At 43.7% G+C, this 144179-nt stretch overlaps 2 protein-coding genes across 3 annotated transcripts in view; both read right to left on the bottom strand.

The window, feature by feature from the left end:
* Positions 1 to 56932, bottom strand: part of LOC137381615 (high affinity cGMP-specific 3',5'-cyclic phosphodiesterase 9A-like) — a 64718-nt gene extending 7786 nt beyond the window's left edge. The window contains exons 1-16 of the mRNA XM_068054322.1: positions 56861 to 56932; positions 45986 to 46056; positions 45326 to 45403; positions 42162 to 42205; positions 40411 to 40465; positions 39345 to 39415; positions 35688 to 35769; positions 35218 to 35299; positions 18213 to 18287; positions 16686 to 16772; positions 11300 to 11404; positions 9664 to 9746; positions 5714 to 5870; positions 3340 to 3453; positions 2657 to 2761; positions 924 to 1052 (exon numbers count right to left, since the gene is read on the bottom strand). Of these exons, the coding sequence (XP_067910423.1) occupies positions 924 to 1052; positions 2657 to 2761; positions 3340 to 3453; positions 5714 to 5870; positions 9664 to 9746; positions 11300 to 11404; positions 16686 to 16772; positions 18213 to 18287; positions 35218 to 35299; positions 35688 to 35769; positions 39345 to 39415; positions 40411 to 40465; positions 42162 to 42205; positions 45326 to 45403; positions 45986 to 46056; positions 56861 to 56932 (1410 nt within the window). The remainder of the gene's footprint in view (positions 1 to 923; positions 1053 to 2656; positions 2762 to 3339; positions 3454 to 5713; positions 5871 to 9663; positions 9747 to 11299; positions 11405 to 16685; positions 16773 to 18212; positions 18288 to 35217; positions 35300 to 35687; positions 35770 to 39344; positions 39416 to 40410; positions 40466 to 42161; positions 42206 to 45325; positions 45404 to 45985; positions 46057 to 56860) is intronic.
* A 24915-nt stretch (positions 56933 to 81847) lies between these two features.
* slc37a2 (solute carrier family 37 member 2) lies at positions 81848 to 139759 on the bottom strand. 2 transcript variants are annotated; one of them, XM_068053832.1, is made up of 18 exons: positions 139286 to 139759; positions 128011 to 128092; positions 124646 to 124736; positions 121995 to 122073; positions 120711 to 120846; positions 116899 to 116975; positions 112930 to 113096; positions 112069 to 112106; positions 107962 to 108117; positions 107345 to 107435; positions 104631 to 104693; positions 102688 to 102773; positions 93907 to 93955; positions 91318 to 91391; positions 91028 to 91106; positions 89012 to 89103; positions 87913 to 87977; positions 81848 to 82228 (listed from the first exon to the last, which is right to left on the bottom strand). In XM_068053832.1, the coding sequence occupies exons 1-18, from the start codon at positions 139345 to 139347 to the stop codon at positions 82213 to 82215; spliced, it is 1503 nt and encodes a 500-aa protein (XP_067909933.1). In that variant the 5' UTR covers positions 139348 to 139759; the 3' UTR covers positions 81848 to 82212. The 2 variants fall into 2 exon arrangements, with proteins under 2 accessions (XP_067909933.1, XP_067909934.1); XM_068053833.1 differs by lacking the exon at positions 139286 to 139759 and having other exon boundaries at positions 124621 to 124736.
* Positions 139760 to 144179: the final 4420 nt, after the last annotated feature.

Genomic DNA, 144179 nt, shown 5'->3' with positions numbered 1-144179 from the left:
ATGCGGTGGGGGCCGTTTTGACGCCGTTAAAATGCCGGTGAGGTTGTAAAATGGCCATTGATAGGCCAATTAATTACCTGGATTGGCCGCCTGTCTCCAGTTGGCGGTGGGCCAAGCTGCTGCCGTTCCCGCATTTGAAAATATCCTTTGGCGGTGGGAAATGCCTGTTTCCAAAGGGCTGGTTAAATCCAGCCAACATTTCAGAGTTTCTGATGAAAAGTCACAGACCTGAAACATTAACTCTGTTTCTCTCTCCACAGATGCTGCCAAACCCCGAGTATTTCCAGCATTTTCTGTTATTACCCCCATCCCTCGATTCTTCTACAGTCCAAAAATCTGTCTAAGCCAGCCTTGAATAAACTCAAGGACTGAGCATCCAAAGCCCCTGGGGTAGAGAATTCCAAAGATTCACAACCCTCTGAGTGAAGAAATTCCACCTCGTCTTAGTCTTAAATGATTGACCCCTTATTTTGACACTATGCTCCATAGTTCTCGACTCTCCAGCTAGGGGAAACAACCTCTCAGCATCTACCCTGTCAAGCTTCATCAGAATCCTATGTTTCAATAAGAGCACCTCTCATTCTTCTAAACTCGAGCGAATATAGGCTCATCCTACTCAACCTTTCAACATAGGATAACCCTCTCATTCCAGGAATCAATCTAGTGAACTGTTGCTGCACCCTTTCAAGGCAAGTATATCCTTCCTTAGATAAAGAGACCAACTCCAGGTGTGTTTTCACCAAAGCCCTGTACAATTGTAGCAAAATGTTCTTACTCGTGTACTCCAACTCCCTTGCAATAAATGGCCAACATGCCATTTGTCTTCCTAATTGCTTGCTGTACCTGCATTGAAGAAAGGAAGGGATCGCTCAGTTAGTCGTTCTACGGTCAAGAGAGAAATTACCCGTTAATTCTTAACTTACTTTCATCAGTGTTTCAAATGTTGGTATGAGAACAAACTTGATGAATCCAATCTGAGCTGTGGGCTTGGTAACCTTATCTCGATCCATGAATGGAGCTACTGGAAGGCCTTCAGATTTCTCCCTGTCACTCTGCAATTAAACACAGGTAAGTTATATTGAAGATGTGCGTCTAGAAAGAAAACTTTTTTTTATACTTTGTCTATAAAGAGGGAGACATTGTAAGGATGAGCCTTGAATCGAAACCTGAAGCTGACTGCAAACTTCAACCCCAAAACCAACTAAGATCTGACCCAATGTGATCTGTAAACCAAATCAATCTGAATTTACACCTCAATCTCAATTTGAACCTGTGACTCAAATTAAATCTTATCCCAAAAATTAATTTAAACCCTAATGTAGACTCAAATATAGGCAAAGCTGAAGTTCTCACATTAATTTCATTTGGGTTTCAGAGCCAAATCTGAACTCGAACTGAAGTCAAAACACGAGCTCCAGCCTGAATTCTAACCCATGTCTCAAACCAATCTGAAAAACCAATCCAACCAGTCTTGGTCATTGTAAGGAGCTAGAGATGCCAAGAAGGGTTCCAATAAGGGGCATCAAAAATGTTATCAAACAATGGAGCTACAAAGCACAGTTGGAATTCATCTTAACAAAAGGAATAGTAGCGGAGGGAAAGGAATAATAATTCAAGTTTTAAAAGGATATGCAGATAGGGTTAGATGATTGAGAGTCTGAGAAGGCTCATGTGGAGAATAAACACCAGCATAAACCAGTTGTGTCAAATGGCCTGTTTCTGTGCAATAAATTCAATGTAAAATCAAGAAGGTGGTCTGGAGGTTGGATGTGGAGAAGCTCTTTGTGCTCATTGAAAAAGAAGAGAATCAGAGGGTACAAATACATCCCAAGGAAGGTTGCTGAATATAACTCACAAAGTAGCTATTTCACACCACATTAATTCAGGGGACATAGGCGGCACTGGCTAGACCAGCATTTATTGCCCATCCCTAATTACCTTTGACAAGGTGGTGGGGAGCTGCCTTCTTGAACCACTGCAGTCCATGTGAGGTAGGTACACCAACAGTGCTGTTAGGAAGGGAATTCAGGATTTTGACCTAACGACAGTGAAGGAACAGTGATATTGTTCCAAGTCAGGATGGCGTGTGTGGCTTGGAGGGGAACTTGCAGGTGATGGTGTACTGAATATGGACTTGACTGTAGTATTTGAAAAAGACATTGACAGGTTCCTGATGGTAGAGGAACTTGAGTTTGTCACCAAGGCACTACTGAAATGATTCAGCCAGCACAATAAGACCAAAGGCCATGGACTTCAAAACAGCTTTGAAACAGACAGTTGGATCAACTATTTTACTTAACGCATGAAAAGTGTTTGCTGGGTGGGGTGGGAAAGACAGAAATATTATGGGAGTTCAAAGGAAGCTGGATGCTATAATGGGAGAAGTGGAGAATAGAGAGATTAGGTTCAATGGGATGAAAGGCGTTTTCTTATCCTTGCCTACTGCCAGTTGCCCTGGAAGGTGAAGGTGGGCTTTCTCATTGAACCATGGCAGTCCTGGTGATAGTGCTCCAATAATGGTGTTAGGTAGGGAATTCCAGGATATTAACCCAATTACTTTGTTCGCCAAGTATGCCTCCAATTTGTCAGCCTATCAAAGAAAACCCATCCTCTACAGTTTGCACCAGTTATTTTACTGTGTATGTGTATATTTCACCTGTGTGAAGTACTCTTCAAGCAAGCAGTCAACCCAAGGGTCTGCCACCTCTGTCGGCCGCACTTCATTTGAAATATCACAGCACTTGATAAGAAGCATTTTCAGCTAGGAAAAAGAAGGAACAATGCTTTCTCTCTGAGTAGGTTCATACATTTCTATTTTGTCACAATCTGAAAACATGAATTTTCAGCAGTCTTTCCCTTCCGGCAATTTTCAGATTTCCAACCTCTCCTTAGGCTGCTATTCTCCCAGCTGGCACCAAAGGCACAGAACTTTTAAGTTAACTATGCTCAATTGTTCCCTTTATAAAGAGCCATTTAACAATAATTGAGCCTTATTTTTACCGGGGTCTGGTTGTGGCCTACATCTGCTGCTCAAATACTGAGCATTGGAAAGGCTGGGGATGAGGAAAATACTGACGTAGAAGTTCCCTCCCCCACCACCATCCCTAATATCACAGCCTTCACTATCATGGAGGAGGATTCCACTCCAAACAGAACCAGACAGTAACTCATGGGCAGTGTATTCTAGTCCTGATATTTTTCTACCCAATCCTCAGCACTTTGGGGCGGCTAACACTGGGACAATGCTATGGGGCCTGTGGACGCTTGGAGCCAGTAACTCTGAATTTGCAAGCTAAAATGGCCATTCATTTCTCTGAAGAATATGTTTGTTTTACTTACACTCATTTTGTGTTCTTCATTTAAGAAGTCAAAGGTGGCAACCTTTGGTTTGAATGAGTCCAGTATCTCTCCATGTCGAGCCATGTCTGTCGCTAGGATAAGTGTAATAATTCCCTTTAGGAAAGGTGGGAGAATAGGCAGAGAGAGTTAGAAAAAAAGAGCTTGGCCTTGCTCAACTGTGGTCATGTAATAATTAAGAGCTTCAGTTGCAGTAGGTTGTTCATGGGGAAAGGTTGAGCAGGAACATCAGAACATTTTTTATTTTAGAGATACAGCACTGAAACAGGCCCTTCGGCCCACCGAGTCTGTGCCAACCAACAACCACCCATTTATACTAACCCTACAGTAATCCCATATTCCCTACCACCTACCTACACTAGGGGCAATTTCCAATGGCCAATTTACCCATCACCTGCAAGTCTTTGGCTGTGGGAGGAAACCGGAGCACCCGGCGAAAACCCACACAGTCACAGGGAGAACTTGCAAACTCCGCACAGGCAGTCCCCAGAATTGAACCCGGGTCCCTGGAGCTGTGAGGCTGCGGTGCTAACCACTGCGCCACTATGCCGCCCTGTTCCACTATAACTAGATCATATCTGAGCTGTACCTCAACTCCATTTACACACCTTTGATCCATATCCCTTGGTACCCTTACCTAACAAAAATCTGAATCTTGACAACTCCAATTGACCCAGCATACACAGCAATTTGGGAAATGAGTTCCAGATTTCCACTATTCCTTTGTGTGAAAAAGTGTTTTCTGAATTCACTCCCAGAAGGTCTGACTAACAGCAGGCCTAGGAGTCTAGCTTGGTTTAGGTTGCCATGGCCTCAGTGGAACCATGCAAACCTTAGTGCAAGCTGAGCTTTTCTCAGACTGCTTGGTTCAGTATTAGTGCTCTTGGCTCCGAGTCAGAGTGTTGTAGGTTCAACCAGCATGTCACCACTGCAGTCAGAGGGCTGAGGGTGTGCTACATTGTTATCGTGCTGTCCTTCAGATGAAATGTTAAACCGGGGCCTTGACAGGATGTTTAGATAGATGCAAAAGATCCCGTTTCACTTTTTCAGAGAAGAGCAGGGAGTTCTCTTAGAATCTTAGCCAACATTCATCCCTCAACTAAAACCGTGAAAAATTCATTCATCCAGTTGTTGCTTGTGGAGAAATTAGTTGCTACATTTGCTTGCAAAATAATAATGATTACAGTTCGAGTAATTGATAGGATGTCTCCAAGCAGTTTACAGCCAGAGGTTATCAAATTCAATGCAAGGTTTTTCTTTCTCATTGCATAATATCACATTGATCTGAAACAGAGCACCAAAGTGTACTGCAATATACTGATCTAGAGCAGGATGACACATTGCACCGTACAACACTATCTAGAATGGGATGCAGTGTCACTCTGATCTAGAACTAAACATTACATTGTTTTGCATCATACTTATCTCGAACACAGTACCATAATACTGCCTAGAATCATGTAATTAAACAGGACGTTATACCATGCAGTATCACACAATATTTCAGACAACACAATATTTAGGCAGTACATTATACAATTATCCTTTTTTTGTTCCAAAGTTGAGTAACTACTATCAAAGGACCAAGGACCATTGTACAGGAAATTTGGCATGTTTGAAAAAAAGTAAAGACAAAATAAATCAAATAAAACTTGGATTGATCTAGAACATGGAGTATGTTGCACCACATCCACTAAACTACAGCATGCTTTTTTATTACACAGTATCACAAACAACACAGGTATTGAGAGCGTGCAGTGAATACACTTCATTTAAAAGGCAATAATGAATTCAAGTAACTGATGAATGTTTGGCAATGAAATAATGAAAAAGTCATGAGTGAATTCCAGATGAGTGAAAACAGGGTGGCACAGTGGCGCAGTGGTTAGCACTGCAGCCTCACAGCTCCAGCGACCCGGGTTCAATTCTGGGTACTGCCTGTGTGGAGTTTGCAAGTTCTCCCTGTGCCTGCGTGGGTTTCCTCCGGGTGCTCCGGTTTCCTCCCACAAGCCAAAAGACTTGCACGTTGGTAGGTAAATTGGCCATTATAAATTGCCCCTAGTATAGGTAGGTGGTAGGGAAATATAGGGACAGGTGGGGATGTGGTAGGAATATGGGATTAGTGTAGGATTAGTATAAATGGGTGGTTAATGGTCGGCACAGACTTGGTGGGCCGAAGGGCCTGTTTCAGTGCTGTATCTCTAAACTAAACACAGATTGAATGAAACTGGGCAATAAATGAAACTGTATGTGAGATTGGTCAGAAAGGCTTACAAGTGAGCCCATCTGTTGTTTTCGGATGCTGATGAGCCTATTGTAAATTTCCAGAACATCACTAAACGCTATGACCTCTGACCTGTCTGATCTGTTTAAAGACCTCCGGATCCACATTAGCGAAGATGTTGCATTCTGGCTGAGAGAGAATCTGGAAGGCGACGGCACAGTGATGATTCTCCAGAGGGGAAATGTCATTGTATCGGACAGCAAGCTCAGTGCGGGCATTGATCTGGTACCTGAACAACATTTGCATAGCAGATACCTCACTTAAGGCTTCATCATCTGTTTGTAGATAATGTCTCAAACACAATCTAAACTGCCCTCAGTTCCTGAGCTAGCTTTTAAAATGCACTTGTACTTTTGATTTGGTATCCCATATATATTCACAATCAGGAAAATATTGCAATACATATTCCCCAATGTAACACAGTGTTCAATCTATGCAATGCCTCTATGTAATAAACTGCAATTCATGTAGTTCCCCAAGTAAGTCTGAAGAGAAAAGTCAAGTTTATAGAGCAGAGTAGTGATTTGGGTAAAATCAAGCAGATTGTAACAGGTAGGGACAGAGGGTTTAACAATGGTAATGGAACATTAGCAACTAAGGCCACATTAGGGAATAATAGGATGGAATCTTATCAGCCATGCAGATGCGGCTTTGGAGGCAGGAGTGGGGTGATTTAGAAAGGTGTATGTCGGGTCGTGCGCCCCATGTGATTCCACTTCCAAGCGATCTTGCTGGAGGTGGAGTCATACCAGCACCAGCTACTCACCCAGCAGTGGCATGTAGCCAATTATTGGCAATTAAGAGGCCACTCGGAGGCAGGTTGATGACGCTGTCAGGATCTTCCTGATGGTCGATGCCCCCCGCTGAGTCTGAAGCCCGACAGATGGATGGAGAAGGCCTCCCAGTGGAATGCCAGGGGGCCAGCAAGGCCTCCATTAATTTCTCCATCATGACCTCCCCCCCACCCCACCCCAGTGCTGCTGGAGCCAGAGAGCCACATCTGCGGCCATAGGCCTTCTTGAGGTGCCCTCACGATTCCCCCATCTACATCAGCAGCGCCCACTTCTCCCGGTGGGCCTGCTGGCCACCCATAGCCTCGGGTGCTCTAATTGGCCTTCCCATCTCCACAGTCTGCTCGCCATCCTTCATTGCGAGGGGATCCTGGAGATGGCCTGTCAATTGGCCACCTCCGGGAGGATCGCACAGGCCAGTGGACCTCATAAACCATTGGAGTCGAGAGCCAAAAATGGTCCCGGCCCACATTCAAAACCAAATGCGGTAAGATTCCGCCCATAATAAAAGGTTAAAATTAAAGGTGCTATTTATGAGTACACAAAACATTCATAACAAGGTAGATGAATTAATGGCACAGATAGAGATAAATGGATTTGATCTACTAGCCATGATTGTAACCTGTTGCCGGATGACCAAGATTGTGAACTAAATATTCCAGGGTACTTGACTTTTAGAAAAGATAGGCAAAATGGAAAAGCAGTGGGAGAGCCCTAATAATAAAGGATCAGATAAAGGCAGTAGGGAGAAAGGATCATGGCTCAGAAAATCAGGATGAAGAATCAGTGCAAGGTAGAGCGAATGAATAACAAAGGGTTGAAAATACTGGCGAGAGTAGTTTATAAACCCCTAACAGTACTCATAGGGACTGTTGGACTCAGTGTTGGACTGAGCATAATTTAGGAAATTAGAGGAGCATGTAACAAGGGTAATGCAGTAAACATGGGCAATATTAATCTTCATAAAAACTGGGAAAACCAAATTGGCAAAAGTATTCTGGAGGAAGAATTCATGAAATGCAATCGAGAATGTTTTGTAGAACAATTATTTGAGAAATTAACTAGGAAACAGGCTATTTTAGATCTAATATTGTATAATCAGGCAGAATTAACTGGTAAAAGATCTTCTGGGGAAGAGTGTTCATGACACGATAGGCTTTTATATGAAGTTTGTGAGTGATGTGGTTAAATCCCAAACTAGAGCCTTAAATTTAAATATGGAGGTATGACGGATGAATTTGCTGAAGTAGATTGAGAAATTAGATTAAAAGATATGACGGTTATTAAGCAATTAAGTCATTTAAATGAATAATTCATAATTCTCACCGAATATACATTGCCTTCAGGAACAAAACCTTCACTGGAAAAGCGGTACAGCCACAGCTAACTAGAGAAGTTAAGTGTAGAATTTGCCTAAAATAAGAGGCTTACAATATTGCCAAAATAGTGGTAAGCCTGAAGATTTAGAGGGTTTAAAAAAAAGCAAAGGACAACTAAGAAAGCGATAAAAAAAGGAGAAAATAGAATGAGTAAAGTAGCAAGAAATATAAGAACAGATTGTAAGAGTTTTTACAAGTATATAAAAAGAAAGAGATTAGCGAAAGAAAATGTGTAGGCAGAGGGAGGAGAAATTATCGTGGAGAATAAAGGAAGTAAACAAATATTTAAAGACAAGGAATATATTGGAAAGTGTGGGGAGTGATAGATCAAATGAGAGTGAAGAACTTAAAAGTAATTAATATTACTAAAGAAAAAATACAGGAGAAATTAATGGAACTAGAAGCTTGCAAATTCCCCGGACCTGATGGCCTACATCCTAGTATTTTAAATGAGATGGCTGTAGAGATAGTGGAAATGTTGGTTTTGGTCTTCCAGAATTTCCTCGAATGGGCCCCAGGGATTGGAAGGTAGCAAATTTAACCCTGCCATTCAAGAAAGGAGGGAGAGAGAAAACAGGGAACTATAGGCCAGTTAGCCTGACATCAGTATAGGGAAAATGCTAGAATTTATTATTAAGGACTTGGCAACGGGGCACTTAGAAAATCACAATATGATTAGACAAAGTAAAAAACGGTTTAATGAAAAGGAAACCATGTTTGACAAATCTATTAGAGTTTTCTGAAGATGTAACTAGCAGGGTAGATAAAGGGGATCCAGTGGATGTAACGTATTTGGATTTTCAGAAGCCATTTGATATGGTGTTACAAAGATTACAGCTCATGGGATTGGAGTTAATATATTAGCAGGGATTGAGGGTTAGTTAATGGACAGAAAACAGAATAGGAATAGGAACGGGACATTTTCAGGATAGTAGTATTAACTAGTGGAGTGCTGCAAAGATCAGTGCTGGCTTCAGCTATTTACAATCAATATCAATGACTTAGATGAGGGGACCAAGTGTGTTTATCCAAGGTTGCTGATGATACAAAACTAGGTGGGAAAATAAGCTGTAAGGAGGATGCAAAGAAGCTGCAAAAGTAATTGGGCAAGAAGGGGCAGTTGGATATAATGTGGGGAAATATGAAATTATCCATTTGGCAGGAAGAATAGAAAAGCAGGATATTTTTCAAAAGGTAAGAGGCTGGTAAAAGTTGGTATTCAGAGGGTCTTTGGGTCTCCTTGTATATGAATCATGGAGAGTTAACATGCAGATAGAGTAAGCAATTAGGAAGGCAAATGGTATGTTAGCCTTTATTGCAAGGGGGTTAGAGTATAAGTGTAAGGAAGTCTTGCGGCAAATATGTAGGGCTTTGGTGAGATCACATCTGGAGCACTGTACAGTTTTAATCTCCTTACCTAAAATTGATTCCTGGGATGAGGAGCTGTCCTATGAGGAGAGATTGTGTTCTGGAGTTTAGAGGTGATCTCGTTAAAATTCTTAAGAGGGCTTGACAGGGTAGATGCAGAGGGGATTTTTTTTCTGGCTGGAGAGTCTAGAACTAGGGATCATAGTGTCAGAATAAGGGGTCGGCCATTTAGGACTGATTGTGGATGCTCAGTTGTTGAGCATATTACAGACCGAGATTGATAGATTTTTGGACACTAAGGAAATCACTGTTCAGTCTATACAGCTCCCTGTGTAACACACTGTTAAGTACACACAGCTTCTGGCATAACATATTAGTCAAGTTGGACAGCTTTCCTCATGTTAATAAGTAAATGCTAGACAGTAAATCTCCATCTATGTAGCTATCCAGTAGTTACAGTTTGTAATTTTACATTCATACTTACGCATTGTTATATCCAGGATGATCCAAGTCATGGCAAATAGCTCCAGTCATTAAGATCACCAAATCTGTCAGACTAAGTCTCTCCTGTTCATGTGGAATGAAAATAAGGGTGATGTAATTGCTGATTGGTATAGAAAATTAGGAGCTTATTCTTTCCCTGCTGGGTTCAGTTCCAGCCCAGACTGAGGGTCTGAAGGTTCCCTCTCTCTGGACTTACTTAGCAGGACACATACCACAAACTGATGAGGTGGTTTAAATTTCAGGTGCACTTAAAGCAAAGGCAGCAACACTGATGCAAAGGAACACGCGTACTGTTGGGCACACACACCATTGGGTACAGGCACCACTGGGCACACGCAGCACTATCCACCCCTGCATACACCCAAAGTGACTCAAAAGCTGTATTCGTGGCTGAGTTTCCAACTGCAGACCTCTCTGATATTGGGAACGATCCATATATGTCGACACAGGCTAAGGGTCGCCCATAGCTAGAACAAAGTGGTAGCCTGCTTGTTCCTGTCACATTTTAAAAGTAAATAAGTGAAAAGAAATATCAACTTCTACTTGTTTGTTCTGACCTCTAACCAGGAAGACACAGCAATCAGACTTGAAATGGACACATCAGGTTCTACACAGTTGCCTGTTGATGTTTGTCACCTGCGCCACCCTTGGGAGATCACCTCATAAGGTGTGACTCTGTGACTTCAAGTACCACCCTGCTTATATGAATACATTGACTCCAAAAGCAGAGCTGTGACTGGCTGGTTGTGTCCAATCCACTTCTGAGCAACATTGGAAATGGCCACTGGGGCTCAAGATCATTAATATCTTCCAGTGTGAGGTATAAAAGTAGGCATGTCCCTCTATTCTTTTTCTGGTCTCCTGTAATGCTCTAGAGGGTTCCTCTTAGATTCTCAACAACTAATAAAGTAATGTATGTTGTTAGATAGCATACAGAGATTGTTGAACCACAAATGCAGAGCCGGTTTGGTTCTAGCTGCTGAACGCATTACTGAATGTCAACATTGGTATTTGTCTGACCGCAGTTAGTTTTATTTATTGAGCCACTGCTCTCCACTGTGTGTAGAGTGCAGACCGGAGTTCAACAGACTGACCTGTAGAAATGTCCCAATAAAATGTCATAGAATTGCATAGAATTTACAAAACAGAGAAAGATCATTTGGCCAAATGATCTGAGCCAGTGTTTATGCTCCACATGAGCCACCTTCCATCAGTCTTCATCTAACCCTATCATGTCCTTCTATTCCTTTATCCCTCATGTGTTTATCTAGTTTCCCCTTAAATGCAACTATGCTATTTGCCTCAACTACTCCTAGTTATAGTGAGTTCTGCATTCTTCTGAATTCCTTACTGAATTCATAAGTGACTATAAGCTAATAATCTGTTCTAGTCATACTTAACCGTGTCCACTACTCCATTAGAACCTCGTAATGAGAAGGGGGCTTGTTGTTCCCTGAGTTAGGTTTAAAATTCCCTATTAGAAATGCAAATATATACAAAGGGGCTGTATTCACCATGCATGGCCCATACTCCTGAGCATATGACAAGAAAAGACAGAATTCAATCATGGGGTTTAATTGTAATGGAGTCTGAGCTAGACTTCAGTTGCCACTCACCTGCAGGTTGCACAGATGAATCATGCCATACATCATCTGGGACACACAGAAACAGTGTCGGAAGTTATGGAAAGGATTGTTCCGGTAGTTCTCCTGAATGCTAAGCTGGATACACAATATAAAAGAGGCCCAATTATTATGAGTGGGAACAAGTTGTAATTTGTCAAGATTTCTCCTGTCCTCTAAGCCTTGATCCCTTGCTGGAGATATGGCTCCACAGTAAAGGCCTGCTACCCGACCCGAACCTGACGGGACCCGATGACGTGTCGGGTTTGGGTTGGGTCGGATCGCTCTTCTGGGTCCGGCTTTTGGGTTCAGGTCGGATTGGGCAGGGTCTGGGTCGGGCTGGCTCCAGGTCGGGCTGGATCCAGGTTGGACACACACAGTTCTACCTTTTGCTCTGCTGGGAGGAAAAGGGAAATTGAGTAAGTAAGTGTCAAAATTTGAAAAGCCTGCCTGAGCTGGGAGTTCAGGATGTCAAGCAGGGAAACGTGCATCCGCACTCCACAGACTCTGAGTCTGCGCCGTGAACAAGTGAGCATCTCTATGACATCATCGCGCTCATGCTGCAGATTCCATCCATCCAAAAGTGAGTGCACTATGGATGTAATACGAATGCTGTCAACTGGAGAAAGTGAACATTCCAGTGGTCGGCGCGGGGTCGGGCTCGGATCGGGTCGGGCGCGGGAAAAAATGGAAGGACTCAGGCCGGGTCAGGCTCGGGTCCGATGCGGTTCTATTGGGTTCGGGTTGGGTTTTTTTTCCCAGACCCGAGCAGGCCTTTACTCTACATGCATTAGTTGTCCTCTGGTATCTCACCTAAGTTGTCATCCTGCATGTCTGAGTCTCGACAGTGTGCAAGGGGCACGTGAGAGAAGCATGCAATGAGAAAGCCAGACTAAGAGTCTAGGGCTGGCAGACAGACAGAAACACTAACTACAGACAACAAGGCAAACAAGCAAAGGGAAAGTGATGCACAGCTACATACAGACAGACATGCTGAGGCACACACTACAAATAATGTGCCAGGTGAAAAAATAGTGACCTAGAAAGAGATGCAGAGAAAGGCAGTGGGAAACACAGAAATAAGCTGACCTACTGAACTGTCAGGAGCACCTGGCTGGAATACTTTCTCAGTTTAGTTTAAGCATTGCACAGTGAAGCCTGTCTATAATGGACAACATTTTTCATTGACTTCAACTATTCTGTAAAAGCTGCTGACAGCCTGATTAATTTATTCCAGAACTGTTACAAGATGGCCAATACGAAGATGAAGTCTTCAAGTGTGCCTTGAGCTTTAAGATTAGAGCAGTCAGCTGTCTTGACAGGTTAGACAGTAAATACAATGCCCTTTGTGGTACTGAACCAAATTCTTAACCCGGCTCTGGCTGTAAGCATATACTGACTGGCTAACAGTGGCCAGGATTTCTGATAAAAGCAACAGGAATTCAGGAATGCTCCAGACATGGAGAAACACGGCTCAGCATCTCATGTGAAGGACAACACCTCTGACAATGCAGCAATCCTTCAGTATTGCACCAAACATCAGTCCAGATGGCAGCTCAAGTCCTGGATTAGGCTTTGAACCCACACTGACTGACCATCCAATCAAAAAAAAATTTTGGATCATTACATAGAACCTTTTCTTTGAAAGGAATGCCAAGCAGGATCCTTGATCACGCAGTATCACTGCATTGCTAATCAATATGGCATTGTCTATGCCCAGTCTACCACCTTTTGATGTACATTTGGAGCCATCATTTGTATTCCCACATTGGTAAAAGTGGCTGCGATGTTTTGAAGGCGCCATGGCAGGTTTTGCAAACACAGATGACAAAAGAAAAAGGCCTTACTTCTCCACTATAGAGGTGAAGAGTTAGAAGATATTCTTGAGACATAATGCCTGTGCGAAATGACTATGACTCAGCAAAAAATGCATGAACAACCTACTTCATGCCCAAGAAAAATACCATTTATGGAACAATTGTCTTCCAATGCACTAAGCAAGAGACAAACGAGACAATTAACCAATATTGCACGCGATTGAGGCAACTAGCCACCAAATGTGACTTTGGTGGTGTTGAACATGTCAAATAGGAAATCAAAACACAAGTAATCAAAGGTTATCTCTCTAATCAACTACACTGAAATGCACTTAAGACAGAAAGCTGTCAGAGCTGTTGGAGTTAGCAAGATCACCATCGCTGTCAAAGTCCAGAGCTACTGAAGGCGACGCTGCTAACAATAACCACCACACTCCAATTTCAACTCCTGTGAACACTGTTCATCGCTCATGTGTTGGGAAACAACAGCCACCTCACAGACGGAGTTGTGACTTATCCAAAGACACCACTGGGGCGGTGCTTACCCATACCTGACAAAGTGTTCTGCTACTGGTAAACGGTGTAAAGCCTGTGGACACCCCAACCACTTTGCCCATGTTTGTCGCTCAACAGCAAAATTAACTACCAAGACCAATACCAACAGAAGTGTTTAGCGGTGAAGGAGTATCCCCTTATCCAAGGAAAGTTGAAGCCATTGCAAACGTTGCAGATCCTACAAACGTACAGGAAGTACGGAGTCTGCTAGGACTCGTCACGTACTGTAGTTGCTTGATTGCTGACCTCGCTATGTTATCTGCCCCCTATGCAATCTGACAAAAGAGACCACCAAGTGGAAATGGACTAAATCACACAAACAAGCGGTACACCATATCAAACGCCCTTTGTCAGCAAGTTGCACAAATGCCTATTTTGTCTCTGAGAAAACCACCCAGCTAGTTGTGGAAGCAAGCCCAGTTGGCTTCGGTGCAGTTCTCGTTCAGAAAGACAAGACAGGTAACCCATCAATCATTGCAATGGCAGGCAGATTGTTAATGCCTCTTGAGCAATGTTATTCGCAAACAGAGAGAGAAGCTCTCTCAATAATATGTGGTATCTTACACTTTCATCTCTACTTGTATGGAAGCGAGTTGAAGTAATAACCGAACATAGACCACTAGTGAGCTTGTTCAACAATCCACATAGCAAACCACCCACTCGAATAGATCATTGGATTCTCAAACTACCAGAGTACAAGTTCCATGCTGAGTATCAGCCGGGCAAGCTCAACCCAGTGGACTATCTTTTGCAACATCCATTGGCGACAATCAGTCCTACTAGTCGTGAGGAAAAGGTTGCCGAACAACATCTTAATGATGTAGCCTAAATATGGTGCCAAAGTCACTAAAACTAGCTATCAAAGCAACAACAAAAGATGATAAGTCTTTGTAACTATATATTACATCTATGGAATCACAAAACTGGAAAGACGTGATCAAGAGAGCATCTACAAACGAAATCATTCACACGCTACAATGCCTTCACAATGTTTGAAATGAGTTCACCATGACAATCACATCTGGTCGCATATTATGCAGCAACTGTATTGTCATTCCACACTCATTGAGGGAATGTGTTGTCGATGTAGCACATGAAGGTCACCAGAGAATTGTCAAAACCAAACAACTCTTTAGGGAAATGGTAAGGTTCCCAGGAATGGACGACCTGGTGGAGCACAAAATCAATCAGTGTCTGCCATGTCAAGCAACTACAATGTCAAATCTTTGTGATCCTCTGAAGATGTCTGAACTACCTCCAGGACCATAGGCTGAAGTCAGCATTGACTTTGTAGATTTCCCCACTGGTGAACAACTGCTTGTTATGTGACTACAGCAGATTCCCAATCGTGGAATTAGTAATATCAACTTCAACGAAAGCAGTCATTCTAAAGCTTGACCAGATCTTTGCCTCAAACAGTAAGTGACAATGGGCCCTCATTCAACAGCGATGAGTTCAGTAAATTTGCAAGCTACCTAGGGTTCACTCATTGAAAAATCACACCCTGTTGGCCTAGAGCTGACAGAGAAGTCAAGAAATTTATGCAAACCTTGAAAAAAGTGATACATACAGCTACAGCTGAGAGCAAGTCACGGAAGCAAGACCCATGTTACTTTCTTTGTAATTACAGAGCAACTCCTCACTCGACCACTGGAAAACCTCCAGCTACTCGCATTTTTGCACATCCTATCCGCACACGTCTTCCTGAGACACCCCGCGGAGTTAATGATCAACCTGCATGTGAACGCAATTGAGAACTGAGAGATTGAATGTAAGTAAATGCAGAACAAAACATGAAACTTAGAGCAACACTGCTAAAGCCAGGAGATAAAGTGCTCGTGAAATGTGATGGTCATATTGGAAAGTAAACAATGCCTAATGACATCCAACCATTTGTTGTGACCAGCACAAAAGGGTCAATGATCACTGCTAAGCACAGTTCACAAATCATCACACAAAACGCGTCATTCTTCAAAGCACTGAAAACACTACTCGTAAGCATTGAATCCGATTCCAACATCGACATCTCAGATGAAGAACATGATTCAAATGAGACTACACTTGATGTTTGACAATATCCTACTCATGAGAGAAAACGTCCACCATTCTTATATGACTATGCTATGAAGTGAACTATTCATGCTTAGCTTATTGTTTACACTTTTGGAAACAAACCATTGAAACATGCTATATCTCTCATTTACTAAGAAGGGGAGGAATGTAGTGTTTTGAAAATTGCATTGTGCATTTTATCCACTTGAGGCTACCATACATGCAGATAGCAGCGGAGGGAGTTGGGAAAAGAAAGCATAATAAAGAAATCCATGTGTTTACCAGCATGCAGCAGTTCTTACTAATTCTGGCTGAATCTTAGTCCCAAGAACATCACACTTGGCTTTCAGTTTAACAGCATAACATTGCAGAAGCTCCTGAAGGTGACTTCCTAGGTCAGCTACAGAATGGTTTGATATTAAAGTTCCTTATATTCCGCGTGAGCAATATCTCAGCTCCAGTGTGAGAACAGCACCCCCTACTGCTTCAGTGTGACATTTCTCTATTTCCTGCATCAGTTGTATCAATACAGTTGCCAATTAGTTCCAACATCTCACAGACATGAGATTTCCTCTCATGTAGTACTCTTAGAACTCCTGGCAGCTAAATGTTAGCAATGGGTTGGAATTTAACCCAGGTCACAGAAATGAAAAGCCATTATATAGCCCAGTTTCCCATTGGACACACTATGAATTTCTCCCAACCATCCCATCAGATTTAGTCAGGACAGTAGATACTGTATGGAGTTCGAGTCCTGTGCCCTGACATAGATTTCTTCCAGCCCCTCAATCCTCTCAGTGCAGGTGGATTGATGCAAACAAATGCATTGTTACACTGCAATTATTAGTTATTGGGGGTGGGGAGACTTTCATTTGCTTTCATGGCTCTGTGGGTCATGATCATTTCCAAGCCATGTTGTGAATTACCATCCTTTACCTCAAGAGCAGCAAACTTACCAGCCAGCGTTTCAGTATGATGGGGTTCATGTTAAACTCTTGCACCAGTCCCAGATCATGGTACATGTACTCCAGACAGCTGAGCATCTGCCAGTGATAATAAAACAGTTACTCCATACTTGAACATGTTATGTGCTATCACAGTATCTATCAAAGGTTCCCACATACCTGCTATTTCAATGGAGACATTCACCAGCTTAAAGTAAATTTAAAACACCAGATAAAAGGAATGTCACACAAACATAGTCATACCGTACCTCCAACAGGACTTGTGCTAGGTCACCCCACTACCATGGATCTCCTTTAGCATTATAGGTTGCCAGCTGACAATAATGGTGCGATTGGACATGGTCTTCTATTGTACAAGTACTGTGGGGGCACTAAGCGTCCTCGGATTTCTCCTGGGTGTCTCTGACTGTGTGGGTCAGAGGCTTGTAAGGAAAATAGTTTCCATCGCCAGTAGGGTTGCCAACCCTCCAGGTCTCCAGGAATTAAAGACTAAATTCCAGGCTACTGTTGTGAGCAACCCAAGAGAAAAATCATAGGGGCAATCAGGTAATGGAAGACTCCAAATTGGCATTAGAGGGTGGTGCACTGCGAGTATGGGCATGTTGGGTCACCAATGGCAGGATTCTGGTATTGTAGGCAGGGGATGACACTTCCAGAAAAATATCCAACCGGTATTGGTAACCCTAACCATCAGCATTCACAGCATGTCCGTCACTGATCTCTTAGCCCATAGCCATAGCATTATGCTTTTGTCACAATTGATCCTTCCCCCAATATCATGACCAGAACAGCAAAGTTGCAAAGGCAACATTGTAGTAAGTGCCCATGTAAGATTTGCACATGTCTAGGTATGAGGAAAGACTGGAGAGACTTAAGCTTTTCAGCCTGAAAAGGAGGCTTTTGGGAGTTGATCATATGGAGGTTTATAAGGTTGTAACTTGTGATAGAAAAGGTTAATCCACAGTATTACTTTAAACTGACAGTTGGAGAAGGTCAAGGGGACACAGGTTCAAGTGAAAGGAAACTTTAGGATTGTTATTAAGAGGTTCTTCCAACACTGAGAATGCTCAACACTTGGAGTGGATTCCAGGCAGCGCCGTGGCACTGAAAACCATGGAATCTTCAAGAAACAATTAGATGCAGCAATACAAGGATGGTAGGGTTATTTTGGATGGATGTGTTATAATGGGCCGAAAAGTCCTCATCATCAGTAAGTATCCTGTGATGTGTGATTATTCCACTGTGGCTGAACCTGCCATATAAAAGGGCAATTTGACACAACAGAAGCTGGTGCAGTTACTGTTTCACAACATAAACAGGGGCATCAAACAGAAAACTAAAAATCTCCTGAACGTGATTGTTCTGAGCTGTTGGTCTGTTCCTTCTCGCCTCTCTTTTGGGATGCCAGAGTCTCTGTAATAAAGAGATTATTACTGAACATTTTTATTTTAACTCATTGATCTGTGGCCTCTACATCGGTGACCAGCAGAGCCCCAGGAAAGGCAGCTTCACAGTTACCTCATTGTACTCCCAGTGCCAGACATCAAAGGTTGGTTTCTTCAGTGCCTCAATGGTCTCCTGGGATAGCGTGTACTGTCAAAATAGAGAACAGGTGTCTTATTTAGAAAAGTAATAATAAAACACTTTCAGCAATCGATTTCTCCCACAAGGCCCAGACACGCGGCAATGCCTACAGATATTTTATTGTACATCTGCTCTTCAAGGTGAAGGGAACACACAACTGGAAATAGAATGTTTTGTCACTATTTTTCTGCTGACAGAGGTGCAGCTTGAGGAGAAATCGCTATCTGGCATCTTGCGCATCCCCCACTTTCTTCACTCCACTGTTGGTAGTCATATCTTCAGCCATCTAGGGTCCAAGCTCTGGAATTCCCTACCCTAAACATTTACACATCTCTATCGCTCTCTTTTATTTTAAAACACTTCTTAAAACCTACTGCTTGTCCTAATATCTCCTTATGTAGCTCAGCGCCAAATGCTATCTGATAACACTCCTATGAAACACCATGGGCCTGCTATGCTAAAGGCACTATATCAATGCAAGTTGTGCTCTTGGAGGGTTGTAGGAAGTTTCAGAGATAGGGAGGGATGAGGCTGTGGAGGGATTTGAAAACAAGGATGAGAATTTTAAAATCAAGGCAACAGAAGCCCCAATGTAGACCAGAGAGCACAGAGTTGGTTGAATGGGACTGAGTGCAAATTAGAATGCAGGTAGTCGAATTTTGCATGAGCTTGGAATATGGGGGTAAATTTGATGAATTAACATTCCTGGTGCACAGCTTTGCTTGATGGGAGCCAGTATCGAGACTTAGCTGCAAAGTTCAGCACATTCCCAACCATAGTTAGTTTGCGAGATTTACTCCTTCATTTAAAAATTTCTTTTGTGTTTTGTGCCATACAGCTGAGCTTCCACCAGGTGGCACATCTGTGTTGTGTTTCAACTTGCACTATGTAACTCCTGGGCCTAAATTTTACCGATTGGGCGGATGAGCTGAAGTCCGGCGGAAATGAGGTTCAGCGGCATGCACGGGTGGGCGGCGGGACTGCCAAGAGGATTTTACCAGCAGCAGCCAATTAATGGCCTGCAGGCGAGATAGCCGTCCAATTAACAGTGGGGGGTGGTCCTAGAGTTGGCAGATCGTACGCAGCAGCCATTTTTAAAGGCACATGTACAGCAGTTAGGCATGTTGAAGGCAGAGACAAGAAGAAGGGGTCAACAGCAACAGAGGCAGCAGAGAAGTGGCATCAGAACTACGAAGGGTCGCCCCACAATTCAGCGACGCCTCCTTGGAGGCGCATTTGCAAGCAGTCCAAGAAAGGAGTGCTGCCTGTTTCTAGCAGACGGGAGGAGCAGGCCAGCAAGTCTCAGCAAGAAGGCATGGCTGGAGGTTGCAGACATCGGAAGCAGCTGAGGGGTCATTGCAAGAACCTGGATCCAGTAGAGGATGAGATTGAATGATCTATTGTGGTCTGGAAAGATGAGTGGCATTTTGAGTTGCAAAATGGAAGTCCAGCATGAATTAAAAGGTGCCCATGAAATGCGAGGCCAGGTGGTAGACCCATGCATGGGGCAAAACCAGGCATCAATGACCACATTGGGGCATCCAGTTCAAACACACCCAAGACCCATGTTCAATGATGGGTGAATGCTGCAGTGTGACCAGTGGCATGGTGCTGCACATTTACAGTGCCTCAGAGTGACCAGCACAGATGCACCATGAGATAGGAGTGACACTGTGTATGTCTACACTTGCAGGAGAAGCATGCTCAGAATACCAGGGAGCGTCACACAACGGAGGTGGAGTGCCAGTCATCGCCGTGGTGACACCAATGGAGGAGGAGAAGGCCATGGAGATCGGATGGGTCACGGCAGGGCATCCTGTCACCGAGGGCGAGGCAGGTTTGGAAGCTATGGCGAGTGAGTAAAGTGATTATTGCTTCCAACATTGTCCAGACCATGTGTGGCCTGTGTCACCGGTCTGGACCATTAACACCACTGGAAGCTCCTGATTAAGGGGAGGCACTGGGGCTTGGCTGTAGGAGCAATTGTTTCACTTAAATCATGAATCTCCAGCTCGTACAGCAGCAAATGAGCAGACCAGGTCTCCTGTAGCACAGGAAAGCTCACAGGATGCAACGTCACCCCAAGACACTGCGTCACTTCATTCCAGCACATCCTCCGCCAGCGCAGATAAAATCATAGTGGTGAGCTTTATTGCGTGTGTAGAACGGGTAGCACAATCTGGTGAGGACTGCATAGGTGCACACAAGGAGGTAACGGAGGCAGTGACGTCTGTGGCCAATTCCCCTTGGAGGAGTGAGGAGAGAACCAGTGATGCTCAGCTCCATGCAGATGGTAAGTCTCGGATGTCATCAGTACAGCAGCAAATACTTCGGTTGCAGCATCAAATGTGTGAAGAGCTGTTGGAAATTCCACAAGCAATGAAGTCCCTTGTGCAAACGAGGGAGGTGTCCATCCATGCTATGAGTGGCTCCATCGCTGTGGCATGCAAATGCATGGTGTCCTCCATTGAGAGAGTGGTTACCCTTATGGAGAGACACATGGAGCATAGCACCGAGTGGATGCAAGGATAGCGCACAGACCTCCATAGCATAGCCTCATCCATGATGTAAATGGAGCAATGGGTGGGTGAGATGGACCAGCTACACATCTCCCCATTGCCAGGAGCTGAACCATTCCAGGCAACCAGAGGAGTGCATATGGGGCTTGAAAGGGTATAGAGGGGAAAGCTCCAGGCAACGGGGGCTCAAGGTGCTTGTACAGCTGAAGGCAGATCCTCAGTCCCTTCGACAGTGACACCAATGCCAAATGCTGATCTGATTACTGAGACAGCCCCTGTACAGATACAGGTGGCCTCGAATGTGCCAGGCCCCAGTGGGGCTCACACACCACGAGGACGCAAGCCACGGCCATCTCATACACCAGAGCAAGGAAGGCAGCAGCCTGCCCCCACGTCAATTCCAGGCACAGGGAAAACACCCTTTTGAAGTGACCGCATAAATGTATGGAATAGCACTTGGGGTTTCATTGGGTGATAATTTGTTAACTGCAGAAGCCTTTAATATTTAATGAGAGTTAAATGTCTTGGCATTCAATGTATAACGGGGAGGTGGTGGTGTAGTGGTATTGTCACTGGACTAGTAACCCAGAGACCCAGGGTATTGCTCTGGGAACATGAGTTGCGAAACCCACCACGGCAGAAGGTGGAACTTGAATTCAATTAATAAATCTGGAATTAAAAGCTTGTCTAATGATGGCCATAAAACCATTGCCGATTGATGTAAAAACCCATCTGGTTCACTAATGCCTTTTAGGGAAGGAAATCTGCTGTCCTTACCTGCTCTGGCCTACACGTGACTCCATACCCACAGCAATGTGGTTAACTCTTAACTGCCCTCTGAAATGGCCTAGTTGTATCTAACCCCTACGAAGTCAGCAAGGAATGAAACCGGAGGGACCACCTGGCATCAACCTTGCACTGGAAACAACCATGGCAAACCGGCACAGACATGATTGGCCAAGTGGCCTCTTTCTGTGCCTTAAACTTTCTATTATTCTGTGAAACCCAGCCCTGCAAAATCCTCCTTGCTAACATCTGGCAGCTTATGCCAAAGTTGGGAGAGCTGTCCCACAGATTAATCAAGCAACAGCCTGACATAGTCATACTCACTGGATCATACCTTACAGACAATGTCCAAGACACCGCCATCACCATCCCTGGGTATGTCCTGTACCACCGGCAGGACAGACCCAGCAGAGGTGCCGGCACAGTGATATACAGTCGGGAGGGAGTCGTCAACATTGACTCCAGACCCCATGAAGTCTCATGGCATCAGGTCAAACGTAGGCAAGGAAACCTCCTGCTGATTACCACCCACCGCAATGTGCACCTCCCCCCCATCTCAGCTGATGAATCAGTCCTCCCCCACATTGAACAGCACTTAAAAGGAAGTACTGAGGGTGGCAAGGGTGCAGAATGTACTCTGGGTGGGGGACTTCAATTTCCATCACCAAGAGTGGCTCAGTAGCACTACTACTGACCGAGCTGGCCAAGTCCTAAAGGACATAACTGCTGGACTGGGTCTGCAGCAGGTGGTGAGGGAACCAACAATAGGGAAGAATATACTTGACCTCATCCGCACCAATCTGCCTGCCACAGATGCATCTGTCCATGACAGTATTGGTAGGAGTGACCACCGCACAGTTCTTTTGGAGACCAAGTCCCATCTTCACATTGAGGATACCTTCCTCCTGTTGTGTGGCACTACCACCATGCTGAATGGGATAGATTTCAAACAGATCTAGCAATGCAAAACTGGGCATCCATGAGACGTTGTGGGCCATCAGCAGCAGCAGCAGAATTGCACTCAGCCACAATCTGTAACCTATTGGCCCGGCATATTCCCCACTCTGCCATTACCATCAAGCCAGGAGACCAACCCTGGTTCAATGAAGAGTGCAGGAGGGCATGCCAGGAGCAGCACCAGGTATACCTTAAAATGAGGGGTCAACCTGGTGAAGCTACAACACAGGACTATCTGCATGCAAAACTGTGTAAGCAGCATGCAATAGACAGAGCTAAGCGATCCCATAACCAACAGATCAGATCTAAGCTCTGCAGTCCTGCCACATCCAGTCGTGAATGGTGGACAATTAAACAACTAACTGGAGGAGGTGGCTCCTCAAATATCCCCATCCTCAATGATGGGGGAGCCTAGCACATCAGTGCGAAAGATAAGGCTGAAGCATTTGCAACAATCTTCAGTCAGAAGTGCTGAGTGGATAATCCATTTTGGCCTCCTCCTGAAGTCCCCAGCATCACAGATGCCAGGCTTCAGCCAATTCGATTCACTCCACGTGATATCAAGGAACGGCTGAAGGCACTGGATACTACAAAGGCTATGGGCCCTGACAATATTCCGGTAATAGTACTGAAGACCTGTGCTCCAGAACTAGCTGCACCCCTAGCCAAGCTGTTCCAGTATAGTTACAACACTGGCATCTACCCATCAATGTGGAAAATTGAGCAGGTATGTCCTGTACACAAAAAGCAGGACAAGTCCAACCCGGCCAATTACCGCCCCAGTCTAATCTCGATTATCAGTAAAGTGATGGAAGGTGTTGTCAACAGTGCTATCAAGCGGCACTTGCTTAGCAATAACTTGCTCAGTGACGCTCAGTTTGGGTTCCGTCAGGGCCACTCAGCTCCTGACCTCATTACAGCCTTGGTTCAAACATGGACAAAAGAGCTAACTCAAGAGGTGAGGTGAGTGACTGCCCTCGTCATCAAGGCAGCATTTGACTGAGTATGGCATCAAGGAGCCCTAGCAAAACTGAGGTCGATGGGAATCAGAGGGAAAACTCTCCACTGGTTGGAGTCATACCTAGCACAAAGGAAGATGGTTGTGTTTGTTGGAGGTCAATCATCTCAGCTCCAGGACATCACTGCAGGAGTTCCTCAGAGTAGTGTCCTAGGCCCAACCATCTTCAGCTGCTTCATCAACAATCTTCCTTCAATCATAAGGTCAGAAGTGGAGATGTTCACTGACGATTGCACAATGTTCAGCACCGTTCATGACTCCTCTGATACTAAAGCAGTCCATGTAGAATTGCAGAAAGACCGGGACAATATCCAGGCTTGAGCTGATAAGTGACAAGTAACATTCACGCCACCCAAGTGCCAGTCAATGACCATCTCCAACAAGATAGAATCTGACCATCTCCCCTTGGCATTCAATGGCATTACCATCGCTGAATCCCCCACTATCAACATCCTGGCGGTTACCATTGACCAGAAACGGAACTGGAGTAGCCATATAAATACCATAGCTACAAGAGCAGGTCTGAGGCTAGGAATCCTGTGGCAAGTAACTCACCTCCTGGCTCCCCAAACCCTGTCCACCATCTACAGGGCACAAGTCAGGAGTGTGATGGAATACTCTCCACTTGTCTGGATGGGTGCAGCTCCAGCAACACTCAAGAAGCTTGACAACATCCAGGACAAAGCAGCCCGCTTGATTATCACCCCATCCACAAACATTCACCCCTCCCACCACCGACGCACAGTGGCAGCAGTGTGTACCATATACAAGATGCACTGCAGCAATGCACCAAGGCTCCTTAGACAGCACCTTCCAAACCTGTGATCTCTATCACCTAGAAGAACAAGGACAGCAAATGCATGGGAACACCACCACCTGCAAGTTCCCCACCAAGCCACACACTGTCCTGACTTGGAACTATATCGCCTTTCCTTCACTGTCACTGGGTCAAAATCCTGGAACTCCCTTCCTAACAGCACTGTGGGTGTACCTAACCCACATGGACTGCAGCAGTTCAAGAAGGCAACTCACCACCACCTTCTCATGGGCAATTAGGGATGGGTTATAAGTGGGCTTAGCCAGCGATGCCTTCATCCCATGAATGAATAAAAAAAACCTCATGTTTTTATATTTATGCAACAGTTGACAGTGACCAGATGTGAAATCAAATAGGTGGATGATCTGTTAAAGTGAGGGCCTCATGAGTGCTTGTGTTGACAGAAGGACTTGCATATAGTGCTGACAAGGACAGAGAGATGCTAAGGGCCTTGGCTCGGTGGCCCCTTGCACTTGTCCTGATGTGAAGTTTTTGCTGATTAAAAAGTTGCGAATCTCCCTACCACACATGTCACTGTCCTGTGAACTGGGGCCCGCAGCATCAACTTCATCGGCTGGCACCTATTGAGACACCTCATGCTCATCCTCCTTCTCCCGAGGATGCAGCCCACTTAGTGTCTTCCTCCGGCTCCAGTGCTACACCCCTCTGGAGCACCAGGCTGTGCAATATGCAGACGACAATGATGCAGGATACCCTTGAGGATGCGTATTGCAGGGTGCCCCCAGATCTATCGAGGCATCTAAACCTCATCTTCAAAAGACCAATGGCCTGCTCGATGGTGGCTCTCGTCATCATATGGCAGTGGTTGTATGTGTCCTCTGCCTGTGTATTGGAGTTGCGTACAGGGATCAGAAGCCATGACTTCAGTGGATAACCCTTGTCCTCCAGGATCAGGCTATGAAGGTGTTCAGGTGTAATAAAAACAAGAAATGCTGGAAATACTCAGCAGGGTCTGGCAGCATCTGTGGATGTTCTGATGAAGGATCACTGACCTGAAACATTAACTCTGTTTCTCTCTCTCCATAGATGCTGCCAGACCTGCTGAGTATTTCCAGCATTTCTTGTTTTTATTTCAGATTTCCAGCATCCGCAGTATTTTGCTTTTATTAAACTGTTCAGGTGGTCTGAAGAGCTGAGGCATTTGGGACTGTCTAAGGATGTAGGAATCATGGTTTCCCGGAAACCTTGTGCACACCTGCATGATCTGCTTACAGTGGTCGCAGACGATTTGAACATAGAGGGATTGGAAGCCTTTCCTATTAACAAAGGTGTCTGTCTGCTCTGAGGGAGCCTTGTTGGCCACATAAATACAATCAATGACACCCTGCACCTGGGGAAATCGGTTGCGAATTTGTTATGTTGGCCAGTCTGATGGTACATTGCATCTGTGGCCTCCTTTATGCAGCAATGGGCCGCTGACTGAGAGATGCCACATAGATCTCCAGGCGATCCGTGGAACGAACCACAGGCGGGATAATTGAGTCAACGTCTGAGGGCAGCAGGCATTGGATGTCCTCCACTTCCCAATGGCATCAACTCCAGCTCCAACATATAGTGTAGCACCGCCACCATGTCCCTGAAGAGGCGCAGTCTTCGTAGACATTGGCACTCGGATAATTCGAACAAGCTTAGCCTCTGATGGTACACCCTTTGAGCTGGGTAGCACCTTCTGCAACCACAAGGCTGCCCTCTTGTCCTCATGTGCCCTCCTCATCAAATTCCAATGGCTTCCTCAGGCTCCTGGAGCTACTCTGGCCGCTGCACAGATGCTTCATGCAGCTGCATCCCCATCGTTGTGTCACTCTCCTCCTCATTGGAAGAGTCAAACTCTGAAAGCATAGCCGGATGATGCTGCCACTGCAATGAGCCTCTCAAGGACCTTGTCCTGCTTCCAGTGGCTGCTGTGGACCTGAGAGACATCTTTCCATTAACAGTACCTAACTTTGGCCCCACCCTCAGCAGTGCCTCCCAACCTGATAGCATCACTTCTTCAATACACAGCTTGCAGACAGCTTCACAGTATGGCAGCCAGTTCCCTCCACAACTCAACTGCTGCTGAGATCTCTCCAGGTTTGGGCAGGCGAGGCTCTCAGCCTCCATTCCCCTTGCACCTTTGGCAAAATCAGAAAAAGGTAGGAATATACCTGACAATTGGGTGTTTCATGACCTTAATTACCTGCCTGCAGCCAATATGTCCGTCCACTGACTGATCCTGCCGCTCATATCTGGTAAAATTGGTCGATGGCTGTAAGACGTCGGGGAGCTGGCCCATGCCATTTTACCAGCCCCTACTCCTGCCTCCATGGGACCAGTAAAATTCTGCTCCAGGTCTTTGAAACGGACTCACCACTTTCACATGCACCATGAAAGTCTAGTTTGGGGTCTGCCTTTTGAACCCTCCCAGTTTAGCCAATGATATGAGTTCCTCATTCACTGTGACTCAGACAGAGGTAGAGAGAAAAGATGGTGCATGCAGGTGAGAGAGAGAATTTCCTAAATTTACACTGTAGTTACATTGCTGGTATCCTTCCGAACTGATGGCAATGCATTCCATGAGGGATTGTGTGTTCCACTGGGGAATTTTGCCTTTCATGGGGGATAGTACATTTCATGGGGAATATTGCGTGCACAGTGCAGTCATGACAAATTGGCCACTACACATATGCAATGTAATTGAAACATGGGCCCGATTTTAATTCTGTATGTGGATGGGTTTTAAATGAGTTAAATCTCACCCATTATGTCACCAATAGATGACAAACAAAATGGTGCAGATTTTTTCCAGTTCTCAATATATCAGTTTTATAAATTCTTGCAAGTTGCCAGAGATAGAGCAGTGGGACTCAGTAAGAAAGGGATCATTGACTAATAAAATCCAGTAGCTTTAAATTCATCTCACTGCCAGCTGCTGAAAAGGCAGGTTACAAATGCCAGCTTTCCAACATTGGCATGAAGGCAGCTAACAAGTAATATAATTTAAGGGCTTTTTGTTTGTATTTCACAGATCCTGCTCCAGTGACTTGAGCACATAATCTAACCACTTTAGTGTAGTACTGAGGGAGTGCTCCAGTATTGGAGCATTGAAGTTACTGTCTTTCTAATGAGATGTTGAACCAAGGTCCTGTCTACTCTCTCAGTTGCATCAGGGGTTATCAGGGGTTTGTGTCTGAAGGGAGAATAACCCCTTAAGTGGGGCAAGCAAGCCCATAGTAATTCTCAGGGACACAGGGGCCACTAGATCCCTTTTACTGGGAAAAGGCTTGACCTTTCCTCCAGAGAGTGCAGTAAACACCAGAATGGTGGTGAATGGTATTGAAGGGCACTGTACGCCTGTACCTTTACACCGGGTGCATTTGCAGTGCAACCTAGTTTCGGGACCGGTGACCATAGGGATTGTCCCTAGTTTGCCTGTGGATGGGGTTCACCTGCTCCCAGGTAATGATCTGGCAGGGACGAAGGTGGTAGCTTCCCCAGTAGAGAAAGAGACACCGCAGGAGGTCAGAGAGACAGGGCAGTAGCAGGAGACGGTCCCCTGAAGTTTCCCTGAGGGTATAATGAATCAGGCCATGATCAAACCAGCTCCCCCAGAAGAGACTAAATTGGCATTGCAGGCAGATGGCCATGAGGTCTGTCTGTCTGAGACTTTCTTTGGAAAGTTCGAAGATGCAGGGAATTAATTAAATGAATCTTCCCTAGCTGAGGCTCAGCGAGCCGACCCAGTATTAAGAGTTAGCACAGGCTGCCCAGTCTGAAATTGAAGCAGAGGGAGTCCCTGATTGTTACTATTTAAAGAATGAGGTACCGATGAGGAAATGGAGTTCTCCTCACAGACCTGAGAGCAAGGAGTGAACGGTAGTTCACCAGTCAAAACTCCACAAGGATGTGGTGGAGTACAGTAGGAGTTGCCACATGTGCCAGGTTGAGTGGAAACTCTAATCTAGAGTGAAATCTGCACCCCGAAGTCCTATATAGGTGTTTGGAGGACCCTCCAGCAAAGGGCTGGTGAACTGTATGAGACCCCTGCTGAGAACAAAAGGGGACAGGCAGGCACAAGGCTGGCAAAAGGTTAGAAAAGAATGGGGATAAAAGGGACCAAGAGGACAGGTTAAAGGAATTCCAGGAGAAATCCCAAATGGAAACTGTCCAGTCAGCCAACCCCAAAATATTTGAAAAGTTAGACCCCACATCCTCCTATGTAAATGCAGACACTAGAAGCACCCTACAGCAGGATCCCTGTCCAGAGGTCAGCCTGATTGACAGGCTTAGCTTCCAATCGAGCAGGGTGCAGGCCGCAGCTGCAGCCACAGCCCCAGGAAGGAAGAGTGGGAGGTGGTTCTGATCCCCGACCACAGGGGGAGTCCAATTCCCAACCATGGGGATGGAGGTTCTTTATATGAGAGGAGTGGTCTGATGGTGGGGGGGTTTCGATCCCAGGGAAGGGAATAAGCTTTAGGGGCATGACGAAACACTTCTGCTCTTCCTGGCCCACAAGCAATGCTGTAAAAGCATATATTTAAACTCTATATTGTTCTCTTGCCACAAGTATGGACGAGAAAGAAGCGCAAAGGAGGGATTGATCTAACTGAAGTGTAGGAAATAGGTATATGAGCTTTTGTTTTGTAAACCTTGCAAGTCTCTCAAAGCTCTGAAAGTGCACACATCTGTTTATCAGCATCCAGCAGCTGAACTTGACAAAGAATATTAAATGAATACGCAATAACATCGACCTTTGAGTTCATCAGATTTTTTATGTGCTGGTCTGTGGGAGAACAACTAGTGCCAAGCGGTAGGATCCTTCAAACTAAATGAACACTGACATTCAGAGAAATTAAACCAGGAGCTCAGTTGTTTTCCTTCCTTTATAAAACTATCTACATCCTTTTCACCCTGGTTTCTCCCCTTCCCTCCTGGCATATGCTTGGCCCTGCTTTCCCTGGGTGCCAGCAATCTTCCTGAAGTGACTCCTCCGTGAGCCTAAATATTGAGATTCAACAGGTTATTTGACTATAGAGGGCATCACAACTCCATCCATATACATCCAGTAGAGATTCCTTAATACCAAATGGGAGCAAGGGCCCCAGCTGATATCGCCCTTGCAGTCAGATTCCCATTTGGTGCACTGCATCCAAATCTGGTCAACTGACAGCAAGGATTTGCTTTTGAGAGGATACAGAAGTGAGCAGCAAAGGTGATTCCAGTTTATTAGGAAAGGTTAACATGTGCTGATGAAAGGTCAGAGACCTGAAACGTTAACTCTGCTTCTCTCTCCATAGATGCTGCCAGACCTGCTGAGCGTTTCCAGCATTTTCTGTTTTTATTTCAGATTTCCAGCCTCCGCATCATTTTGCTTTTGTAAGGTTAAAGTGTGCTTGGAAACCAGAAGACTTTAATCATCAACCCCCTTCAGAATCTTGAAACTTCAAAGTGAAGCATACTGGCAAAGGATTCATATATCAAGGGACTCAAGGATAGAGGTTATTGAGGTACAACTATTTCACCAAAAAGGTCATAGATTTGTGTAATAATTTACCAGAGTAGACCATTAAAGTGGATAGTAATACGTTCAAGAGACAGTAAGGTGTTTCTGGAAAAAGGATAATTGAGACATTTGAGAAAGTATATAGGTGAGATTAAGGTCAAAACAGGACTGTCTTATTTGGGCCTTTTTCTGTTTCTAAGTTGTGAGGTAAAACAAAATGGGGAGGGGGCATTGGCCTCAATACATATACATAATACATACTCCATGAATCACAGTGGACAATGTAGTAAACACTGATACAGATTTCAATTAAAAGCTGTTTTTAAATTCAGAATGATACTGCATCAACGTTTGATGTTCAGTATGGTCCTAACACAGCAATCTCAGTAAGAACTCTTCAGATCTGTAAATAAACATCTACTCAATCTAAACCACATAAAATGTGCGCTGCTGTAATTCTACTCTTTAATTAAGCTGTGTGCAATTAGAATTTGTTTCTTTATTATTTTGCTCAATAATAATTTTTTTAGCAGGCTGTATTTAAAAATTAAATTAAAAATGAGGAACATTGAATCCATGGACAGGCAACAGTGAGCCACACATTCACTTTGTGGGTAGTACAGTTTTCATGGGCTGTAGGATGAACAATGTACCACTTCATATTAATTTCTTCCCCTATCTTGCTGTGATGTGTTAATTGTAATGTGTAAATGTCCGAGCGATGGGCTGAGTCTCCAGTATGTAAAACTGTTTTCATGCCAGTAGTTGCTATAATAAATGACCTCATAGTAAAGGAACCTCTAGGCAAGAGAGATCATAACATTTAGTTTGTGGGTGAGAAATTTGGGTCTGAAATTAGTTAAATAAAGGTAAGTAAAAGGGTTTGAAGACAGATTGGCTAAAGTGGAGTGAAAAAATAAGTTTAAAGGTAAGACAGTAGAGTTGCAGTTTCAGACATTTAAGGAGATATTTCATAACTCTCAACAAAGATATATTCCGTTGAGAAAGAAAGACTATGAGTAGGATGCACCATCTGTGACTAACTAAGGAAGTTAAGGATGGTATCAAATTGAAAGAAAAGGCGTACAATGCTGCAAAGATTAGTGGTAGGCCAGACGATTGGGAAAATTTTAGAAACCAGCAGAGGATGACTCAAAAAATGATAGGAAGGAGAAATTAGAGTATGAGAGTAAACTAGCAAGAAATATAAAAACAGACAGTAAAAGCTCCTATAAAATATATATAAAAAGGAAGAGAGTAGCTAAAGTAAGCATGGCTCCCTTAGAGGATAAGACTGGGGAATTAATAATGGGAAACAAGGAAATGGCAGAGACTTTGAACAAATATTTTGTATTTGCCTTCACAGTAGAAGACACAAAAAAATCCCAAGAATAGTAAAAAAAAACAAGAGGCAAAAAGGAGGGAGGAACTTAAAACAATCACCATCATTAAAGAAAAAGTATTAGGAAAACTAATAAACTAATGGAACTAAAGGCTGACATGTCCCCTGGACCTGATGGCTTGCATCCCAGGGTCTTAAAAGAAGTGGCTGCAGAGATAGTGGATGTATTGGTTGCAATTCCTTAAATTCTGGAAAAGTCCCAGTGGATTGGAAAACTGCAAATGTATCAACTCTATTCAAGAAAGGAGGGAGACAGAAAGCAGGAAATTATAGGCCAGTTAGCCCAACATCTGTCATTGGGAAAATGCTAGAATTCATTATTCAGGAAGCAGTAGCAGGAGCTTTTAAAAATCATAATAAAACCATGTTGACTCTGCCTGATTGTATGAAGGGAAATTGTGTTTGACAAATTTATTAGCGTTCTTTGAGGATGTAACAAGCAAGGTGGATAAAGGGGAACCAGTAGATGTAGTGTATTTGGATTTCCAAAAGGCATTTGATAAGGAGTCACATAAAAGGTGACAACACAAAGATAAGAGCTCATGGTGTTGGGGGTAATATATGAGCATGGATAGTGGATTGGCTAACAGAGAGTCAGGATAAATGGGGCATTTTCAGATTGGTAAACTATAACTAGTGGAGTACCACAGGGATCAGTGCTGGAGCCTCAACTGTTTATGATCTATATTAATGACTTGGATGAAGGAACCAAGTGTGTTGTAGCCAAATTAATGAATGATAGAAAGATAGGTAGGAAAGCAAGTTGTGAGGAGGCCACAAAGTGTCTGCAAAGAGATATAAATATGTTAAGTGAGTGGGTAAGAATGTGGCAGATGGAGTACAATATGGGAAAATATGAGGTTGTCCACTTTGGTAGGAAGAATAGAAAAGCAGAATATTATTTAAATGGAGAGAGGCTACAGAATGCTGTGGTACAGAGGGGTCTAGGTGTCCTTGTACATGAATTACAAAAGGTTAGCATGCAAGTACAGCAAATAATTAGGAAGGCAAATAGAATGTTGGCATTTATTGCAGGAGTATAAAAATAGCAAAGTCTTGCTACAAATGTGAGCTTTGGTGAGACTGTACCTAGAGTACTGTGTACAGTTTTGGTCTCCTTAAGAAATGATATGCCTGCATTGGAAGCAGTTCAGAGAAGTTTCACTAGGCAGATTCCTAGGATGAAGGGGTTGTCTTATAAGGAAAAGTTTCGTAGGTTGGGCCTATAATTATTGGATTTAGAAGAATGAGAGGTGATCTTATTGAAACATAAGATTCTGTGGGGGCTTGACAGGGTAAGATGCTGAGAGGATGTTTCCCTGTGGGAGAATCTAAATCTAGGAGGCACAGTTTCAAAATAATGGGTCTCCCTTTTAAGACGGAGATGAGGAGAAATTCCTTCTCTGAGGGTCGTTAATCTTTGGAATTCTCTTCCCCAGAGAGCAGTGGAGGCTGGATCATTGAATATATTCAAGGCTGAGTTAGACAGGTCTTTGATCTACAAGAGTCCAAGGTTATGGGGGACAGGCAGATAAGTGGAGTTAATGCCACAATCAGATCAGCCATGATCTTAATGCATAGCGGAACAGGCTCGAAAGGCCAAATGGTCTACTCCTGCTCCTATTTCTTATGAATGTTCTGGACTGTTATATCCTAGTTACTAACTACTTGGTAACCACTATGCTTTGCTTAAATATGTAAGCAGAAGGAACAGATTTGAAGCAATTTTATTGTGAATACAAAAAGGTAGATTGTAAAAATAAAATCAGAGCTCCACAACCTGCAGCCTCTTAAGTTTCTTTATTACTATGGTCGGAATTTTACCAGCCTCTTGGTGACGGGCTGAGAGGCAGGAAGACTGGCAAAATAGCGCAGGAAGGCGTGGGGGCGTGCCCGATGTTTTCCCACCACCTTGCCATTTTTCCAGCAGTGGGAAAGCAGGATCTGGGGGGGTGGGGGGCCCTCCTTTTTGGGCACTCCATGGCCCATGGAGGGACCCTCTGGCAGCACCCCACCTGCCCTTAGTGACACCTCCCCTCCCACCCCATTCTCCTGGCTGCCCTGTCCCCGGTGTCCTCATTTATCTATATTCAAGGGCACACAGCCATCGATGCCCCCTCATCCTGCAGGTACAGCCCCAGTAATGGCTACCATTAGCACTGGCGCTGCTGAGGCTGCTGAGCTGCCAGGCCTCTGATTGAACTGGCAGCTCTTGGGGGGTAGATCGCCACCCTTAATAGGGATGGGAGCCCCGGTGGCAGCCACTTAATTGGCCATCGCTGGGAATGTGCCTCTGTGGATCCCACCGCTGGCCGAAGTGGGCTCGCCTCCCGCTTTTGGCCTTGGTGGCAGGACTTCAGCTGCCATCATAAAATTCAGCCCTATGTCTCTCTAATAGATACACCTGCAGGCATAGTACAATTACTCATGTGTCAAATTTCTTTCTTAAACTTTACTATCAAACAAGGTGGCAAGTACAGATCAGATGCTTCTCCACAGGAGGGGAATGGGGTATCAGTGAGGCAAAGTTACATCCACTCTTGAAATCCTCATAACTAGCTGCCTCAAAGGTCTGTCTGTCTTCCCTGTTGGCTAGGGAATGGTGCATAGAAAATGTACAGCCATTCTACGCCGATCAAAGTCTACTCATTAGATTGGCCACTGGTTTCAATGAACGAAGAGGCTGACTGAGCTGTAATTTGCACCCGAGCTGGTTTCAATAGTCTTCTATAGCATACGTTATCTTACAATGACATTTGGTTGATGTGGGTGGAATAGCAGTAGGTGTCAGATTTGTGTTTGGCAACAGGAGGAGCATATAAATTGAGTGAGCCAGATTAATCTTACAAGTGAAGTTTAAGAGCAATCTTGCAGAGCTATGCAAGAGTTTTTTTTTTAAAGAAAACAGGTCCTAAATCATCCATATAAGTTTCTTGGCACTCTTAATAAAACTATTCACAGGAACATTATTCAACTTCACAACCACCAATGACAATGGATAATTGAATTGTCAGCTCAACGGTATCAATGATGCATGGCTATCGGTATGCAAGGGCCATCTTCTTCCCCTGCATAATGGAGTCTCCATAGCCTTATCACAGGAACCCCTACTGTATCAAAATGGCAATCTTGGCCACAGCAAATCTATACAAAGCCTCAGTTTGTTCTTCAGGTGTCTGTGCCCAGTCTAACCATTCAAGTACTTCAATTCTTTTGTAACTTGGTAATACAATACCTGAACTAGGAAGGTCCACAGCAATCCATGCTGATCACTGAACAGCCTAGTTCATTGATGGGAGGGTTGACCCATCACTGGACAGTGAGAGTCTTCCCATTCAATTCCAGGTAATGCAATTCCTCAGTGGGTAGCAGAAAGTTTACTACTGCTCTGTGATTGTAATTTGTCGGATTTTAGCTGGTTAAGCTGCAGCAGGATTGGCAGATCCCTAAGCCTCAATACTGCCAACCTGTGCCTATGTTTTTAGGACTTCAGTAGTGGGTGGGAGTGGGGAGGGGGTGAGTGCTGGCATCCTAACATGGAGGGAATGTGCACTCCATATCAGGTACATAGAAACTTTATTTATGGGGATTTCTGTGCAATTTGAGCATAATGATAGGTTTCATATCTGTCAGACATCAAGCTGACCAAAAAAAGAGCATGATTTTCACATCCCTACACAGCATCCTGACTTGCCCACATTCCAATTCAACTTCATCAGTCTCTCTTTCCCTGCCCTGACTCCACTTAGTCACCTTCTCTCTCCTATGACTCGATTTGGTCTTCTCGCACCTACCTGTACATTTTCCCCTACTCCCTCTTCCCTCCGACCAGCCACAGTTGGTAATTATAGTCATCAATGAGTATTAATTATTTTTAACTATCTCTTATCCTATAACACATGGCTAAATCCTACTAGATTTAATTTAGTTGGATAGTTACCTTGGGATATTTTGGAACATCACATTGTGGTGTCAGCTTTATAGGTTCCTCCACGATAGTGTGTTTGCAAGATGTGTTTGATCTGGCAGAAATAAAAAACATTAAAATCAGGTATCACCTGTGGCTCAGCATCTGTACTCTCTCCGCTGAGGCAGAATGTTATAGGTTCAAATCCCACTCAAGACTTGAGCAGATAATCTAGGCTGGCATGGCAGTATAGTACTGAGGGTGTGCTACATGGTTGGAGGGTGCCATCTTTCATGCAAGACATTAAACCAAGACCCTGTCAGCTCTCACTGTTGGATGTGAAAGATTCCATGGCATTATTTGAAGAGAAATAGAGTTTTTCCAAATTAATTTCATTTCCAGCCCATTGCTGCATTCGATAATACTACTGGCATTGGCTGTTTACCATAATTACTCATCTCATTAGATGAGTAACAATACCCATTGAGTACTTTGGCTCTCACCTGTTTCCGAAAGACAATTCATCTTTAAGTATCTTCAGCTCATTCTTACACTTCTCTATTTCCACCACCTTTAAACCTTCCACTGGAAACAAAAGGAAAGTAACAATAACAAATTAAAGGTGTAGCAAGAAGATTTGCAAATCATATTGTAACCATAGTCAGAGCCAAGATGATCGGAATTGCACTATATTTTTTCTATCATGTTTTGTTTTGAAAGAAACTGATTTTATTGCATTTTATGAAATGCCCAATTTGAATTGTTTTATCATGTATTTTTTACAAATTTTTATGACTGGAGTATATTTTTTGAGGGAAAGAAATGTGAGATGTACTTTGGTCTGCCTGAAACTTGCTGGTCTTCTAGTGCAAAGTGCTGTCCACAACCTAGTATTGCAGGCTGGCACATTCCAAGGTCCAGGACTAACTGCTGAGGGACGCACTAAAGCTTGGGGCAGCCGCTGTAAAGGCTCAATGGGGAAAGGCCACGGAGTAAGACCCTTCTGCCATAGTATACAGAGGGGCTGGAAACAGTGTAAAACACCTTGGGCTGTATGCTCCAGGGAATGCTTGATGTGTACAGTACATGACATTGTAAATATAATCTGAAATGGAAAGTGTAGTGAGGCACCTGATGTACTGTATTGAAAGAAGGTGATCTGTATTGCACTTTATGTAATATCAAGTTTGAAGTGTTGTGTAATGTATTTTTACAAATTTTATGAATAAAGTATATTTTTGAGAAAATTTTCAATTCTTGTTGGAGTCCAACGACATTATTGGGTCCAGTTTACATACTAAGCTTCCCCCTTCCCTTTCTATGGCCTAAGAGGTGGCCGGAATTTTTCACCAATCAGGAAGCCGACAGCTTAGTCCCAGCAGCGCCACCGGGAGCGGTGGCCACTGCTGGGACTATACCCAGCTATCAGAAGAAGATGAAGGACAGCCCCAGAACGAAGGTAAGTTTCTAGGGCCATGCTGGGGACAATCGTTTGGGCCCTGGCAAGGCAAGGGGGACGGTTAGGGTGGCAGGGAGAGTGTTGTGCACTGGGGGAGATTGGGACTACGGGGGCGGCCCTCCATGGGGCACAGGGCGCCCAATCAGGAGGCCCCCCTCCGCAAGCCCACAAGGCGGCCATCTGGTATCACCAGGTGGGCTTTTTGAGACCTCAGTCGCCCGCCAGCCAAGCGTAAAATACCCGTGGTGGCAGGCGGAGGGTGGAGGCCCTTAAGTGGCAGTTAATTGGCCACTTAAGGGCCTTGATTGGCCTGGGGCGAGCAGGCTGTTTCTTGCCGCCCCGCCCCGTGTAAATTTGCAATTGGGGCAGACGGGGTCAGGAAGGACCCCCCCCAGACTCCTGCTCTATTTTACGCCCTCACCTCTGCCCCCCCCCACCACCGCCACCAGCCCACTTGTTTGAAGGGTGTAAAATTCCGGCCGGTAAGTGTAACCTCAGTTGATCTATTAAAGTAGGATGGTATGTTAATGTTCTCTGATGGTCCCAGTGGTTTAGGAGAAAATGAATCCGAGTGACCTGTTGATCTTATGCCTGATTTCCCAGAAGGTGAGATTTGTTGGAATAACCTGGTATTACACCATAAGTGTTTTGTTTTTCAACCTCAAATTCAGATTCCCAATCTAGCTCTATCTTTTCTTGTTATTGGATCTCAAATCTCACTACTGCCTGTGCACAAGCCAGTTAGAAAATTTGGGCAGTTTTGGATTTAAAAGGCACCATCCCACTGAAGGACGTGTCCGACCTCAAGATCCCAAAACCCTTACAGAAGAGGATGCCCATGAAATTCAAAAGGTAATTTGTAGGTGATACACCAAGTATTTTTCACACTAACTGGCTGTGTTGTTGGGTAGAATAGCAGATGGTCACTATTGACAGGTTGCACTGTCAAATATGTCATCTGAACCTTTAATTTCAATGCAATAGTTGTATTTGAATTATATTTAACTGGTATATAAAGACTTTAGCCGCGGGCTCTTAACTCCATGCTGGGGCTGTATTCTCATGACTCTCCCATTTATTACCATTGTCAAAGGGAGTTTTTACAGAGCAGCTTTGGTTGCAGTTGCTGGCATTATTAGTTCCTTCTTTCTCTCAGTCCAGTGGGCTTGTTGCTATTTATAGACTGGCCAAAAACTATGATAATCATAGGAACAAAGGAACAGGAGTAGGCCATTCAGCCCTTCAAGTTTCACCATTCAGTTAGATCATGGCTGATCTGTATCTCATCATTTACACGCCTTGGTTCCATAACCCTCAATATCCTTGCCTAACAAAAATCTATCGATCTTTTGAAATTTTCAGTAGACTTCGATCCTCAACACCTTTTTGGGGGAAGAGTTCCAGATTTCCAATACCTTTGCATGATGAAGTGTGCAACTTCACCCCTGAATGAACTAGCTCTAATTTTAAGGTTATGCTTCCTTATTCTAGACTCCCCCACCAGAGTAAGTAGTTTCTCTCCACCTACACGATCAAATTCTTTCAGCAGCTTACACAGCGCAATTTGACCACCCTGTTAACCTTCTATCCTGAAAGAAATACAAGCCTAGACTATGCAATAATAATTAGACCACAGCCCCTTTTTAATCTTACTCAATCTTTCAGGAATGGTAAAGGTTGATTTTATTTCCATTAAAGTTTCTTCTCATCTCCTTTCTTCACTTAGTATAATTCCACAAGTGTTGGCCACCTTCAAGTACCTCATGCAAAAGGCACATTCTTTATATGGGCTTGGACAGAGAATGTTGGTAAACTATTTGACTATGGCTCTGACCCTGTTCGCATCTCAATGCCCAGGTGCATACAAGTTCCAGCCATGTTCACTAGGTAGAGATCAGGTGTTGGAGCCCTGTCTGAGCTAATCTCCGCAGCCCAGGTGCACTGAGAGCAACTGCTACGCTATTACTATCACCCTGGCTGCAAAAGTTAACTCAGCACAGACTGGGGAATCAAAGCTGGGATCTTCCTTGGCTGCATGGTTCACCAGTGTGCTAACAGTGTAGTTTGTCACTTAACCATCTGGGCAATGGAAAGCCAATTTATTTATCCTGCATCCATTGGGACTGAAAATGTGATCATCGATGTCTATAATTCTGCTGCACCCCTATTATTTGCCACTGATAAGTCATGCCCGCTGAATGTAGTATATAACATCTGGGCCACAAACACTTTAAACACATGAAGGTTGCATGTGAGGCTTATTAATCTCAATTTTATTTGAAGGCAAAGTCCTACCAAAAGAACTTGGAGCATCTGACCAATGCTCCAGATGTTCACCACCCATTTCAAATGGGTGCTACAAGGGAATCCTGGTCAAAAATGGGAGTTTATTGTTGGGTGGTCTCTTTTTCCAATTTGGGCCACTCTTCATTTTCAAGACAACCTGAACTTGGTCTCAAATGCCCAATCTTGAATTGTACTCTTTGGCCCAAAGCCATTTTATTGTTCAAAAAATGGATAATCTCCATATCCATTCACAGTTAATCACTAGTGTTCCTGCTACAAGTTTGTGTGTAAATCTTTGGCCTGGAGAGTAGACCTGTCCAGTCCTTTGCCATGACCTTCACCATTATCAGCAGAAATACCATTCTATAACAGGAAAACAGAAGTTGTAAGTGGAAGGTTCAAAGTGCTAACTTACATTCGACCCTCTTTTCCAATGCTGCCAACCTGCTTGAGATTTCAGTTTTCAGGTCATTAACTTTGAAAATTCTGCAACAGAATCAACATCAACAGCTACAGTAAACTCAACATATCTGATTGCCTTCATATTTGAATTTTGTCCTGGACAGGGAACATTAGTGCTCCGACATGTTATGCAATGGAGTGGCAGGGTGTAGGTTCTTCTGCTCTCTTGGGTTTGTTAAAGGCTGACATTGAATGGGAAGCAGGTTGAGTTCCCTCACATAGAAGAAAGGAAATTGGAGACTGTTACCTCCTGTGCTCTTGATAGTGCCTTGGCTGCCCTCCTTCTCAGCTGCAGAATGCTGAATGGTTTGGGAGACGTAAAGAGGGGGGCAAAGACAATGAGTAGCAATGTGAGCATTATACTGGAGCTCAGTGTCCCCAAACTAGGAAGGGGAGGGAAAATCATATAGAATCACTGATTGCTATCCACTGAACCTGGCTGAAAGTGCGCCCGTGTGGACATTGGGAAAGGACAGGGATAGGCTTAACTGTGAGATCGCCCGTGCTAGACTAGGTTTCTAACATTCACTCTCTTGGCTGGCTCACACATGGTGGATGGTCAGTTGGGTGAGGTACTATGGGGCTACCAGTTCTAATGGAACTGCATCTCAAATGCAGCACAGTGGCGCAGTGGTTAGCACCGCAGCCTCACAGCTCCAGCGACCCGGGTTCAATTCCGGGTACTGCCTGTGTGGAGTTTGCAAGTTCTCCCTGTGTCTGCGTGGGTTTCCTCCGGGTGCTCCGGTTTCCTCCCACATGCCAGGTAAATTGGCCATTATAAATTGCCCATAGTATAGTAGGGAAATATAGGGACAGGTGGGGATGTGGTAGGAATATGGGATTAATGTAGGATTAGTATAAATTGGTGGTTGATGGTCGGCACAGACTCGGTGGGCCGAAGGGCCTGTTTCAGTGCTGTATCTCTAAACTAAACTAAACTAAACAAATAAGCATCCACTCTCAGCATAAGAGGAGAGAAAATGGTTGAAAATTCAAGTAAAGAACTAATGATAGATTACCTTGAAAACTGGTCAGCAACTTGGGTCAGAACATTCTGCAACAAGTCTTCTTCTTCTAGAAGTAGAAAGAAGGTGATTGTTAAGTTAGAATCCATGAGACTGTTTCACATTTCTAATTATATTCACTTTCCTGGGATTCCTCAATTTGCTTCACAATGAAGTAACTGAGTTTCAGACAATGATGCAGTCTTCTAGAAGCTGGCCCGGGATGGGGTGGGGAAGGAGAGGGATGTTGGGGAGGGAGGGCTGTTGTCACCTGATGACAGTATGGGCTGGATTTTCCTCCTTTGCACAACCTGGAGGATGCACCCAAAGCATTGACCGAATTTGTGCCCATTTTGTCCAAAATTACCCTCAAAGGATAAAGTACCGAGTTCCTCAAGGCACACAAATCACAAATGGAAGAATGCAAAGAATGAACAAAGACCGCTTGCTCAGTCGAGCCCAGCTCTTCGATAGATGATAGACTATCTACCCTGTCATGAACTCGACCCCCAACTAATCTGCTAAGTTCAGTCAGCCAAATACCTCCACTTTGGAATTTAGGAATAAATTAGCAGCTATCTTGTGGAATTGCTCACACTGAATTGAAGGATACACTTTTATTAATATATGATGTTATTAAAAGCTGGCGGGCAGCCATAAAGGCGGGGCTAAAGTGTGGCGAGTCGAAGAGACGTAGCAGTTGGCAGGAAAAAAGACAGAGGCGCAAGGGGAGAGCCAACTGTGTAACAGCCCCGACAAACAAATTTTTATGCAGCACCTGTGGAAGAGCCTGTCACTCTAGAATTGGCCTTTACAGCCACTCCAGGCGTTGCTCCACACACCGCTGACCACCTCCAGGTGCTTACCCATTGTCTCTCGAGATAAGGAGGCCAAAGATAAAAAAGAAAAGGTGATGTGTTAAGAGGTACAGCAAGTGCACACTATGTACTTCCAATATATTATAGATACTCCTGGTTCTCTAAGATCCAGAATATTCTTCAAACTTCATCATCTCTGCTATTGAACCCTAACCTCCTGCCCACATGCTCTCCCATTTTGAGCTCACATGCAATAGACTGCAAGTACCATCAGTAGAGAAACATAAAAGGAGGTTTGTATCTCAAGAGTGGGAAGTATCATTATACTGTAATAGCATCAGCAGATTGTACTGAAGCCCCAGTATAACAATGCTTTTATCACACATAAGAAATAGAAGCAGGAGTACGCCACACCCCGCCCCCACCCCCACCTCCCAACCACCACCTTAAGCCTTCTCCGCTATTCAATAGGATCATGGATGAACTATTATCTTAACTCCACTTTACCTCCCTATTGCCATATCCCTTGATTCCCTTGGTGTCCAAAAATAACTGATCATCCACAGTCATCTGGAGTAGACAATTCCAAATATTCATAACTGAGTGAAGAAATTTCTCTTCATCTCAATCCTAAATGACTCACCCCTTATCCTGACACTATGACCCCTACTTCTGGACTCTCCAGCCTGGGGAACAGTCTCTCAGCATCTAACCTGTTAAGTCTGCTAAGAATTTTATACGTTTCATTGAGGTCACCCCTCATTCTTCTAAATTCTAGAGAATATAGGCCTGTTCTTCTCAATCTCTCTTCAGAGGACAATCCTCACATCCCAGGAATCAATCTAGTGAGAAATATTTAAACCATATAACAGATTTGGCATCAATTCCTAGCAGGTATCCATTAGCAACTTCAAGAGATGCAGCTATTGTTGTACAAGAAGTCAGTACCTGTAAGCTGTCCAGCACTGAGAGGGATCACTCTGTAAGGAGAACTGGAAAGAAATGGAAAGAGGTTAAAAGTCATTTGAGAGATAACTGTTCAGTTGCACTTAACTGACTGAAGTACATAAAATAAATACATGTTTTAAGTGAATAAAGGCTAACTGAGACAGAGTAAACTTCTCTGATCTTCCAGTCTAGATCACCACCGTGAATCAATCATATGCAAAATGAGTCAATCTCCTGAGGCATTGCACACAAAGGGTAGAATTTAGTGAGGCCAGCAAGAGCGGGAATGGAGGCATGAGGGGGTGAGGAGGGGGGCTGGGGCTGCTGAAGAATAAGGATGGATACACTCGCCCAGAAACACAATCCGGATTTTGTCAGTGGCAGGACAGCTCCTAGGCGGCGTTGTTGCCCTGACGCGGTGGGACTGCAATTAAAATTGCTGAACAGCTCATTGCAATACATTTGCATTGAAGTGATTGCAATTCAATACAGGGTTTGGAATTTAGTCAATAGCGGGTATATTGGATCACGTGCCTTCCGATCCCTAGCCATTTAAAGATGGTGGCACCAAGGCAAGGCCTCAGTGCCACTGTGGGAAGGCAGCCATGGCTAGTAGTGGATAGGGGAAGAGGGGGGAAACAGAAGCCATCATCAGCCTAAAGTGCTGGGCATTGTGCACGACTGGCCATAGTGTCAGGTGACAGGGCTCTCTGCAAGAATTGGCACTGAGGGGCATTAGTGCATATTCTGAGGGGAGTAGCAAAGGGAAAGGTGCCAAGGCAAGTTCATCTCTGTAAGACAGCGCTCAGGAGGGCTATTGATTAGTTGGCATGGGTGTCATACACCCCGTCTTTGAGGAACCCTGTGGTGCAATGCAGCTGCTCAGATGGAGGGAATGCCAGGAGGCAGCTGTGTCTGCCCGTGAAGCTCCAAGTGTAGAGCAACAGCAACCAGCCATGTTAAGAAGGGCCTATCTGCATCAGAGTGTGGACACACCTCAGCTACCTCAAAATGTCTGAGCGGTAGTGTCAGTGAAGGCTGCAGCTCTCCATCTCCAGAGAGGCCATCACCGACTTGTACACCATGCTGCAGTACAAGTTGTGACCCATGGGCTTCGGTGGACACCCAATGCCTGTGGCCCTGAAGATAACCGTGGCACTCAACTTTTACGTGTCTGGATATTCCTGCCAGTGGTAGTACTGCAATACTTCCACGAGAGGGAGGGTGTAATTACAGAGTGACAAGTTTACATGGGCAGTTACCATTATAAATGTAGACATAGGAATTTTAATGGAAATATAAAATTATTTTATTTTTATGGTGGGTTCCCAACTCTGATTCATGACCAGAGTGGTTGCTGATGCTTCGGGCAAGTGATTCATTAACGCTCACAAAGCAACATTTTCATTGCCTCCAGGACTTCTTATGTAAAACTGACACACTCAAAACAGCATATCATGCCATAAACAAATCCTATGTTCTCTGTCGATTATCACCTTTTTTCAAAACAGTGCACCAGTGATTCAATAGCTGACTGTAACAAGCACCACTTGACTCTCAAACGGATGTGAAAATAATCAGAAAAGTCAATCATTTATAACTCACTTCAGTAATGTTGTGAACCTGATTCCAAAATGCAGTCAAAAGGGAAAATTCCAGGAGGAACTGGTCTACAAAATGACTCCCATTTGTCCAAAGGTAACTGATTGAAATTCCAGAATAGTGATCTATCTGGACATCTTTCTTACTTATACAGGCCAATTACATTCCACAGAAACAATTTCCATCATTCCTAACAATACTTTTGACTTTGCTTTTCTATTGATAATCCCAAATTTATATATCTTTGTTACTTATTTGGCCACCATTGCAAACCATCGGTTCCTATTTGCCATCAATCTCTTACTGTTTATGGTACCCAACGAAAATTGTGAGGGGTATCAAGATTAACACAAAAGGTTTTTACAATTATATTAGAAGAGAAAGGATGATGTGGCCCCGTTAAACACAGATCCAGGTAATATATTGGTTATTGGAAGGAGTGCAGCACAGTTTTATGAGCATGTTATCAGGGCTCCAACGTTGAAAACTACAAGGAAAGATTACATAATCTAGGCTAGTATTCCTTGAAATATAGAAGGTTAAGGGGTGATTTGATGGAAGTTTTTAAGATTTTGTGAAGAATTGGTTGGATAGATAAAGGGAAACTTCTTCGGCTGCTGGGGGAATCTAGGACATCGGGACACAGCCTTAAAATCAGAGCCAGGTCATTCAGGAGAGAAGTTAGGAAATATTCCTTCGAACAAGGGGTAGTAGACATGTGGAACTTTCTACCACATAAGGCAGTAGATGCTATTTCAATTAATAGTTTTAAATCTGAGATCGATAGATTATTGCTGGACAAGGGTATTACAGAATATGGAGCTAAGGTGGGTGGATGGATTTAGGATACAGATCTGCCATGATCTCATGGAATGGTGGAACATGCTCAAGGGGTTGAAAGATCCACTCCTGTTCCTATCATCCTAACAGCAACAACATTTCTAAAGTATTTCATTGTCTATGACGCATTTTGGGATGTCCTGAAATGTCCTGTAAAAGGTATTATATGAACGCAAGTTGCTTCTTTCCTCTTTCTATTTCAAATCTCTGTTAATGTTGAAATCATTTTTTTGACTCTTCCTTGAACCCTCTGCAATATATCAATGTCCTTTTAAAGATATGGCCCTAAACATTCAGCTACACAGCACATATTTTTTGGGCACTAAATAGCCTCCTAAGCCTCTAATGTGGCGAGCAGTAAGCACACACTCATTGTGAACAGGAAGTGTATCGCCCGCCATATTGATAAGGGGAGTTCAAAACGGTGTGTTTAAAATTAAACCCTCTTACCAGGTGAAGATAGTAACAGACCCCGAGACATATTTCTCACCTGGTCATAACACTTCCCATCGATGAAGTCTGCTCTATATTAGAAACATTTCTGATTGACTTCAACTATAAACTGAGGAAATGGGATGGAGAAACTATCAAGCATGTACCTTAGTTATAACACTGCCTTGCCACAATATTGATTCTCCTCAACTGGTTTTACCGTGTAATGTTTATGACACTCTAGCATCACTTTGGGCCAAACCTTTATGTAAAAGTTCAAACATTCTTACCTTAGCGAATTAGTTGGCATAGTAGGGTCTATGGATATAATGGCATTGTTTTGATCCATGAGCATAATCAAGGTGTTCCTAAATAACAAGACAATAGAGAGAGACAGGCTCTTCATTAACAGATCATATACACATTTGCTCAACTTGTTGGACTGATTTTCCAAGTTTGCACTGCCAATGGGAACTCTGTGTAAAGTGAGAAATCGCCAGCACTCTGCTCGTGATTTGTCATATGGGTAAAAACATTCTAGGCTTTGTATCCAAGATTCTCCAATACCAACAGCTAATGGTTACAACATTACAACAGTGACTACACTTCCAATGCACGTCATTGGCTGTAAAGTGCCTTGGGGCATAAAAATGTTGTGAAAGGCGCTATAAAAATTAAATTTCTTTTTCATTTTTCTCAGAATTATGCCAGTTAACTCAAAAATTACGGTCTATGTGTGCAATGAAGGAATTAGCATATGTTTAAATTGTTGCTTATCGCGTGACAGGGAACACAATACTCACCCTCTGTTTTCCATTTAAATGATGGCATAAACCGGTTTAAAACAAATCAAGTAATGACTTTAGCACGAATGAATTTCGTTCAACTGAGTTAAGTAATATCATCATTGCATTTCCAACTGAGTGTAATAGTTGATTTTTCTCACTGACCTGGTGAGCCCAACAGCTGTACATAGCAGCTCTTTAATGTCACTGGGGCTGCAGAATCTGCTGAACATCACCTGCAAACAAGGGAGAGTGTTACAGTTCAGTTAGAGCCATAGAATAAATGACAGGAAACGGGGCATGAAAAGCATTTCCTGCCCCTCTACCAGCTCCCACCCCACCCCTGCTGAGATGAATTCTAAGTGCAACTTGTGAAATGCCTTTTAATGCCTTCGCTGGTAAATTCTCAACCCAGTGTGATACTGAACCATACAGACCAACTACTGCTCTGTGCTGAGCTAGATGATTTCAGTTTCAATGGTAGATCAGGTGTTACAATTCATTGGATATGATCATTAGGAACAGGAGTAGGCCATTCAGCCCCTTGAGCCTGCTCCACCATTTAATTAGATCACAGCAGTTCTTCACATCAACACCATTTATTACATATTTCTTGCTTTGTTTACCTAACAAAACTCTCATCGTAATTAATCTTGAAGGTTCCATCAGCCAAGGCCTTTTGAGGGAGAGATTTCCAGATTTCTACTCCACCTTGTGTGAAAATGTGCTTCCTGATTTCACTCCTGAATGGCCTTGCTTTAATTTTAAGTTTATGCCCCCTTGTTCACCCATAAAGAACAAAGAATTTTTTTTTTTACAAGCACAGGAACAGGCCCTTCGGCCCTCCAAGCCTGCGCCGATCCAGATCCTCTATCTAAACATGTCGCCTATTTTCTAAGGGTCTGTATCTCTTTGCTTTCTGCCCATTCATGTATCTGTCTAGATACATAAGCGGAAATAGTTTCTCTGGCAGGACTTTTATCAGTTCGGGAGGGCAGGAATGGGGATGGGCAGTCGCTTAAACCCGCCCCTGGGTTCAGCGTGCTGCTTTTCCAACGAAAAACCGGCATACTGTGATTTCAAATGGTAGCATCGGGAGCAGGAAGAGGTAAACCACCTGCTCTATGCAGAGGGCCACTTAAACCCATTAACGAGCTTATTGTCTGCTCAGTAAAGGGCCAGTTTTGTATTTTGTTTCTAAGATGCGGATTTGACGCACCATCAGAACCATGACATGGAAGAGGAGATGGTGACACAGCGGGGAGTGAACTAGAAGGACGGGATCAAAGCAAGAGGCAGCATTAAAGAGGGAAGGTTCAAAAAAGGCCCTCATTCACAGCAAACTAGATGTAGTCAATGAGAAGAATTATCGTTCACATCTCTGCACTCTTGACAAGGTAGTGGGGTCGGGATGGCGGGGGGATGGGAGTGGTGTGGAGGAGGGAGGGACGGGTCCTTCTGCTGTCGGGTCTCACAGAGTCATGACGGGTGGGGGTGGGGGTGGGTGAGGTTCATGAAGACACCACATTCTTTTGCTAACAAAGGAAAGGCATCAGGGGAAATGGGATCAAGCTTCTCCGAGCTTGCTCCAACTAGCGATGGGGAGAAGCATCTGCCGAACAGAGGCAAATTCCCGGGCAATGGAGGGGAAGGGATGAGGAAGGAGGGACAGGAAGGCTCTAGACACTCCAACTTACACAACCTTCACCAGCACACTCCATCTCTCTGCCAACCCTCACTTGTCATTCTCCATTTCATGTTGGTGAAATGCAGGAAACACACAAGTCAGCCTTAGTGCAGCAACCTTCCCAGAGCTTTATTACTGAACATTTCACTATTATTTACATCAGAAACACCCAAGTGACTCACAAAGTGACATTACCAGTGCTCACAGCCACTCCTACGAGGTGCTCCCCCTGTGGCTAAGAATGTGTTGGGGGCAGACTGCTCGCTCGTGTCTGTCTGGGCCTGAGATATCTGTAGTGGCTGGCCTCGGTGTGGAGCTGCGAGGGAAGGAGGAACCTCCAAAGGCTGGTGCACTGGCAGCACAGCAGGGGCAGCTTCTGTCAGGACGTGACTCCACAGATGCTTCACCTGTCGGAGGGGCCATCGGTGGGGGCGGATGAGAATGATAGTGCCCTGTGAGGGGGTGACCCCCTCATCACCACCCGTCACCTCTTCAGCCCTTTCACGGTGTCCTTGATTGCTGGAGGGGACCACCAGCTGGGGCGCAGCTGGCATCCACTCCATGCTTCGTTGCGCCATTTGCGCCACTCACCAGTCAGTGCTATTGACAGTGGCATGCATTCCGAGCATGTCAGTGCGCTGTTCCTGCATTCACTCTGGTGATGTCGCATATGTCGCTCAATGAGTTTAACCATTCTCTCATGGAAGAGCCCATGTGCTCAAAGCACTGAGGCATTGTGGAGCACATGACTCAGGTAACTGACATGTGACTACACATCTCACGCTGGTTCTCCAGGTAAAGCCAACTGTTTCTTGACTCCTGAGGTACTGCACCTCCACCCTGCCGAGCAGGGCTGCACCTGACTTTGATCCTCCAAGGGATCAACTCTGCCTCCTCCGAATCCTCCAGCTCTGAAGGGAGATGTGCTTCACTCTGTGCCACCCTCTCTAATAGAGCATGAGGACACAGAGATGCGAGTATCTGTGCTGGCGGAGGGTACACATGAAAGATGTGATGCTGCAAGCTCCAAGGTGTCATCCTCCTCTGGCTCCTCAGAGCTTGGTGTGTTTGTCTGGCCTCTTGTACCTCTGCAGCTGGCCCTGTGGGAGACATAAGAGAAGATGGTTATGAGAGATTGGGCAGCCATCAGAATCTTATGCTGCTAAAAACAATGAAATGACAGCTTAGGCATTGACAGATCATTGCATGGGGAGCATTGCCATGCAGCCCCTGAATCTGGAGATGTTGAGATATTTTCACCGTGTCTGTGGTGGACCCCTATTTCTCCATCCCCAGTGTCCCTGTGTCTTGACATTCTGGCCAGGTTAAGGGCCAGCTCCTCAAATTGTGTCAGCAATACTATCTGTGGCAGCCCACCTTCCAGGATTGTCCTCGCACTATCTATGGCGTTCAATTCCCTTTTGGCCTGCAAGGTGAAGAAAGATGCAATTAGGACAATGCCTCTCTCCCGCACCATTCACAACTTTTCAATTGCATACGCTACTGCAGTCTGCACCCCAGCCTCCTGTCCAGCAGTACCAGGGTTCTGACCTATGCTTATGGATAATCAGGGCTACTGAGGACACATCTCTCCCATGGTCAGGAGAACTCTACGCACCCTCAGGATTCCCCTTTCTTTTGCACTCTGGTGACTGATGACCAGGAGGCATGCCATCTGGGTCTATCTTTGGACTCACCTTTTCAGATCTGAGAAGGTCATTGAAAAGCTTCCAGCGCTGAACTCAGTTCCTCCTCACCACTCCTCTGCTGCTGACTTTGTGTGCCACCTCCAGCCATGCCCTTTGCAGGCTTTCTGTTACCACTGGCAGGGCACAGGATTTTCCTTCTCTCAGTCACTGCTTCCAATGAGGTGTCCAAAAACGGGGCTACCCTGGCATGGGTGGGATGGTTGGGGTGGGGGGGGGTGGGGGTGGCAGTGGTGCTCCTTTCCCAATGCCCTTTGCTCTTCACCTTCCTTCATCTCTTGGGCTCTTGGGTGAACGACCCGCCCTTTAAATTGGGCCTGTCCCTGTCTAAGTCACGCCTCCCTCTCACATCCACCACTGCTAATTGGGCGGCAAACGCGACTCCAGGCCAATTACCTCCTTTGCATAATATAATTGCAATGCATATGAATTGCCAATGCGGCATGGGGTCGTGTGGTGACCGCGATGTCAGGGTCCTGACTCCGGAATGTAGATCCCACCCTCTGTCTGTACCTGAAAATCCTTTTAACATGTTAAACACCTTGATCAGTTCACTTCTTAATCTCCTGTTCTCAAGAAAATACAAACTAAGTTTATTCTACTTGGCCCGATGTTTTAACTCTCTAACCACCAGTCATTCTGGTTGCTTCAGCAACTCTAAGCTAGGGGAGTGAAAGATCAGCCATCGTTCCTACTACTCCCAACAGTCAGGAAAGTTCCCATGTGCAGATGCTGGGATTGGCCTTGGCTTTTATGCCCTCATGGTAAAGCAGCCTGGTCTCATGTGTAGTAACACCATTTGAATGAGGTATCAGAGGGCAGTTCATGCCAGTCCAACTGTGCCCCAGCAAAAGACAGCAACTTCAGGATAAAGGAGGAAAATCATAACACAAAGATGATTTTGCTTCACATCCTTTACTTAATCTGCTCTAAACTGACCAGTTGACAAGTAAAATGTATAAGAACATAAGAAATAGGAACAGGAGGAGCCATTCAGCCCTTTGAGCCTGCTCCTCCATTCAATATGATCATGGCTGATCTTCTACTTCAACTCCACTTTCCCACATAATTCCCATATCCTTTAATTCCCTTCTATCAATCCCTTTCTTGAATGTGGACAAAGACTGAGCATCCACAGCCCTCTGTGGGACAGAATTCCAAAGATCTACAACTCTGAGTGAAGAAATTTCTCCTCATATCAGTCTTAAATGGCTGACACCTTATTTTGAGACTGCGACCCTAATTTATGACTCCCCAACCAGAAGAAATATCCTCCCAGCACCTACCCTATCAAGCCCCTTAAAAATGTGATGTTTCATTGAAATCATCTCTCATTCTTCTAAATTCCAGGGATTGTAGGCCCAGTCTACTTGATCTCTCATCATAGTATAATCTCCTCATCCCAGACTAGCTGTAGCTAGTCAACCAAAAAATGACCCATTTATTGCTACTCCGTTTTCTGTCCATTAACCAGTCCTCAATCCATGCCAATATATTACCCGTAATACCATGAGCCCTAATTTTGTGTAATAACCTCTTTTGTGGCACCTTATAAAATGCTTATTGAAAATCTAAATATACTACATCCATTAGTTCCCCCTTATCTACCCTGCTAGTTACCACCTCAAAAAACTAATAGATTTATCAAACATGATTTTCCTTTCATATGTCCGTGTTGACTCTGCCTATTCATATGATTCCCCAAGTACCCTGTTACCACATCCCTTACAATAGATTCTAGCATTTTTCCTATTACTGATGTCAGAGGCTAACTGGCCTATAGTTTCCTGCTTTCTCTGTCCCTCCTTTCTTGAGTAGTGGTTACATTTTCTATCTTCCAGTCCATGAAGACTGTTCTCGAATCTAGGTACTTTTAAAAATAAAAACCAATGCATCCACTATCTCTGTAGCAACCTCTTTTAGAACCCTAGGATGCAGCTACCACCAGGTCCAGGGGATTTGTCGACTTTAAGTCCCATTAATTTCTCTAATACTATCTGTTTACTAATAATAATATCCCTAAATTCTTCATTTTCACCGTGCATTTACAGGCTGACATCTTTCAAGTTTGGTGGAAGTGAAAGCAAGGCAGCAAGCATTTTGTTTCTATGTTATAGTAATGATGTTATTTACCCCCCTCCACCCCCCCACCCCCACCCCCAACATGATTTAAGCTGACACTTGCATCTATGTTAATGAACCTCTTCATAACTTTAAAGAATTCGACCAGGTCTCAGCCTTCTCTTTTCTGGAGAAAAAAGCCTCAGCTTTTTTCCCCAAAAATATACTTTATTCATAAAATGTGTAAAATATATTACAAAACAATTCAAGTTGGACATTTCATAAAGTGCAATACAGATCAGTTTCTTTCAATACTGTACATGAGGTGCCTCACTACCCTTGCCATTTCAAGTTATATTAGCAATGTATATTTGCATTACATACCAAAAAACATTCTCTGGTGCGTACAGCCCAAGGAGTTTTACACAGATCTAGCCCCTCAGTATACTATGAAAAAGCCCCAATTTTTTAGTCTCCTGATAAGTATAACCTTTCAGTTCTGGTAGTATCCTTGTAAATCTTTGTTGCACCTGCTCCAGTGGCTCTAAATCCTTTTTGTGAATGGAGCAAAGCACTCTAAGTGTGGTCTAACCAAGGTTCTATATAAGTTTAACATAACTTCTCTGCTTTTGAATTCTTTTCCTCTAGAAATAAACCCTGAGATTTGTTTGCATTTCTTACAGCATTGGTAACCTGGGTTGCTACTTTTCATGATTTGTGTACCTGTACCCCTAGATCCCTTTACTCCTCTACCCTATTTAGGCACTTCTTTTCCAAGGTCACAGCACCGTACCTTGTGAAACACCAATTTCCATCTTCTGCTGGTCTGAGTTACTATCTTTAACCCTTATTCTGTTTTCTTTTTTGTAGTCAACTTGCTAACCATTCTGCTATTTGTCCCCTGACTTTAAAGGCCTGCTCGGGTCTGCAAATGAGATCTGACACGAGCCCGACAGAACCCCATTTGACCCCAAGCTCAACCCGGCCCGAGTCCTTCCATCTTTTCCCGCGCCCGACCCGACCCAACCCAACCCAACCATCAGTTAACCTACCGTCCGTTTTTCACTTTGTTCCTTACCTGCACAAGCTTAAAATAATTGTAACAAAACCACCTTTAAAGACCAAAAAGTAAATTAGCATTAAAGTCACTTACCCGAGGTGGTGATAGAGTGTGTCTGATCCGGCCCGACCCGACCTGAGCCCGAATGCCGGAACCGGAAGTACGACCCAACCCCGACACATGTAATCGGGTCCCGTCGAGTTCGGGTTCCGAGAGCAGGCCTTTACCTGACTCCACATCCTGTAACCTTAGTCATGAGTCTATGTGGTTCTTTAGCGAAGGCCTTTTGAAATCCAAGTATATCACATCCACTGCATTATCCTGTCTACTCTGTTACTTCTTCAAATAATTCAATAAGATTGGTCAAGCACAACCTTTCCTTTTCCCTTTTAAAATATATGCTGACTATCCTTTATTATATTTTTGGTTTCTAGATTTTTAAAATTACATCTTTGAGTAAAGATTCCATTATCTTCCCTCCCACTGACATTAAGCCTACTGGTCTACTATTCTAGATTTGTTCTATCTCCCTTTTTAAATATAAGAACAACATTAGCTGCCTGCCAGTCCTCTGGCACTATTTCCCTTTCTATTAATAGTGCCTTTGCTATCCCTTACCCGCCTTCTTTTAGTATGTGTGGAAGCAATCCATCAGAACCAGGGTTTTGTTCTCTCTAAATTTGACTGTTTTATCAATTATCTCCCCTTTCTATCTTAAATATTATAAAGAAGTCTTTAATTCACTAGTAGCCACCAGCAATTTGTTAACTTTGCTGCTGTCAAGATTATGACTGAATTGACACTAGAGCAATGTTACATTGAGTTTTTCCAGGTAAAACCAGCACCTGGTGTACTCCTGAGCCTTGCAGTCCAGAAGGTCCCAGCTTTGATCCCTTGAATGTGCTTTATTTAACCAATTACAGCAAGGGCAATAGCAAAGGTGCTGCAATCAGTTCCAGACAGGATTGCTGCTCCTTATGGCTGTCTAGTTATTGTCGCTGGGTAGTATTTCTGAGTCGATGTTGGATGAGGACAGGATCAAGCCCAATTGCATTGCCCTCTAAGGTTGGAGAGCTTGAAAATGCTCGCTGCCTAGGTTTGTGTTCGAAGATTGTTCTCTTGACAAAGAAACTAGAGCACAACCCGTATCCATGGAATCATCACTCGTGCCTCAATATGACTCATAGAATCGTTGAATCTTACAGCACAGAAGGAGGTCATTCACACCATCGTTAATTTGCCTGATCATTGAAAGAGCTGTGCAATTAGTCCCACTTCGTTGCTCTTTCCACATAGCCCTGCAGATTTTTCTTTTTCAATTATTAAGCCAATTCTCTTTTGAAAGTTATTATTGAATCTGCTTTCACCTTTGCAGGTAGTACATTCCGGATCATAACAACTTGCTGCATAATAAGAATTTCTCATCGTCTCACCTCTGGTTATTTTGCCAATTATCTTAAATCTGTGTCCCTTAGTTATCAAGCTTCTTACCAGTGGAAATAATATGTCCCTATCTCCTCTGTCAAAATCCTTCATCATTTTGAATACCTCTATTAAAATTTCTCTTAGGGCCCTTTGCTCTAAGGAGACCAATCCCAGCTTCTCTAATCTCTCCAAATAACTGAAGTCCCTTATCCCTCATACCATTCCAGTAAATTTCCTCTGAACCCTCTGCAAGGCCTTAACATGTTTCCTAAAGTGTGGTGCCCGGAATGGGACACAGCACCCTAGCTGAGGTCTAACGAGTGATTTATAAAGATTTAGCGTAGCTTCCGTCATTTTGTACTCTATGCCTCTATTTGAAAAGCTCAGGATACTGTATGCTTTATCAACTTGTCCTGCCAGCTTCAAAGATTTGTATATTTGAATTCTGAGATCTTTTTGTTCCTGCAATTCCTTTAAAATTGTACTATTTAGTTTATAATGCCTCTCTTCCTTCCAAAATGTATCACTTCACACTTTTCTGCATTAAATTTCATCTGCCATGTGTTTTCCCATTTCACCAGTCTGACTGTATCCTCTTGAAGTCTGTTACCATCCTCATTGCTTACAACATTTTCGAGTTTTGTGTTATCTGCATACTTTGAAATTATGCTTTGTATACCCAAGTACAGGTCATTAATACCTTTCAAAAAGAGCAATGTCCTATTAACCCTTGGGGTCATTACTCTACACTTCCCTCCAGTCTGATAAACAATGGTTAACTGTTACACTCCGTTTTCTGTCTTTTAGCCTATTTAGTATCCACGTAGTCACTGCCCCTTGAATCCCACGACTTCAATTTTGCTAACATTCTGTGGCTCTTTGAAGTCCATAAACACATCAACTGCACTGCCCTCATCAACCCTTTCCACTACTTCAAAGAACTCAGTTTGTCAGACAGGATAAACTTGCCTTTCACAAATCTATGTTGGCTGTCATTAATTAACCCATTAATTGAGTCCTGGATTATGGTCTCTTGATGTTCCCACCACCGAAGTCTGGCTGACTGGTCTGTAGTTAACATGTTTATCCCGCTTCTTTTATTGCAATGCTGGCATCCTCTGACCTCACTCCCATATCCAAGGATGATTGAAAGATTGTGGTCTGAGCCTCTGCTATTTCCACCCTTCCCTCAGCAATCTAAAATAATCCTGGGTGACTTATCTATTTTGAATTATGGCAAACAATTAAGTACTTTGTCTTTATCTATTATTATCCCATCCAATTGCTCTACCTCCTCCTGCTTTAAATGACATTGGCCGCATCCTCTTCTTTTGTGAAGACAAATGCAAAGTACTCATTTAGTACCTTAGCCATTCATCTGCCTCCAGAAGATCTCCTTGTTGAATGCTAATAGGTCCCACCCTTCCTTGACTATTCTTGTACGCTTTCGTCTGCTTTGCCTTTCTCCTCTGTCTGATCCCTCCTCTTTATTCTGTTCATCTCTCTGTCGTTATGGACCTTGTTACTGCTCTCTGATGCTTCATCCTCGTTCTCTTCCCTATGTCAAATTAGTTTAAACCCTCCCTTCACAGGTCTAGTTAACCTCCCCTTGAGGACATTGGCATATCTCTGTTCAGATGCAACCATTCACCTCGTACAGGTTCCTCTTGCCCCAGAACTGGTCCCAATGCCCCAGGAATCTGAAGACCTCCCTCCTGCACCATTTCTCCAGCCACACATTAATGGGCTTTATCTTGCTGTTCCTATACCCACTAGCACACGAAGTTAGGAATAGTCAGAGATTACCAATTTTGAGTCCTCCATAGTTACTGAAACTCTGTCTGAAGGACCTCAACACTTTCCTATGCCACAGTTCCAAAGTGGACCACAACCTCTAGCTGTTTCCCCTTTGCCCTGCAGAATGTTCTGCACTTATTCCGTGACATCCTTTACCCAAACACCAGGGAAGCAAGACAACATGCGAGATTCACATTGGGCCAGTTGCAGAAACATCTGCCTATCTCCTTGGCTATTGAATCCTGTATACCAACTGCATTTTCACACTTTGCTGTCTCCAGTGTCTTGGATTTGCCCTAGACTGCACTCCCCCAAGGTGTTGTACTGAAATCCACTGTGCGAGGGCCACAATCCCAGAAGATTATTCAACTGATTGCTTTTTCTTTTTCTTACCATGCCGGATGATCACCCACTTACGCTGCTCAGGAACTCTCTGCGGGTGTGGCGTGACCTGGAACATGTGGTCCACGAAACTGTTGGCCTCCTGGATGACCCAGCTACTCCTTGAGTACAGTGGCGCAGTGGTTAGCACTGCAGCCTCACAGCTCCAGTGACCCGAGTTCAATTCTGGGTACTGCCTGTGTGGAGTTTGCAAGTTCTCCCTGTGTCTGCATGGGTTTCCTCCGGGTGCTCCGGTTTCCTCCCACATGCCAAAGACTTTCAGGTTGATAGGTAAATTGGCCATTATAAATTGCCCCTAGTATAGGTAGGTGGTAGGGAAATATAGGGACAGGTGGGGATGTGGTGGGAATATGGGATTAGTGTAGGATTAGTATAAATGGGTGGTTGATGGTCAGCACAGACTCGGTGGGCTGAAGGGCCTATTTCAGTGCTGTATCTCTAAACTAAACTAAACTAAAACTAACCCTGAGTTAAAGTTTAAGCAGCCAGCGGCACTTCCTCCATATGTAGTCATTTAGGACACACAAAGTATCTTGGAATTTCCATATGGCACAGGATGTGCAGACAACAGATCTCGTTGTCCAATCATTTACTTAAATTGCAGCCTGTTTACTTAAAGTTGATAGTTTACACATCTTAATATAAATCTTGCCTCAACATGATCCCTGCCTCAATATGAAACTCACCTCACATTATTATGAATCATGCCTCAGTATGAATCGTGCCTCAATCGCTCCTCATTATGACTCAAATACAAATCTCACATAAAAATAAATAGCACCTCAATATAAATCTCACATAAGTATGAATTTTGCTGCAGTATGAATCGCACGTCAAAACCAATCACCACTTACAGAAGAGGGGAGAAAAATAACAGAAAACAATGAAAAGAGAAATGTTACCTTGTGTGGAATGCTGTCTTTCTGTAGGTAGATAACCTTTGGTACATAGGCAGAGGAGGAGGCTGATCCCATTTCCTGGTGACTGGGTGCAAAGGAGGTGAGGAGTACGGCACACCGGAGCTGGAGATGAGACCAGGACTGCTATTTCCAGCTCTGTTCCCTTTGCTATCACAGCCTGTTCTGTGACCTGGGAAACTCAAGCAGGTGCAACTGAAATGCAGAAGCCTGAAAGGCAGGGATTTGAAGATGTTTGTCCACTATCAACCAATCTGTCCCCAGCTGGGTGTCGTTGCCTTGGCAAACCAAGCGATTCCAACTGATGACACAAGCAGCCGTTAACCATGTCTTGAAATTCCCCTCACCATGAGTACAATTAATTACTTGGCTCATTCGGGACCGGCCAAATTAAGAAAATGCCATTTAAAAAAAGCTGATTGAAACTAGGAGGGGATTCAAAAAATATTCTCAGCAGGGCTTTCATTCATTGTCTCATGAAGTGACTTGTCCTATTTTTATTCGGAGTTGTTAGATTTTATAAGGAGCTGAAGTGTTGGGTTAGAGACCCAGTTTGTAAAGGCAAGAGGTGAAATGAGATCGTTCAGGATATGCCACAGACCAGATCTGCTTTTGATCATTTATTCTGCCTTCCTCTGTTTGTTTCCCTCCTTACTTTAAGGAAATGACTCACACTTGGGTATAGTTCCACAGGAGCTATATTTGATGTATCGCCCAAGTGGCCATTTGTATTGTGCAAGCTTGTACATTATGTCATTAAAAGCTATTTGACTGTAGGGGGCTTCGTAGCACACTCTAATTTTTGTTCATGCTAGCTATCCACACATGTCCACTTCCAGCAGGTGTCATTGGACACTAATCGGGAGCAGCAGCCCTGCCTGAGGTTTCCTTCACTAGTTGATAATGCTGAGGTCAATTGTTGTCGCAGTTCATGCAAGGTGTTAGTTTTGGCTCAGTGTTAGCATTCTCACCTCTGAATCAGAAGGATGCAGGTTCAAGTCTCACTCCAAAGTCTTGTGCACATAATCCAGTGTAGTAGTGAGGGTGAGACATTAAACAAGGACCTGTCTGCTCTCTTAGGTGGATATAGAAGACCCCATGGCACTATTGAAAGAAGAACAGAGGAGTTCTCCCTGGTGTCCTGGCCAATATTTATCCCTCAACCAAGATCACGAAAACAGATTATCTGGTCATTATCACATTGCTGTCTTTGGGATCTTGCTTTGTGCAAATTCGCTGCTGCATTTCCTACATTTACAACAGTGACTATACTTCAAAATTATTTAATTGCCTGTGAAGTGCTTTGGGATGTCCTGAGTTTGTGAACGGCACTATATAATGTAAGCCTTTCCTTTATGAACTAACTCTGGACACCGGGGATTCAACCTGGGACCTTCCTGGCGTGTATGGCTCAGGATTCCACTATACCGAGAGATGATACTATCTCCTATCTCCTCTCGAGCAAGGCAACCTGCATTTCCTTGACAGCCAGGAAGAAATAGGGAACTCACCTGAGTCCACTGCCTCAGGTCATCTGCCACTGAAATCCTCATCCATGCTTTTGTTACCTGGGGACTAGTTCATTCCAACACTCTCCTGACCGGCCTCCCAACTTCTACTCTCTGTAAACTTGAGCTCATCCAAAACTCTGCTGCCCGTTTCTGAACCTGGTACATCATCCAGTGCAATAAGCATCAGGTCACGCGGTAGGGGAGTGAGAAGAAATTTTAACTTAACCTGCCTAGCGGGCTTCTTATTTTATCTTCATTGACCTTGAATGAATCAGGGAAGGAATGGGGAGCAGGGTGTAATATGGGCAGTTGATCCCATCTCCTCAGTTTCCTGTCTAGGGGTGGGGGGTGTTAGGCTAAAGAGACTCTCTCAGTCAGTCACTGTTCACTAATCTTCCATTAATCTCTCATTAACCCATTAAAGTTGGTGCTGGACAAACAGCTGCCATCTTTGCTGCAGCAACATCAACAAAGCCAGGTTTACTATTAATCCCCCTAGGCCAAGAAGGGAGGGGCAGCTGATTGAAAATAGTCACAAATGCATCTCAGATATTTAAGGCTAGACCTTTCACTTCACTGTGCCCAAGGATTCAATGTTGCACAATGTTCCTATGGCAATCCTCACCCCCCCCCCCCCCTCCCCCCACACCCCCTCAACAGCTCCATGGATTTCCTGGGCTTTCCCACCTGACCTAACTGGGTCCGCTCCTGTCGAAGCACATTTTAATGATGCAGGATCAACATTCCCAGGCCGTCACCCTCATCACATGTTGCTCTAGATGCAGTCATTCAGGACAGGGATGGAGAGCTTGCCCCCGGGACTGTGGACTGTAGGGTCTGCAAGGGTCCTTGGGCAGGCTGAAAAATAAGCAGGAAAGTGTTTTTTTTTACAATTACATTCCTCCCAAGACAATCTAATTGAGAACAACAGTCATAAGGAAAGCAGCCAGGAATGCAGCTACAGGATTCTCAGGCCTGCAGCTATGCTCCATATTCCTGTCCAGATTTCCTGACAAGACTCAGCCAGTGGTCAGGCTTGTCTCTGGAGTGCACCTGGGCCATTTAAATACGAACATACAAAAATGACAGGCAGGAAAAGACCAATTGCTCCATCAAGCCTGCCCTACACTAAGTTGGCTGGGGCACCATGACTGGACACTTGTTTCTCCCACCCTCCGCAGTCATGTAAATGGTCTGAAACAGTAAATTTGGGCTGTCCTGCTTAGAACCATTGACAGTTAGAGCACATGATGGTGAAATTTGAATTAAATTAATTTGGAATTAAAAAGCTGGTCTAATGGTGACCATGAAACCATTGCCGATTGTTATAAAAACTTATCTGGTTCACTAATGTCCTTTAGGGAAGGAAATCTGCTATCCTTAACTGGTCTGGCCTACAAGTGACTCCAGATCCACAGCAATGTGGTTGACTCTTAAAATGCCCTCTGAAATGTTTCAATTCAAGGACAATTAGGGATGGGCAATAAACGCTGGCCCAACCAGAGACTCCCACATCCCGCAAACAAAAAAAAACTTAAGGAAGTCAGCTGGCCCATTGATCCTGGGCCAGGCACTATGTTGGAATAATCCAATAATCGCTAATCCCGCTGCCCTGATTTCTACCCAGATCTGTATCTTTCGCTGCTTCAAATATTCATTCAGATTTCCCTAAAAAGATACAATGATGTCTGCCTTAACCACTCACTGAGGCAAAAGCATTCCATATGATAACTACCTTTTCTGTTAAGAAGTTTCTTCAAAAATCTCTCCTCACTCTCAATAACAATTTTAAATTGATAACTTTGCATCGTTGGCTCCCTGACCGGAGGAAATTGTTGTTCCCTATTCATTCTATCAAAACTCTTCATAATTTTAAAATTCTTCACTAAATCTCCTCTTCTCTGCTTCTGGTATCTTATGTCTCTCCTCATAACTATAGTTTCCCATCTCTGGCCATTCATCAAAAGGGAATTGAATATTTATCTGGAGAAAACATTTTCAGGGCTATGGGGAAAGGGTGGGGAAGTGGGACTAGCTGAGTTGCTCTTACGGAGAGCTGGCACAGACACGATGGGCCGAATGGCCTCCTTCTGTGCTGTAACCATTCAATGATTCTATCATCCCAGTGAATCCACACTGCATGCTCATCATGGCTTTAATGTTCTTTCTATAATGGTGTGTCCCAACTGCACACAGTGCTCCAATTGTGACTTCACCATTGTGTTCTGTTTAGATTCACCTCAGATGTGCTGTGCCTGTTAGGCATCCACCGGGAGGCCAACAGAGGAAGATCTGTCCTAGTATTTGGGTGGCTAAATGATTCAGTGAGTAATTGAACTATATACTGTGGTATGATCCAGTCAGAATAACAAATTCCAGATTTGATTACAGTTTAGGGAGGGAATGCTACGGTTTGCCTCTTTGTTCCTTGGCTTAGGAAGAGAAGAAGAAAATAAATCAGCCAAGGATTGCTGCTCCTGATCGGAATCCAGTGATTTCTCCTGAAAAGCCCAAGAGGATGAGGACACGAATTGCCATGTGGGTGAAGTACTAGAGTAACAAAGTGCCCATGGAGCTGTACGCCATCATAAGGCAGCATCTTCAGGAAAGGAAGGAAGATTTATTTAACAAATCCTTAGTAATATCATGAGATCCTCCAAATCCTTTCCAGTCCTTGCGATATGTTCCACATTCTTTATGGTTTTGTGGTATATACGCTCACTGGTGCTATTAAATGTATAAATAGTCCATTCTCACAATACTGCTTCCCTTGAACAAGTCCACGAGAGTGAACTATGATGAATGCAATACCATTTTTTTGAGCTGTAGACAGATGCCCACTAGGCAATGGACTGAAAACACCTGAATTCTTACTGAAAAGTTTCAGAGTGAAGATACAGGTCATCCCATCAGTCTGAGCTAGTTACAAGGGAAGGTACCAGTTACTCAAATAGTACAGGAAATAAGCTCTGCAGAGTGTTCAGTATCACCCCATTCCAGTTTCAAAGCAAAAACAAAATTAAAGAAAATGAAGTTATCGTCTTAATGCAACATTCCGCACTGTTTCTGTTCAATATGGTCTTGGGTGCCCATAAGCTGACATTATAAGATGCCACAAAAATTCATCTCATATTTTTGCAATTCAATTGCTCTTCATCTATTGAGGCCATTCTGAAAGAATCGTCACCTACTACTTCAGCCAATCTCCCAGGCAGCACTTCCAGTGATGGAGATGGAATTTTTCTATATTTAGATTATGATGCACCCTGTGTCGTGACATGTTGGTCTCCAAGGAAACTGATGCTAATTCACGATATTAATGCTGAATGAATGGCTTCATATATTCAGATTATTTCCCCTCGGTCTAATCGAATATTGAGTTCCTTCCTGTGTGAATTTCTTCAGCCCACAGGCATAACACATATAAATGGATGTTTTAATTAACTGCAGCGAGTTCTCTTACTCAGCCTTGTTAATTAATCCGCTCGGGAATCCGAGGCCTTAAATACAGAAACACATGTTTATCATCCCAACTTCCTCAGTGAAACCACTGTCTGAATGGAACATAGTGCTGGCTCTATGTACAGATTCAAGGGAGGTTCTATGTACAAACACACTTTGCTTTCGATACAAGAGTTTTGACTTGGATTTTAACTTAGCCAGAAGATCATTTTCAGTAAATATTTTAAACTAAATAATATTTTCTGCACTCCAGAAACAAACCGTGTGAAACACTTTAAGATATGACAAGGACCTATATTACTGCAATTCTGACAGTTATACTCCAATCACTGGGCTGGATTTTGGCCGGAATTTCTCGTGCAGGCGGCAGCCCCGCCCACCAACTGGAAAGCCAGGGGTGAGCCTGCCTCTGCTGGGCCTGGAAGCCACTGCGCTATTTTGCATGGCTCACCAATTAATTAGCTGCAGCCGTGGCTTCTGCTCCTCTGAGGCAGGAAGTCCCATCAATCAGAGGACCAGCAGCTCGTCAGTCCCAGCAGCACCACCGGGAACAGTGACCATTTCTGCAACTGCACCCAGTGAGAAGAGCCAGGACATACGATGGCCTCGGACAGGTAAATGGAGCTCTCCGGGGTCAATCAGCCAGACCCTGGCGGGTGTGGAGGAGGTTGATTCAGGGGGTTGCGGGGGGGGGGGCGGGGGGGGGCTTCTAGTGGGGGCGGCCCGTGCTACTGAGGGCACCTTCCATGGAGCACAGGGTGCCTGTTCAGGAGGGTGCCCCCCCCACAGCCCGCAAGGAGGCCACCAGGTATTACTGGGCGACCTCCTCAGGTGGCGAAGTTCCCATCTGCTGCTGGTAAAATACCAGCGGTGGCGAGAGGAGGCCCTTAAGTGGCCATTAATTGGCTACTTAAGGGCTTCAATTAGCCTAAGGTGAGCGGGCCGCTTGTTACCTCCCTCGCCACAGGTGAGATAGCAGCAGGGGCGGGCAGGTGATGGGCACGGTATCCCATCATCCTACATGACTTTACACCCCCTCTCGCCTGCCAGCTTGTTCTTGGGGGGAGCTGTGAAATATTGGCCTTTATTCAAGCAACGGGGAAAAAAGAAAAATAAGAACCAAATTAGGCTGAAGAAAGACGCTCTCTTTCTTTTCTGTTTGGATTCCACCTCTGTCTCTCAAACCTAAAAATTGAACAGTTGACATAATATTAAACTTTACCTAAAAAAGTCATTTGAAAATTTTCTGAAAAAAATCTTCAAACATCTAGAATAGATAGGTGGGGCTTGATGGCTGGCATGGACACAGTGGGCCGAAGGGCCTGCTTCTGGGCTGTATAACTCTATATGACTATCTAAAAGCTCAAAAATGTTTCCATAGTAATCTTGCCACACTTTCTGTCTGAAGTCTACAGATGCATCATGGGAAATTCTGCACATATTCAGACTATGACATCTCTCTGAAGACATTGGTCAAAATATCAACTTCAGTCCCAGATTTTCAGAGAGGATGAGGCATTGGCTTGGAGTTTTTGCAAGATTGTGCAGGTTTTTTTCAAGGTATTCAACCAAAATTTACCTGACTGGAAAAAAGATTGTGGAATTTCAAGCACAAGTTATGTCCAGCGCAAATCAAGTTTCCCCAACCTTTTGTGCTAGTTTAAAAATTGTCACGTTGGAAACTGGCCCCACCCACAAAACTGCCCCCAGATCGAATTAATCACCAGGGCCACTTTCCGCTAATTGCGCCCCTTTGCGGACCCTGCAGGAGGCTCTCAAAACAGATCTGCTTTTTTGTTTTTTAGGGACAAGTCACATTTTAAATGCTTTTGAATATAATTTTTTTTGAATTCACTAAGAAACTGACTATTGTACAACAATATAACTAGCAAGTGGTTCTGTATAGTTTTTAAAGTCACTTTCAGTCATTTAAAACATTACTTACAGATAAAACTGTTCATAATAATTGGGCCTCAGGTGGAGAATTGTGTTCCGTTCTGGGCACCACACTTTAGGACAGCTGTCAAGGCCTTTGTGAGGGTGCAGAAGAGATTTTACTGGAATGGTACTCGTGATGAGGGACTTCAGTTATGTGGAGAGAATGGACAAGCTGGGGTTGTTCTCCTTGAAGACGAGAAGATTAAGAGGAGATTTCGTACAGCTGTTAAAAATCATGAATTGTTTTGATGGAGTAAATAATGAGAGATTATTTCTCGTGGCAGAAGGGTTGGTAAGCAGAGGACACAGATTTAAGGTGATTGGCAAATGGACCAGAGGCAACATGAGAAAACTTTTTTACATGGCATGTTGTGATCTGGAATGTACTGCCTGAAAGTGTTGCAGAAGCAGATCAAAAATAACATTCAAAAGAGAATTGTATAATTACTTGAAGGGTAAAAATTTACAGGGCTATAAGGAAAGAGCAGGGGAGTGGGATTAATTGGATAGCTGGACCAAAGAGCCATCACAGACACAATAGGCTGAATGATCTTCTGTGCTGTAATTTTCTGATTCTATGCAAAGTGGTGGACTAGACATATAATTAAAAATGTTTACTTTTTGTGGCAAACCCATTTTTAGCTGCATTAATCAAACTACAGAAGTTACCACTCTTCAATATAGGTGAGGAATATTTAATGTTTTGCGATATGCTAATAGGTTTGAGCAAAAATCTAAGGAACAAAATTCTCAAAACGAATGCAATTTGCCCAAATTTGGACCCAAACTGGAAACAGGGAAACTGCTCAAACACACCAGAGACAATTTTATAGATAGACGTTCACAGGTCTTAATGAGCTATTCTTTTGGGCTTAGCATCACTGTTCAGCAAACCTCAAGTCCCGTCAGATCTGGATTACACTGTTACTGCCCCGATTTTATTTGAGCAATAGTGTGAATAACATGAACCATAACTGCACCCCCTCCTCCCCCAGTTGCGTATACTATTTATTGTAATTTTGTCCATACTACCATGAATATCATTATGAAAGGAGAACTAAATAGTATTTGTGAAACAAAACATGATTATAAATCAACAATCAGGTTTCATCTATTTCCTACCACTTAGCAAACTGTCGAGCTAACTGCCCCTAAGATAACTTGTCACGTCTTCATCTGTTGAAGGCTGTACGTACTTAGATGTCAACTTGGAGTGTTCCTCTCGGTCTCTGACCGGAGAGAGATATCTGTTCCTTGCTTAGGTCTTTCTGTGGATGACGAGAAAGAGAGTGATATATACGTAAATCTCTATTAAAGTTACTACCACAAATTAAATACTATCCACTATTTGTACAAGTTCCTGGGACTTGTATGTTTTATCCAGCCAGGCATGTTGAATAAAAACCCACAATGCTAAGGGTCAAACTTACAATTGATCAACCCCTGTGATTTCCACAGTTTCAAAGATAAAGTAATATGCACATATGCCGTTACCGAAATGTGAGCCACGATCGCTTAATAACAACTTGCACTTTAAAAAAATAATTAATTCATGGGATTTGAGTATCACTGCAAGGCCAGCATTTATTGTCCATCTCTAATTGCCATTGAGAAGGTGGTGGTGAGACATCTTCTTGAACTGCTGCAGTCTATGTGGTGTAGGTACATCCACAGTGCTGTTAGCAGGGAGTTTCTGGATTTTCACCCAGCGACAGTGAAGAAATGGCGATATAGTTCCAAGTCAGGATGATGTCTGACTTAGAAGGGAACTTACAGGCGGTGGTGTTTCCATGCAGTAGGAGGGAGAGGACACAGGTTAACATTTAATGTAGTAAAACATCCTAAAGCGTTTCGCAAGAGCATTATCAAACAAATTTTGGCACCAAAGCGCATAAGATTAGATCAGATGACAAAGAGCTTGGTCAAAGAGGTTTTGATTTGATTTTAAGGAGTTTCTTAAAGGAGGAGAGAGAATTAGAGAGGTGGAATGATTTAGGGAGGCAATTTCAGAGCTTAGGTCCTAGACAGCTGAAGGCGCAGCCATCGATAGTAGAGCGGAGGAGATCTGGCATGTGCAAGAGGCCAGAAATGGAGCAGCCCAGAGATTTGAGGGTTATAGGGCTGGAGGAGGTTACAGAGAGCAGGAGAGCAAGGCCATGGAAGGATTTGAAAACAAGGTCAGAATTAACACTTCAGATCATCAATCATAAATTCAGGTCATCCGATTTCTGACTTTAAATGTTTAAGTCAAAAAGTGGTGTATTTGATATAATAGAATTATCAATTGACAAAATTCTTCCTGTAAAACCCAAAATGCTATAGTAGATTTAACTTCTTAATGATGTTAAAAAAACATTAGCTCTTGAATAAAATTTTGAATAGTGGTTGAGCACTTCATTGGTTCACATTCCAGTTTTGTTTATTGGTATGTTCTTCGGACTGGTGATTCCAGGTTGACTAATTAGTCTGTAGCAGTTCCTCATTGGTAGTTCTCATCTGCTTTTCTGTTCTTTATTTGTACAATCCCTAGTTTTTGAGTTCCGATTTGTTGCTAATTTTAATTTGAACCAATCAACAATGAGCGGCAGAAAGGCACCATAGACCTACACATGACATGCAAGACTAGGTGTTGCTTATGGTGAGTGGAAGGCGACATTCCTTAATGTAGTATAACATGCAATTTATTATCAGAGCCACTAAACTGAATAATTCAAATGGCAGTTTTCTTCGAGAGTTGGAAGGAAAGAAACAGCAACAAGAAATGTGCAGCATAGATTCATCAGGTTGGTACCAGCGAGGAGGAGCCTGAAGTTATGATGAGACCCAAGGGGTTTATTGTTTTCATGAAAGCTGAGAAGGTTAAGGTCTGACTTGATGGGGACTTTCAAAATTATGAAGTGTTTTGTAAAGGTAAATAGAGATAGATTATTACCATTGGTTAACAAGATGGTAATAGGAGGGAGCAAATTTAAGAAAGATTGATGAGCAGAAATTTCCTCCAATTAAATATTGGGAAAACTGAAGCCATTTTTTTCGGTCCCCGCTACAAACTCTGTTCCCTAGCCACAACTCCATCTGTTTCCCTGGAAACTGTCTGAGGCTGACACAAACTGTTCACAACCTTGGTTTCCTATTTGACTCCAAGATGAATTCTGACCATGTATCCCTGCCATCACTAAGACCACCTATTTCCAACTCCGTAATATCGCCCAAATGCATCCCTACCTTAGCTCATCTGCTGTTGAAACCTTCAGCCAAGCCTTCATTACCTCTAAACTTGACTATTCCAATGCACTCCTGGCCTCCCACATTCTACCCTCTGTAAACTGCTGCTCACATCCTTATTCATTGTGGGTGGCACAATGGTTAGCACTGCAGCCTCACAGCTCCAGCAACCCAGGTTCAGTTCTGGGTACTGCCTGTGTGGAGTTTGCAAGTTCTCCCTGTGACTGTGTGGGTTTCTACTGGGTACTCTGGCTTCCTCCCACAGCCAAAGACTTACAGGTTGATAGGTAAATTGCCCATAGTGGTGGTAGGAGAATTGAGGGAAGGTGGGGATGTGGTCTGGGATTAATGTAGGATTAGTATAAATAGGTGGTTGATAGTTGGTACAGACTTGGTGGGCTGAAGGACCTGATTCAGTGCTCTATCTCTCTATGACTCATAAGAAATAGGAGCAGGAATGGGCTATTCAGCCCCTCAAGCCTGTCCTGCCATTCAATAAGATCATGGCTGATCTGTCCCAGGCCTGCTCTGCATAACCTTCAACTCCCTGAGATTTCAAAAATCTATCTACTGCCTCCTTAAATGTATTTAGTGACCTAGCCTCCATAACTCTCTGAGGTAGAGAATTCCAGAGATTCAAACCCTCTGAGAGAAGAAATTCCTTTGCATCTCAGTTTTAAATGTGTGCTCCCTTATTCTGTAACTATGTCCCCTAGTTCGAGATCCCCCCCTCCCCCAGTGGAAACATATTCTTAACATCTACCCTGTCAAGCCCCCTTAGAATCTTATATGTTTCAATAAGATCACCTCTCATTCTTCTAAACGCCAATGAATAAAGGACTAACCTGTTTAGCCGTTCTTGATAAGACAACCCCTTCATCCCAGGTATCAGCCTAGTGAACCTTTTCTGAACTGCCTCCAGTGCTATTATACCCTTCCTTAAATACGGGGACCAAAACTGTACACAGTACTTCAAGTGTGGTCTCACCAACACCCTGTACAGTTGTAACATGACTTCCCTATTTTTAAACTTTAACCCCCTAGCAATAAAGGCCAAAATTCCAATTGCCTTCCTAATTTCTTGCTGCACCTGCATGCTAACTTTTTGTGTTTCATGTACAAGAACACCCAGATCCCTCTGTACTGCAGTATTTTGTCGTCTCTCTACATCTAAATAATAATCTGTCTTTTTATTCTTCCTACCAAAGTGGATGACCTCACACTTTCCCACATTGAACACCATCTGCCAAGTTTTTGCCCACTCACTTAACCTATCTCTTTCCCTTTGCAGATTCTTTGTGTCCTCATCTTACCAAGTCCCAGTCACCTGTGCTCATTGACCCGCCTTGGTTTCCAGTCAAGTAACACCTTGAGTTTAAAATTTTCATCCACGTTTTCAAATTCCTCCATGACTTCACCCCTCTCTCTATCTCTATAATCTCCTCCAGCCTACAAACCTCTGAGATATCTGGGCTCATCTAATTCTGGACTCTTGAACATCCTAATTTTAATTGCTCCATTATTGGTGATTGCACCTTCAACTGCCAAGACCCTAAGCTCTGGAAATCCCTCCCTAAACCTCCCTGTCTGTCTACTTCTCTTTCCTTCATGAAGACGCTTCTTGAAACCTAGCTCTTTGACCAAACTTTAGGCCATCTGCCCTAACATCGCGTTCCCTTGGTGCCAAATTTTCCTTTATAATGTTCCTGTGGCACACCTTGGGATATTTTATTACATTCAATGCGCTATGTAAATACATGTTGGCAGAGACCCACAAAACATTTGTGGTGAAATTTGTATCTTTATTGCAACAGTGCTTCTTTAAATCCCCATCTCATACTATTCCATCCTTCCCATGCCATCCCTCCCATTCCATACCCATCCCATTCCCTTTACCTCTCTCATATCATCTCCATCCCATCCACCATCCCAAACCCAATTAATAGTTGGTTAAATTAAGTTTTAATAGTAATCATGTCGTTTTTTTAAAGTCCAGAATAATTCAGTGATGATAGAGAAATAGGAATTGCATGTAATGGTAGTAGGGAGATGAAAGGGTAGCGCCATTGGTTTAGGAACATTGGAACTAGGAGCAGGAGTAGGCCATTCAGTCCCTCGAGCCTGCTCCACCATTCAACTAGATCATTATTGATCTTCTATCTCAATGTCATTTACCTGCACTATTCCCATATCCCTTGATGCCTTTAATATCTGGAAATCTATCCATCTCTGTCTTGAATATACTCAATGACTGAGTATTCACCACCCTCTGGGGTAGAGAATTCCAAAGACTCACCACCCCAAGTGAAGAAATGCCTCTTTATCTCAGTCCTAAATGGCCTACCCCTTATTCTGAGACTGTGTCCCTGGTTCTAGACCCCCCAGCCAGGGGAAACATCCTTCCTGTATCAACCGCATCGAGCCCCATAAGAATTTTATATGCTTCGACAAGATCACCTCTCATTCTTCTAAACTCTAGAGAATATAGGCCCAGCCTCCTCAATCTCTCCTCATAGGACAATCCCATCATCCCAGGGATCAGTCTGGTGAACCTTTGTTGCACTCTCTCTCTGGCAAGTCTATCCTTCCTTAGGTAAGGAGACCAAACTGTATACAATACTCCAGTGCTGTCTCACAAAGTGCTATACAATTGCAGCAAGACAATTGCACCCAAATCCTTTTTTAATAAAGACCAACATACCATTTGTCTTCCTAATTTCTTGCTGCAACCGCAGGTTAGCTTTCAGTGACTCATGAACAAGGACACCCAGGTCCCTTTGGACATCAACACTTCCCAATCTCTCACCATTTAAGAATATCTGTATATCTGTTTTTCCTACCAAAATGGACAACCTTACATTTTTCCACATTATATTCCATGCACCATGTTCTTCCCACTCACTTAGCCTGTCTAAATCCCCTTGAAGCCTCTTTGCATCCTCCTCATACCTTACACTTCCACCTAGTTTTGTGTCATCAGCAAACTTAGAAATATTACATTTAATCCCCACATCCAAATCATTGATATAGACTGTGAATAGCTGGGCCCAAGCACTGATCCTTGCAGTACCCCACTAGTCACAGCCTGCCAACCTGAGAATGACCCGTTTATTCCTACTCTCTGTTTTACGTCCATTAACCAGTTCTCAATCCATACGAGTGTATTACCCCCAATTCCATGTGCTCTAATTTTGTTTACTGACCTCTTACGTGGGACCTCATTGAAAGCCTTCTGAAAATCCAACTACACCACATCCACTGGTTCCCCCTTGTCTATTCTGCTAGTTACATCCTCAAAAAACTCCAACAGGTAGATTGTGCTTTTGTGCATGGAGAGTGTGGAGCTGCAGGGTTTGGAAGAAAATTTGAGAGCAGTGCGGGGTATTTTAGAGATAAAGGTATCAAGTGATATGGAGCCAAGGTGGATAATTGAAGTACAGATCAGTCATGATCTAACTGAATGATGGAGTAGGCCTAATGGGCTGAATGGCCACCTTCAGTTCCTATGTTCCTAGGAGCAGTAATGGTTTAACAGGGTCTGGTGGTAGTGAATGAAGAGTACCAGTGCAGAAACATTGGGGGATAGACTTTAACACAGTGACGGGGGCTTACCAGGGACAAAATTGACTATGGGAGGGAAGGCGGGGAAGGGAGCTTTTTTTTAAATTCATTCATGGGATGTGAGCGTTGCTGGCTAGGCCAGCATTTATTGCCCACCCTAATTGCCCTTGAGAAGGTGGTGGTGAGCTGCCTTCTTGAACGCTGCAGTCCACGTGGGGGAGGTACACCAACAGTGCTGTTAGAAAGGGAGTTCCAGGATTTTGACCCAGCGACAGTGAAGGAACGGCGATATAGTTCCAAGTCAGGACGGTGTGTTGCTTGGAGGGGAACTTGCAAGTGGTGGTGTTCCCATGCATCTGCTGCCCTTGTCCTTCTAGGTGGTAGAGGTCGTGGGTTTGGAAGGTGCTGTGTAAGCAGCCTTGGCGCTTTGCTGCAGTGCATCTTGTAAATAGTACACACCCCTGCCACTGTGCGTCGGTGGTGGAGGGAGTGAATGTTTGTGGATAGGGTGCCAATCAAGCGGGCTGCTTGCCCTGGATGGTGTTGAGCTTCTCGAGTGTTGTTGGAAATGCAGCCATCCAGGCTTGTGCCTTGTAGATGGTGGACAGGCTTTGGGGAGTCAGGCGGTGAGTTACTCGTCGCAGGATTCCTAGCCTCTGACCTGCTCTTGTAGCCACAGGATTTATATGGCTACTCCAGTTCAGTTTCTGGTCAATGGTAACCTCCAGGATGTGGATAGTGGGAGATTCAGTGATCGTAATGCCATTGAATATCAAGTGGAGATGGTTAGATTCTCTCTTGTTTGAGATGGTCATTGCCTGGCACTTGTGTGGCACGAATGTTATTTGCCACTTATCATCCCAAGCCTGGATATTGTCCCGGTCTTGCTGCATTTCTACACGGACTGCTTCAGTATCTGAGGAGTTGTGAATGGTGCTGAACATTGTGCAATCATCAGCGAACATTCCCACATCTGACCTTATGATTGAAGGAAGGTCATCGATGAAGCAGCTGAAGATGGTTGGGCCTCGGGCACTACCCTGAGGAACTCCTGCAGTGATGTCCTGGAGCTGAGATGATTGACCTCCAACAACTACAGCCATCTTCCTTTGCACTAGTTATGACTAAAACCAGTGGAGACCTTTGCCCCCTGATTCCCATTGACTCCAGTTTTGCTAGGGCTCCTTGATGCCATATTCGGTCAATGCTGCCTTGATGTCAAGGGCGGTCACTCTCACCTCACCTCTTGAGTTCAGCTCTTTTGTCCATGTTTGAACCAAGGCTGTAATGAGGTCAGGAGCTGAGTGGCCGTGGCGGAACCCAAACTGAGTGTCACTGAGCAGGTTATCGCTAAGCAAGTGCCGCTTGATGGCACTGTTGATGACACCTTCTATCACTTAACTGATGATTGAGAGTAGGCTGATGGGGCGGTAATTGGCTGGGTTGGTCTTGTCCTGCTTTTTGTGTACAGGACATACTTGGGCAATTTTCCAGATTGCCGGGTAGATGCCAGTGTTGTAGCTGTACTGGAACAGTTTGGCTAGGGGTGCGGCAAGTTCTGGAGCACAGGTCTTCAGTGCTGAAGTGTCCAGCCCAGGCAACATCCTGGTGAATCTCCTCTGCACCCTTTCCAGTGGAATCACATCCTTCCTATAGTGTGGTGCCCAGAACTGTACACAGTACTCCAGCTGTGGCCTAACTTGCATTTTATACAGCTCCATCATAACCTCCCTGCTCTTATATTCTATGCCTCGGCTAATAAAGGCAAGTATCCCATATGCTTGCCTAACCACCTTATCTACCTGTGCTGCTGCCTTCAACGATCTATAGACAAGTACACCAAGGTCCCTCTAACCCTCTGCACTTCCTAGGGTCCTACCATCCATTGTATATTCCCTTGCCTTGTTAGTCCTCCCAAAATGCATCACCTTATACTTCTCAGGATTAAATTCCATTTGCCACAGCTCCGCCCATCTTACCAGCCCATCTATATCGTCCTGGAATCTAAGGCTTTCCTCCTCACTATTTACGACACCACCAATTTTCGTGTCATCTGCGAACTTGCTGATCATATCTCCTATATTCACGTCTAAATCATTAATGTACACTACAAAGCAAGGGTCCCAGCACCGATCCCTGTGGTACACCACTAGTCACAGGCTTCCACTCGCAAAAACAACCCTCGACCATCACCCCTTGCCTCCTGCCACTAAGCCAATTTTGGATCCATTTTGCCAAATTGCCTTGGATCCCATAGGCTCTTACCTTCTTAACCAATCTCCCATGCGGAACCTTATCGAAAGCCTTACTGAAGTCCATGTAGACTACATCAACTGCTTTACCCTCATCTACACATTTTGTCACCACCTGAAAAAATTCAATCAAGTTAGTTAGACACGATCTCCCCGACAAAGCCATGCTGACTATCCCCGATTAATCCCTGCCTCTCCAAGTGGAGATTAATCCTGTCCATCAGAATTTTTTCCAATAGTTTCCCAACCACTGATGTTAGACTCACCGGTCTGTAATTATCTGGTTTATCTCTGCTACCCTTCTTAAATAATGGCACCACATTCGCTGTCCTCCAATCCTCTGGTATCTCTCCTGTGGCCAGAGAGGATTTGAAAATTAGTGTCAGAGCCCCTGCAATCTCCTCCCTTGCCTCACATAACAGCCTGGGATAAATCTCATCTGGGCCTGGGGATTTATCCACTTTTAAGCCTGCTAAAACAGCTAGTACTTCCTCCTTTTCAATGCTAATATGTTCAAGTATATCACAATGCCCCTCCCCTTCCCTGATCTCTACACCTACATTGTCCTTCTCTATAGTGAACACAGGTGAAAAGTAATCATTTAAAACCTCACCTATTTCCTCCAGCTCCACACACACATTGCCACTGTGGTCCCTAATGGGCCCTACTCTTTCCCTGGTTATCCTCTTGCCCTTAATATACTTATAAAATGCCTTAGGATTTTCCTTTATCTTGCTCGCCAGTGTTTTTTCATGTCCCCTCTTCGCTCTCCTAATTGGAAGTTACAAATTGTGATTGAATACAATTCTGCTGCAGCTGATGGCCCACAGTGCTTCATGGATGCCCAGTTTTGCATTGCTAGATCTGTTCGAAATCTATCCCATTTTGCACGGTGGTAGTGCCACACAACACGATGGAGGGTATCCTCAATGTGAAGATGGGACTTTGTCTCCACAAGGACTGTGCAGTGGTCACTCCTACTAATACTGTCATGGACAGATGCATCTGCAGTAGGCAGATTGGTGAGGACGAGGTCAAGTATATTTTTCCCTCTTGTTGGTTCCCTCGCCATCTGCTGCAGACTAAGTCGAGCATCTATGTCCTTTAGGCCTCGGCCAGCTCAGTCAGTAGTGGTGCTACCGAGCCACTCCTGCTGACGGACATTGAAGTCTCCCACCCAGAGTACATTCTGCGCCCTTGCTACCCTCAGTGCTTCCTCCAAGTGCTGTTCAAAATGGGGGAGTACTGATTCATCAGCTAAGGGGGGCACTAGGTGGAAATCAGCAGGAGGTTTCCTTGCCAAAATTTGATCCGATGCCATGAGACTTCATGGGGCCTGGAGGCGATGTTGAGGACTCTCAGGGCAACTCCCTCTCAACTGTATACCACCGTGCTGCCACCTCTGCTGGGTCTGTCCTGCTGGTGGGACAGAACGTATCTGGGGATGGTGACGGCAGTGTCTGGGACATTGTCAGGTATGATTTGCTGAGTATGACTATGTCGGGCTGTTGCTTGACTAGTCTGTGGGACAGTTGTCCCAACTTTGGCACAAAATCCCAGATGTTAGTAAGGAGGACTTTGCAGGGTCAACAGGGCTGTGTTTGCCGTTGTCGTTTCCGGTGTGTAGGCTGGGTGGTCTGTCCAGTTTCATTCCTTATTGACTTCGTAGCAGTTCGATACAACTGAGTGGCTTGCTAGTCCATTTCAGAGGGTAATTAAGAATCAACCACATTGCTGGGGGTCTGGAGTCATATGTAGGCCAGACCAGGCAAGGAAGGCAGATTTCCTTCCCTAAAGGACATTCGTGAACCAGATGGGTTTTCACAACAATCGACAATGGTTTCATGGCCATCATTAGACTAGCTTTTAATTCCAGATTTTTATTAATTGAATTCAAATTCCACCTTCTGCCATGGTGGAGTTGAACCCCTGTCTCCAGAGCAATACCCTGGGTCTCTGGGTTATTGTCCAATGACAATTCCACTGCACCCCCGCCTTCTGTGTCAGAAAGAGAGACAAGGCAGTGAAATTGGTCCACATCAGCAGTGCAAGAAACTGTCTCATAGCAAATTAGCAGCTGATATTTCACTGCACCAATTTTTATTTTCAATTGACCAGATTTTTAATTTCAAACCAAGTAAGAGCAATAATGACATCAGGAAGCAAATCTCCAAAAGGCACTTGAATCATCATTTGGTGAACTTCACTGGAAAGAAGACCGGGCGCAGTGAAAAATTCTGCCGATTTGCTGTGAGACTGTTTCGCTCTGCTGGTGTGGAGCAATTTCACCCCAACATTCTTGAAAGAAGTCACCAAGCAATAGCTTGGAGAAATCTATCATTTATAATGTGGCTGATGATTTCGTTTCAATAATATAGGTTTCTACAAGTCACTGGTGCAGTAATCTCTCCTCTTCCACCAGCCTCACAACCCGCTCCCACCTTTTAGGGCTGAAACGTGCCATCCCATTGCTCCTAGTCTGCAGCGTGTTACTCTAAACGTAGACTTGAGCACAAAATCTAAACTGACACTCCAGTGCAATACCGAGAGAGCACTGCACAGTGTGAGGTGATGTCTTTAAGATGAGACATTAAACTGAGGCCCCATCTGCCTTCTCTGACGGTCATTAAAAGACTCCATGGTAGAGGCCTGCTTTAGGTCGGGAAAATGAACCCGACTGAACCACTGCGGGCCCTAGCCCGAGACCCTCCGATTTTGCCTCGGGCCCGACCCAACCCCAACCCATCACTACTCGGTCCGACCCAACCATCCGTTTACTTACCTTGCTGACATCGAACCTGCAAGAAGCTGCAGTGCATGCACGAGACGTCATAGAGATGTCACTCACTCACTGCGCACTCAGTTTCGTCCCGGACTCCCAGCTCAGGTAAGTTTTTTTATTTTTAATATATACCAGCAGAGCACTTACTGTGTGTGTCCGGCCTGACCCGACCCGACCCGACTCGATCTGGACTCGGCCCGACCCAACCAGAGCCCGAAAGCTGGCCCCGGAAGATGGGCCTGTCCTGGCCCGAACCCGACACATGTTGTTGGGTCCCATCGGGTTCAGGTCAGGTAGCAGGCCTCTACTCCATGTCACTATTGGAACAGCACAGGAATTATCCCTCATGTCCTGGCCAATACCTATCCTTCAATCAACATCACTTAAACAGATTATTTGATCCTTATCGCATGCTGATAGTAGGAGCTTGCCATGTGCAAATTGTCTGCCACATTTCCTACCTTACAACAGTGACTACCCTTCAAAAGGATAATATTGGCTGTAAAGTGCTTTGGGATTCTGGGAAGTCATGGAAGGCACTATATAAATGCAAGTTATTCTACTTCTACTGTGACACTCGCCGTGACTCTTAATTTGTCCTTATGGCTTCCTTGTTTTCTTTCATGTTTAGAATATAAAATTCAAGGCAGGAAAATGCAGATCAAGCCTGCTCCATCCAGAGCCCAATCATTTTGTTCTCTCTTGGTTTGGTGTTTTTCTTCCAGCTGGCTATTTGTTTCATCTTCCATTTTCTATGTCACACTGTTCTCTGCTGAGGCATTGTGTGTTTTGCAGACCATTATGCCATATTTAACAGCACAATGACATTGAGAGCAATCAGCTCAACCTTGCAAAGAAAGCAGAGAGGATTGCTATTTGCGAGATGCATCAGCTGGTACACTGCAGGTGGTCTTTTACAGCCAGCGTACCCTTACGCATAGGAGCCTTGTCAATAGGAGAAAAACTTGGACCCTATACTACCATCACAACTTGCATTTATGTAGCACCTATACATGTAGTAAAACAATTTGACATTGAGCCACATTAGGAAATATTAGGACAGGGGACCAAAAGTTTGGTCATAGAGGTAAATTTTAAGGAACTCTTAAAGGATGAAAGGTCGAGGTGGAAAGAATTAGAGAGGGAATTCCACAGCTCAATAACCAGTAACTAAACATCCTTTACAACTGTATTAAACCTACAGGTGTTATTATTATTGGAAGCTTAGGAATGTGCAGGAAACCGTCTGGTCAGTCCCAAAGATAAGAAAATACCATTCAGTATTCCAATTCTCACATCCCTCAATACTTACCTCTACCAACTATCCATCTTATGTTTGCTGATGCAAATCAGTAGTAATCAGTTCGGCAGTGCCCACTGTGGTTCCAATGGAGAACTGCATCGGCAGTATTAAAAATGTAGTTGCAAACCTCAAAGTAAATAACAATGAGGCTTCAAAGCAGCACTGCGTTACTCATCTACCCTCCAGAGTGAGTCAGAGATTTTGCTTTGCACTTTGAATTCCCCAAACAAATGCTGGCAAATCTCAGGATAAACAGAGAAACCGCTGAGAGACCAGCTGGTACTGAAGCTTCATGGAGGGGGTCTGATGTTGTATGAATTTAAGCAGCTGAAACACCTAGCATTAGCATGAAACAAGCACGATTTGGGCATTTCCATAGTTGCAGACACAAAGCCAATAGCCTACAGTGAAGTAGTATAACATTGCAGATTTAAACAAGACCAATACCATGGTCACGGGTAAGTCTACAAATGATTGGTGCTTTCATACTTTGCAAAACTTGCTTGTTGACCACCAAAGCAATAGGAATGTCTGAGTGGCAATGTGAATTCAGAGATTGGTTACAAAATGGAATTCAAAGCTTGGCAGGTAGATAGATTGCTTTAACCATGGGACGTTTCTTTCCACCCAACCAAATGAAAGGGAACAGTTAAATGGTTTTCCGACAACAAACACAAGGTTGTCATAGCACTTGACATAGGGTGTTAGCCTTTTGAACATCATCGTCACTCACTCCATAATGTTAATTCAGAGGACACTGTAGCTTCACTGTACTTTGTAAAAAGAGGGAAAAGCAAACCTGTTGAATTTAATCCACGAGTGTGACAGTTACAATGTGGTCTTGCAGGATTCAGAGTTGCAAGGTGTGAGGTGTGAGGCAGAGACCCTGAAGAACGTGAGCAAGAAAAGCATTTTTCAACACCCAAATTGATGTAGGTAGAACTAAACACACTTGCAGAACTAAAGTTTTCTCAATTGGTGGCAAGTTTTTTTTGATGCAGAGATTATAAATGACACAAAACCAGCAGGGCTGATCAGGATTGGGAAACCAATAACTGAAATGCACATAGTTAGTTATCAGACAGCAGGTGAAACATTACAGCAGCTTCCTACAAGAGTGATAAGAGCCGGTTGAAAATGTCGATTGTCGTTTCCTGTTTGCACAGCAGTTCTGTGGAAGCTGACGCACAGCAAACAAGCGAGCAGATATTACTTTATAAACATTCATTAAACCTTTCCTGTTAACATTTCAAAATTGAATCTTAAAAAATTTTAACAGTTTTTACGACTGGAACTTTTTTTTAAAAAAAGGAGGGGAAGTTTTAATTAATATGCAAAGAGAAGGCTGAGAGGTGATTTGATAAAGGCATTCAAAATCATGAGAGGTCTGGACAGAGTAGACAGAAAGAAACTGTTTCCACTTGTGAAAGGATCGAGAACGAAAGGGTACAGATTTGAAATATTTGGCATGGCAAGCAAAAGTGACATAAGGAGAAATTTTTTCATGCAGAGAGTGGTTGAGGTCTAGAATGCAGTGCCTGAGAGTGTGGTGGAGGCAGGTTCAATTGAAGTAATCAAAAGGGAATTAGATGGTTTTAAGAAAAGGCAGGATGTGCAGGGTTACGTGGCGAAGGGTTGGGGGGGCAGGGAGGGAAATGGAACTGAGTGAATTGCCCTTTCAGAGAGCCGGTGCGGACATGATGGGCTGAATGTCCTCCTTCGGCACTGTAGCAATTTTGTGATTCTATGAAAATGAGCCATTTGGTTACAGGAAACTGGAGGGTTGTAGCATACCTGGCTTTTATTACAGTGCTCAGGCCGATAGTGATCATTTGTACTGTTTACCAAGTCACTGCTTGCTTCATATATTCCTCACCATCCGTCTGGTCCATATATTCAACACCATGTGAAATAAGAAGTTTGATTCCACATCAACTGGAATAGTGCAGTCCTAGGGCCACAGACTCCTTAAACTCTGTTCCTCAATCTGATCCTTCAAACCTGATCAGCTTAATCCAATTTGCATTTTCTTACTTGTTTGCTGGTTTGACCTGTTTGAATTTCCTAGGCCTGGAGGTTTTGATAGACCTGTTTTCAGTGCGGTTGCTTCATTGATGCTAACCAGGACACACCAATATCTGGTAGCATTAGCAACCTGAGAAATAGGCAAATGCCTTTCAGATGAGATGTAAAACTCAGATGGTTGTAAAAGATCCCATGTCACTATAAGAGGAGGAGCATTCTCCCATGTGTTCCAGTCAATATTTATCCCTCAACCAACATCACTAAAACACATCATTTTTTACCCCATTGTGGGACATTGCTGTACACAAATTGGCTCCTGCATTTCCCAACATTGCAATGATGACTACACTTCAAATGTAATTCATTGATTGTGATAGACTTTGGGATACTCCAAGATCATGAAAGGCTCACAGCAGACTGCAGCCCTGACCCATGAATACCCAGACAGCCCTACTGGAAAGCAACAGGAGGTCATTCAGCCCATCATGCCTGTGCCAGCTCTTGGGTACAACAATCCAAAACTAATTGCCCTAACCTGCTCTCTCCCTATAGCTTGCTTTTCCCTTAAAAGCTGCAATGTGTCTGCTCGGTGCCCACCCTGATCAGTATTGCCTTCATTCCATACTAGTCCATGAGGACATCGAAGCCAAGCCTGATCCCATCCTCATGGCATCTTTGATTTTCCCAGGGACATACTTGATAGAGGCTCAATTCCACTGCCTGAGCTTGGGACAGAGGGAGAGAGAGAACTAGCCAGGTTAGAGGCGATTAGCACAAGAGTTTAACAAAATGGATCTGGAGCAGGGCTGCACAAGCCACAGACATTCTGAAAGTGACATTCAGGCTTAAAGTGATTTGGACGCTAAAATACATCAGATTATTGTTCCCCACCAGCTACAGGGATATAAAGTTCCATAAAGCTGCGTGAGCAATTTCCTGGATGTCTCAATAGCACACAATGTGTTAAGATACAGAGGAATGTTATACCGTAACATAAATTGCATACTGATTTATTAGCAGATTCAATGCAGCTAAAATTTGCAGCCAATGAATTTAATTACAAAGCGGATTGTCTGAATCTATTAGTTGTTAGTGTACTCCTAATTTTGTGTACTTTTACAGTGTCATCACTGTTGTGATGTAGGACTATAGCATTACCCCATTGCCTGTAAAGCACTGTAGGATTTCTTGAAGTTGTGAAAATCACCATTATAAATGCAAGCAAGCTTTTCTTTCATAAGGTGAAGGGACTCATAGCAGAGAAAGGACTGGTACATGATCCATTTTACTGCTGAGAAGGCAAATATTATGAAATTGCAGCTGTGGCTTCCTCTCTCCATCCACCAGTGCTGGGCCATCACATCCAACTGCTGAGGTAGGGAAGATCTTTTCTCCCAGTGTAACACTGAATTAATTGTGTGTCAACGTGTTGACTCTTGCTGGGGTAGAGCTTCAGGCCTGCTGGGCAGTACCTCACTCAAGTAACCATTCATCAGCTGAGTCTAGACAGTGTGCGTCAGTAGGCATTATATGAAAACAAGATCTTTTCCTCAGCTGATGGCTACTCAGCTAACGCCTCCAGTCCTGTGCACTGGAGGCCCCAACTGGAGTACTGCAGTCAGTTCTAGTCACCACACTTCAGGAAGGATGTGAGGGTCCAGCAGAGATTTACCAGAATGGTTTGAGGGATGGGGGAATTTTAGTTACAAGGTTAGGTTGGAAAATCTGGGGTTGCTCTCATTAGAACAAAGGAGATTGAGGGGGACATTTAATACAAGTGTACAAGCTTATGACAGGCTTAGATAAGTTAGACAAGGAAAAAGAGTTTCTATTAACTAATGTTACAAGGACCAGGGGACACAGATTGTAGGTTTTGGGCAAGAGATGCAGGGGGAATGTGAGGAAGAATTTTATTTATTTATTTATTTATTTAAATACAGTGGGTGGTAATGACCTGGAACACTCTGCCCACAAAAGGTGTTGGAAGCAGAGACAATCAATGATTTCAAGAGGAAGTTGGATGGGCACTTGAGGCAGAGAGACTTATGGGGCTATAGGATCAAGCAGGGAAGTGGGGCTGACTGGATAGCTCCATCGAGAGCCAGCATGGACTCAATTGGCTCCCTTCTGTGCTGTAAATGACTGACTGTGGATTCCACCAGATTTCTCTTCCCTCACTGATTTTTGCAGCTCTAATTCTACTCCAACTGAAATCAACTAATTCACCCAGACCAGGGATCAATCCTGGGACCTTCTTGGTCTGCATGACTCAGTTGCAAATTGGCAGGTAACAGTCACTGCCCAAAGTGAGGAGATAGGTGAGGCCTGAAAGAACCATCACTACAACTTGCTGATCTGTGTGTATGACAATAACTTTGCCTCTGTGTACAAGTCAATCTGTTAGAGTTGAAAACAGTATTACCATTGGTCCTTCTGTTGATGGTGGCATTCTCTAATGCCAACTGTTTGACTTTCAATTTTTAGACAATATTAAGATCAGCCTTCAACAGGCTGTCAGGGGGTAGTGCAGCAAGGTCACTGTAGCTCCTAGTCCAGAGAGTGCAGATCAAAAGACAAAAAAAAATGAGGTATTGCTCCACCATGGGGTCTACGTCCTTGAAGTTTCCTATTGAAATAAATAATGATGGGAGACTAATTAGGAAATGGCAGTGTGATGACAGCACGGTCCTTTAACATACACCAGTGTTCCATCCAGTGCAGCCCAGAGATGAAGAGGACCTCGGATTCTCAACCATGCCAAGAGCCAATTAAACTGGTTCAGGCCACAGCATAAAAGGGTACCGATGAGAAATGAAAAGGCACTAAATAAATATGGAAAAAAATAAATGGAAAACAAAATCAAAAGCTTGGTGTTTGAAGCCAGTTATCAGAAACATTGCACGGTGAAACAAATTGTACAAAGTGTATATTTTAATAAAAGACAGTACAGACAGTACATCAGACACAGACTCTGCCGTCAATTAAATCCTTTTCACCATAAATAGGCAGACAATCTTCATCGATAGTGGAGGGCTAAAATTTAGCCAACAGTCTCAAAAAGCTGGTCTGACTTTAATCTCTTTGTGATTAGTCAGTCTCTGGGAGGGATGCAGGAGATTAAAGAGACTCTTTATTCTTCTCCCTGTACTGGGCCTGGTTATTTTACTCCCACACATCGATGGAGCCAGGGACTCAGCTTTGAAGCAAAAACAGAATTAACCCACAAAATGAATCGCCTGGTCTCAGTTAAGAACTTCTCAGGTGAACAGTGTTCTCGGTCAGAACTCCTTATACCTGCAGCACAAAAAAAAAGAGGAAAGAGTTAGAGATATGGTGCAGCTTGGTGCTAAACTTACAAATGTACAGCATTTCGGATAAGTGTATAACATCCCCCTTAGCATTCCCCCACCTCCCATCCTTTGCTTCCTCTGCTCTTCCCTTCTAAAAATATTCCTCCTGTCCCCTTCTTTTCTGGGATACAGCATCACTGGTACAGTCAGTTCTCAGGTACCTTGCTTTGGTGAACAGAGACAGATTATCTGCCTGAGGCAGGGACTGGGGAGCAACACAGCCAGGCCTGATTCTAGTCTAACCCCAGCAACGACACAAGCAATTTCCAGCACGAGTCACTACCCATATTCCCTAACCCTTAGTCCGAGGGCACGGGTGCTGTATCCCCATTAGCTGTCCTAGCTGAAATCAGCTAGCTCAGCACAGACTGAAGATTTAATCTGAGGCTGTTGCTGTGTGTGACTCAGCACCACACTAGATGGTGTATTTTGCCATGAGGCAGTTATGATTCATATTTTTCTAATGCAACACTTCTGAAAGAACAGATAAGTGTGTGGGGTTCCAGGCAGCATTCCATCTGGAGGACCAGAGGCTTTGAGACAGCCAGACAGGTTGCACCTGAACAGAGCTAGGACCAATGTCCTTGCGGGACGATTTGCTAGTGCTATTGGGGTGGTTTTAAATCTACAGAATTGGCAAAGACTAGAATAGGAAACAGTAAGATATTAGGTGGGGGGGGGGGGGGGGGGGGGTCAGAGTAAGAGGGAATGTAATAAAGTCTGAATTAGGTTTACTGTGCATGTTTGTGAATGTGTGGAGCATGGTAAATAAGGTCAGCAAGCTGCAGATATTCCCATGTGGCCATGATGTTGTGGATTTAATAGAGATCTGGCTCCAAAAAAAAAAGGACAAGACTGAGTACGACATATTTTTGGATACAAGGTATTCAGGAAAGATGGAAAAGGAAAAGGAAGAGGGGTAGCAGTATTGATGAAGGAGAACATTACAGTGCTAAATAGAGACAATGTCTAGAGGGGGCATGGACAGAATCTATTTGGTTAGAGCAAAGAAAGAAGTACCATTACATTGCTGGGTGTATTCTATAGGCCACCATCTAGTGGGAAAGATAGAGAGAAACACATTTGCAAGGAAATTACAGAGAGGTGCAAGAATTAGAGGAGTTATAATGGGGGACTTTAATTCTCCAAATATAGACTGGGATACAAATATTTTATCAGGCGGAGAGAGGCAAGGGTTTCTACAGTATGTTCAGGAGAATTTTCTACGTTAGTACATTTCCAGTCTAAAAGGAATTATTGCTAGATCTGGTTCTGGGGAATGAGATGGGCCAAATGAATCAAGTGTCAGTAGGGGAGCATTTAGGGAACAGTGATCATTGTATCATAAGGTTTAGGTTGGCTTTGGAAAAGGACAAGGAGCAATCCAGGTAAAATTAATTAATTGGGTGATGGTGATGGTAGGGCCAACTTCAATGGATTGAGAGTGAGAACAGATCTGGCCCAGGTCAATTGGAATCAAAGATTGGTTGTAAACTGTAAATGGAACAATGGACTGCCTTTAAAGAGATAGTTTGGGTAGTCAAGGTACATTTATTTATTTATTTATTTATTTAGAGATACAGCACTGAAACAGGCCCTTCGGCCCACCGAGTCTGTGCCGACCAACAACCACCCATTTATACTAACCCTACAGTAATCCCATATTCCCTACCACCTACCTACACTAGGGGCAATTTACAATGGCCAATTTACCTATCACCTGCAAGTCATTGGCAGTGGGAGGAAACCGGAGCACCCAGCGAAAACCCACGCGGTCACAGGGAGAACTTGCAAACTCCGCACAGGCAGTACCCAGAATTGAACCTGGGTCCCTGGAGCTGTGAGGCCGCAGTGCTAACCACTGTGCCACCCCACGAGGGGGAGAAAAGTAGGACAAAAATCTGGAGCGCCCTGAATGACAAAAAGAGTAATACAAGTGAGAACCAGGCTGAATATGGAGGGAAGAGAAAAAAGGGCATGTGAAATAAAGGACTGGTAGCTAACAAAAAAGGGAATCCAAAAGTCTTCTATAGGCATAAGTAGTAAAGGGTGGTAAAAAGAAGCAAGACTGATTAGGAACCTAAAAGGGGATTTGTGCATGGAAGTGGGAGAGGACAGGAGATTGGTTTTTCCCCCAAGGAAGATGCTGCCCAAGTCATAGTGAAAGAGGAGGTAGTGGAGACACTAGATGGACTAAAATTTGACAAAGAGGTCTTAGATAGACTGACTGTACTTGAAGTTGATAAGTCACCAGGACCAGATGAGATGCAACCAAAGATATGGAAGGAAGTAAGGATGGAAATTGCAGAGGCACTGGTCATAATCGTTCAAACCTCCTTAGATACAGGGGTGATGCCAGAGGACTGGAGAATTGCAAATGCTAACCCTTGTTCAAGAGAGGGTGCAAGGATGAGCCCAGCCAGTTTAACCCCAGTGGTGGGAAAGCTTTTAGAAATTATAGTTAATTTTGTCCTGAATGGTCACATGAACAAATGTGGATTAATTGAGGAAAGCCAGCACAGATTTGTTAAGAGCCAATACTGTTTAACTAACTTGCTTGAATTTTTTTGATGAGGTAACAGAGAAGTTGATGAGGGTATTGCGGTTGATGTGGTGTATATGCACTTAAAAAAGGCATTTGATGAAGTGCCACATAATAGGCTAGTCAGCAATGTTAGAGACTATGGAATAAAAGGGACAGTAGCCGCATGGATATGAAATTTGCTGAGGAACAAGAAACAGAGTAGTAGTGAATGGTTGTTTTTCAGACTGGAGGAAGGTATATAGTGTTTCCTCAGGGGTCAGTGTTAGGACCCTGCTTTTCCACAAATAAATTAATGACCTCGACTTAGGTGTACAATGCGGATCAAAACTTGCACTGACAAACCTTGGAAGTATTGAACTGTAAAAAGGATAGTAATAAACTTTAAAAGGACATAGGCTGGTGGAATAGGTGGACAAGAGCAGATGAAATTTAATGCAGAGAAGTGTGAAGTGATTCATTTTGGAAGAAAGAACATGGAGAGTCAACATAAATTAAAGGGTACAATTCTAAAGGGGTGCAGGAACAGAGGGATGTGGGGGTATATATACACAAATCATAGAAGGCGACATATGGGATCCGGGGCTTTATAAATAGGGGTGTAGAGAACAAAAACAAGGAAGTTACAATAAACCTGTATAAAAGAAACACTGGTTTGGCCTCAACTGAAGTTGTGTCCATTTCTGGGCATCCATCTTAGGAAGAATGTGAAGACATGGAGAGAGGGTGCAGAAAGATTCAAAGAGAAATGAAGTTCCTTATCCCTGGAACCAGTTACGTGAATAGATTGGAGAAGCTGGGGCTGTTCTTTGTGAAGAGTGGCTTAAGAGGAGACTTGATAGAGGTGTTCAAAATCATGAGGGGGTCAACACACAGTAGATAAAGAGAAACTGTACCTGTTGGCAAAAGAATGGAGAACCAGAGGGCACTGATTTAAGGTGATTGGCAAAGGGCAACATGAGGAAACATTTTTTAAATGCAGCGAGTGGTTAGGACCTGGAATGCACAGCCTGAGATTGTGGTGGAGGCAGATTCAATTGTGTCTTTCAAAAGTGAACTGGACAATTATCTGAAGAGAAAAAAAAATTGCAGGGCTATGGGAAAAATGGCAGAGGTGTGGGACTAGGTGAGTTGCTCTTGCAGAGAGCCAGTACGGACACAAAGGACTCCTTCTGTGCTGTAACCGTTCTATGAATTCCAGTTACTTTTTCATAGTTGTTGCTGTTTGAATTTCTCTTATGTTGCTTCATAGTGCACTCCAAGCTGTACTAAACTTAACCTTGCAGGCCACAAGTTCTTATCAAATGAAATCCTAAACAGCTACAATGGATGTGAAATCCGACTCCAGCAGTCAGAGTGACTTAGACTCTGAATACACTTTGGATCATAAAACAGTTCAAACATTTCTCACAGCAAAACTACAAAAAAATCTATTTTGAAAATGATTGAGTACCAGGCTAAAAGGGTTAAACTATGCAACCAGGTGGCACAGAATAAGCTTGTATTCCCTTGAGTGTAGAAGATTAAGGAGTTATCTAATTGAGGTATTTAAGGTGATTAAAAGGATTTGATAGTGAGAAACTAGCTACCCTATTTCCTCTGGTGGGGAATCCAGAACAAGGAGGGGTATAACATTAAAGTTAGAGCTAGGCTTTTCAAGGATGATGTCAGGGAGCATTTCTTCACAAAGGGTAGTGGAAATTATCTCCCCCCAAAAAGCTGAGAGGTTGGGGATCAACTGAAAATTTCAAATAGATTTGTTAGGTAAAGGATAAAAAACAAAGGAAGGTGAATGGAGTAGCAGGCTCAAGAGGCTGAATGGTCTACTATCAAATGGGAGTTTTATTACATTGCATCAATAAAGCACAATTTGCTCCTGCACAGCAGAGGGAGCCTGCAAATCGGTGTTTTCATTTTAAGCTGAAGAATCAATGCATGTTGGCAAAAATAGGAAACAACCAGAGCGACAGTACTGATTCACATTACCCCTCAATTCGTAGACAGAGACAGGAAACAACCCACCCTCCCTGCCCCAGTCTGTGCAGCTTAAACTCAGCTATCCAGACTAGTGAGGACGTGTAGTCTTCATAGGGAGATTAAGGCAAAATATTTTATAAGGCCTGTGTCCTCAGTACCTTGCTCTACGGCAGCGAGGCCTGGACAACGTATGCCAGCCAAGAGCGACGTCTCAATTCATTCCATCTTCGCTGCCTTCGGAGAATACTTGGCATCAGGTGGCAGGACTATATCTCCAACACAGAAGTCCTTGAAGCGGCCAACATCCCCAGCTTATACACACTACTGAGTCAGCGGCGCTTGAGATGGCTTGGCCATGTGAGCCGCATGGAAGATGGCAGGATCCCCAAAGACACATTGTACAGCGAGCTCGCCACTGGTATCAGACCCACCGGCCGTCCATGTCTCCGTTATAAAGACGTCTGCAAACGCGACATGAAATCGTGTGACATTGATCACAAGTCGTGGGAGTCAGTTGCCAGCATTCGCCAGAGCTGGCGGGCAGCCATAAAGACAGGGCTAAATTGTGGCGAGTCGAAGAGACTTAGTAGTTGGCAGGAAAAAAGACAGAGGCGCAAGGGGAGAGCCAACTGTGCAACAGCCCCAACAAACAAATTTCTCTGCAGCACCTGTGGAAGAGCCTGTCACTCCAGAATTGGCCTTTATAGCCACTCCAGGCGCTGCTTCACAAACCACTGACCACCTCCAGGCGCGTATCCATTGTCTCTCGAGATAAGGAGGCCCAAAAGAATTTTATAAGTTACATATAGCATCGAGACACAGTGTATTCAAGCCCAAAACACCAGAAGCAGCAGCACAGTTAGAATCATCAGTAGTTCTAACTGGATCTCCTTCACAAAAAGGGTTTCCTTTTAAGCAATGGTTATAAAAATTATCTTCTGGAGTCTTTCCTTCAGTAGTAAAAAAGGGGTTAAAAAAAAAAAATCAATCTAGAATTGTGGAGCCAGTGCCATAAACTATTTCCTTTAAGCATTCAAGTTACAATTCAACACACACACTAGTTCTCAGCCCCAACACAGCAGGTCAACAAGAGCTCTTCGTTCTCTTACCCTCTTTGTCTCGTTGGGTACCCACACCAGCCTCGGATCTCCTTGTACACTAATCTGCTCAACAACTGTAAATAAAAAATCAAGAGAAAGAAACAGATGAAAACATTCTGCTCAAAACTCCCAACCACAGTGAAGCCCAAAACCTGAACTGTATTTATATTGAAGAGATTGCAGGTCTGGGCATTCAGAGTTACAGCCACCTGCAGGTGAACCCACAGCATTTACAGAAAGGTGTGGGAGGAGAAGAAAATATTCAGAATGTGTGTATGCAGCACAATTACTCACTGAAAGCAATTAGAACAGGAGAATTTAGTAAGGCAAAAATAGAATAGTCAAACCCATAATGCAGGAGGAAAGGGACTCCCCTTATCCCTATTTAACAATATCATGCACATTTCCCTCAATCTCTCAAAAAACAAAAAAAAAAAAAGGGTCTTTGGGTAGAACAAGGAGGCTTTCGTTTCCTCCCTTGGTCAGTTTACACGGACAGACAGCAGCTCCAATCCACTCCCAGGACATCCACTAGTACTTCCCTCTCCTTGTAAGAAGGTGGCTCATCAAATAGCACTCACCTCATCACTCTCTTGGGTGCAAGGCTGGCCTTTACATGGCAATTTGCCAAAAGTGGGACAATGCTGGGATCCGAGATATGTGGACAAGAGAGAATTGCAAGCACAACCCATACCCCGCCAGTCTGTGGCACAGTGAACTTCACAATACCATCAATAAAGGGAATGGCACCATGATCAACTGCAACCCAAACCACTCACTAAAGTATAGATTTTACCATGCACTTTGTATCTTATACATTAAAATGTAATGACTTTCCAGTTTGTTTGCCTCTCTCCAGAGGGGGTGAGAGACAGCACAAGACTAGGAGCAGAATTCAACTCAGTTGTGATACCCCATGGTTCAATAACCCAGTATCACTCACTGACTCCTCACATTTAAAGAAGGACCACTTACACAAGGTGCTGTCACAGTTATTGAAATCAAAAACTATTCCTTTAAGGGAGGTATATTGAGAAAAAGGATGGTAAAACACATACAAAGCAAGGGTTTTTCTGATTGAGGACGAGGCTATGGAATACCAACATACCAGACAGGCCAAGATATCAGATGTAATCAACATGTAAAAGACATTGTTCCAGTCAGTGATGAGTCCAGCCAGCAGTGGGCCCAATGCAGCACCTAGAATAGAACACAGCAGAAAAAGGATCAATACAACCATCCTATAGCCTTGCCTGCACCTCAGAATGTGACTTCCTTAGAAATATTTAGGAGGAGCAATTAGGTGGGTCTTTACTTAAAGACAAAAAAAAAAAAAAAAAAAAAAATCGACACACCACTCAGGAAAATCTAGAGCTTATCAAATCATTCATGATCCTCAGTGCCAGGAAAGCCGAAAATAATTTTTAAATTTCTCATTTCACCAACAAGCCCAAATTTTCATAACATTAAATCCCTATTGATTACAGAATAATTTCATTGCTTAGCCAACCTATTTTACCAAACTCAAGGCCCAGTTTTCAACTGAATTGCCCATGTGTCATAATGGAATGAATTGCATTCAAGGTGAGGCAATTCATTGCTCAGAGAATGGAAACTAATCAGCTTTTGTCTGAGGTCAGATGTGGCCTCGGCTAAATGAAATGTAAATCTCTCTACAGTACCTCAAGGGCTATTATTCTATAGATTCAACAACTTGAATTTAAAATGTAGAAAAATGCCCCAGTGTGTTTCAAAGAGGCACAAGGAAAACAGATGCCATGTCTTAAAGGAGCAGAGATTAGGAGTGCGACCAAAAGCTTGGTCACACACATGGGTTTTAAAAGAGGATATTAAAAAGGGCAGGGGAAGAGAAAGAATTCCAGACAGTGGAACTAGGATGGCTAAAGACACATCTGCAAATGGTGGGGCAAAGGAGGGCAGAGGGGTGTTGGGATGGGTGGAGATGCACAAGAGGCAGGAGTCAGAAGAATGGAAAGTTTGGGGTTAGGGTTTGTAGCGCTGGGAAAGATAAAATAAAAAAGGAGTGATTTAAGCTCAAGGATAATTCTAAATTTGAGGTCTTGGTGGGTACCAGTTTCCAGTGTAGGTCAGCAAGGATAGGGGTAATGGCAGAGTTTCTGCAACATAGCATACAGGCAATATAATTTTGTGAGCAATAGAGGGAAAAGGATAGGAGGCTGACCAGCAAAGCATTGGAATAATTGAGGCTGGGGTGACAAAGTGCAAATCTGAGATGGAAAGTGCAGTTTCAGCATCTTAAATCAAGCCACAACAGAGCATCCCCTGCTATATTACAGTGACACTTCAATTTTCCACAATACCCATGCTGTGAGATTAGCATTTTGTACTGTGCACATGTCCACTAGGAATTGGGTCGACGGTCCCAAACTCTTAAGACTGTTACAACAGGTAATGAAGGGAGACTATTCCCATTCCTGGTGTCATTTATATCTGGGTTCCAGCAGTCCTCACATGGCCTCAGCACAGTTACTTTCCCCTGATCTTGACAGACCAGCAGGACACTCCTATAGGAGACCCATTTGCTAGTTTAAATTCCTACATACACTGACACTGGCAATTAATTAGGCTTAATCAAGTTACTTTATCCATCTATGTAAAAGTTTGAGTATCTACTATATTTCCAAAGTCTTTTTTTTTTTTACAAAAAGATGCCCATTTTAGGCTGTACCCTCACCTCCTGACCAATCAAATTTGCAAATTTCCCTCACCGAACAATTTAACTGTCTAAAAGTTGTATATACTTACAACAATGTAGGTTTGTGGCTGTTAAAGTCAAAGTAACAACAAAATAATACAATTGCCCAATTATAAAACAATATATCCTCTAAATTATGAAAGTCATGGGAGGTCTGCTAGTACACAGACTAGATTGATAAGAAAATGCACTAAATACTGGAAGAACAAAGCTCCTTAAAAAAGTAAAGACTTAAAACCTGCCATTTAATGATCAGTTAATTCAATTAACCAAAAGTGACTGTCGACTCCTTGTTAATTTAATTGGGCAATCGACAGACTACAGTTGTAGCCCATTAATATCATTCACTAGTTAGTCATGTTAATACTTGGTGTGTGACAGACTCACCGACTGAGCCTGTCCCATCGATGATTGCTGTGACAGTTGATAATGCTTTAGCGTTCCCTTTCAGACACTTGTGAGTTCCCTGGCGATAAAGTCACAAAGTTAGGCATCTTATGATAGTCCCCTTGGCTGCTTATACACAACTACTGCCCAAATTTTCTTTAAAATAATTTTTTTTCTTTTGAAAGTTGGTATCCTTAATTAACCAAGAGACCTCAGCCCATTATTTCAAGAGTTAATCAGATGTAAACCGTCATTACGCCATTCGCTCCCAGTGAGCAGTGGCTCCTCACCAGATCTGCTGCTACTGCTGTTGTGATCAGTGCATATGGTCCATTCACTAGCGCGCCACAGAAAATCAGCATTCCTATCAGAGAAAGATAAAATCATTTAAAAAAAAAATTTGCATTTAGATCGCTTGTTTCATAATCTAAGGATGACCAAAAGCACTTAAAACAAAAGAAGTCATTTTGAAATGCAGTCACTGCTGTAATATAAAAAAATGTGACAGCCAATTTGCACACAGCAAGCTTCCACAAACAGCAATGAGATAAAATGGCCAGATAATCTGTTTTAGTGATGTTGATTAAGGGATAGATACTGGCCAGAACTCTGGAGAGATCTCTCATGCTCTCTGCGACATTGTGCCATGGGATCTTTTACGTTAAAACCTGAAAGGGCAGACACTGCCTTGAATTACCTCCCACCTGAAGGGCAACACATCCATCAGAGTAGCATTCCCGCAGTACTGTACTGGAAAACGTTAGTCTAGATTATATTCTCAGGTCCTTAGAGTGGGACATGAATCCAGAGTCTTCTGACTCGGAGGTACAAGTGCTATACGCTGAGTCATGGCTGATACCAATTACCAAATAGGCCGCTGGTCCCTACAATCTGTTTCTAGTTTTTTATTGCCAAAGCATCTCAGTTCTGAAGGACACTCAGTAAGTGAAGCACAGATCTCCATTCTCTCAATTCCCCAGCTACACATGCTCAAAAGCACTCACTTTTTAAAAAAAACTTTCCCAAACTTCTCATTTGCCTGATAAAGAGGTTATTCCAACTTTACATCAGAAAAAAAAAGGAGTACTGGAGTTCAATAAAAGACCACTTCAATACAGGACAGGAGAATGGGTACCATAACGTAACACAAAAATCATGGGATGATTGCATGTTGTAAGGAAGGAAGAAAGGCAGAGCCCTAGGCTGGAATTTTACCCCACACACCGCGGGAGCAGACTTGGGGAAAAAATAAATAAATAAAATTGAGTGAAAGCCCTCACCTTCCCACCCCCACTGCAATTTTACGAGCAGCGGGGGAGGTGACAAATGGCCTGCCTACCCCAGGCCAATTAAGACCATTAAGTGGCCAATTAATTGCCACTCAACAGCCTCCTCCCACCACTCTGCCAGCTGAGGAAGCTGCCCAGTAAAACCTGGCAGCCTCCTTGTGAGCTGGGTGGGGTCCCAACCTGTGCCCCATGGAAGGACCAGCACCCACCCCCCCCACCCCCAACTACAGCACAAGCCGCCCTCATTGGAGCACCTCCTCTCCCTACCCCCTCAACCACCCTTGACCAACACCCGCCTGCCTCGCCTGGGCCCAGGTTATTGTCCCTAGCGAGGCCCCACACGCTTAGCTCTATTCCAGAGCCTTCTCCATCGCTGCTCCTCTCACTGGGTGCAGTCCCAGCAGTGGCCACTACTCCCGGTGGCATTGCTGGGACTGAAGAGCTGCCGGCCCGCTGATTGGCTGGCAGCTCTTGGAGGCGGGACCTCCTGTCTCAGGAGGGCAGAAGTCCCACCCGAAGCCAATTACGGGCCTGGGCCACGTAAAATCATGTCGTGGCTTCCAGGCCCGACAGAGGCAGATTCACCCCTGACTTTTTGGCCTAATGTCAGAGGGTTGCGTCATCAGGATAGATTGTAGGAACTTGCATTCTTCAGCCTCAAAAAGAGGGCAAAGATAGCTCAAAATTCATTAAAAAAAAACAAAAACAAATTGAACAGAACAACCAAGTGCAGAACTAGTTCATCTGCGACAGTAAGACAAGGGGTCATAAGTTCAACCTGCAGAAACAAAAATTAGGACCCATGCCATGTTGTTTTACATCAAAGAGGGATTAACACATGAAATGGACTTATGGATCACACAGTGTATGTAGACAGAAAGCCTAGAATTTTTAAACATTTGAGCTGATTGTAAATCAGGGCGAACAGGAGGGCAGCAGACGGCAGGTCAAGCTCATCTCGGCTTAGACAAGGTCTGGGCCATTTTAACTCCTGGATCTCATCTGAAATGGATCAGGCCCATCACCCATGTCAATAAGCAGAGTCCGCCAGACAGGAGTCAGGCAAAAATGGCAGGAGGCCTGGATCCATGGAATTGGTCCCAACCATGCAGGCAAGAAATCGGGGGGGGGGGGGGGTGGGATGTAGATGACCAGTGACAGTGGGGAAGTCAGTGATATGTCGAATAAAGGAATTCAGGAGAAACTCCTTTTCCTAGAAAGTGGAACTCGCTACTACAAGCAGTGGTTGAGGCAAGTAGCATAGTTCCATTTAAAAGGGAAACTAGATAAGCCCATGAGGGAGAAAGGAATAAGCATATGCTGATAAAGGTTTCCTTGTGGGGCACAAAGCAGCACTTTTCTGGACTTGTTGCTCCTTGGCTTATGCTTGGAGAATGGAGGTGCTGGGGGATGGCCTGCACCCCATGGTGAGTTGGCCTGATCAGGAGAGTTAAGGGGAAAAGAGAAGTATTAGGAACATTCTATTTCTCAAGCTACCAGCTCTCAAACTGAGGGGGACAAAAAAGAAACGTGAAGCAAAAACGATTTCACATGACCCAAAAAGTGTGACCAACACACCAAGTGACTTACCTATAACTGTGGCAAATCCATTTTTCCCAATGTAGTTATAAAGGAACAGCTGAAAAGGAGAGAGAAGACGTCACCACAGTTGTTAAAAAAAAAGGTTCATATGACCTTTTAAAGATCTTTATTCTATTACAAGCATACAGGACTGGAGCTGGTGAGACTGCTATTGAAAATCATGGGTTACAAATTGCAGGTTGGTGCTTAGTGTGTGCATGTCACAGGCAAACATCATAATCTGCACAGCTCAAGCCCATCACTTCCCATCCATTAGAATTAATGATAGAAAAATCACAGGTTACTGCTTGGGTAATACACATTTCCAGTATGTTCCAGGAGCACAGAAGTAGAATTTTGATCATCTGCCCCACCTCAATCTCTCAGATCACACAAATTTAAGCAATCTTTGCTCTTCCCAACATCCAGCAAACCTGTCTTTAGTCAGATTCTTTCTACCATTTGCTGAGTTTTTAATCCCCGCCCCCACTTCTGAGTGAGAGTCGGATGATAATGTTACAGTTGGAAAGTTTTTATACACAGTGCTTTTCCAGGGCAGCTTAAAAGAATCAAAGTAACAAAGCTCCCATTTTAGAAGGCTTTTTACTCCTTCTAACTTGGGTGTCCCCATGACACCTTGACAAGACAGTAAGCAAGCAACATTCTCCCAAGCATTCGCCAATGCTTCACCGAGCATGGAGACCAGATTGTGCCCTACAGTTGCTAAGAGGGAGGGGCAGGGGAAGTCAGGTTAGTCAGATTTCCTGTTGGGAGGTGTGCCATGTTCCTATTTTTTGCCCAGTCCAAAACCAACCTGGAGGCAGTAGAGCCAGAGCAGAGGATGGCACCATGGTGGGAGACCCGCCATTTCATTTATTAATTAAAAAAAAGTTTCCAATAACCCATGTCTCAACATAGTGGTGGGAATTTTAACCCTCAAAAAAAGGGGGCAAGAGGGATGTTAAAGTGTTAAAAATCTGAATCCTAACCAACCTGCCTCCAACTCAAACACTTGTGTTTTAATTGAGGTGGGACAGGGATGGGCAACCAATCCACCCACAGGAGGCAGGTTGTGAATTTAAATATTAGAATGACACTGTGAATGAGATGGTGTGCTTCATATTTAACCACCATTTTGAATTTAATTCCGCCTAGCTGGGGTTCCCAGGCCTCAGAAAACCTGTCGACTAAAGCAAGGAGAGGTCTGCTGGATCCAGGAGGGAACTGCCTTTCCGCTTACCTGCTTGACCCATCCTCCTCAAATTGGACAACGCCCCCACACCACGACTCAATCACCACGAGGCCCAAGACCTCTTTTCCCCCTTTCCAAACTCCCCTAACCCTGGCTTCCAATCTCCCCCAATCCCAGCTTCCCCAACTCCTCTGATCCCCAATTGTGACCAGATGCCAGGGGCCTGCCTGCCTGACAGCCAGCCAGACAGCCTCTCGATCTGGCTAGCTGCAGCAAAATACTGAAGACAAAAACTATATTAAGCAGGTCATGCCATGAAATTCAGCAGCACCGGCAAGAAACCCATTCAGCCCAGTTTCCTGACTTCAAACCAGACCCCCGACTCCCTCCCTGCCTTGGAGTTACTATCCAGTCCCATGACAATAATAAAAAATAAGGGTGGCGCAGTGGTTAGCACCGCAGCCTCACAGCTTCAGTGACCCAGGTTTGGTTCTGGATACTGTGCTGAGTTTGTGACCGTGTGGGTTTCCGCCAGGTGCTCCGGTTTCCTCCCACAGCCAAAGACTTGCAGGTTGATAGGTAAATTGGCCTTTGTAAATTGCCCCTAGTGTAGGTAGGTGGTAGGAGAATTGAGGGAAAGTGGGGATGTGGTAGGGAATATGGGATTAATGTAGGATTAGTATAGACTGTGCAGGCTGTGGGCTGGCCTGCTCACCAGGGTCACAATCCACTTGTTAACGAAGACTATGCAGATGGAAGCGAACAGGTTCACCAGGAGCCAGATTACCCTGATGAGGTCCTTTAAGTGCATTACTACTAACCAATTAATGAAGGTACCCCACCAGCATTCAGATCACTAGAGGACAATGGTGGGAGCTGAAGAAATGTTTCATTACCTGCACCCCCTTCCTCCACTTCCCCCTCGTACCCCCTTCCCCTGCACCCCTCCCCTTCCCCCTCGTACCCCCTTCCCCTGCACCCCTCCCCTTCCCACCACACCCATCCCCCTAGCACTCCCTTCCCCCCCCACCTATCCTTGAGCAGGGGCCCCAACAATCCCACTGCCTTGTGGGCATCTCGGGAAAGACCGTGGCTAAGGGAGTAAACCCCAACAGAAAATCCGGAGTGGAACCCCGAAGGCGGTTATGTGTCACCTTTGGCATGTTTCCGGTAGTTCCTGCAGCTATACCGGTGCCAAATGTAGTACTCTGCACTCCTTTGGATCCCACCAGAAAGGCCGAGGGGGGGGTGGTTTTGACGCTTGGGCAACTCACAACCTCCCTACATCCGCCCAGACATGCACAATGGAGAAGTCACTCCATAAAAGTCACTTCACAGCGACCAAAACAACACTGAAGGCAGCAGTTACAGGTTATAAGTCCAGCTCAATTGGCGTGGAGATTGGGTGCCACGGGTTGCCTTTGTTGGTGGGAGAGGTCATTGCATCTCACTGGGCAGCTACTGCCCACCTCAAACCGAGTAGCCCCCGGTCAGTAAGGTTCTGTCCCGCCACAGTCCACCTGCCTCAATGGGTGCTTGGAGCTCAGGGTCATTACCCGAAAAGTGGACTGAAACACCGCACTAAACAGCACGACAAAAAAAAAAAAAAAGGTACCAGCCCTTCGCTTTGCAAGCTGGAATGTCAGAACTACGTGGCCTGGCCTGTCGGAAGACCTTACACAAATAAACGATTCTTGGAAGACCGCCATCATCAACAACGAGCTCAGTCGACTCAATGTGGACATTGCAGCACTTCAGCAGATATGCCTCCCTGTGAGCAGATCTCTAAGAGAACAAGACTACACCTTCTTCTGGCAGGGTAGGGATCCTGAAGAACCAAGACAGCATGGAATGGGCTTCACCATCAGAAACTCTTAGCTCAGCACGATAGAGCCACCTTCAAATGACTCGGAACGCATACTGTCCATCCGACTGCTCATCGCCTCTGGTACAGTACACCTACTCAGCATCTCTGCTCCCCACTTGAAGCTAAAAACCAGTTCTACGAGGAACTCCATAATATTAGTAGCATCCCCAATACCGAACATCTGTTCCTGCTGGGGGACTTTAATACCAGGGTTGGGGCCGACCATGACTCATGGCCCTCCTGCCTTGGGCGCTATGGCACTGGAAGGATGAATGAGAATGGACAGACTGCTTGAGTTGTGTACCTATCATAACCTCTGAATCACCAACTTGTTCTTTCATACTAAACCCTGTCACCAGGTTTCTTAGAGGCACCCAAGATCACATCGTTGGCACCAGCTGGACCTCATCGTCACAAGGCGAGCCTCTTTAAACAGTGTTCAAATCACACGCAGCTTCCACAGTGCGGACTGCGACACCGACCACTCCCTGGTGTGCAGCGAGGTTAGACTCAAACCAAAGAAGCTGCATCACTCCAAGCAGAAGGGCCGCCCGCGCATCAACACTTGCAGAATTTCCTATCCACAGCTGTTACATAAATTTCTAAATTCACTTGAAAAAGCCCTTCAAAACACTCCTACAGGGGATGCAGAGACCAAGTGGGCCCACATCAGAGGCGCCATCTATGACTCAGCAATGACCACCTATGGCAAACGTGAGAAGCAGAATGCAGACTGGTTTTAATCTCACTTTGAACAGCTGGAACCTGTCATAGCCGCTAAGCACATTGCACTGTTGAACTACAAGAAACCCCCCAGCGAGTTAACATCCGTAGCACTTAAAGCAGCCAGATGCGCTGTACAAAGAACAGCCAGGCGCTGCGCAAATGACTACTGGCAACACCTATGCAGTCATATTCAGCTGGCCTCCGACACCGGAAACAGAGGAATGTATGATGGCATTGAGAGCGCTTTTGGGCCAACCATCAAGATCGCCCCCCTCAAATCTAAAATCAGGGGACACAATTACTGACCAACGCAAGCAAATGGACAGCTGGGTGGAGCACTACCTAGAACTGTACTCCAGGGAAAATGTTGTCACTGAGACCGCCCTCTAAGCGGTCCAGTTTCTGCCAGTCATGGATGAGCTGGACAAACAGCCAACAAAAATCGGAACTCAGTGATGCCATTGATTCTCTAGCCAGCGGAAAAGCCCCTGGGAAGGACGGCATTACCCCTGAAATAATCAAGAGTGCCAAGCCTGCTATACTCTCAGCACTCCATGAACTGCTATGCCTGTGCTGGGACGAGGGAGCAGTACCACAGGACATGCGCGATGCCAATATCATCACCCTCTACAAGAACAAGGGTGACCGCGGTGACTGCAACAACTACCGTGGAATCGCCCTGCTCAGCATAGTGGGGAAAGTCTTCGCTCGAGTCGCTTTCAACACACTCCAGAAGCTGGCCGAGCGCGTCTACCCTGAGGTACAGTGTGGCTTTCGAGCAGATAGATCCACCATTGACATGCTGTTCTCTCTTCGCCAGCTACAGGAGAAATGCCGCAAACAGATGTCCCTCTACGTTGCTTTCATTGATCTCACCAAAACCTTTGACCTCGTCAGCAGACATGGTCTCTTCAGACTACTAGAAAAGATCGGATGTCCACCAAAGCTACTAAAGTATCTTCTTTTGGGCCTCCTCATCTCGAGAGACAATGGATACGCGCCTGGAGGTGGTCAGTGGTTTGTGAAGCAGCGCCTGGAGTGGCTATAAAGGCCAATTCTGGAGTGACAGGCTCTTCCACAGGTGCTGCAGAGAAATTTGTTTGTTGGGGCTGTTGCACAGTTGGCTCTCCCCTTGCGCCTCTGTCTTTTTTCCTGCCAACTACTAAGTCTCTTCGACTCGCCACAATTTAGCCCTGTCTTTATGGCTGCCCGCCAGCTCTGGCGAATGCTGGCAACTGACTCCCACGACTTGTGATCAATGTCACACGATTTCATGTCGCGTTTGCAGACGTCTTTATAACGGAGACATGGACGGCCGGTGGGTCTGATACTAGTGGCGAGCTCGCTGTACAATGTGTCTTTGGGGATCCTGCCATCTTCCATGCGGCTCACATGGCCAAGCCATCTCAAGCGCCGCTGACTCAGTAGTGTGTATAAGCTGGGGATGTTGGCCGCTTCAAGGACTTCTGTGTTGGAGATATAGTCCTGCCACCTGATGCCAAGTATTCTCCGAAGGCAGCGAAGATGGAATGAATTGAGACGTCGCTCTTGGCTGGCATACGTTGTCCAGGCCTCGCTGCCGTAGAGCAAGGTACTGAGGACACAGGCCTGATACACTCGGACTTTTGTGTTCCGTGTCAGTGCGCCATTTTCCCACACTCTCTTGGCCAGTCTGAACATAGCAGTGGAAGCCTTACCCATGCGCTTGTTGATTTCTGCATCTAGAGACAGGTTACTGGTGATAGTTGAGCCTAGGTAGGTGAACTCTTGAACCACTTCCAGAGCGTGGTCGCCAATATTGATGGATGGAGCATTTCTGACATCCTGCCCCATGATGTTCGTTTTCTTGAGGCTGATGGTTAGGCCAAATTCATTGCAGGCAGACGCAAACCTGTCGATGAGACTCTGCAGGCATTCTTCAGTGTGAGATGTTAAAGCAGCATCGTCAGCAAAGAGGAGTTCTCTGATGAGGACTTTCCGTACTTTGGACTTCGCTCTTAGACGGGCAAGGTTGAACAACCTGCCCCCTGATCTTGTGTGGAGGAAAATTCCTTCTTCAGAGGATTTGAACGCATGTGAAAGCAGCAGGGAGAAGAAAATCCCAAAAAGTGTGGGTGCGAGAACACAGCCCTGTTTCACACCACTCAGGATAGGAAAGGGCTCTGATGAGGAGCCACCATGTTGAATTGTGCCTTTCATATTGTCATGGAATGAGGTGATGATACTTAGTAACTTTGGTGGACATCCGATCTTTTCTAGTAGTCTGAAGAGACCACGTCTGCTGACGAGGTCAAAGGCTTTGGTGAGATCAATGAAAGCAATGTAGAGGGGCATCTGTTGTTCACGGCATTTCTCCTGTATCTGACGAAGGGAGAACAGCATGTCAATAGTCGATCTCTCTGCACGAAAGCCACACTGTGCCTCAGGGTAGACGCGCTCGGCCAGCTTCTGGAGCCTGTTCAGAGCGACTCGAGCAAAGACTTTCCCCACTATGCTGAGCAGGGAGATTCCACGGTAGTTGTTGCAGTCACCTCATTCCATGACAATATGAAAGGCACAATTCAGCATAGCGGCACCTCATCAGACCCCTTTCCAATCCTGAGTGGCATGAAACAGGGCTGTGTTCTCGCACCTACACTGTTTGGGATCTTCTTCTCCCTGCTGCTCTCACATGCATTCAAGTCTTCAGAAGAAGGAATTTTCCTCCACACAAGATCAGGTGGCAGGTTGTTCAACCTTGCCCGTCGTAGAGCGAAGACCAAAGTACGGAAAGTCCTCATCAGGGAACTCCTCTTTGCTGACGATGCTGCATTAACATCTCACACTGAAGAGTGTAGGACTCAGCGACAGGATTGCGGCTGCCTGCAACGAATTTGGCCTAACCATCAGCCTCAAGAAAACGAACATCATGGGACAGGACATCAGAAATGCTCCATCCATCAATATCAGCAACCACGCTCTGGAAGTGGTTCAAGAGTTCACCTACCTAGGCTCAACTATCACCAGTAACCGGTCTCTCGATGCAGAAATCAACAAGCGCATGGGAAAGGCTTCCACTGCTATGTTGACTGCCAAGAGAGTGTGGGAAAATGGTGCACGGACATGGAACACAAAAGTCCAAGTATATCAAGCCTGTGTCCTCAGTACCTTGCTCTACGGCAGCGAGGCCTGGACAACGCATGTCAGCCAAGAGCGACGTCTCAATTCATTCCATCTTCGCTGCCTCCGGAGAAACCTTGGCATCAGGTGGCAGGACCCTATCTCCAACACAGAAGTCCTCAAGGCGGCCAACATCCCCAGCTTATACACACTACTGAGCTAGCGGCGCTCAAGATGGCCTGGCCATGTGAGCCGCGTGGAAGATGGCAGGATCCCCAAGGACACATTGTACAGCGAGCTCGTCACTGGTATCAGACCCACCGGCCGTCCATGTCTCCGCTTTAAAGATGTCTGCAAACGTGATATGAAGTCCTGTGACACTGATCACAAGTCGTGGGAGTCATTGCCAGTGATCGCCAGAGCTGGCGGGCAGCCATAAAGGCAGGGCTAAAGAGTGGCGAGTTGAAGAGACTTAGCAGTTGGCAGGAAAAAAAGACAGAAGCGCAAGGAGAGAGCCAACTGTGTAACAGCCCCGACAAACAAATTTATCTGCAGAACCTGTGGAAGCGTCTGTCACTAGAATTGGCCTTTATAGCCACTCCAGGCGCTGCTTCACAAACCACTGACCACCTCCAGGCGCTTACCCATTGTCTCTCGAGATAAGGAGGCCAAAGAAGTTTAAAAATGGGTGGTTGTTGGTCGGCACAGACTCGGTGGGCCGAAGGGCCTGTTTCAGTGCTGTATCACTCGATGACTTATTGCTTTTACAACCTGGCAAAAGGCCAACCTGAAACATTAACTTTCTCTTTCCACGGATACTGCCAGCCTTGCTGAGTATTTCAGATTTCCAGCATTTTGCTTTTATACTTCTTTTGGTAGCTGATTTACATTTTGGAAATTTTCAGCCAGATGGTTAAAAGAGAAAGGCTATTGTATCCCCATGGTCAGAAGTCCAGAAGGTCTAAGAGTTTTCTCTGCCGGTCTCCAGATCAGCACAGTTGAGATTGGCAGGTCAGAATATAGCGTTATACTTACCCACCCATGACACCTGGAGACCTTTCCTCTATTCTATCCAATTACTCTATTATCAATATGGAGTATTAAAAAAGGAAAGGTCCAGGTGCATTCCATGTTATTAGTGCACAGTCTGGAGCATTCTTTCAATAACACACAGACAGATTGTGTGATTATTTCCCTGTTCCAATTTCTATCCAGGCAGTGATGTAAACCTATTGCCTGTGATCCTGAATCTGTGTACAGGGGGCAGGGCAGGTGCCTGTGAGGGCATACAGTTTCTCAGCACACTTGCTAGATGGTTATGGGTTCCTAAAAGAGCCAAGGGGATGAACCTAAAGCTCATATTTAGAGATACAGCACTGAAACAGGCCCTTCGGCCCACCGAGTCTGTGCCGCCCAACAACCACCCATTTATACTAACCCTACATTAATCCCATATTCCCTACCATCTACCTACACTAGGGGCAATTTATAATGGCCAATTTACCGATCACCTGCAAGTCTTTGGCTGTGGGAGGAAACCGGAGCACCCGGCGAAAACACACGCAGACACAGCGAGAATTTGCAAACTCCGCACAGGCAGTACCCAGAATCAAACCCGGGTCCCTGGAGCTGTGAGGCTGCAGTGCTAATCACTGCGCCACTGTGCCGCCCATACTCAATGGTTGCAGCCCAGGAGGGGTTAGGGTGTTGCAGATTCATGAGCTACAACCTGGATATGTTAAGTTATATAAAATCACTGACACACACTGATTCAGATAAATAAATGGAGACCCTTCAGATCAACAAGTCCTGGTGGCTACATCATTGCTGTCATCTTGGTGTTATAATATAGAACAATTATTTTGACAAGGTTATTGCCTACTCTTGTACCCTGCGCTATTCTTACCATAGGAGCAGCCATAATCAGCATAATCCAGCAAGTAGTGGCCCGCCCACCAGTGTAGTCAGAGATGATTCCAGCCAGAATCCCACCTTCACAGACAAAAAAAAAGGAAAAAAAAAAAACGGTGAACAACCTGCACAGTATGGTTAGGAAAGTTACCATGCCACCACGACCCAACTCCCCACACTTCATCCTGCGTTCACTGACACTGTTCCCTCATACTCACCAGGCTATTAGATGCTTCATTTCAAAGCCATCATGAAACAAAAACAAATTTAAAAAAAAAAGTATTCAATAAAGATACATTTATTGAAAAAAAAATGTAGGATCCACGAGAGGAGAGGATTGACAATTCTGTAGATGCTCATACAAATGGTGGAGGCAATAAATAAAAGGAAAAGAAAGGAAAAGGATATCAGATAAGATGTATCCTGAAGTAGTTGTGTGAGATGAGTGACATGGATAAAAATAACTTATCGTGTTTGGGGGGGGGGGGGGGGAAGAAAAAGGTCAGTTAGGCTAAAGGAAGAGGACACCAGGTTCTTACAGGATATATCCTAGGATCCTGAGAGAGATCAGAGGAAACTGATACTTTTATGGCTCAATCTAGTGTGGGTGTGTGCCGGAGTGGCCATTGTGGAATAAAAATTGGTTCCAGTTTCATCATTCAACAACTGGCTGTCTGGAATATAACAAGTGTAATACTCATGTTTAAAAAAAAAGGAGGCAGAGCTAATCCAGGTAACTGAAGTTGGTCAGTTCCAGGGGAAAATTTTAGTCTCCAAGGATGAAATTAATTCTTTAGAAGACCAAAAGGAAGCTGCAAGAAGGAATAGTGATAAGATGGTAGAATGGGCTAAAAAGTGACAGATGGACTTCAATTTCAGTAAGTGTGAAGTGAAGCATTTAGATTTTTTTTTAAAAAAAAAGCAATAACTATACTCTGAATGGAACGAGGTTCAGTGAGTGGAAGAGCAAAGGGATTTGAAGGGCTGGGGTCACATTAACGTCAGCACCTTGGGTCAATAAGGCAGTTTAAAAAAAATTCCAGGTTTTATTGCAAAAATAAGATAGGCAAGAGATAATGATGAGCTTATATTAAAGTTTAAAAACAGACCTCTATTGGAGTACTCTGTACACAATAAGGCTCCGCACTATAAACAGCGTAGAGGCTTTCAGGAGAGTACAACATAGATTCATTAGGATGCTACACAAGCAAAATCCTGCTGATACTAGAAATCTGAAAAAAACCCCAAAAAATGCTGGAAACTGTCATCAGGTCTGGCAGCATCTGTGGAGTGGGGGAAACAGAGTCTGGTTCTGATGAAAGGTCACAGATCTGAAACGTTCACTCGGTTTCTCTCTCCACAGATGTTGCCAGATCTGCGGAGTGCTTCCAGCATTTTCTGTTTATATTTCACTAGGATGCTGCCTAGTATGCAGCAATATATAAATAAGACTCCAAGAATTAGGTTTTTTTTTGTTAGAAGTGTTTAACATTATCAAAAGTTTGGGACAGTGTAGACACAAGCAGACTGTCCCCATCAGCCGAGGGGTCTAAAAACGAGCAGTCATAGGGACATGATTAAATGCAAGACATTTAGAATATATGAGCAGGAGAAACCTCTTTAAAACATGAAAGTTGAGCTGTGATATCTTCTAGGATCAATGGCCAAGGCAGAAGCTACAACATCAAGAATAAGTTGGATAGGTGAGTGAAGGAATGGGGAGGAAGGGAAAGAGGCATAGAACAGATAAAAGTCATTAGCCCCATTGTTTCCACATGAAGGGTAAACCTCCATATGGACTGGTTGGGCCAAATGAGCTTACAACACAGAAATGGGTCAGTGTACATTAGTCCAATATCTATATAGTGATCAAATCACATTGCATCAAATGCCATCACATTCTTAAAATTGACATAAGTCAACTCAACATAAACATACCAAGAATGCCACCAACGTCAAAGAGCGTCGAGAGATCACCAGCAGTTTTGGGATTCAAATGGGCTGAAACAAAGAAAACAGTTTGGAATATCTAACAAGCAGATTTATCTATGAGCCAACACAAGCTCATGTTAACATCTGCTGGAAGCGTTAGCGGTGGTTCAGTAGCTAGAACCCTTCCCCCACTCAAGAGACTTGACAACATAATGTAAGCTTCTCATTATACTGCAGTACTGAAGGAGTGCAACACCATCAGGAGGTGCCATCGTTTCCATGTTAAACCAAGGCCTGACCTCCTCTCAGATAGATGGAAAGATCCAATGGCATATTCGAGAAAAAGCAAGAGAGAGTATTCCCAGTGTTGTGGCCAACATTTATCCCTTAACCAACATTGTTGAAATAAATAATCCATTCATTATCTCACTGTTGTGGGAATTTGCTGTGTAAATTGGCTGCCATGTTTTGTACATTACAACAGTGATTACACTTCAAAAAGGTAGTTTATTGGCTGTAAACATACTTTGGAATGTCTTGAGGCCATGAAAGATGCAGTATGAGCACAAGTTTTTTTTCCATATTTCTGGGATTACTGCCATAATTTCAATTTGTGTTAGCTGTGGTTCAGTAGTTAATGTTGTAGTTGTTATGAAATTAATATTTGAAAAATAAAAGTTCAAGATAGAGCCTGGAAGGTCAGGTGACCTCACATCTACTCTGCTAAAGGATAAGACAGATCAAAGAAGTTTTTGAAAAAAAAAGACGACTGCAGGGGTAACACCTGAAGAACAATGGGTTTTACCCTCCCAGACTTGTGAGTCATAAAACAAGGAGTCTGTGATACTGAAGATGCAAATATATAAACATCTGCTCGCACTTGGGAGCAATGGAAGGCCCAGGTGGCTCTGTGAAACCACACTTATGGACAACAAGCTATTGACTTGAGTCCAGACAAATTCAACTGATTTTCTGAAGGCAGACAGGCTGTAACAGAGGAAATCAGTGGTTGCAGCCTCAAGGCAAGCTGCAAGAGAACCCAGCAGTTGCAAACCAGGAGGCGGCAAACAAAAAAAAAAGGAAAATAACCAGCGGTTGTCGAAAGAGAGAGACAAAGAGAGGCAGAGAAGGTCGGGGAGATCCAACCATTGCAACTGGGAAGAGTTTGGGAATTTTAACTGAAGATTTCGCCAAAAAGAGGACTGTGTAACATAAGTGTGGTGTGATGTTTAAGTATTTTCATAAGTAAAGAAAATACCTTTCTTTGTAAGTAGCTGATACCCCAAATAACAAAGTACTATTTAGTTAATGGGGATCTTTTTTATTATAGCATCTAAACTAAAAGTCTCAAAATGTGAAATCTTGTGTAATTCTTTCAATTGGTCTGGGGTTTCATGTCTCCTATTTTTAAACTTTAAAAGGTCCCACTGAGGTTGTAACAGTGGCACAAGGTGGAAGTGGGAACTGGGCTGGTTTCAGCCTTATGATCCTCTCAGTTTCCCATCTCAGCCATATTACTGGGGGCTGTACTCATTAAGACAGGGAACATTATGGGGAAACTTGCTAGAGCTGTTTCAAATTATGGAGCAATGGGAGAGAGTAGATAGAAACAGATGGCAGTCAAAAAGGGTCTAGAACAAGGAGACAGATACAAAATTAAACATAGGGTGGGTAGAATTTCTGCTTTGGGAGCAATTGTAGATTCCAGCACAACTGCACCAGTTTTGAAAAGTGTTATCGTGCCCAGATTTCCGCTCAAACTCATTAGCATAATGCCAAACATAAAATCTGCTATGATCCAACATGATTAGGCAGTGCTTTAATTTTTTTTTTTAAATTAATATAGCTATGAATGGGGTGTTGAAGCAGAGACCATGCCAACATTTAAGACATATGGGTAGGTTGTTTAAGGAAAGGATTTACAGGAAAATGGGAAGAGGCTAGGTGTGTGGTTAGAATAAACACCAACACAGACTGATCCAGCCACATAGCCTTGTTATGGCACATGTTCTAGGCAATATGCAGGGCAAAGACCAGGCACCATCAGCAAAAACATGGCAGTGAGAGCATGGCAAGAGATTTCACAGCATGCAATAACTTGACACTTACCCATTGTAGAGCAATTTGTTGAAAAGTCCTAAAATTATTTTATAGTTCCTATTCTGACTGAGCTAGCTCCCCGTATTGTTTGACCTGGTTCATGACCCTGATCACGTCCTGTTCAGTTAAGCCAATCCCACCAGGCACCCGACTGACCGATAAAATGTCAGTGAGTCAGATACTAAACGCATTCTACTTCCCACCTATCCAATTGGTGTACTGGGATAAGCTACCATTCACATGAGGTATGTATGCAGTGTTGAGTTAGATTAAAATCAAATTCTGCTCACAAACCAGCCATCGTAGCTTTTTTTTTGGTAGAGATCAGGATTGCATCTAGAGTCAGCTTTTCAGCACTTCATGACAAAATCGATCTCGGTGGATGGGGAACTCCTTTCACTGGGGCCAGTGGTAAGTTCTCTGCTGCCCCCACCCCCCCATTCTAACTTTTCAGTGCCAAATCACTTCACTACCTAGTAATCTACGATCATATTGCTAGACTAATCATTGTCAGGCATCTATGATGTGGGTAAGCACTTTGATTAGAATGCAATGAAAAGAACTTCATGTAAACAGTGATTTTTGTTTTTTAAAAAAAACATACATTATGTGCTACTCACCGACAGATGAAATGTAGAGAGGCAACCAGAATAGGAAGGTATAGCTGACCAGCTTGGCAAAGAGTAAACACAGTGAAAACTCGACCACACCCTGCACAGTGAAAGCAAGCTCCATTACTGCTCAAGTTACAAAGACTCCATTTGAAAGGGCTATAGGCCTCCTTTGCCCTCATTCCTGGCACCCATTTAAATACCAAGCCTATGTATCCTCATCATTTTAGGGTTTTTGATAGAAAAAAAAAGTACATCGAGCCAGTTCCAGTTTTTATCCTTTTTATAAAAACCATCCAGATGAGAAAGAAACCAACTAAACACAAAGTGTTAAAGATATTGGCCTACAACCAACCTAGACAAATGCAAAAGCTTAAAAGCACATAACATTACGGATGAATCTTAATTCAGAGTTGTTTAATTCAAATTATCTGATAATTCAAGTGCCTTTAGTGCCAAATCTCCACTTTGCTGTGTTCTTCATATTGCATAATTCAAATTTATTTTAGCTAAAGAAAATACACCAACTTTTCAACTTAATATTGGCTTTCAGAAGGCATGAGCACCATCACTTATACACAGAATGCAGTTACACATTTTGACTAACCAGGGTCTTTTGTACTCACAGGTATTTTGAGTGCTCTGAAGAAGCTAACTGCAGAAGGCTGCTCGGTGTGGGCACTTGGAATGATGTTGCCCCCATTCACTGCAATGTCGCTGGGGTTGGTGAAAATCTCCTCTGTGCTTCCATGTCCCAACGATGGATTATGCTCCAGCTGGTCCTATAATACAGCAAAGGCACCTAGTTTCACCTATCAGTATTTGAACCCCCAGCTAAAGCTGCAAAAAAAAAAAAAAACCTCTCCTGTTCTTTGAGTCCCAGAACCCCAATCGCTATCGAGGCTGCTTTGTAACTGGCTGCCAGGATAGGTAGAGGTGAGTAATTCAGGCCCTTTAAAAGTGCTACTCAGATTCCCAAGCTTCAGTCATTGCTGTCTCTCTCCAGTCACTGTTCCCAATCTTCTACTCTCCAAATTTCAGCGCATCACTAAAGCATTCCATCGCGAGAGTGGATGAGGGAAATTAATGAAACACCATTATAAATATCTTTCTTCGCTTTAAAATAACAGAAGCAAAGAGACAGTACGAGACTAAACCAGCAGCTAGCTTAAAAGGGAACCTAAAAGTCTTCTATAGGGTAGTCGCTATGTCATTGAACTATGAATCCAGAGGCCCAGGCCAATGCCTTAGGGACATGGGTTCAAATCCCACCACTGTAGTTGGTGGAATTTAAATTTAATTAATTTTTAAAAATTCTGGAATTGAAAGCTAGTCTCAGTAATGGTGCCATGAAACCATAATCAATTGTAAAAACCCATCTAGTTCATTAATGTCCTTTAGGGAAGAAAATCTGCCCTCCTTACCTGGTCTGGCCTATATGTGACTCCAGACCCACAGTAATGTGATTGACTCTTAAATGCCTTCTGAAATGACCCAACAAGCCATTCAGTTGTCAAGGGCATTAGAGCAACAAATGCTGGCCTTGTCAGTGACACCTACATTTCATTAAAGAATCAAAAAAAAAAGCAAAAGGAGGAGGAGTGGGGCTAATTAAGGACCTAAAAAAAGGGGATTTACACAAAGTCAGGGGACATGGCTGAGGAACTAAATGAGTACTTTACATCTGCTCAAATCATGGTGAAAGGGGAGTTAGTTGAGACATTGGATGGGCTAAAAATTGATGAAAAGTACTATATAGGCTGGCTGTACATTTGATGCCCATCCCTATCGCCCTTGAGGTGGTGGTGGTGAGCGGTCTTGAACCACAGCAGTCCATCTGGTGTGGGTACGCCCAGAGTACTGTTCGGGAGGGAATTCCAGGATTTTAATCCAGCTACAGTGAAGGAACAGAAATTTATTTCCAAGTTAGGATGGTGTGTGGCTTGGAGGGGAATTTGCAGGTGGTGATGTTCCGATGCATCTGCTATCTTTGTTCTTCTAGGTGGAAGAGGTCACAGTTTAGAAGATGCTGTCGAAGGAGCCTTGGCGAGTTGCTGCAGTGCATCTTATAGATAGTACACACTGCTCCCACTTTGTGTCGGTGGTGAAGTGAGTGAATGGCACCCCATCCATCACCTTTAAACAATCAAGCCGCCTGCTTTGGCCTGGATGATGTCGAGCTTCTTGAGTGTTGTTGGAACTGCATTCATCCAGGCAAGTGGAGAGTGTTCCATCACACTCCTGACTTGTGCCTTGTAGATGCTGGACAGGCTTTGTGGAGTTAGGAAGTGGCTTACCCGCTGCAGAATTCCCAACTTCTGACCCGCTCCTGTAACGGAAAGTATTTATATGGCTGCTCCAGTTCAGTTTCTGGTCAATGGTAACCCCCAGTATGGTGACAGTGGGAGATTCGGCAATGGTAATGCCATTAAATGTCATGGGGAGATGGTTAGATTAAAAAAAAAAGGCACAGTAGCAGCATGGAAACAAAAAGTTGAAGCTTAAATTTGATAAGTCACCAGGACCAGATGAGATGCATCCAAGGATACAGAGAAGCAAGAATGGAAATTGCAGAGACACTGGCCATAATCTTCTAATCCTCCTTAGATACAGGTGTGGTGCCAGTGGACTAGAGAAGTGCAAATGTTACACCCTTGTTCAAAAAAGTGTACAAGGACAGCTACTAAAGGCCAGTCAGTTTAACCTCCGTGGTGGAAAGCTTTTAGAAATGATGATTAATTCAAGACAAAAAATTGTCATTGGACAAATGTGACTAATTAAGGAAAGCCTGCATGGATTTGCTGAGGGCAAATTGTGTTTAACTAACTTACTTTAGGTTTTTGATGAGGTAAGAGAGGGTTGATAAGGGTAATGTGGTATACATGGACTTCCAAAAGGCATTTGATAAAGTGCCACATAACAGGCTTGTCAGCACAATCAGAGCCCATGGAATAAAAGGGACAGTAGCAGCATGGATACAAAATTGGCTGAGTGACAGGAAACAGAGTAGCGAATGGTTGTTTTTCCAGAGACTGAATGAAGGTATATCATGGAGTTCCCAGGGGTCAGTTTTGGGACCCCCTCCTTTTCTCGATAGATATTAATGCCATAGACTTGTGGGTACAGGGCACAATTGCAAAATATGCGGATGACATAAAACTTGGAAATATTGTGAAATGAGAGGAGGATAACGATAAACTTTAAGGGCTCACAGACAGGCTCGTGGAATGGGTGGACAAGAGGCAGATTAAATTTAATGCCAAACAATGTGAAGTGATTCATTTTGGTAGGAAGAATGAGGCGAGGCAATATAAATTAAAGGGTACAATTCTAAAATGGATGCAGGAGCAGAGGGACCTGGGGGTATATGTGCACAAATCATTGAAGCTTGAGAAAGCGGTTAATAAAGCATATGGGATCCTGGCTGGGGTTTATAAATAGGGGCATAGAGTACAAAAACAAGGAAGTCATGATAAACCTGTATAAAAGACTGGGTTCAGCCTCAACTGGAATTACTGCGTCCCGTTCTGAGCACCACATTTTAGGAAGGATGTTAAGGCATTAGAGAGGGTGCAGAAAAGATTCACAAGAGTGGTTCTGGGGATGAGGGACTTCATTTACATGGATAGATTGGAGAAGCTGGGCTTGTTCCCCTTAGAGAAAAGAAGCAAAGCTTGAGAGGAGATTTGATGGAGGTTTTCAAAATCATGAGGGGTCTGGGCAGAGTAGATAGAGAGAAACTGTTCTCATTGGCTAGAGGATCCAGAACCAGAGTAGATCGATTTAAGGTGATTATTGGCAAAAGAACAAGAGGAAAAACATTTTTATGTACCGAGTGGTTAGATTAAAAAAAAAAAAAGATTTAGATATACAGCACTGAAACAGGCCCTTCGGCCCACAGAGTCTGTGCCGACCATTAACCACACATTTATATTAATCCTACACTAATCCCATATTCCTACCACATCCTCACCTGTCCCTATATTCCCCTACCACATACCTATGCTAGGGGCAATTTATAATGGCCAATTTACCTATCAACCTGCAAGTCTTTTTGGCTGTGGGAGGAAACCGGAGCACCTGGAGGAAACCCACGCAGACACGGAGAACTTGCAAACTCCACACAGGCAGTACCCAGAACCGAACCCGGGTCGCTGGAGCTGTGAGGCTGCGGTGCTAACCAATGCCTTAAAGTGTGGTGGAGTAAGATTCAGTTGAGGCATTTAAAAAAAAAATTGGACAATTATCTGGAGGAAAAAAAAACGCAGGGCTATGGAAAAAGGCTGGGGAGTGGGACTAGGTGAATTGCTCTTGGAGAGCCAGCAGACACAAAGGACATTCTATGTAGATATTCTACGAAGTCCTCAATAAAGATAAAGGAAGGGTTGAGATTTAGTCAGTATGGTGAACATATATGGTTGTGCTGCCACCTCGATAAATGCAAACCACCCAAAGAGACTTAAACCAGTTGGATTCTGCAGAAATCTGAAAATAGGAAGAGACTGAACTTCTTCCTTCTGCCAATTAAGCACGCAATTTGAAAGCAGGTTTCCTATTTTTGCTCGAACAGTCTCTAGCACAGGGAGAAAGACCCAGCATACAACAGAACTGCATGGTTGAGCTGAAGACAGCGCTAAAAGAACAGAACAGGTTGGGTTTGGAGCACTGGTCCCAAGTCTATTTCAATATCATCATTGTGTCTTAACAATTAACAAAGTTGTTGATTTACTTACATGGTGTTTGGGGGGGCTGCAATCCACATCTTCAGGGTCTGAGAGAAAAGACAAAAAAAAGGAAAAAGTTCTGAATTTGTTAATTTGGAAACAATTAAGTGGCAGCCATCAAACCCAGGCTGCTCAATGTCAGAATTGAACAAAAATCTGCCAATCCATAGGAGATATCTTCCTAATCGGCAGTCAAACATATCAGCTAACACAGGCAGATAATGCGTGTCATTCTCAGTTCCCAGGGTCACCAGTGGGAGATAAAGGTCCTTGTAGCACACTTCTTTCCCCTGAAGATGCCTGGGAGTGGGGGAGGGGGCAGTGGGAAAGGGAGGTGGTGGAAAGAGGGAGAACGGTATCAGACGAAAAAAGGAAAAATAACCTGCACTGCAAGTATCCATCATCAAGACCATTCAGTAAGAGCACAGGGACAGGGACATCACGGTGCGTACTTGCGCTCAGCACGCACACCTTGTCTCAGTAATGATGATCATGAAACTACTAACAATGGTTGTAAAAACCCATCTGGCTCACTAATGTCCTTTAGGGAAGGAAATCTGCCGTCCTTACCTGGTCCAGACTACATGTGACTGCAGACCCACAGCAATGTGGTTAACTCTTAACTGCCCTCTGAATTCAGTTGTCAAGGGCAATTAGGGATGGGCAACAAATGCTGCCCAGGCCAGTGGCTCCCAAATCCCATGAAACAAATAAATTAAGAAAAAAAGCTGCTCCAACCATAATTCAACAAAAAGGTGCCCCAAATTTTCTGTTCGATTGTATCATTTGCTGCTAACCTTGTAAAACACAGAAAGCAGGCAGACAGTTCCCAGTAAAACACTTGGCATATAAACAAGAGACATCACTTACATTCCACCAGAAAGAAGAAGCAGACTATTCCCATTACTGCAATGATGACACCGGGCACAATGAATGATAAACCCCAGGCAAATGACACAAAGCTCCCAGCGATTAAGGAGCCCAGGATATTACCGACAGACGTATGAGAGTTCCAGATTCCCATGATGAATCCTCTCCTGTCAAATTAAACGGGGGAGGGACAAACAAAGTGATATTAAACTCTTTCCGAAGGTCATGAGAATAGTTTGATTAAAAAAGGAAAGGATGATGAGCTGAAGTTGCCTCAAGACCCTGATCACCCAAAAATCTACTCAACTCTAGACATGGAATAAAGCTACAGTTTCTCAAACATCAGTGTACTGAAAGCATGTGCTCGTGGCTACCTTCATAAGGCTCTCCCTGTTTCACCAATTCACTGAAGACAAACTACTAAATAGGAATCACAACTTCCCCACAAAAGTCTGCAACTTTTCCCCTTCATCCCCTCCCCTCCTACCAAAAAGCTGTCGATGCTTGGAGTCAATTCAAAAACACAAAACAAAGACTGATGAATTTTTTTTTATTAGGCAAGGGTATTAAGAGGAATGGAATCAGGTCAGGTAAGGAGTGTTACAACACAGTTCAGCCATGATCTAATTGAACAGCAGAATGGCCCACTCCTACTCCTTGAGTTTAATCACTGGAATGTTTGTAACCATGGCTGATAGGAAATTAGCAGAGGTCTGGGCAGAAGTTGATTATATATATATATTTTTTTTTTTAAAAAAGAGCACAGATTAACACAAACATAGGACTGTCTTCAAACAAATAAGTGAGAATTTGTCTCTCTTCTCACTCAATGAATGACTCGCTATTCAGTCCTACCGACTAGGTCAGTGCTAGATCAAGTTCTTGGTCAGCGAGGGCAGTACAATTGGCCTCTGAGCTCTTGGGCCCCCAAGACAGATCAGCCAGAGTTGCAGTTATCATGCTCCCTGCCTCAGGTCGCACAGCCAGGGTGGCTGCTTGGAGACGATCCAAAGCCAATCTCATCTTGATTGATGACCCACATGTGCATCCTCTTCCTAAAATCGTTAAGTCACCTACCAGCAGCAGGGCACCTTGCCCGATTTCATTTTTCTCTAGTCAAGTGACACTGAAGCCAATTGTAGCACTCCCACCCCTACTGATATCAGTTAGCACTGGATATCAAACTTGGGATGACCTTGGACTGTGACTCAGTACACTATATGGTGCATGAACCCACTGAGCCATATGGAGTGGGGTGAGGGGTGGTGTTGGTGGGATGTAGGGGGAGAGAAATGGATTACATATGATATGAAGTTCAGTTTCTTTCAATATTTTTTCTTGCTCAGCTAGTCTTTTTAAAAAAAAAAACAAATTACACAACTGCATCATTTCTGCAAAAAAAAAAAAGGAACATTAATATTTGCACACTCCTCTGCACAGAATGAGAGCGCACAGGAGACCATTCAGCCCCCATGCCTGGGCCAGCTCTTGTAGGAACTATTAGTCTCATTTCCCCCTCCCAACCCACAGACCTGCAAATTCAAGTATATATCCAATTCCTTTTGAAAGTGATTAAATTTGCTTCCGCTGCCTTTACAGATCATAACTCACCATGTGAACAAAATTTTCATCTCCTGTTTTTTCACTAATTATATTAAATTTGCATTCTCTGATTACTGACCCTCCTGCCAGTGGAAACTGTCCCTCCTTATTTACTATTGAAATCCTTCATAATTTTACACACCTCTATTAAATCTCTGCTCACAGAACAATCCCAGCTTCTCTAATGCTTAACAGAAGCCCCTCAAACTCAACTCCTTCCCTTTCCCCATAGGCCCAGATCTAAATTTTGAGGCCAGGTTCACATTTCAGCAGAGTTCTAATCTCCAGCTCCTCAAACTATGTGTCAAGTGGTTTATAGCTGGGCTTTGTCGGATGTACAAATGTTACATAGAATGTAAAGTACAGAAACAGGCCATTTTGGCCCAATTGGTCCATGCCAGTGTTTATGCTGCATACGAGCCTCCAACTCCTCTTCATCTGACCCTATTAGCATAACCTTCTAATCCTTTCTCCCTCGCATGTTTTTTTTAGTTTCCCCTTAAATGCAGCAATGCTACTCAATTCAACTATGCCTTGTGGTAATAAGTTCCACATGTTAACTGCTCTCTGGAGTTCATTTGAATTCCTTATTGAATTTATTACTGACTATCATGTTTAGGCCCCTTAGTTTTGGACTCTCCCACAAATGGAAACATCTTTTTTTTACATCTACCCTATCAAAACCTTTCATAATCTTAGACTGTGAACAGGTCATCCTTTATCTTCTCTTTTCTAGTATAATGAGATGTTAGAGTGAGGGCTTATAGAGGGTGCTGTGAACAAGCATTTTGCATCAGAGGTCGTGCCAGGGCAGTCATAGCGTTCTTTGGACAAATAGAATAGCAACAGAATGATCAAAGTAAAAGCTCCAATATTTAAATCACCCTTTCTTTGCCATGTGTGTTGCAAGTTAAGTAGCTGTCCATCTCTCCTCATCTAAAAAAAAACTATCCAATATTCAAATATAAAAATCACAGGGGTACAGGGTTGCCAACTGTTTCGGAATGTATCAAACCAGCTTTGTTATGGCAAAAATCAATCACGTGATTAAACATCATGAGCAGTGTCACAAGACATTTGTCCATGCTTACTAAGGTAAAAGCAACATCTGCATCACCAAGCCACAAAAAAAATGTGATTTTGTTTTAGTGAGGCAAACAAACACAAAATAGAAAGATTTAAGCATAAGTAATGTTTAAATAAAAAAGTGACTTCTATAATGTTTCTACATAAGATACAATGAAAAACACCATTGATGCAACAAAAACAAAATCGATTCAAGTAAAGTTTTCACATAAATGACTTTAGAACCAATAAACAAATTAGAGAATATAAAAAAAAACAAACGTAATTCAATTCACTGACTTCCAAACCCTATCCAAGCCCAGCTTCAGATTGCGGAGGCTCAGTCCTCAAAAAGCAACAAAGCTGCCCGACTCCCAGAACAAAGTACACATCACAGACAGACATCAACACTCCCGCGCTCTAGTTTGTTTCTCCCTTTCCTGAGTTTGCGTTGCGTTCAAGACTCTCAGACATACTCAGGCGATTTTCGTTGGCCTCGACAGTCATCCTTTCAATTGGCAATGAGGTGATGCATTCCAAGCTGTGGGGAGACCCACAGGAACCAGACAACACTTTTTGGTTGTTAGTCAAGACAGCGCATACAAGTACTGGTTTGCCAGAGACCAGTCGCCCTTTCCAAGAGATTCTGGCCCAAAGCAGGAGGGTTGGAATTCCTCCATGGGTAGGGTGGCGTTACTGGACTAGGCGATAGAGAACACAAGATCAAATCTCAACAAGGCAGTTTGAGAGTTTCAAATCAGTTCTTTTTAAAATTTGGAACGATGATATCAGTAAATGTGACCCTGAAGGATTGTCATAGAAACTCAACTGGTTCACTAATGTACTTTAGTGGAGAAAACCTGTCATTCCTTATACTTTTAGGCCTATACTTGACTCTTGTCCCACACCAATGCTCTGAAAGAGTCACTCAGTTGTTATTAAACCACCATTGAAGGTGGCTCACCACCACCTTCTCAAGGCAACTAGGGATGATCAATAAATTATGATCTTGCCAGGGACATGCATACCAGAGACTGAACTTAAAAAAAAAAAGGGGGCCTTGCAACTCACTCAACAGCTACAGGGAGGGCCATTACATTGGACAGGGACACGTCATTGGATGACTCTCCACTGGAGTTATTTTACTTCTCTTCTCAACAGAATAGAAGAACAATTTTTCCTTAAAATCAGTTCACTTGATCACAAGAGACAAAATGTCAACTGTCAAACAGTTACCATCCCCCAGCTTCACCCCTGATCACATGGGTGTTTTTTTTGTCAAATCAGTGAAACAATACTTACTTCCCTTTTCCAAACCAATTCCCTACGCAAGCAACAACAGCTGGCCACCCTGTCGTCTGTACCAAACCATTTGCAATCTGTGGGAAAAAAATAAATAAAGGAAGGTGCGCATGAGAGACATGAGGAAAAAGAGGGTCACATATAGGGCTTAACTCCATCTTCAAAAAGCAAACTACTGATCATAGCTACAACTCAGAAGGGGGAAAGACAGGAATCTGAACTTCTCCTGGCAGAGATGGTAGTAAAGAGGGCAGCAAGTTGACTTGGGTTACACAATGATGTTGATAGATTCTGGAATCCCTAGTCCCCTCTGGATTTTGCACCCCCAAGACTGGTGTCCTAACAAGGCAAACCAATTCTTAGCCATTAAAAAACACCTCTACATATCTGTCACAAAAGTTTGAATTCAGCCCAGCATCTACAGCCTTCAGGCGAGGGAGAGTTCCAGATTTCGACTCCCCTTCGTATAAAGATTTTTCACACGCCAGGTTGGGGTGGGGTGAAAAATACATTTGAGATAGAAATACCCAGAGCTCAAAATATACTATGTTTCCTCTATTTCTGCCCCTCCCAAAAATAGACCAATTTCTCCAGTACCAGCAGAATTGGATGTTATCATTTATTTGGGCGGCACAGTGGTTAGCACTGCAGCCTCACAGCTCCAGGTACCAGAGTTTGATTCTGGGTACTGCCTGTGCGGAGTTTGCAACTTCTCCCTGTGACTGCGTGGGTTTTCGCCGGGTGCTCCGGTTTCCTCCCACAGTCAAAGACTTGCAGGTGATAGGTAAAGTGTCCATTGTAAATTGCCCCTAGTGTAGGTAGGTGGTAGGAAATATGGGATTACTGTAGGGTTAGTATAAATGGGTGGTTGTTGGTCAGCACAGACTCGGTGGGCCGAAGGGCCTGTTTCAGTGCTGTATCTCTAAAATAATAAAAAATTTGAGCTCTCTCACACACTTACTTCCTTGTGATATGGCCTCTGTAGAGGCCATACCTACACTAGGGGCAATTTACAATGGACGCTTTACCTATCACCTCTGTAGAGGCCATATGGGAACTCCCAGTCTACAAGGGAGGTGACTGCACAGTGGTGTTGATAGATTCTGAACAATCCCCACAGAGGCCTTTACCCACTCGTTAACATAGTGTGCAAGAAAGATGGGGGGTGGGTGGGAAAAGACTTCCACAACAATGGAGGTGTGGCACATGTACAACTGGTGTTTCTAAAGAGTCAGCACAAGCATGATGGGCTGAATGGCTCCCTACTGTGCTGCAAGTTTCTATGACAACTCCTGCTGCAAGTTATCTTTTCCTCTCTTATCCCATGGTCCTTCACCTCCAACCAATATCTTCATCCTAGAACTAGTCACAGATTCACCTTGAAATAGTGGTCAAGAAAAACGATAGGCCAAATCAGAAATTTTAATTCATCAGTTGAAAACTTAAATTAAAAGTTTTTAATGGGGGCAAAAAATGCTAGTGAATTTTAAAAAAGGCCACCACAATTTATATCTGAAACACCGTTTCACATTCCTCGGCCTCCAACAGGAGAAGCGTGTCTGATGAGCCAACAAACAGGCTGTTGGCAGGGTGGGGGGGCGGGGGTTGCATTCCCAATGCCTTCCTGCCTCTGCTGCAATTTTACGTGGGGTGGTGGCAGGAAATGGCCCGTCTGCCCCAGGGCAATCAAGGCCCTTAAGTGGCCAATTAAATGCCACTTAAGGGCCTCCTCCCACCACCGCAGGTATTTTACCCACAGCCAGCAAAGACAGCAATAACACTGCTCGGTAAAATCTGGCAGCCTTCTAGCAGGCTGGGGGGGCCCTCCTGATTGTGCCCCATGGAGGGCCGCCCCCAAAGTCCCAACACTACCCCCCACATGGCCCAGCAACTGATCCCCCTTGCCTCACCAGGGACACTTACTTGCTTTTCAGGGCCATTCCTCCTCTTCCTGCCATTGGCAGGGTATAGTTCTAGCAGTGGCCACTGCTCCCAGTGGCACTGCTGGCACTAAGAGCTGCCAGCCTGCTGTTTGGCCGGCAACTCCATAAGGAGGGACTTACTGCCTCAAGGAGGTGGAGTCCCGCCCAAGGCCAATTAAGGGCATGGGGAACGAAAAATCCTGGCGTAGCTCCCCAGGCCCGGCAGAGGTGGGCTCGCCACCAACTTTTTGGCTGGTGGGTGGGGCCTCCCGCCCAACATTAAATTCCAGCCATTGACTTTGAAAGAGCAAACCCCGCCAAGTGTAAATATTGGCACCCTGGGGCCTGCAGAGATGGAAATTCCCACCCTTGAATCTCGTTGGGGTTCAGAGAATACACTGAGGCAGTCAGGTGATCCTCTGCCCTTCTCTATGAAAGCTGGGAGTTTCCTTGGACAAAAGACAGACAAGCAATGACTGAAATGGGGCAGAAGCAGAAGGGCTGTATCCCCCCCTCCCTCTCCAGATATCACAAGTTTGAAAACTGTCTGCGACTGTAGACCGTCCAAGCCTATAGATTGCTACAGACAGAGACATCAGGGGAAGAGAGCCACCTATAAGTCTGCCTCCAAGAGAACCTTGAACCAAGTGGGCCAGCCACAAAGTACACTCCAACCAGCCAAAGACTTCCAGAATACAACTTCAGCCGGAAGACCACAGCATCATCCAATCTCACAGACTGTGTATTAAATTTTTATTTATACTGGACTCTAATCTAACCATAATATCTACTTCTCACATTGTAATCTATTTGTGTGCATGAGATTCTCTTGCAAGCGTGTACATGAATGTATAAATGTATTTTTTATTATTGTATTTAGATTATAAAGTATAAAAAAAACTCAACTCTTTCTTGTTTAAACTCAAGAAAACCTGTCCGATTGGTTCTTTCATGATCACAACAAAGAAAAAAGGTAAAATATTCAGAGGTGGTAAGCACATTGACTGTTTAAGACAGAATAAACCCTATTACGGTCAAGTAAGAGGAAGGACAAGAGGGGAGCTTGTGACTTCTCCTCACCTGACCGTAACATAGTTGAGAAATAATGCAACTTTAAAAAAAAACACACACACAGGTTAGGCAACAGTATAGGTCACCTCTCACTAACCCCTACCCCCATGTTCACCCTCCTCTCTTTCTATATAACCTTTTCAAATGCAGCTGCGCACCTCTTGATTTACCTGCAACGTCCTCATTGCTACCAACTCATTGGTGCACAGTTGGCTGATTTCAGCCAGACCCCAGCACCTCTGCAGCCAAGGAGGCTAGAAAGGAAATTAAAATAAAGACGACAGGGCTTCCACTCCTGATCAATATTCAGCAAGTGCTGGTGGAAAGCATAGCAATGGGGCCATTGGATAGGAGTTGAACTGTGATGGGCTGCACAGTTGAATAGCCTGATGCGAGTCTGCAGAGTGACGGAGGACCAGCCAGTGTGGTAAGATACTGAAGGTTGGATGATGCTTGTGCAACTGTAACTCAGCAAGAACCCTTAGAAGAAACTGAGGATGGGAAGATAAATCTTTGTGTCTGCACTTGTTAGATGCCAATGTTATAAAATGTCAGCTAGTTCAAAAAAGAGAAAACAAACAAACAAAAAAAAAAACTGTTAAATCAAAAGTATTTGGGCCAAGAGGCCAATTTAACGCCCTCAGTAATTCTAATGTGCATCAAAATTGGCTGACAAAATGGAATTAGGGAATCTCTGCAAAGAGGATGACAGATAAAGTGACAGAGCATAGAATGTCTCATGCATGAGGTACAATGCCACCTGCACTTGCCATTAGATAGATATGGTTGGTTGGTTATGGAGTGTGCAGCCAGACTGACCTGTATAATTACGTAGTACCAGATACTGTGAATGTTCCAGTAAAATCCAAATCCAAAGAGTGCCGTGAACAACCCACTGAGCAACATCCCGGCAGTCAGGTAATATCGCAGAGGGAGCCGCTCTCCAAAAATACCACTAAAAACAGGGAAGAGAAACCAGCCCGAGTATAGAGAGAGAAATCAGAACTCATTTCAACACAGATACTACTTTCAGTATACAAGGACCTGGTCAATTGCCTTCACTACCAATATAACACTACTTTACTCATGCACATTATATACAGGAATCAAATGTAACTTTTCATCCTTACTGAACTGTTATCTGCCCACTCTGGTAAATCTGTGCTCAGGAATATCAGTGCGGGTAATAGTTTCCTTGCCCACTTTTCATTTTGGGCATATTATTGGCATGAAGCAATTCTAAACTCATGAAAGGTAGGGTCCAGATATTGGATAAAAGCTCCCTCTGCAGCACCCAGCCAAACATGCCCAAGTCAGATATAGCAGAAATGGGCAGGACTTGGTGAGGGTCTTCAGCATCAGATGGGCTCAGGCAGGGGGCAATGTTATGGAGGCGTCGGTCGGTCAGTCAATCTGTGACCATGTTGCATCAAGCTCTGACTTGTAGTGTTTCTCACACTCTTCCAGTCTTCATCACTTTAGTCATATCTGTACAGTGCTACCTGATTGTGAGCCATTCACTGTTGGAAGCCAGAACTTCAAATCTCAGTGGGACTGCGAAGAAGTGTCAGACACTTTTCTGGAATTCTGTGCTGAGTTGACAAGAGCTTTCTTTGAGAGCAGACCTGTTGCTAAAATTTTCCTTCTGGACTGTTTTTCTTTCCTGTTACTCAACACTGGGTTCTGGAAAGTTTATATTTTAAAAAGAATTGTTCACATGATGAAGGGCAAAATTAAAAATCAAAAAAGAAGTCCAAGTTGTACTTGGTACATTGCAACAGAGTCTGATGCCTGTGTACCACTGTGCCAATGTCAAACGGCACACATTATGCCAGCAAGAGTTAGACATACCAACCTGGGCCCAAAGAGCAAAATGGCTCCTCCTTTGGCAATCTCATTCATAGTAAATGGAAAAATGTCAGACTGGTCTATTAAAAGCCTGTTGGAAGTTTGGGGCAGAGGTGCAGAGTTAGAGGGAGATTTACACTGCTCCCATGTTTTGGGAATGCTGAAACTGGACATTCAAAATGGAAATCACCATCCTCACCTCAGAGCACAAAATTCACAAGAGGTACATATGGGTTGAATTTTTAGAATACTCACCTGAAAAACATTCCTATGGCATAAGTTATCAGGAAGGAGTTATCCAGTGCACCAAACAACATCTTGTAATTGGGTTTATCTGAAATATATGGCAGGATAGTTACAAACACATAAATGAGGTAATTGAACAATTCACCCCCTCCACCAATGCCCTACAGTGGCTGCACCTACAGGATGCATTGCAGCAACTCAATAAAACTTCCTTTGACCTCCCAAACCCACAGCTTCTACCATCCAGAAAGAACCAGGGAAGCCACTGGATGGGAACACCATCAGCTCCAAGGTCACACCATCCGAACTTGGACGTGGTCACTTGGCCAAAATGCTGGAACTCCCTACTAATAGCAATGTGGGAGTACCTTCATCACACAAACTGCAGTGGTTCAAGAAGGCAGCTCACCATCTCAAAGGGCAACATTGTCCCAAGATTGGTTACCGTTAGCTGGTAAGGGGCACAGGACACATTAGCATTTACTCAAGAGTCTATATAGTGACGGCATGGCTCATGAAACTTTTATTTATTTCATTAAACGGACACAGTCAACAGCATGCAGCTGGGCTACAGTATATGATACAGAAGCCTTAGGTGCCCTGGCATAAGGAACAGCTATAGCTCTCATGCCCAACTGTTGTCTTGTGTGTCGAAGACAAGACAAAAACAGAGCATTTTTAAAGGTACTTTTCAGTTTTGTTCTCAACCGACAGGGTTAATATTAGTTTTCGCAAAATTCAGGATGCAAACAGGTCACGTCAGAGGCATTGGTCCAAAGAAGTACTCCAACACGTAAATGTCCTTTAATTCTATTTGGCCAACTTGACATTTTGGCTGGGCCCAGATAGATAGAGAGGCTGAGGATGTTAGGCTGAGAGACGTTGTTGAACTTTATCGAAATGGTCCGGACTAACATTAGCAATGATGCATAATCTATGAATGGTTGATCTAATGTAATTATGGGATGTGTCATTTTCTAATGCTTTTTATTCAGTACAGCTTCAAAAGAATGTTAAGTGATATATCAGAGGTTAGAAAATCAGTCAGCATGGAGTTTGACAGCTGAGAGATGCAACTAGGTGTGACTTTGTGGTAGCGTTTTTGTCATGCAAGAACAAACAATCATGCTTCAAAGATCAATATCACATTGAAAGGGAGCAAAAGAGAAGCGTCTGCTGTTTTGAGAGTGAAAAGATGGTCAAAATTGTAACTATTGTATATAAACTAATTCCACTGATGATTGTTCATCTGCTTATTTACTGTTAAAATACATTTGTTGGTTTCTCATTGGAGCTTCATCCACCTATGAAACGGCATTTATGATCTATTTCAGTTAAGACAAAAAAAGAGTGGAAAAGCCCTCTTCGATCTCTCTATCCCTACATATACCTAAATATGTGAGGCAATAAAAGAAACAGTCCAGTCTGTAGGGGGTGCAAGGTCAGCTTGCAATCTACACTGAGCATAGTAATGTCTGGCACAAAAATTTAACAGCTAGCCACAGCCGTGGTCTCTGCTCCTGAATGAGTGTGAATACATGTACACAGTGGGGCGAGGACAGATAATGCTCTGCTACAATATAGTGCAACGGTGAAAAAAACCATCACACTCGTCTCCTGTGGTTCTTTCAGGTGAGCTTTGACAGAGCACTGGGAGTAAGCTGGCCAAACAACCAACAGCAACAAAAAGATTAGATTCCAATGGGTTAAAAATATGACAATTTAAAAAAAAAAAAAAATTGCAAAGTCTGTGAAGCAACACTTTCCTGGCCCTGTTCCCAGAAATGACTCAATTGCGTTATGACCAAGTGATGATACTGCAGCTGGTGCAGGCCTGTCGATCAACATAAATAGAACCAGGACGGACCCAAAAAAACAGACAGGACTCTTCACCACCAGTTAAAATAGCATCAAAATTTGATGCTCCTCAAATGGGCATTATAGTAGGTTACACCCATAATGCATTCCCAAATTCTGTTCTAGATCCAACTGTTCAGTGTAGGTTAACCTGACCTCATCTGTTCCAGGAGACGTGGTCAAGTTAATTTGCTAATGCAACAGTGAACTGGAAAAAGAGCCTGATGGCTTGAGTAAACAATTAGCATATTGTGAAACATATGCACAGCTCAGGCAAGGTGACAGTCAGGGCACAATTAAATTAGGCAGTGTAATGGTTAGGCAGTGGAGTAACTCGAGGTCATGAGTTTAAACCCACCATGGCAAATTGTGAAACTGCATTCAAATGAACCGAATAAATTTTGGGCTGGCAGAGGGACCACAAAAGCTGTTGGATTATAATAAAAAGCACTGGCTCACTAATGATAAATGGCTGAAGAAAAGAGGGGAATCAAAAGGAATAAAAGCATAATACTGCAGATGCTGAAAAGCAAATAAAAAAAAAAGAGAAAGTGCTGGAAACACTCAGCAGGTCTGGCAGCATCTGTGGAAAGACAAACAAAGCTAACTTTTCAAGTCGATGAAAAGTCATCGACCTGAAACATTAACTGTTTCTCTTTCCACAGGGGAATAAAGGGATATGGGCCCAAGAAATTTAAAAAAAAAGCTTCTCATGCAACCCAAGACATGGATACTAGATTGATTATTCATTTTTACAGAAAAAATGTTATCCACATACAGGATTCATTAACGGAGGTTCTCACCAAATGGAGCCCAGTCACACCACGTGTCATTATCACGGTGACTCGAGTTTCCACGGCCAGCAGCTCCTGAGCAATTCTTGTGAAATTCACTCTGGGGAAACAATTAATGCTTCTGTTAGTAATTTATAGAGCAGACAAAAATAGTCACTCTTTTTGAAGTGAGTGGCCTCTTTGGGAGGTGGGCATGGTGTGAGCACTGCCCACCCGAGCCTCATTAAAACACACTGCTGATGACCTTCAGCTGTTATAGGCAACACACCTATTAGGAGGAGGAAGTTACACATTACTGCAAAAGTTAATCAAAAATCTGGGAAAGATCAACAAAAATGGTCATCCAGGAGGCACGTCTTGCAGCAAGTTGGCAGAGTCACTTCAATGCAACAAAACGAAGTTCTTTTTCCCCTGCAGGTAGTTCTGCACCATTGCCAAGTGCATCAGAACACCTTTACACTACCAGCCAAACTCAAGAAAAAAAAATTTCCATACACATTCGCAAATTGTCACATGTCCTTTCAAGTACCTTCAGGTGTAAAGGCTGCAAAACAGTATCTGCCCATTTCTGACAGGTGTTTCTGCTATTAAGAGCTCGGTGTAAAGTTGTTTGGTATATCTGAGCAGAACTCTATGGCCATTTGTGCTCCTTCCGCTAGTTTCTGGCGCATAAACTCAGGTCAATCACAACCTTACAAGTACTCAGCTACACTACTAATCTTCTACCATTAGGTGCCAGTAGCAGCTGCACTAGAAAAAAGTAGTAAGTGAAGGGGTAGGGAGAGAGAGGCAGGTGGAAAATAAGGGAGTCATTTGAGAAGTTAATTCCTTATAACATTAAGTAAGCTTCTGCTTCAGTTTACAGATGTAGATGTCATTGTGTTACTTGCGTAGGGGACACCCACGATATGGGATAGCAGCCATGATATTTTACACACGGCATTCCTCAAAAAAAAAAAGACAGCGTCATCAAGGGATGTTCAGACGATCATGGCGCAGTGGTTAGCACCGCAGCCTCACAGCTCCAGGGACCCAGGTTCAATTCTGGGTACTGTCTGTGCGGAGTTTGCAAGTTCTCCCTGTGACCGTGTGGGTTTTCGCCGGGTGCTCCGGTTTCCTTCCACAGCCAAAGACTTGCAGGTGATCGGTAAATTGGCCATTATAAATTGCCCCTAGTGTAGGTAGGTGGTAGGGAATATGGGATTACTGTAGGGTTAGTATAAATGGGTGGTTGTTGGTCAGCACAGACTCGGTGGGCCAAAGGGCCTGTTTCAGTGCTGTATCTCTAAATAAAAATAAAATATTCAAAGAAGGAATCAGACTTGACAGAAAAGGCAAGATTTAAAATATATTAGGAGGTAAAAGATTCAAATATCGGGCAGGACATTAGAGAACTCCCCATTCTTCGAATGGTTAGATGAGGCCTCGGTTTAACATCTCATCTGAAAGCACTCACCTTGTACTGCACTGGGATTTTCAGCCTGGATTATGTGCTCAAGTCTCTGGAGTTGGACTCAAATGCACAACCTTCTGACTCAAGAAGAGAGAGAATCCTACCATGGCTAATGCCACAAGGAATGTAGAAAGTATTGACAAAGTTGGGCCTCAGAATTATATGATGGTGCCAAAGTTGGGGTTAATGCATGCAGCAGCACTGGATCCATCAGCTCTGTGACTGTTTGCTGTGAATCATATCAAACAGGACCAATGTTGCACTCGTCTGTGTTCATACTGATATGGTGATGTTCAATTTCCCATCCTGATCAAGCTCTTCATAAACATCATTTTATACAGCCAGGGCTGGTATTGCCAAAGTTTCAAACAAAATGATAATACAGTAAACCATACTTCATCCCAACTCGCTGGTTCTTTCAAATGAGATGCACATTCAGCAGGGAGACATGACTTGCAGAAACTTCATTACCATTGTCTGCATTTGGGGTAAGTGTATCACACAGATACGATCTTGTTCTCAATTCCTCCCCCCCATGATCCCACCATAATTTTTTCCATTGCTCCTGAAGGCACTGACTCACTCGTATTTTCCCAATGCAGAAGCAGCAGCTGACATTACTGAATCTGCACAGTGAGTGCCAGTGGCCATTCAATTATGCAGGGAATAGTTGAGCCTGTACTTATCCTCACCACACACATTTTTCTTGTGGGGATTATAGGACAAGATGATATTTTCTTTAATTCTCAGAATGAGTGCCACTGTCAAGACCGCCATTATTACCCGACCCTAGTCACCCTTGAAAAGTGAGCTGTCTTCTTGACCCACTGCAGCCTGTGTGGTGAAGGTACTCCCACAGTGCTGTTTGTTGGAGAGTTCCAGGACTTTGACCCAGCAACTATGAAGAATTGGGGATAAATATTTCCAAGTCAGGACAGTATGTAACTTGAAGAACCTGGAGTTGATCGCGTTCTCATGCAGCTGCTGCCCTTGTCCTTTGCCTGGGCAGGTGGGCGAGCGAGACCAATTAGCAAGCTGGAAATGAAGGCATTACTTTATTTAAAAAAGGGAATTAAGCACTTGAATAATACAGGAAGCAAGGAGGAAATAGATTGGAAGAGATAATTTTAATGTAGGAAGCAAGTGCAGCCACAGCCGATAACAAGAGGCCCATTTCGGTACTTCCTTTTATTAAAAAAAAAAGTGATTCTACAGCTGAAATAAACCTTACCTCTCTACAATTCTACACTATTCAGTGTTGGGTTAGAATTTCTAGACAAATGAACATTAGTTATGTCAATAGGCAAAGTGGATTATTCAGAAGTAGATCATTGTGCCAAAAAAAAAAAAAAAAAGGGGTTTTAAACTTGCAAATTAGGAATGAGTGATCCTTTCAGCAGTAACAGCGAGTTATCATGCAATACTTGCTAAGTGCTAACGTATATCTTGATCTGAGCCTCTGGGTGGAACGCATAAACAAGAGACAAAATAATTATAAAGGGGAGGAGTATAATTATAAGGCAACGAAACCAAATCCCCATTTCCTTCCACATCAAGCATTCTGTCTCCAAGAGTTTTCAGTTTTTAAGAATACAGATATGAAGCAGTCTACAAAACAAACACACACTCACATTTATAAACGTGCTTATTGTGACCTTTTGTGGAGAATCAGAGAATGAGCCCAACCAAGCTGAAGAAGGGATAACTCATATCAAAGTGAATCAAGCATTTAAAGAATACAGGAAAGAAAACAGAAATCATAGCAGATAATTCTGGAGTGGGAAGCATAAGACCGGTGAGCCAGAAGGCAGACTAGACACAGCTCCACTGGATTTCCAGAAGCTTCTGCTGGTGATCAAAAAACAGTTTCTCCCCTCTCTCAGCCACAGAGCCCTCTCCTCTCAACTGACTGCTCACATACCTTGACGATGCTGATAGGTTTGCGAGACAGGTGATAACTGGTGTAAAACAGGAAAGTCAGCACTAGAGTAAACCCACGATACCTACAAAAAAAAAGTGAATAAAATATTTTAGATTATATTCCAGAAAGAACACATGTGGTTGGTTTCAAATTAAGCTTTTATTGATGATACTCATTTACTGATGTCAACCAGGGGGCTACAACAGCTCTCAGTATCCAAGTTCGGAACAAGGAAAAATAGAACAGGCCGCTTCCAACTGCTAGCTGCTAAACCCTGCTGGAATATGCACGTTGGTGTTGGAAGCTGACAGGATTTGGAATTGGTTGCAAAGCCTACTTGAGTGAACATCCCACGACATCCCTATGTTGATACCTGAAGAATGGCCAACTGGCTGATGTACTGGAGGTCGTCCAGCCCCTGCGGCCCCATAGCCTAGCAAAATTCAACTTCTATATGACTGGAACACAAAATTTGAAAGAAAACAAAGCTACTTTTATTTAGGGAGAGCAAGGTTAGACAGAAGCAATGAATAAATGCAAACACACAAGACTGAATACTGCCAAGTAACAGCATTCAGGTCATGTTTGCTGATATTTCACCAAATACTCAATTGGGTACAAATCAAAATGTCATTCAAGTTTTTTTTTAAATTTATGTTTTTACATTAAAAATACAATTTTAACTTTTCTCTTCCCTTCAGCACACTTTCACAAAAAAAGCAAGTTAGGAAACCTTGGCCTATAAAGTTCAGTCTAAAGAATACCTCAGCCACTGCCCAAGGTTTACAAACACACATCTATTACATACTTGGGTGAAGCATTTTGTAGACCGCCAGTAGACAGTGCCAACAGCAATGACACATGTATTGAAAGCTAGGATATCTGATGGGCTGTAGACAGTAACCATTTATTTTCCCATGACCCCCTTTAGGTACCTGAATTGTACCAACTACAGTGTTTCAATCGCCACCTCCCTGCAGCTGTTTTTGTCATGATAGTTCTTGAGAAAAGGTTTCCCGAACATCCAAAAGTCAGGCCACAGGAAAAATGGATGATGTTTAATTGGATGCAAGAAGTTAATTAGAATAAAGTCCCTCTAAGGACCAGCTTCTTCAAAGACCTAGCATTATGCTTGCTCATAGTACTTCCTTCTAAATTAGTCTTTAAAAAAAGTTAAGAAATTAAATCAAAATAGGAGCCAGAAGTGTTATTTGTCATTAATGCTATATAGAATTTATTTAAAGAGCACCAGTCCAGGTATATTGTGCCCAAACAGAAAGACTCACTATCAAGGCCTGAAATGGTAAGCAAAGATCAAACATCGTGGATAATTTATACCCTCAGGTCATAATGTGGCTCCAGAGAACTTATACAGCAACCCTTCACCTTCGATTTCTCCCCCAATCCTTTTAAGTCACTTGGCCAACTGTGGGATATTGGCCAAGCTTGTGAATGCTGTTTAAGGAGACTGCATTAAGTTCATGGATATGAGGATAATACCACAACCCTGTTTGATAGAACTATTCCCGTCAGTTTTCTTGTGGTCTCCATAATTGGCAGAAGCTCATATGGCGAATGGCATGACAGGTGCAGACTCCCTATGGCAATAGTGACCTCAAATAAGAGACTATCTTAGATTATAGCCATTCAACAACAAGCTGATGGATAACATCACACCAATTATGGGTTTATAAATGCTTCTTCTTTAGGTTAAGTATTACAAGGAAGTGAAACTACACTACGCGTGAGGGAGGGCGAGTGTGAGAATGAATGAATGAATGAATGAGACCCCCATGCCCATCCCGGGAGACAAGGAAAAAAGGGAAGATACAGTTAAATTCAAACTATACTTTTAATTCAAGTCAATAACCTCCTCCCTGGAATTGAGCAAGATTGTATTAGATAAGAGAGAAGAGGAGAGAAGAGGAAATAGACAGTATTGCCTTGCTGGATAAACAGGAAATCATTCTGATTGTATCTGGAGTCCAGCGGTTAAACAAATCCAAAGTATGGTGACATTAACCACATCACAACTCGTACCTAAAAAAAAACTGAATGGAGGAAAATATGGCAGCTTAAAAAGGGTCAACACAATACAGGTCCGGTCATCAAATGTTTCATTTTGGAATGCAAATTGATACTGCAGCAATTCTACAAGTTATTTTTATTTCAGTTCAATAAAAGGAAGATAAAATATACAAATTCTCTATTGGCTTGGCAAGTTATCCAGTGATCCCTCTTCAATTCCAGCTCTCTGCTGAATTAGCAGATTCTGCCTAGGATACTACATATCACCAGTGTTTCTGGGTTAGGAGGTGAAAATTGGCTCTTCACTGTTATCCAGCGACTCCTGCTGGGAGTGCAGCGATGAGAGAGTGGGCTCAGATATTACATCTCCTTCAGCTGAGAGCACTTCCAAAGGCTCAAGAATGGGCAGTTGACAGATATAGAGGAACAGCTCCACAAGAGTCAGGAGAAGGGGGAGAGGGGAAAGAAAAAAAAGAGGAAAATGGAGAGGGCGATGAGAAAGAGGACGACAAAAATAAAATAATTTCAGGTCAGACTGGACTGTGGATTTAGGTTACATTTACTCTGTAGCTACACCATCAGAAAAAAAAAAAAAACTTGCATTTATATAGCATCTTTCACAACCAGACATCTCAAAATGTTTTACACCCCATTAAGTACTTTTTGAAGAGTAGTCATTGATGTAATGTAGGAAACGTGGCAGCCAGTCTGCGGACGGCAAGCACCCACAAACAGTGATGTGATAATGATCAGATAATCTGTTTTTGTGATGTTGATTGACCAATAAACATCGGTTAGGACACTGGGGAGAACTCCCCTGCTCTTCTTCAAAATAGTGCCATGAAATTTTTTACATCACCCAAGCAAGCAGATGGGGCCTCATCCAAAAGACAGCACCATCTCACTACTGCACTGGAAAGTTAGCCTTGTTTTTTGTGCTCAAGCCCTGAAGCAGGACTTCAACTCAGAACCTGGTGACTCAGAGGCAAGAGTGCTACCAAAGCGGACAATGAAGTTGCACAGACATCCTGATCCAACTTGTGACCATTTCACATGATCAACAGCCAAGGCGGGGTGGGGGGGGGGGGTTGGAAACAGATCAGTACCTACAAGGAGGGACAAAAGACTCAGACGTGAACAGAAATGAACGATGGGGAATGGAACACTTTTTACTCGCAGTGTCAGCATTGACCACACCCATGACGAGCACAGAAGGGTCAGATGTAGGGGAAACCTCCTTCTACACCATTCCATCAAATGACTCGAGTTTACATGCAGGTTAAAGCTCCCTCCACACTCATCAGGCACTTCCATGTCAAGTGTCACACATCACCTTTTTCAAAGAAAAGAAACCGGTTAAAATGGCCTCGGCTCAGTGGTAGCCTTGGAGTCAGAGGTCATGGATCATGACCCACTCGAGGAAATTTGAGCACATAATCCAGGCTGACAGTGGCATAGAAGGAGTTCTGCACTAAGGTGTCAACGTTTGGATGGGGTATTAAATGAACCCCCCCCCCCCCACCCAACTACTCCCCCACTCAGGTGGATGCAAAAGATCCTATGGTACTATTGTGAAGAGTATAAGAGCTCTCCTAGTGTCCTGGCCAACATTTATCCTTCAACAAATACACAGATTTACAATGTGGAAACAGACCATTTAGCCTAAACTGTTCCTCAATGTTTACTCTAGAAGTTACTTGAAATCACTTCTTTCCACCTTAACCCCCAAATCTTTCATCCACCCATCATATCTAATCTTGAATGTTGACAGTTTCTGCCTCAACTACTAATGCTGGAAGTGGATTCTACACCCTTAAATCAGATTAGCTAGTCAATATGGCCATTGCTGTTTGTAGGAACTTGCTGTGTGCCAACTGGCGGTCATGTTTTCTGTGCAAATTGAAAGTTCTGGTCAAAAGATGTAGGGGGAATATGAAGAGGAGCTTTTTTTTTATAAAAAAAATGTAGTGAGTGGAAAAGACCTGGAACACTGTCCACAAGGAAGGAGGAAGTGGAGACTATCAATGACTTCAAGAGGAAGTCAGATGGCCACCTGAGAGAAACAGACTTGCAGGGTAACGGGGATCAAGCTGGGGAGTGGGACTGACAGGATAGCTCCGTGGAGAGCTAGCATGGACCCGATGGGCCGAATAGCCTCTTCCGTGCTGTAAATGACTGGCTCAAACAATAACTATGCTTCAGAAAGTACTTTATTGGCTGCAAAGTACTTTGTGATACCGATTTTGTGGAAGGTGCTACACAAATGCAAATCAATTTTTTTAAATAAGGAAGGACAGATTAATAAATTATCTTGCTTCCAGTTTTAAAAATGGCTAATATTCTACTAGCCAGTCAGCATAAAACATGCCCATACAACACTTTAACCTCGGGTTAGCAGAGTCATTCTGATACGACTAAGACGCAAGAATCACAAGGACACAAATATAACTGACTGAGCTGGCACAGAAGCACACCACACCCTGTACAAGTAAGCAAGTTACCAACAAGAACAGACAGAACGCTCCCTAACATCCAGACACACCCTCTCACATGGATTTTATTCCTTCATGTGACAGATACTTTTGTTTAGTCATTTTTTTTTTTAAACCCACTTTAAATGATATGATTCAGATCCACGTGAATTAGTAACTAACAAAAAACAGGCTGGTGATGGAACCATAATCACAAGAAAGCCCTTTGGCCATATCCAAGGGGGACAGGCTCGAATACTGGCCCAGGCTTCCTGTTGAGACAGCAAGTTAACCTACTCCATGATTTCAAAACCTGACTGCCTGTATCAGAGCCCTGGTATCAAATGTGCAAAGAACCTTTAAGGTACCATGCTGGAAGAGTTCTCAGGTCCCTCACCTCCTTGCAATCTCAGCCTTGTTCCTTAATTTGCCCCACATTACATTACAGGAAGGACAAAAAATGCTCTGGAAAGAGTACAGGTGAGATTTACAATAATGTCCTCAGGCTTGAAAATAGCAGCCAAGAGGAAAGATTGCATAGGCTCACATTGTTTTCCTTACAACAGAGTGAATAGGCTAGCATTGCTTTTCCTTAGAACAGAGGAGGCTGAGAGGTGACTTAATTGAGATGTACAAAATTATGAGGGTCTTAGATATAGTAGACAGGAAGGACCCGTTTCCCCTAGCAGAGAAACAGATTTAAGGTGGTGATTGGTAGAAGGATTAGAGAGGACATGAGGAAAAACTTTTTCACCCAGAGGGTGCTGGGTGTCTGAAATTCACTGCCCAGATCAGTGGTGGACGCAGAAACCTTCAACTCATTTAAAAGTTACCTGGACCTGCACCTGAAGTGCTGTAACCTGCAAGTCCACGAACCAGGTGTTGGAATGTCAGATTAGAATGGGCGGCTAGTTTTTCAGCCGGCGCTGGGCTGAATGGCCTCTTTCTGTGCTGTAACTTTTCTATGGTTCAATGAGATTGGAGACAGAACATGTTTTATTAAAAAAGGAACTATATCAATGCAAGTTGTTGTTGATTGACATCTATATGCAAGTTCCCAACATTTACATTGCGTCAGCCAGCTCCCCTATTCCCATAGCAGAATCATAGACCCATATTTTAGTGAATCTGCAATGCCATTGATAGGCAAAGGCTTGTTTATACTATGGAATGAAGCCATGTTTCTCTCACACCATTCCCCCCCAACCCTTCCCCCACTGAATGCACTCAGTGTAAAGCTTGTTAAAAAAACCTTAGACTTGTATAGGACGGATTCCGAGAAACCAATGTCAGAGTTTTCAACTTTTAAAATGAATGAATCTGTTCCCATACCCTGGCAATTATAAATTGTTAAGAGCCCAACCTGAACTTATGTTTAGATTGACTGGAGTAGTAATAGATGGTTTCCATTGATCCGGAGATAAGAGGGCTGAAATTTCAAGATAGGCAAAGATAGTGACATTATGACAAAAGAATTAAAGGGCAGCTTAGTTTAAAAAATGCTTATACATAGGGTTGTTAGAATGTAGAATTCAGCTACAACTGTTGAAGAAACATCTATTTCTTTTTTAAAAAGGGAATTAGGTATTTGGTTGGAAAATAAGAGAGGAACATGGAAGAGTTTGGGGAGTGAGGTGAGCAGGGAGAGCTTTGAGACAACTGAAGAAAGAAATTTATAGGAGTTAATGAAATTATTTCTTTACCCATCTTAAAGCTAAATATTTCCCAACCAGAAGAACGCATACGTGAATGAAATGTGAAAATATTCTCTTTATTCAGGTAATCCCATTAATCGGTGCAAATTACAAAACTTTTCTTTCTGATAAAGGGAACCCAATTCATAGAAACATGTCAAGCTGCACACCTGACTGTATTTCAAACGTTCTTTGGAAATTTCTAATGATTAGGGAACATGGTTTTCCTGCCCCAAAAGAAAAAAAAAGTTTAACTATAGATCAAAGCACTGATGAGCCTAATTAGCAAAGCACAGGTTAGGTTTTACTGAGCAACCTCTTCGCTTTATCAGAGTTTTTTTGTTGTTGAAAAGATTAGAAATGCGCCAGCTTTAATCGGCACTACAATTAATTTCAGCAAAACCACACTGCCTGAGAGGAGACAAACCATGTGCATTACTTGCCAGTAAACTGACCCTGTCTAGTCTATAATGTTACAATCACCCCTTCACGTTAGCTGACACTGCTGTAACATTTTAAGAATCACATATAATCTGCACAAACTTAATCTACTGCAGTAAAGCCCCACATGGACTTCACCTCAAACATAGCACTGTTGAAAATGCTGCCCTTTGTAGAAGATGTTAAATTGAGGCAATGTCTTGTCTGTTCTGGTTCATTTGGATGCAAGATCTCTGTGGGGGTACTGCTACCATGTTTTGTCTATAGAAAAACACTTTCCATCACTTCAAAATGTAATTCATTGTGCAAGTCACTTTCAAACACTTAGGTGAAAAGGTACTATAGTAAAGTTCTAAAACTATGCTCCTGATCACTCGAAATAGTTACGCAAATCTGCATTATAAATTGAAAAATAAGGAAATGTTAACATATTTTACACAACCAAAGGCTATCAGTACTTTTGAACAAAATTAAAATTTGAAGGGGCCTATTATAGGTAAAAGGTACATGCAAATTGCAAGTGTGCAATGTAACAGATGGTCCAAACATGCTGAAAGGTCAATAGTGCAACTCCACCTCTTAAAACTTTCAACATCGAAGTCAAGATAAATACTTGATAAGGTTGGCCATTTATGCTATTATGAAGACAGATGCTGAGCAGCATCACTGCAAGGTTTAAACTTTTGCAAATCAGTAACCGTTCTGGTGCTTTAGCCTAGATCACAAGTGTTGGGCAAGCAATTTGTAGGGCATCACAGTCGAGCTTGACAAGTGGGAGAGCACATAGATTTTGATAATTGGCAAAAGAGCTAGAGGGGAGATGAAGGTATATTTCTTCAAGCAAGATCTGGAATACACTGCTTGAAAAAGGATGGTGGCAGCAGATTCAATTGCAACTTTCAAAAGGGAACTGGATAAATACTTGAAAAGGAAACATTTGCAGGGCTGTGGGGAAAGAACGGAGGAGAGGGACTAACTCAATAGCTCTTGCAAAGAGCTGGCATAGGCACAATGGGCTGAATAGCCTATCCAAATTACATGATTTACAATCATCCAATCATATTTCTGTACTGTACAGCTGACTCCAGCTTTTTTGTGGTGCCTAAGCAGTGGTACAAGGTCTTCCTGCATGAACCCACTCTGCCCGCTTCTGGTCCAAGTTCATATCTCAGCCAACTGGTTTTGGTGCCAAAATCTGGGATGGGTCTCAGTTTCCTCCACCTTACCCCCACCCACAGACAATTTCAAGGTGCCTCCACTTATTCTTTACAAAACAAATTTTGTTCTCATCTCCACAGAGACTGTTCGATATTGCAAATGATGTCACACTCAGCATATGTGGTGTATTCTGGAATTACTAAGTCTAGACCGAATCTAGCCCATTGCTATATTGCAGCCAGGTGCCAAGTAAACAGAGATCTTCTGCTAGTGCTGATTAGACCACACATCAGAGGCCAGAATGCATCAAGTGGCTTTGTAAATGGGCATTGAGCCAGTCCCAATGCCATTCTGCAAGTGTCTTGACCCCCAAGCCCCAACATTGAGGTTATAAATTCAATATGACCCTTTAGTAATACTAACATTCGTTGTAGAGCTGGAGGAGGTTGCAGGGATAGGCAAGGGCAAGGCCATGGAGAGATTTGATCAAAAGGATGAGAATCTTCATTGGAAACAGGCTCAATTGAAGACAAAATTGATACTATTCTTCTCAATAATTTAGCAATGAAGTTATAACCAGTTTTGACACTTGAGCATTGTCCTGCCATTTGATGGATCATTTGCTTCAGTCACAGGCCAAGAAATTATTCTACATTTTACAAGTTCACAAGTAAAATAGCCAAAGTCCTTCAAAAGCATCTAGTAATTTCAAATACAAAGCTTCTGCCTCTTCGTTGATCTGTATATCAAATTACATCTTGTGGTCAATTTGTCTCTTATGGAGATTGTGGGTATTGCCAGGATTGTTTCATATGGGCAGCGCAGTGCTTAGCACCGCAACCTCACAGCTCCAGCGACCCGGGTTCAATTCTAGGTACTGCCTGTGCAGAGTTTGCAAGTTCTCCCTGTGACTGCGGGGGTTTCCGCCGGGTGCTCCGGTTTCCTCCCACAGCCAAAGACTTGCAAATTAATAGGTAAATTGGCCATTATAAATTGCCCCCAGTATAGATAGGTGGTAGGGGAATTGAGGGAAGGTGGGGATATGGGATTAAATGTAGGATTAGTATAAATGGGTGGTTGATGGTCGGCACAGACTCGGTGGGCTGAAGGGCCTGTTTCAGTGCTGTATTTCTAAATAAATAAAATATATAGCAATTATATTATAAACCAACTTATCCTATTGGCGTCATATAAAAACAAGAGTTTCCAGTTTGATACAAAAGTAGCTCGGCTTCCATCCTGATTTGCTGAAATAAGGATCTAAAATGGCCCTAAGCTAGTGATGTTGAAACTAAAGAAGTCCTTTAAAATGACACTACACAGAGGCAAAAATTCAACCTGGAGCATGACCGAAAGGAGAGATTTCTTACAAGGCTGAGGGAACAGTACTGGGGAACAGTTAAGTCAATCTTGCCAATCAGTGGCAGCACACAAGGTCAGAGCATGCTGGATTCATGTCCCACTCAACAGACTTGAGCACATAATTTAAGCAAACACTTCAGTGCAGTACTGAGAGAGTTCTGCACTCTTTCGAATGAGACATTAAACCTAAACCCCACTTGCTCTCAAATGGATGCAAGAGAGCCATAGCATTTTTTTTTTTTTTTTGCAGAGCTGGGTGTTCTCCCCAGTGTCCTGGCCAACATTTAATTCCTCAACCAACATCACAAATGGATTAGCCGGTAGTTTATCTCATTGCTGTTTGTGAGCTTGCTGTGTGCAAATTGGCCGTCACATTTCCTACATTAAAAACAGGAACTACATTTCAAAAGTAGTTAACGGCTGTGATGAAAGATAAAACCGCTTCGCCATGACACTAAAACTGTGGTGTAAATGTACCCTTAAAAGGAGACACTGGCATTGCTGCCCAAAATAGGGTACAGCTACACATCACATACTATTATCCTCCTCCTGAGAAACTTTGCCACACTTGCACCATTGTAATAAACATCTAGCAAATACATGAACTGCCAGACACAAACAAGCAGCAACACTAAATGTTCTCAATATCTGCCATATTCCAGCTGCATTTCACAATTTGTTTACCTGACCAAAATAATCTGGCAACCATTCAAAGTACAATGCCAAGATCAGAAACATTAGTTACAAGGAGAAACTGATACCCTTTACTCTGGCAGAAATAGTAAGATGAAATTTAAAAACTTTAAAACCTAAATTTTAAAAACGACCATGAGGTTTTAATCGGCTGAAGATGGAAATATTACCCCCGACTGCTCATCACAAACACTCTCAAGCTCTCCAATAAATTTTAAATTGTCACTGAGAGGGAATGAGGTCAGAGAAATTTCTCCACAGAAAGTGCAAATATTTGAAGCAGATGATGACACCCAGCTATGTGGAGATAGTGTGGCATTAGCAGTGGATTATTCTGGCAAAGAGCTGGCACACACAATGGGCCAAATGGTTTCCTCCTGTACTGTAAACATCGTTAGTTCTATGGCACTGGCTGTCCTGCCAACTCAGTTAGTTAAATGGTTGAACCATGGTACAGACCATGAACGTCCCAACTTCAGTCCCTGATGCTTTACCAGCGACACCCACATCCAGTTAATGGATTAAAACATTGAGCAGATGGCTAAACATCTGGTTAAGTGGAGACCGAAGAGTAAGCAGAGATGATCAAACTCTCCCTCGAGAGTTTAGATGATTAGAGACAGAGTCATAACAGCACAAGAGGCAGCTATTTGACCCAGTGAGTTCATGAAGATGGAACTCTAAGACAACCAGCCAGGCCTGAATAAAGGGAGGCGCAAGTATTGATAGATATTGTAGTTTTGCTGAATATCTTTGGGGGTCAGGAAGAAACATTTTGCTGAAGTGATTATGGTAAAATCCATGATGTGGCAGGTGAACGATCTGGAACCCAACAGTAAGGAAACTGGACAAGAGGAGAAAAAAAAAATCATTGATAGTTATTAAAAGGTCTTTCATACAGTACCAGTTGGAAAGGAAGATAGGATCGAATAGGAAGACTTGCAGGATGGAGATGCAGATAGGAAAGAAGAGGGGAAGGATGAAGAGCACAGCAGCAAGCATGAAAGGAATGGTGGGCACTCAGGAAAAACAGTAGCAAGAGAGTGAAGTCAGCTTGTAGGCAACATAAATTAGAAGTTACACAGTCTGTTTACCAACTGTAACTGAAGGATTGTTTCACCAGTAAACCAACCAGCAGAGAACCAGAAAATTACATTCCAGAGGGAGATACACACAAAAGGGGAGCTAAGCAGGCAGAAGGACAGACACAGAAGAGATCCACAAGACTATGGTGCCTCGAGCTTTCCTTGTCCTTCCCTTTCTTCTTTGGCCTCCTTGTCTCGGAAAGACCTTCCCTAGAAGGGCAATTGATACCCTACAGAGGCAGGATTACCTTTAACACTCTCCCGGCTCGGCTATCGGGTAACAGAAACGGATACTTCCAGGACACCTTAATATACATCGGCCACGCAATAAAACGACCCTTACCAGTTGTCTCGGGAAAATGCCTGAATACAGCGGATCCCTGGAGGTAGCGCAGACCGGGCCATGATTCAGTCGGTAATGTCTCTTTTATTTCCGTTTTAGAAAAAAAGCAGCAGTACCGAGCTGACAAAATCCGCGACGATTCCTAGTCTCGCCTTTAAAGGTATAATTGCCCCAACGTCGGGAGAATGGTCTTGAGGGTTCTGTGATTGAAGTCTGGAATGGGAGCTTAAAACTATTATTGTATCCATACGGCCCCGATGATGTAACAAATTACATGGAAACAATGCATAATGTAGCCAACCGCAGAGCAAGGTAACAAATATTGCCGAGCCAAAGCTTCCGGTACTGATCAGCTGAACACTGAGGGGGGGAATTCAATCACATGAATACTGTCACTGCAGATCATCCATTGGACGAGTTATAAGCAGGCAAGAGGGAGACTTTCTGCCGACAGAAGCATGTGACCCGGCTGAAACTGACGAAAGAACAAAAAAGCCAACGAAACTGACAAGTGAAAAGCCCAGCAAATCGGAAACTCAGCTGGGTGGAGTTCAGCTACCAGCGAAAAAAATCTTGCTCCTCTCATCAAGATGAGGCTGTACGCAAATCAGTGATTGATTGCTCCAAGGACTTTATTATTGAGAGACTGTAAAAGCTGATGGCTTCATATGAAATCATTCACCCGAGAAAAATGCATTTAATTTCCTTTATCGCCAAGGTAGTGCAGTAACTGAACTCTATATTTAATGAAAAATATTTTAATGGTTTCATAGAATCATACAACCTAGAAACATGCCATTCGGCCCACCGTTCATGTGCTATCCAATTCGTCCCATTCCCCCGCCCTTTCCTCAAAGCCATGCACATTTTTCCCTTCAAGAAGTTCAGGTAGGAAGAGACGGTGGCACAGTGGTAACGTCACTGAATGAGTAACCCCGATGGCCAGGCGAATTACCCTATCAAATCCCATCACGACATCTAGAATTGAAATGTAGTCTCAGTAATGGTATCATGAAGCTACCATTGATTAGTGTAAAAACCCTTCTGGTTCACAAATGTCCTTTAGAGAAGGAAATCTGCCATCCTTACTCAGTATGGTCTATCTACATGTGACTCCAGACCCACAGCAATGTGGTTGACTCTTCACTGCCCTCTGAAATGGCCTAGCAAGCCACTCAGTTGTCAAGGGCAATTAGGGCTGGGCAACAAATTGCCTTAAATCTGTGCTCTCTTGTTACTAACCTATGCTCCAGAGAGAACAAGTCTAGCTTCTCTAGTCACTCCACATAACTGAAGTTCCTCATTCCAGTACATTTTCTCTGCAATCTCTCCAAGACATCCTTTCGAAAGTGTGGTGCCCAGAATTGAACACAATTCTCCAGCTGACACCTAACTAGTGATTTAGAAAGGTTTAGCATAGCTTCCTTGCCTCTATACTCTATAAGGCATGGATCCCATTGCTTCAGTTTTTTTTCCCATTATCGGATTTATGGCCCATCATGTCTGTGCCAGCTCTCTGCAAGAGCAACACACCTAGTCCCCCTCCCTGGCCTTTTCCCCATAGCCCAGAAAAATTTTCTCTTCAGATAATTGTCCAATTCTCTTATGAAGGCCTCGATTAAATCTGCCTCCAACACACGCTCAGGCATCCTCACCACTCGCTGCGTAAAAAGGCCTATAAAGTTGTCAGAAATAGTAAACCAGAGGATTGGGAGGATTTTAGAATACAGCAAAGGAGAACGAAGAAGCTGATAAAGAAAGGGAGAATAGAATATGAATGTAAGCTAGCAAAAAATATAAAAACAGACTGTAAAAGCTTCTATAGGTACATTAAAAGGAAATGTTTGGCTAAGACAAATGTGGGTCCATTACAGACAGAGTCAGGAGAATTTATAATTAAGAACAGAGAAATGGCAGAGAAGCTAAATGATTACTTTGTGTCGGTCTTCACTGAGGAAGATACAAGAAATCTCCCAGAATTAGAGATCCAAGGTATTAGGGGGAATGAGGAATTGAAGGAAATTAGTATGAGTAAGAATTGGAGAAATTAATGGGGCTGAAGGTTAAGTTCCCAGGACCTGATATTCTACATCCCAGAGTGTTGAAAGAGGTAGCTATGGAGATAGTGGATGCATTGGTGATTATCTTCCAAAATTCTATAGATTCTGGAGTGGTTCCTGCAGATTGGAAGGTCCCAAATGTCACCCCACTATTTAAGAAGGGAGAGAGAGAGAAAACAGGGAATTACAGACCTGTTAGCCTTACATCAGTCATTGGGAAAATGCGAGAATCTATTCTAAAGGATGTGATAAATGGACTCTTGGATAATAATGATCTGATTGGGCACAGTCAACATGGATTTATGAATGGGAAATCATGTTTGATGAACCTGTTGGAGTTTTTTGAGGATGTTACTAACAGAATTGATAAAGGGAGTCAATGGACATGCTATACTTGGATTTTCAGAAGGCTTTTGATAAAGTCCCCCACAGGAGGTTGGTTAGCAAAATTAAAGCACATGGAATAGAAGGTAATAATATACTGGCATGGATTAAGGATTGGTTAACAGGCAGAAAGCAGAGAATAGGAATAAACGGGTCATTCTCGCGTTGGCAGGCTGTGACTAGTGGGATACTGCAGGGATCAGTGCTTGGGCCCCAACTGTTCACAATATATATCAATGATTTGGATTTGGAGGCCAAATGTAGTAATTGCAAGTTTGCAGATGACACAAAACTAGGTGGGAATGTGTGTTGTGAGGAAGATGCAAAACGGCTTCAAGGGGATTTGGACAGACTTAGTGAGTGGGCAAGAATGTGGCAGATGGAATATAATGTGGAAAAATGTGAGGTTATCCACTTTGGTAGGAGGAATAGATGTGCAGAGTATTTCTTAAATAATAAGAGATTAGAAAGTGTAGATGTATAAGAAGGACCTGGGTGTCCTTGTCAATAAGTCACTGAAAGCTAAAATGCAGGTGCAGCAAGCAATTAAGAAGGCTAATAGCCTTTATTGCAAGAGGATTTGAGTACAGGAGTAGTGAAGTCTTGCTTCAATTGTATAGAACCTTGGTTAGACTGCACTTGGAGTACTGTGTGCAGTTTTGGTCCACTTACCTTCGGAAGCATATTATTGCCATAGAGGGAGTGCAACAAAGGTTCACCAGACTTGTTCCCGGAATGGCGGAACTGTCCTATGAAGAGAGATTGGGGAAACTGGGCCTGAATTCTCTAGAGTTTGGACGAATGAGAGGTGATCTCATTGAAACCTACAAAATACTTAAAGGGATAGACAGGGTAGATGCTGCTAAGAAGTTTCCCCTGGTTGGGGAGTCTAGAACCAGGGGACATAATTTCAAAATAAGGGGGAAGCCATTTAGGACAGAGATGAAGAGAAATTTCTTTACTCAGAGAGTTGTGAACCTTTGGAATTCTCTACCCCAGAGGGCTGTGGAAGCTCAGTCATTGAGTATGTTTAAAGCAGAGATTGACAGATTGCTAAACACAAATGACATAAGGGGATATGAGGATAGTGTGGGAAAAAGGCATTGAAGTGGAACATCAGCCATGATCATATTGAATGGCGGGGCAGGCTCGATGGGCTGAATGGCCTACTTCTGCTCTTATGTTCCTGAAAGTTTTTCCTCATGTCGCCTCTGGTTCTTTTGTCAATAATCACCTTAAATCAGGGACCTCTGGTTCTGGATTCTTCAGCCAATGGGAATAGTTTCTCCCTATCTCCTCTGTCCCGACCCCTCATGATTGTGAACACCTCCATTAAATCTCCTCTTAGGCTTCTCTTCTCCAAGAACAGCCTCAGCTTCTTCAACCTATCCACGTAACTGAAGTTGCTCATCCCTGGAACCATTCTCGTGAATCTTTTCTGCACCCTGTCTAATGCCTTAACATTCTTCCTAAAGTGTAGTGCCCAGAACTGGCACATACTCCAGTTGAGGCTGATCCAGTGTTTTATACAGGTTTATTATAACTTCCTTGTTCTTGTACTCTCCCATTCGTGACTCCTCAGATACTGAAGCAGTCCGAGTCCAAATGCAGCAAGATCTGGACAACATTCAGGCTTGGGCTGATAAGTGGCAAGTAACATTCGCACCACACAAGTGCCAGGCAATGACCATCTCCAACAAGAGAGAATCCAACCATTGCCCCTTGACATTCAATGGCATTACCATCACTGAATCTCCCACTAACAACATCTGGGGCTGGCATTGACCAGAAACTGAACTGCAGTAGCTGTATAAATACCGTGGCTACAAGAGCAGATCAGAGGCTAGGAATCCTGCGGCGAGTAACTCACCTCCTGACTCCCCAAATCCTGTCCACCATCTACAAGGCACAAGTCAGGAGTGTGTTGGAATACTCTCCACTTCTCTGGATGGGTGCAGCTCTAACAACATTCAAGAAGCTCGACACCATTCAGGACAAAGCAGCCCACTTGATTGGCACCCCATTCACAAACATTCACCCCCTCCACCACCAACACACAGTGGCAGCAGTAAATACCATCTACAAGATGCATTATAGCAATGCACCAAGGCTCCTTTGACAGCACCTTCCAAACCCGGGACCTCAACCACCTAGAAGGACAAGGGCAGCAGATGCATGAGAACGCCACCACCTGCAAGTTCCCCTCCAAACCACACACCATCCTGACTTGGAACTGTATCGCCTTTCCTTCACTGTCACTGGGTCAAAATCTTGGAACTCCCCTCCTTACAGCACTGAGGGTGTACTTACCCCACATGGACTACAGCAGTTGAAGAAGGTGGCTCACCACCACCTTCTCAAGGGCAATTAGGGATGGGCAATAAATGCTGGTCTAGCCAGCAATGCCAAATCCCATGAATGAATAAATTGCCCAGGATCCCATATGCTTT

Source organism: Heterodontus francisci, chromosome 22 (genome assembly GCF_036365525.1).
Source record: "Heterodontus francisci isolate sHetFra1 chromosome 22, sHetFra1.hap1, whole genome shotgun sequence".
Classification (NCBI taxonomy): domain Eukaryota; kingdom Metazoa; phylum Chordata; class Chondrichthyes; order Heterodontiformes; family Heterodontidae; genus Heterodontus; species Heterodontus francisci.
This window is presented reverse-complemented; position numbering and strand designations above follow the sequence as displayed.

Coding starts and splice junctions, on each gene's coding strand:
- slc37a2 (XM_068053832.1), bottom strand. CDS start 139,347: ATGGCCCGGTCTGCGCTACCTCCAGGGATCCGCTGTATTCAGGCATTT. Junction 128,093..139,285: donor GCATTTTCCCGAGACAACTG/GTAAGGGTCGTT, acceptor TTTTTTTTGTAG/GTATCGTGGGTTTACTCTAG. Junction 93,956..102,687: donor TGATTATGGCTGCTCCTATG/GTAAGAATAGCG, acceptor TCTCCTTTTCAG/CTGTTCCTTTATAACTACAT.